This window comes from Lissotriton vulgaris, chromosome 4_1 (genome assembly GCF_964263255.1).
Source record: "Lissotriton vulgaris chromosome 4_1, aLisVul1.2, whole genome shotgun sequence".
Lineage (NCBI taxonomy): Eukaryota > Metazoa > Chordata > Amphibia > Caudata > Salamandridae > Lissotriton > Lissotriton vulgaris.
Window position 1 is genome coordinate 660827368 of NC_141691.1, and position 144179 is coordinate 660971546.

Here is a 144179-nt window from a genome sequence, read left to right on the forward strand (position 1 = left end):
CGGGCCCAAAATGGACGGGATCACGGATCCCAGAACCCGTCCCGTAAGATAGGAAAGTGGAACAGCCCGGATAGCGGGCGCAACGACATTTCCGTGCACTCAGACAACAGTAGCAGCTACCAAAACGAACCAAAAGTCCCGGGCAAACAGACATGGACAGCGTCAACCCCCCCCATCCACCCACCTGACACCACCCCAACTATCAGGCCACATACACCCCTCCCCCCCATCCCTCAACACACATCCAGTCAACCAACATAGGACTAGAATCCAAACAAAAGGTAAACATGGGGCACACCCTCCGGGGAACCTTCCAGAGGTGCACAACGCCACTCCCTCACGCCACGCCAGTGTCCGCGCCAACGAGTATCAGGCGGCCCCAGGCGCAGCGCGGGGGGGTGGGTGCCCAGAGCGCGACATCCCATAACACCATCCTGCGGTGCCATCCCAACCCCACAAAAACAGCAAAACGCACTCACTCATCGTAATACAGACACAACCCACGCATCAGCAAAAAAATCAAAAACGGACAATAGCTAGGCCGCAAATACTGAGAAGGAAGCCAGCAGGTCTCAATACAAAAGTTACATGTCCACAATACTACAATAACCGGGAAGAAGATAGACAAAGTCCAAAGTCACCAGAATCAGGCGACCTCCTCCTCAGCAGCCGAATGTTCACCCTCCGGATCTCGATCGTCACCACGATCCGCAGCAGCGCGCTCGCGCTGGAGGCGCTTCGCAAAGTCCTCAGCATGCTGTGGGTTGGTGAAAAAATGTTGTTTAGCCTGATGCGTCACTCTAAGTTTAGCCGGATAAAGCAAGGCGTAGTCCACTTGAAGGTCCCGAAGCTTCCTTTTCACCCCCAAGAACTTCCGACGCTGGTCCTGCACCATCGGTGTGAAGTCGGGGTACATGGTGAAAGACACCCCTTCGAAGGAGAGAGCCCTGTTAGTGCGGGCAGCCTGAAGAGCAGCGTCTCGATCACGATAGTTCAAGAGGCGCGCAATGATGGGACGCGGTGCAGCCCCAGAGGCCGGACGAGGTCCCAATGTCCGATGCGCTCTCTCGACGATGAACTGGGACGAGAAGACTTCCGTCCCAATAGCGCCCACCAGTAGCCTCTCCACATAAGTCTCCATTTTGCCCACATTCGTGGACTCCGGCACACCTACAATGCGCACGTTGTTGCGCCTACTCCTCGCCTCCAACTCCTCGTTCTTGGCGGCAATGACACGCAAGATATTGTCCATTCTCGCCAGTTGGGTGGTATGGGTGGCCGCCGTGTCATCATGGTCCGAAATGCGCTGTTCTGCCGCCGTCAAGCGCTCCTCATGCACGTCCAATTTCTGAACGACCGCATCCATGCGCGACGATATCTTGTCCACTTTGTCCACTATAGTGGCGAACCCCTGCCTCATCTCCTGCATCATTTGGGCGAAGTCCGGCGGAGGTGGGTGCGGGACACTCTCAGCGACATTTGAGGGGGGGGACCGCGAAGCCCCAGCTTCCTGGAGCGAACGCGCCCCACGCCTGGCCCCTCCAGAGTCAAAGGACAGTTTGGACTGTTTAGTGTCCGGCTTCCCCATAACGGTGGTACAGAAGGGAAACGAGGCAAATGGGAATCAGGATACAGTTCGGACAAGGGACCCGGCCAAGCAGTAAGCAGCTCGAATCGTGGGGGCACGAGCAGGCCAGCACACCCCGCCACTCCCACCGATGAGTAAAGGCCGTCGTCGTGCCCAGCCCAAGGGGGGCAAACCCTCAAAATCCAAGTATTAAATCCGTTGTACCTCCGTGGGCGATGGTATCTGGCCAGGCAGATGGGAGAGCCGAGAGATAAGTCCGACAACAAGGGAGAGCCAAGCGTCTCGCCCGGCCAGCGACCGAACCTGGCGGAGAAGGGCGGAGCTAGGCCTACACCCCACGTGAGCTAGGCCTACACCCCACGTGACTGGCATGAACAGTGACGCCGGGCAAGAGGGCATCAGACTTCCAGAGCGCTAGTCGGAGAAACTTGGGACCCTCGTAACTTCGGCCAGCAACCTCCGAATGGCTCAGGAGTTGGACCGTGGGTGGACAGCCGATATCCCAACCGAACTGTGGGGTCAGTTCAGGGCGCAGCAATGGTAAACAGGATACGTAGGCGGATAATAGCTCCGGGCAGCGGGAGCCTTACGACAGTGCGGCCATTCCGCAGTGCGCCCTCTAGCGCCCCCTGTTGAGCGGTACTTACAAGGGGGAGGGGCGAACTCGTGTTCACCATGTAAATGGAAGCAGGGAGGAACCTTGAGTCATGCTGGTGTTGGGCGCTGACGAAGGCACACGCCGAAATGCATTCGCCGCCATCAGAACTGTGACCGGGTGAATAAAGGCTGCCTTTCCTGTACTCCTCTGGGCTTCCGCTTCTTCTTTCTGGGTTGGAGCACTTCTGGACATTATTTAGTGCGGTTTCCAGTAACGCACTTTGGAAAGCCCCTGCCACGCTTTGGGTCCGGACTTTTACTGGTCTGCTTCGCGGCTCTTGGTTTGTTCCAGGTATGGAACAAGTCCGGCTCCCGCCACCCGCACTGAATGAGAGGAGCAGTGGAGGTATCTACCTCTCTCGTGGGCACTTTGCATCCACAGTTTAGTCCCTGCACCATTGACTTCAGTTTCGGGAGGCTGTGGCAGTTTGAGGAGACCCGAGGGGAGCCCGAGTGAACTTTGGACATTTCGACATGACATTTCACCCTGCTCATCGAGTTCATTCGGCTATCTCAACACAACCCCCCACAAGATTTGACTCACCATCCTGGGTTACCTGCATCACAAGGCATCCTGGGAGCTGTAGTCTGGAGAATGGATAACGGACTGCACCTGTTGAGCGGTACTTACAAGGGGGAGGGGCGAACTCGTGTTCACCATGTAAATGGAAGCAGGGAGAAACCTTGAGTCATGCTGGTGTTGGGCGCTGACGAAGGCACACGCCGAAATGCATTCGCCGCCATCCGAACTGTGACCGGGTGAATAAAGGCTGCCTTTCCTGTACTCCTCTGGGTTTCCGCTTCTTCTTTTTGGGTTGGAGCACTTCTGGATATCTATCTATCTATATATATCTATCTATCTATCTATCTATCTATCTATCTATCTATCTATCTATCTATCTATCTATCTATCTATATATATATATATATATATATATATATATATATATATATACATATAGAAACACACAGATGGCGTGCCTCTGCCGCTTTCACAGCGGGCATTCGACAGGGTCGCCAAACCTTCAGTATATCGAATTCCTGGTGCAATATTCCTTTTGGAAAAACCAGAGTCGAAGCCCAAATAGAGTTCAAAGTGCTTAAAGATTTATTTGGCAGAAAAACAACCCCTACGCGTTTCGAGGTACGCCTACCTCTTGCTCACGGGTGGAGTGCAAGTCAACGCGCCAAACTTTTAAAGTGACAGATTCAGTGTTTACACTCATTAGGGCCAAAAGGAATTGCAGCACAAGTGAAAGCTATGAGAGAGAAAAAGAGCTAATGAAGAAAAGGTTTTCTGACAGAGGCTATTCTAAAAAAACTATCAAACAGGCAGAGGTAAAAGTAGCCCAGATGGAGAGAAGTGATCTCCTAATACCCAAACAGCGTAAACAAGAAGAAACTATTCGTTTCATAACCACTTATAACTGTCAATCTTGGGAAGTTAGACGTGGGTTGAAAAAATTCTGGGAGGTTCTTAGATTAGATAAAGACCTGCAGGAAGTAACAAAAAACTCCCCATCAGTTACCTACAAAAAAGCGAAGTCTTTGAAAGACATGCTTAGCACCACACTTATCAAGGACCGCCCTAAGCAGAATGCGATACAAGGATTTTATCCTTGCAAAAAGTGCAAAGCGTGTAAAACCAGTAAGAACTGTAAATCGATAAAACTTTCACCTGATCAAGATGAACATATAATTACTAAACATCTGAGCTGCTCCACCGAATATGCAATTTACGCATTACAGTGTCCTTGTCAAAAATTCTACATTGGGTGTACGACAAAACAAGCCAAACTTAGGGTCCTGGAACATCTCAGGGCCATAAAAAATCTCAATCAACAGTACCCGGTAGCAAGGCACTTTGCCCTAGAACATAATCAGAATCCCAATTTGTTAAGTTTTGTGGTACTTGACTGTGTTGAAAATAAAGAAAGAGGTGGTAATAGGTGGCTAGACCTAAGAAAACTGGAGTCCAAATACATAATTAAGTACAACACAATCCAACCGGGGGGGCATAACCTCGGGGAAGAATTAGCCATCCACCTCCGAGACTGAATCTGGTACTGATTTAACTGTAAATGTGCACAATGCTTGCATATAAGTATATAAGTGTTTTTTACTCTGACACCGCCTCCTTGGTGTTCACTGCTAACTTTTAACTGAGTTATTATTTTTTGGCACATGCACATTATATACATGTGTTGATGTTGAAGACATACATGCTAAAAATATACTTGTTGTCTCTTTGTTACAGATGTTGGATGCCCGCCCACTTGGGCCTTATGAAGAGTCTGTCAAATATGTACTTTACAATACTCCTATTGGCGTACGCCCACTTGGGCTTTATAGACTTTTGCAAAATCGTGCAATATGGATACAATACTGCGTGATCTTTTGTTTATTATGTGATATATTTATCATAACCAGCACGTCTTTACTGTGGTGGCTACAATGCCTTTACGTGACTGTAATTACGATTGATCGTGTTCGCCAATTTGAGCTACAATCAGATTGGTCCCAAAAGCCATAAATTTGCATTTACGATATTCATGGCACCCTTTTCTGTTTATATGAATTTACGCAATACTAATATGTTGAACATGTTATTTATCAATATGCGTTTAAATTTATGCAAAGTGGCAGTAATAATGCAGGATGTATAGTCTGTCTTCATGTCGACTATCACGTGATTTGTGTAAACACTGAATCTGTCACTTTAAAAGTTTGGCGCGTTGACTTGCACTCCACCCGTGAGCAAGAGGTAGGCGTACCTCGAAATGCGTAGGGGTTGTTTTTCTGCCAAATAAATCTTTAAGCACTTTGAACTCTATTTGGGCTTCGACTCTGGTTTTTCCAAAAGGAATATTGCACCAGGAATTCGATATACTGAAGGTTTGGCGACCCTGTCGAATGCCCGCTGTGAAAGCGGCAGAGGCACGCCATCTGTGTGTTTCTATATGTTATAGACCATATATAGTTAGGAATTAGCATTTACAAAACCTTATTTTACTCACACAAAACCATTGAAATTCACATATATAGTTAGTTGCACTAACTATATATCGCGCACCCGCAATCCACTGCTGATCATGTCACATATTACATCATTCATGACATGGTCAGTGACAATGACGAAACCCCCCCAAACTTTCAGGGGACGCTCAGAAACAAAATGTGCCATTTTCACGAAAATTTCAGCTAATTCCGTCCATCAACGCCAAAGTTATTCAACATAGAATTTTCAGAAATCCCTATTAAAAAAAATCCTAACTATATATACCTACTGGCGACCGCCAGTAGGTAATATATATATATATATATATATATATCAGCTCTGTCTCTCTCTTTGTCTTTCAGAAAGAAAAACGGCACTCGCAGGGAAAGTGTTCGATAAGTTTTAATCAGCACACTCGGCAGACATGTGTCGAGTGTGCTGATTAAAACTTATCGAACACTTTCCCTGCGAGTGCCGTTTTTCTTTCTGAAAGACAAAGAGAGAGACAGAGCTGATATTTTGACGTGGGGCACCACCACGAGAGGCACCCGCCTGCGAGTGACCCAGATCTTCGGTGCAACGGAGCTGGAATATATATATATATATATATGTAACATTTCTATGGCAAAATGAAACCCCTCATTTTGTTCCTTTGCAAATTAAATGTTTTAAGTGTTAACACTTTATTCCAATCAAGATGACTTCAGGTGTGCCATACTTTTGTCATAAGTAAGACTGTTAGCGCTCTAGTTGTTCTTTAGAACACTCTGGGACATTCTGTCACTGGGCTATAGTTGGGCTACATCTGGCTGATATTTGGGCTACATTTGGTTTTTTTTGTCTCTGGTGGCCATCTTTGGGCTACATTGGGCTACATTTGGGCTCTAACATATATATAGCCCAATATATATATTTTTCAAAGTTAATTTTCGTAAAAACCACTGGAGCATATATCTTGAGACATAGCAAAGGCACATCGGGCTACCAGTCCCTACAATTTTGCCAAGTTTTGTGGAAATCCATTCATCAGTTCGAGCTAAAAGTGAGTCCAACTGCCCTATGGAAAACTCAATATTAAAAACACGTTTTGGGACCCACTTTTTTCTCGGCCCCCGCTTGACAAAACCCCCCCAAACTTTCAGGGGACGCTCAGAAACGAAATGTGCCATGTTCCTGAAAATATCAGCCAATTCCGTCCATCAACGCCAAAGTTATTCAACATAGAATTTTCAGAAATCCCTATTCAAAAAAATCCTAACTATATATACCTACTGGCGGTCGCCAGTAGGTAATATATATATATATATATACACACACACAGGAGGAGACAGACATGGAAGGTACAGAAATGGAACCCATAAGACTAATCCTTGGTTTCTCGAAACAAATCAGGGAGATAGTCAGGAGAAACTGCCCCATTGTTAAGGGCGACCCGGTAATAGGGGGGTCATTGCCAAATATGCCATCTATAACTTTTAGAAGAAACAGCAACATGGGCTCCTCCCTGGTCAGAAGTAATATTGAGATCAGAGGGTGTTGCAACATATCCGTGCCATATGTAACAAGGATGATAGTTACCCGGTGGTACAGCAGTTTCAACAAAGTCACAACAGCGATCCTAAACACCTGAAATATTATGCCATAGAGGCCATCATGCCTCAAAAAAGAGGGGGGGACAGAGAATCTAAACTAAGGAGGTTGGAAACATCTTACATTCTGCGGTTTGATTCAAAATATCCGAATGGTCTAAACATTAGTGAAGACCTGTATACCTTCCTCTAATGCATGTAGATATTGAAATATTATGAGGTTAACTGATCTGGACACCAGGATGAGAACAACTATACATAGCGAAGTGTCCATTGATGAGGTATGGAAGTTATCATATTGGGAAAATGCAATCTGTTATTTTATCCACCAAATGAAAGCTTATAGATTTTAAATTGAGTAGTGATTTTAGGATAGTGTATTATTTATTGACATATTTATAAAATTTAGGGATTGTTTTTTTTTTTTTAAATCATTGAATAGATAGTATATATATTTTTGTACTTCTGATATTTATAATGATTTTATTTATGGATTGACCCTGATAGTTCTATATATTGGATAGATGGACTGTCCTGTTATCACGTTACCCTTAAAATATTTATGCAATTTTTTGCACAGATTGATAGTCACCTTGCTGACAAACTGAAAAACGAAATTGTTGTTATTTATTGCTTATTCACTTTATGGTATTGCACTATTATTATTTTTTATTAGGCACTTGAATACATTTCACTGTTGTTTCATGGTGGAGTACAGTGGCACTACAAGCATTTATGCATGTATTTTTTTCTTATTATGAATTTCATAATTAGAAGCTTCCTGGAGATTTATGTCTAGGAATGTTGAAATTTCTGGTTGTATATTTAATATTATGTTGAAAAATATACAGTGATTAATGCATAATTGAACCAGAAGATGTACTCAAGCAAAGTATTTCCACTATGTTTATGATATGGCTGCACTTGCACTTTAAAAAGCGAAGGGTAAAGCCTTTGAGCTGTCATGTTATCAAGGGAGGGATCTCCCGAAACGCATTATGGCGGCGCTGGCTGAATAAAGAATGCACTGAAAATACTGGGTCCACAGTCGTTTGTCCGTGTGGGAAATTTGAGTGAAAACGAGCTGTAAACGATTTATGCCGGGTTGACTCTCACCGGCTCGAGGACCCCTCCCCAGCTTGTGGCTTTGCAAGTAGTAAGTCTTGCCTCGGATGGTATACTGATCAACGGCATCGCGGGCTCGTGGTGTTCGCTGGCGGGGACCCCCGGGGCACTGTGTGGTAACATCCGGCATACGGAAGAAAAAGCAAAGCCCCCTGCTAGCTGTGGAACAAGGAGTACGTATGCGGTAGCTGCGACTGTCGTTCGGGTGATTTCTGACCACTGGTGAGGCCCGGAGAAGGGTACACTGGAGGAGGAGGTCGAGTGGCGAGGAGACGTGGACACTGCGACGATACGACTCGGATTGAATCAGCACAAGCAGGTGGGGAGTGTGCAGCGCAATGCGGTAAGCCTCTCGGTATTCACCGATAGAGTGTTAGCATTGTGCAGGAAATAGCCAAGAATGTCCGCAGATATGCTCAGAGATCGCGAGCTGGCAGAGGTGGGGCTGTTTTCAGATGCTCCGGAAGAACAGGGAGTCAGCAAGGTGACAAATGTGGAGACTAGCAATTATCAAGGCAGAGGGCTTCGCGACAGTTTTAGAGTGCTGGAAAAAACGAAAACGTCAAGAACAGTCAAAGGGATGGGAGGCCCGGTCCCTCCAACGGTATTTGGATGTGGGTAGAATACCAAAGGGCCTCCGCATCATGATAGCCCCGAGTTATGAGGCTCCCAACCCCGCGATGATGGCTGAGTGGGGGGGAGTGCAACTTGGATTCATCTCGTTGGTTAGTTGAAATTTTGGTAAAATATGCTATAATTGGCAGAAGCTTGATCCAAGAGAAAATCGAGGCACTTGAGAAAGAGATAGAGCTATTAGGGGATCCACAATTTAAAAGCAGGATGGTGGAGGAAATGATTGCACGACTCAAAAAAGAGGAGGAAAAAATTAAAAATAGAAAAAGTTATAAGTTCAGGCAAGACAGGGATGACTACGCTAATGGACACATTTTTAGGTCGAGCCTATCCCATTCCACAGGAATGGATAGGGGAGAATTTTAGGGTTGCATCAGGAAAGCTAAACCAGCTGGCGATTTCCACAAGTGCATGTGATCGTGAACGCGCATCCGCCTGCTAGTTTAGCTTTCCCAATGCAACTCAAGACATCTGTTGCTTCCCCCAGCGGGCTTGGCCTCACTTACTTCTACTCCCCCCTAATTAACATCCCTCACCCGTACCCTCCAAGTCCCAAGCATCTGCTCACTTTCCTCTGGTTCCGCCGTTTTCTTTCTAGACGTTTCGCTTCTTTCTTTTAAAAGATTCATGTTCATTAAATGTTTTAAAAGCATCTCCTGCACCACTGACTACCGTAATATACTGTGAGAGGCATTCGCCATGATAATGGAGACTGGGCGCCCAGTAGCCACCGACCGCCAGTCATCTCCACTAGTCTGCCTTCCCCTGACCGGCACCTCCACTTCCTTACCTTTCTAGTTCTATGTTTTTGCAGATTATACAGCGCGAGCTCGACCCGAAGGTTTCATAGCGCTTTACACAAGCACATTCATATTTGTTAGGCGCAGTCAGATGAAGTTGTTTGCCCAAAGCCACCGGATGCTCAGCGCCCCTGGCGGGGCTTGTTTTAATTCAGCACTGTCACTGTGTTTACCTAATAGCTCAATGTTATCGCGTCACAACTCCCAGATCTCTCTCTCAGTGTACTCTAAGATCCCTCATTTACACTGTATTTTGACATCACAATAAGCACTCGTGCCAACTCACCCGAGCTCGAACTTTTAATGTCAAAATAGATCACTTGAATTGACTGCCCTCATAACAGACCCCTTGCAGTAGCTCTAGATATCCTCTTACCAGATCCCTCACATCTTCCCAGCTAATCGCCAGATTCCTCACTCTCCACCCATTCATTAAAAAAAAACTCAACCTCGTTTTCCTCTCACTGGGAGCCTCACATTTACTCTCACAGTCCGGTTACCAGATTCATACTGCCGTTGTATACTATCATTCAGTGTCCCATCATTAGAGACTTTCTTCACCCTAACGTTCATACCAGTTCCTTCACACTCATTCCCACTGTTCTCTTACCAGATCACTCACTCACTGCCCAAGCAGACACTGGTAAATCCTCCTGTGACCTATGTCAGCAGTTCCCTTTCACACAAAGCCTTTGCGGATCCCACGCATTTACTTTCCCCCTCACACCTTTTCTCACACCTCCTGCTTCTCATACAAGCCTAGCCGCGCACTTCTTGCACTAACAGCCTTCTCCTTTTCACTCACACTTCACTCCCGCTTAATTTCCCTTTTATTTTTCTGCCCCAATACTCATCCTTTGACTTGTCAAACTTACTCTCCCACATTCCCTTGGCCCACACACACTTTCTGCTTAAAAATCCTTTTCCAAACTCCCTCCCTTTCACCCTTCTGGCCCCTCTCACTCCTCCTAAACATCCCTCCCCTGCAAATCAAAGTACTTGGCTGAACTGACTTGCACCCCTTCCAGCTCACACTCACCTTCAGTGCCGACGGAGCAGACGGGCAGCGGGGCCAGCAGCCACCAGATGCAGCATTGCAGGGTTCCGTGCAGTGCCATGCTCCTTAGTGCAGTGCCATGTTCCTCGTTCTTTTTTCTCACTCACTTACCCTCATTTCCCTTGGAAGCCTCAGCCTCCCTGTTCATTCACATGCTCCCCATTCTCATCTACTTTTGTCCTCCTGCACTTACCACCTTTTCCCTGATTCAGTTCCCCTGACACCCTTGCACACCTTCTCCCCATACCCCAAAACATTTCTCGCCTTCCCCGTCCACGTACTTTTCTTCTATACTGTTTCCCTTTCACATTTCCATTGTTCCCTTCCTTAAAAGGCCAATCACATATTTTCTACGGCAAATAAAAGTTCCCAGCATTAAAAGGACAAAAAAACGCAAGACATTATTTATTGTTAATACTTGTTTAATATATTCGTTCACTTATTTTTTTTGCATCCATTTTGTGGGGAAGTTCTCTGCACCTTTCTCGTTTTTTTTTTTCTGGACGGAAGTGAAAGCCTACCGTGCTTGTTTAAAGTAGCCTTGCTCCTCAAATGCTGTTGCTGTGTTGCCATCTCTCTAGGGACACTCAGCTTGAAAACACTCGACCTGCTAGCTGCAATGCTACATCCGCTATGCTTTGCCTCTAGACACGTTGATCCCTCGCAGACTGTGCTGACACTGCCCCTCCTGATTCTGAAACTGACCAACGCAGTCACCACGCAGTCTATTCTCTCTGTCGTGGAGTGGTGTGGCTCACTGGTTAGAAGTGGCAGACCCGAGAGCAGAGGACGGCCCGGGACCAGGGTTCAATTACCGACGCGGCAGGGTCGTGGACCAGGGTCGGTGGACTCGATAATTCTCATCTCGGTACCTACTCTAACCAGGGATCACACTCGGCAACTCTGGGCATTAGCTTGCCTCATCTCCACTACGGCCCCCCACATATGCCGGGGATGCCTGGTTTCACCTTGGAGATACCCAGTAGGGACCATCTCACAGGGAAAGCCAGGACGGGGTCCCCAGCGGTCTACTGTGCAGAGATACTCCTTCGGGAGTTGATTCTAGAGCATTACAAACCCACCATTAATTAATTAATTAATTAATCAATTAATGATGAGGTCTGCCATGCCACTATTTACTTTGCACCCTCACCCACCCTCACACCCTCACACACCCTCACACCCTCACACCCTCTTACCCTCACACCCTCACCCACTCTCACACACCCTCACCCACTTCCACACATCCTCACCCACCCTCACACACCCTCACACACCCTCACTCACTCTCACACCCCCTCACCCTCACCCTCACAAACCCTCACCCTCACACACCCGCACACACCCTCACCGTCACACCCCCTCACCCACCCTCACACACACTCACACACCCTCACCAGCATAGCATAACAAAACATAGCATACCATAACAAAACACAGCATAGCATAGCATAACAAAAAAAAGCATAGGATAGCAAAACATAGCATAGCATAACAAAACAAAGCCTAGGATAGCTAAACAAAACATAGCATAGCAAAACATAGCATAACAAAAAAATAGCATAACAAAACATAGCATAACAAAACATAGCATAACAAAACAAAGCATAACATAACAAAACATAGCATAGCATAACATAAAACAAAGCATAGCATCACAAAACATAGCAAAACACAACAAAACATAGCATAGCATAGCATAACACAACAAAACCTAGCATAGCAAAACAAAACATAGCATAGCATAACAAAACACAACAAAACATAGCATTGCAAAGCATAGCACAACATAGCATAGCATAACACAACATAGCATAGCATAACAAAACACAACAAAACATAGCATAGCATAACAAAACATAGCATAGCAAAACAAAGCATAGCATAATAAAACACAACAAAACATAGCATAACAAAACATAGCATAACAAATCATAGCATAGCAAAACATAGCATAGCATAACAAAACATAGCATAGCATAACAAAACACAGCATAGCATAGGATAACAAATCAAAGTATAGGATAGCAAGAAATAGCATAGCATACCAAAACAAAACATAGGATAGGATAGCAAAACATAGCATAGCATACAGCATCACTCCGCACCACCACAACATCACTATGCGGTACCACAGCATCACTGAACGCCACAGCATCACTCGTTCGCCATCACAACATCACTCCGCGCCACCATAGCATCAATCTGTACAACCATTCAACAACACCTGGTTCAAATATGTTCTCTCAATGTTTCAAGCTTTATTACAAATGTAACAAAAAGATGTTAATATTTCACTTCTGTTCTTGGATTTTGGTCACAATAAAATACACTGAACATAATCTTCACAAAAGTTATTTACAAAACGTTAAGCTATTGCCATTATAAATTACAATAACTTTTATTTAAGTATTAATTATTGAAATAAAATTAAAAGCCATTGTTATTTGTAATATCAATACATGTAAGTCACGTAAATACAACACATATTGCATACAAATGCTATAGGTGTCACATTTGCGAAAGTTATAACTATTGGCATTGTAAATGACAAAGCTATTAATTTCGCTATTTTCAAAAACAAAACATTAATAAAAAATGTGTCATTTACAATACCAATAGCTCAAACTTTCCTAATGCGAGACCTATTGCATTGCAAATGCTTGTTACTTTTGCCAAGAAGTACAATTTAATGCGGGTGGCAACGGCAAATAAACGCAGAGGAATGGGCAATGCTGATCGAGGTGCAGAGGAATGCCCATCAGCTTCTGATCTTAGCTCCGCCGTAGAGAGTGGCTCGGAATCAGATATTTTGACAGGAACAAGGTCAGAGCAAAATAACATCAAAATTAACATTGGGGGAAGAATTGGAGATCCTCAAAAGCAGCCGCAAGGACACGCTGAGGCCTCGCACCAAAATGCCAGGCAAAACAGGGCAACAAGGAGAAGAAGGGGGCGCAGGCAAGCAAGAAGAAGGCGCCAAGAAGCGAGGGAGAGGGAAAGCTCGCAGATAGTAACTGGTCAAGGGGGGTACCTAATGAGACCACCCAAGTGAATACCCCCTTAAATAACAACAATTATATTGTTAATCTGTCGAGCATTTCTCTCACAGCGGCCGAAAAACAGCTGTTATCATTAGGACTGTCTTTTTGCCCAGTGTCCAATTTTAACTACACCCAAACCCGTGCGGATATTTATAAGTTTATAAGAAAACTACAATAAAAAAAGTTCCATGAACAACAGGGCACTAAGAAAAATGATGAAGAGAGGGCCACGCCACAGCATCCTGAGATGCAAGGCCTTGTTGGAGCGGACTATGACTTACTATATAACATGCATGGGTTGGAAAGAGGGGATGAAATACCAGGTGATTGCTCCCAGTCATCATCAGGTGTACCTACGTCAGAAAATGAGATCAGGCAAACACAGATAGCTGGGACAAATGTCAAGCCTCAAACTTTATTTAAACCTAAATCAAAATTCGTACCCATCATGGCACGAGATTCACTGGATGTTTTTAATGAACAATTGGTGGCACAAGTCAAAAGACTTAACATCATGACCACAAATCCAAAAGGAAATACACAAATCATAAGAAGTAGTACTGGCAACTTGTCAACAAATTAAAGGACAATGACCAAGTCAAAATACGGAACTCAGATAAAGGAGGGAATTTGGTGTTGTGGCCGGTTCAAGATTAATTACAAGAGGCATACAGTCAACTTAACAACACCGAATGCTACAGAAAAGTTCAATTTTCAAAGTACAGAGACACCCAGGAGGCTTTGTCAAAACAATTACTGGCATGGAAAAGTGTGAGGATGCTTAACTGGGAGGAGTTCAAATATCTAAAGAAGGAACATCCCAGTATCTCGGTGATCTATTTCATACCCAAAATCCATAAAAGTATGGATAGACCACTGTGGCGTCCTATCATTTCCGCATGCAATGGCCTACTGGAAAACCTTTCAAGGTACATCAATTTCTTTTTGCAGGACTTGGTCAGGAGCTTGAAATCTTATATACAGGATACGAGTGATTTTCTTAGGAAAATTCATGACATAGAATGGAGGTCCTCTTATCTATTAATAGCTCTTGATGTGTCTAGCTTATACACATGTATTAGAAATCAAGATGGCATGCGGGCTATTGAATAAATCCTACATAACAGGCCCATTACCTCCTCTCCACATTCAACATGTTGCTTAAAATGATAACATTTTGCTTAGAAAATAACTTTTTCTCTTTGATGGGAGGATGTACCAAAAGACGCAGGGTGTAGCCATGGGGGCCAGCTTCTCCCCCAGTTATGCCTGTTTATTTATGGGTTGGTGGGAGGAGCTGGTCCTCAGGCGGCAACATGAGTTGGTCTTTTACAGCAATGTGGTAACATGGTTACGCTACATTGATGATTTGTTTATTGTGTGGGACGGAAGTATGGCTAGTGCTATTAATTTTTTGAAACATTGAATCTCAACAAGGTTAACCTACATTTCACGGCAGAGATGAGTAGAGAAATGGTTAAATTTCTGGACGTGAAGATACAAGTTGTAGAAAACGAGCTTACTACTACCTTATACCGCAAATCCACATCTGGCAATACACTATTACACGCTCAAGCACGCATCCCCCCCATTTACTTAGGAGCATCCCGTACAGGGAAATGCCTTAAATAAGACGGATCTGTAGTAGTGATGCTGATTGCGAGGAAAAACAGAATGAGTGTAAAAGCAGGTTTCTGGATAGAGGGTATAGCTCGGAAGTGATTGAGGCAGCGATTGAGAAATCTAAATTAATGGCGAGAGAAGATTTGTTGAAGTACAGTAGGAGACAGAACATGGAAGGTACAGAAAAGGAACCCATAAGACTAATCCTTGGTTTCTCAAAACAGCAGAAACAGATCAGGGAGATAGTCAGGAGAAACTGGCCCATTGTTAAGGGTGATCCGGTTATAGGGGGGGGGGTCATTGCCAAATATGCCATTTATAACTTTTAGGAGAAACAGCAACATGGGCTCCTCCCTGGTCAGAAGTAATTTTGAGACCAGAGGGAAGGGGTCATGGCTGATGGCAAGGAAGGGTTTCTTTAGATGTTCTGTATGCAAAGCATGTCAGTATGGTGTTAATACTACCACTTACACCACTGCATTTGGCTCTGTAATTTGCAAAATCAGTCAGCATATAACTTGTAAATCTGATTTTGCAGTGTACGTGTTCACCTGCAGTTGCAATCTACGGTATGTGGGGAGCACGAAACTACCTGTACACAAGAGGGTGTTGCAACATATCCATGCCATATGTAACAAGGATGATAGTTACCCGGTGGCACAGCATTTTCAACAAAGTCACAACAGCGATCCTAAACACCTGAAATATTATGCCATAGAGACCATCATGCCTCAAAAAAGAGGGGGGACAGAGAATCTAAACTAAGGAGGTTGGAAACATCTTACATTCTGCGGTTTGATTAAAAAAATATCCGAATGGTCTAAACATTAGTGAAGACCTGTATACCTACCTCTAATGCATGTAGATATTGAAATATTATGAGGTTAACTGATCTGGACACCAGGATGAGAACAACTATACATAGTTAAGTGTCCATTGATGAGGTATGGAATTTATCATATTGGGAAAATGTAATCTGTTATTTTATCCACCGAATGAAAGCTTATAGATTTTAAAGTGAGTAGTGATTTTAGGATAGTGTATTATTTATTGACATATTTATAAAATTTAGGGATTGTTTTATTTAAAATCATTGAATATAAAGTATATATATTTTTTGTACTTCTGATATTTATAATGATTTTATTTATGGATTGACCCTGATAGTTATATATATTGGATAGATGGACTGTCCTGTTATCACGTTACACTTAAAATATTTATGCAGTTTTTTGAACAGATTGATAGTCACCTTGCTGACAAACTGAAAAATGAAATTGTTGTTATTTATTGCTTATTCACTTTATGGTATTGCACTATTATTATTATTTATTAGGCACTTGAATAAGTTTCACTGTTGATTCATGGTGGAGTACAGTGGCACTACAAGCATTTATGCATGTATTTTTTTCTTATTATGAATTTCATAATTAGAAGCTTCCTGGAGATTTATGTCTAGGAATGTTGAAAATTCTGGTTGTATATTTAACATTATGTTGAAAAATATACAGTGATTAATGCATAATTGAACCAGAAGATGTGCTCAAGCAAAGTATTTCCACTATTTTTATGATATGGCTGCACTGCACTTGCACTTTAAAAAGGGAAGGGTAAAGCCTTTGAGCTGTCATGTGATCAAGAGAGGGATCTCCCAAAATGCGTTATGGCGGCGCTGGCTGAATAAAGAATGCACTGAAAATACTGGGTCCGCGCACGTTTGTCTGTGTGGGAAATTGGAGTGAAAGAGAGCTGTAAAGGATATATATATATATAGTTATAGTTAGGATTATTTTCAATACAAAATCTCAACATTCTATAGTGAATAACTTTGGCGCCGGTTGAGGAATCTGCCTGAAAATTTCTTCAAATTTGCCTCGCGCCACCCCGGTCCTTCCCTGAAAGTTTGGGGGGGGATTTGTCAAGCAGGGGCCGAGATAAAAGGGGGGTCCCAACACGTGTTTTCCCCATGTTAATTTACATAGGGCGGTCGACCTCACTTTAAGCCTGAACGGCTGAATGGATTTCCACCAAACTTGGCAAAATTGTAGGGACTGGTAGCCCGATGTGCCTTTGCTATGTCTCAAGATATGTGCTCCAGTGAATTTTGAGTAATTTAGGATCAAAAAATATATCTATCTATAAGCGTTCCCTGGTACGCGCACCGGGGCGCTAACCAGCGAGCTACCCGAGTTCGCGCGCGGAAAGCGGATTGGCTCTCGGGTGTCTGTCAACATTCCAAACAGTCCGGAGCGGCCGCCATCTTGTGTCTCGGTAGGATCGAGACACAAGAGGTGGCAAAAACAAAGGGGGAAATGACCATAAGGGGGCAGAGTAGACCCCCTAGGTTTGATGTGGGGGCTATAAAAGGGCCCCGCGGGGCAAAAAAAATAAAAATTTGATTTGCGTGGGGGAGCGCCCGGTACGCGCACTGCGGAGCGTACCGGGAAGCGTTCCATGGGAAAAAAGAATGGTAGAGTTTTTAAAAAATTTAGCCTTTTTTTAAAAATTGGAGGTAGTTCTAAAAAGAACTGTTTTTTTTCTTCTTTTTGTTGTTTTATATTTTTTTAATGTTTTTTGAACATTTTGTACTTTTTTGGCTTTATGAACTATTTGATATTTTTTTGTTATTTTTATGGGGAGAAACAAAAAACAGGGAATTGAAAATGGCTCAACTGGAGCAAAAAAAATCCGGAAAAAATTAGGGTTTTTTGGGGCAATTGTGGTTGTCACCAGCAAGGAGGATGAGCTTTATGCTCTGTTCACCATAGGAGATGGTCTTACCACAAAAAATACATGTAATTCTGAATTCCCCAAACCGTGGTTGTATGTAAGGGATCGTCTCCCTTGTCTCTGGTCCCGATGGAGTGGGTTGCTTTCTTTTGGAGGTGGTGGTTGAAGATTGGGGAGGGTTACTGGCCAGTTCTCTCACCTCTGCGGCAGCATAGTTGTTCGGATGCTTGCGCTGCATGTGTCTAATCATGGTACTATTACCAAAAGAATATTTTTTGTTAGGGTTCCCCCTTGAAAGTTCCATGCCACAGATTAGGCAAGTCACCTTGGGCACATTGACTTTCTTCTTGCCCTCTGGGATAGAAAAAAACTCCCATACAATGTGCTGCCTTGGCTTGTATGGGGTATTGTCTTCTGGCAGCCACCTTCTCCCCTCCTCCTCCTCCTCTTCTTGACCACCAATGTAATGTTGTGGTGGTCCTCTTGGTGGTGGTGGTGGTGCAGATGCTCCAGCTGCTGCTGCTACTGTAGCCATTTTAAAGTACAAAATATTTCTGATAGATTTCCGAACAGGTCTTCCTCACTCAAAGGACAAAGTCAGAATAAGACAAAAAGGTGGGGTCTTTCATCATTTGGAAAAAAAACTGTCCTGAACCAATGAAAAGTGTTATTTTCAGGTCACATGACCCAGGCTTTCATCATTTAGAAACCAAAACTGTTCTGCACCAATAAAAAGTGTTATTTTTAGGTCACATGACCCGACGCGCTTACGCGACGCACCCGGGGGCGCCACGGGGAGCGTCGCCTAAGCGCGTCAGATAATTACGTTGCGCGATCGCATTCGGTCGAGTATTTCCGGGTGCGCTTACGCTGTGCGTATCACGCGGACGCGGCTACGCGATACGTCATGATGTTTTCATTCGCGGCAATAGCGCTAACGGGACGCTCACCGGTGCGCGACTCGGGGCGCTCCGAAAAAATGCGCTTTCCAGTGCGCACACCTGGGCGCGCACCGGGAGCGCACCCGGGCAAAAAAAAAATAAGTATTATATAAATATACAATATAGGATTCATTATAAAAAATATTATATTTCATAGGTTTGAGGCCCTACATATAGTTAGGAATTAGCATTTAAAAAACCTTTGAAATTCACTGAAAAAACCATAGGTTTCACACCAGTTATAGTTAGGAATTAGCATTTAAAAACCTCTTAAATTCACTGAAAAAAACCATAGGTTTCACACCAGTTATATTTAGCTGGAAATTTTACTGACATAAAACCATAGAAATTCCAACGTTATAGTTAGTTGGACTCACTATAACAAGCGAGCCTGCAATGCACTGCTGATGACGTCACATATTACATCACTCATGACATCGTCAGTGACATCACTCATGACATCACTGATGACACCAGCCAATGAATGTGTGCCTTTCTGAAAAATCAATATGTTTTATATATGTATTTGTATGGTTTTTTCAGTGAATTTAAGAGTTTTTTTAAATGCTAATTCCTAACTATAACTGGTGTGAAACCTATGGTTTTTTCAGTGAATATATATATATATATATATATGCTCACACTCAGCCTCCCTTCTTGGCAGAAAGGCACACCGACACCCGATGCAGTTAGTAACAAGAGCTTTAATTCCATGTGGGAAGATACAACGGTCAAAAAACACCCAACGCGTTTGTCCTTCTTGCAGGCTTGATCACGCGTGGAAGACTTACTGCATTTGACTAGCTTCGTGCTTTCACACTCCCTTTATACCTTTTTGCAGAGTCCTTTATTTGTTCAATTCTCCTCGTTTTTCAATGTTACCAAACTGCCATCAGCGAGTGGAAAACTTCCCTCTTGCAATCCTTTCCTGCTCACCTCCAATTTTCAAGTGAATGATATATCCGTGTTTTATCGTGATGAGGTGCACAGGCAGGCTCACTGCTAAATAAACAAACCACGAAAGTGCTCCGGTTGATGAGCCTCAGACCCTGTAGGACGGGTCAGTGTTGCAGGACCCGAGCCACCCGCTGTAATATGCTCACACTCAGTCTCCCTTCTTGGCAGAAAGGCACACCGACACCCGATGCAGTTAGTAACAAGAGCTTTAATTCCATGTGGGGAGATACAACGGTCAAAAAACACCCAACGCGTTTCTCCTTCTTGCAGGCTTGATCACGGGTGGAAGACTTACTGCATTTGACTAGCTTCCTGCTTTCACACTCCCTTTATGCCTTTTTGCAGAGTCCAACTACAAACAGGTGAGTTCTTTTTTCTTCGCCAGAAACAGCAGCACGGCAAAACTTTATTCACGTTCCCTTGCTCTGTAGCTTCTTTCATGTTCCTGCGTGAAGACAGTTTGTAGATGCACAGTTCATTTTGAAACCTTTATTTTGGGAAAAACACTTTTAGATAAACCATTAACTCCCTCATAACACCTGTAAATAAAATCCAATGATTAAAGCGGAGACAATAATTCCAGGCAGGATTGATTACTGCAGAGTAGCCAAACAGGCTAGCTCCTTCCTCCAACAACGGAATTATTGGTAACGATAAAAGGTTACTGGAGTAAAGTGAATGGTCATAACAGACAAGGGTATACTCCACAAAGGCAACTCGACAACGGGGCAGTGAAGGTACTAAGAACCATCAGACTCCTTAAACCTCCTTATCTATATATTCGCAAGATTGTTATAGTGAGTCCAACTAACTATAATGTTCGCAGGATGAGGATTTAAAAAAAATATATATAATAATAATAATAGTTATGGTGACTCTTCTGTTAAAAATTAGTTGCATGATTCACAAAAGGAAGAAGCATGTGAGGGAAAAAGAAGGATTTACAAGCTCAGGAAGGAACAGGAGAAGGAGATAGAAATGGAAGAGTTTCGTAGAGCACAATATGAGAGTTGCAGACAAACTGCCGAGACAGGAGTTTAGAAATACTAACACAAAGGGGCCGATCAGGATCGCGGACGGACTTGCGTCCGTCCGCGACCCCAGAGCAGGAGGGAACCTCCGCATGGCATGCGGAGTTCCCTCCTGTGCAATTAGGATGTGACCGCCACCCTGGCGGTCACATCCTCTATTTTTAACATTGCGGCGGGTGCAGCTTCAAGCTGCACCCGCGGCAATGTTAAAAATGCACGCATTGCTTTTGCATGCAGAAAGAGGCAGGCACCGTGCGGTGCCTGCCGCTTTCTGCATGCAAATGCAGGGGGGTACCATAGGTACCCCCCATGTGCACCCCCCACCCCCCCTTCACCTAGGGGGCCCGCAACGGGCCCCCGCAGTGAAGTTCCGTATGCTTTTCCACGGCGGGAAACGCGCAGCGGAAAAGCATAATTCACTGCCCATCTTAATATGGCTGGCGGTGTCTGAGAGACACCGTCACCATATTAGAGCTTTTCCGCCGCGGTTGTAAGCCAACCGCGGCGGAAAAGCTGCGGACGGAAACCAGGACCCACCAGCCATCCTAATGTGGCGGTGGGTCCTTGGTCAGTCCGCTGCGGTTTTTCCGCATCCTCGGGGCCGGCGGTGGCTTCCGCCGGCCCCGAGGATGCGGAAAAACCGCTATCCTGATCGGCCCCATAGAGTGTTCAAAACATGAGTCTTGAAAAGTTAAAATTTTTGGTACATTTTTGGTATTGTTTGGTGATTTTAAAATCACGAGATGAGGGAGTTGATGAAGCGAGTTTCAGAAATTAAATGCGTTTTGACTCACGAAGTTAACTTCCATAATAAATTAATCATATTAATGAGTTTTTGCACGATTTTGTATTAATCAACCTAGTTTAAAAATGCATTCACGAACATAAGGGTTTAACATATGTGCTCTTTGTTGCATTTGCGAGTATGTTGAAAAATAATAAATTAACTTTGTCTATTTGTCTTGTCAACATTAATTGCGGCTGTTTAGATAATGGCATGTGCTTATTTTTAATGTGCTTTTGTCTATGTCGTGTCTTTTATGTGGCAAAGGTTTGTGGAGAATCCTGAGGCCCATGTGAAGAAGGTTTTTATAAACGCTGCTTACGTGTGCTTAAAGCTAGATAACATAAACTAATGGGTTAACATTAGTAAAGGGGGTGGGTAACAGAATGACTTTCATTACTCAAATTAATTAATGTTTTGTGTTTGTTTGCATACTAGTTATCAAGAAAGAGGCTTTAAAAATGGGTGTTTGGAATCCTGTCGTGATGGGCTGAGCACAGTTAAAGAATGGAAAAGTTTGTCACATTTCGTTCATCAGTAAAAAATGGAACTGTGCAAGATGTACTCCGAGTTGTTTAACTTCAAGGACAGGAAGCGGGAGAACAGCCAAGCTGAGGACGCAGCGAACTGTTATTTAATAAGTTGTTGCAAAGTCCTCGGAAGCTAATGCCGCTTGTGGACAAAGACAAAGACGTTATAGAAAGGCACGATTTTGGATTGAAAAAGCAATGAGCTCACATAGACTGACGGCTGTCAGCCAATCAAAACGCTGAATGTCAAAGAAAAAGTATTCTTTTAGTTAGTTTTAGATAGAGAAAAGGTATAAAATTGGCCCCTTGGGAGGAGGGCTGGCTGGCTCGTCCCTGAATCCTGAGGGGCGTGAGATGCTGTCGGACTTTTGACTCACGTAAGGAAAGCAGAACTAATGACTTTTCCTTTAGGTTTTTTAAATAAGTTAGACAGGGAAATAGAATTTAGGAATGAGACCTAATCTGCTTTAATACTTCTCGTGCTGATTCTTTTGAAGTGACAGTCTAACGTGCCTTTACTTAATGATTAAAGGATGGTTTGAAAATGCTAAGAAAGTTTATCTTTACTAAAATGCTCTTTATTTGAAAATAAAGTTAATAAAATAGATTTTGAAATGACAAGCTGGTCTTGTTTATTCTGAGTCTAGTTACCATCAGTTAATCCATTACCTAGGTGACTTAATTAAATGTTTCTGATATAAATTTTTTAAAATATGTTGAAGACAAACTGCAGTTGTATATAAAGTGTAAATAGTTTATTTCGGTTAATTAGGTCACATGATTCAGTTTTTTTTTGTTTTTTTTAAATTTGTTTTTATTGTTGCATCATCAAGCATGGGTACAGAGTAGATCATCTGCTGGCATGGCGTCAACATTCAGCCGCAGTCAGCCGTTCGCGCAATTTTTCTGTACATAAACCTGTGTAATTTGGCATTTCATCCACTGAACATTACAGACCAATCAGACAAGTATTCAGGCTGGGATACAGGAAACAATCTCCGCAAGGGAGAAAGAAGATTAACAATAGACATGTGAGTCCCGTCCATAGGGGTCGTTGGATCGGGGCCTGTATAGTGCGCACAGTGGTGTTGCCAGGTAACTGGGGGGACGGAACTGTGGGAGGGAGTATGTAGGCGTTAGCAAGAGCATATATAGCAATCAACGTAAGAGTGTCAGCAAGAGCATAGCAGGAGGAGACGGGTGTCGGGCGTCGGGTGGCAAGGGGGTCCACAGTATTCGCTCACAGTGAGGTAGAGCGGCCAGAGGGTGGAGGCATTCCGTGCTTGTGGGTAGGGCGACGGTCTACATGGGGGCGGGGTGTTGACGAGGGGCCGTGGAGCACCGGAGTCCGGCACAAGTAAAAGGGCATCAGTCAAGGATTATGGGCTCACTCGGGCGGGGGAGGGGGGGGGCAATGGTCGGGGCCTGTGTTGGGGGGGGGTGTAGGTGTAGGCGGGTCATCAGTGCACAAGGACTGTCGGAAGCTATGGAGGAGCACGGCCCATTCCATAGAGATGGGATGTTTACGTGCGCCCCTGGCCTCTTCCTCCCAAAGGGCATCTTCCTCTGCCGCCGCCCACTTACAGACTGCCCCTGTCCATGCCGCTATGGGGGGACCTTCCGGAGAACGCCAATTCATAGCTATACATCTTTTCGCCAGTAGCAGCGCTAAGGATACAAAGCGTCTGTGTGCCGGGTACTGTTTAGGGATGTGAAAAATACCTCGTGCGCTGGATTCCCAGGAGGCCAGGGTTGCGAGGCCTGTGAGATCTTTCAGTGTGTCGTGTACCGTCTGCCATAGGGATTGGAGGTCGGGGCACCTCCAAAACATGTGGCGGAAATCTGCATCTGGGAATGACATCTGGGGCATAGGAATTGTGTTGTGGGGTAAAACTTTTGCAGTCGCGCCGGTGTGAGGTACGCCCTGTGTAGTATGTAGTATTGGATGTTTTTGAAACGGGCGTTCCTAGAGACGCGTTTCGGGGCCTCAAGCGCCTTGGTCCACTCCGAATCATGTAATGCGCGCCCGATGTCTTCCTCCCATGTGGCCCGCAGGGCCGCCAGGGGAGCGTACGAGAGTTCTCGGATCGATTTATACAGCCAGGTGACTAGGTGGCGTCCCATTCCCATGCGCAGGATAGTATGTACAACTGGTTCGCCAGCCTGGAGATTATGGTAAGGACGGAAACCCTCAAGTAGCTGTCGGTATCTGAGGAATTGACCTGGGGTGAGTTCGAACTCAGCGACCAACCGGTCGATCGATTTCAGCTGACCCTCCTCAAAGAGTGACTCCATGTCTGTGATGTCGCAGTGCGTCCATTCAGCGAGCATAGGAGCCGAGAAATAGGAATCCCGTCTGGGGCAGCCAACCAGCGGTAGTAATGGGGAGTATGGGGTCCTCCCGGGGGATATCCGGTGGATCCGCATCATGCATTGACACGCTATCGCGACTTGAAGGGGGTATGTACGTCGTGGTTTGGTGCCCTGGAGGAGAAGACGGGTGAGCTCCGGGGTCGTGACTCTGCCGCTCGGGGTGTGAGCCTCCTGGGTATGTCGGTCCGCCGTCCAATACGACAGCCATTGGAGCTGCGCCGCCAGGAAATAGGACTCAAAGGAGGGAGCTCCGAGCCCGCCTTGTGTTGTGGGGAGTTGGAGGGTTTTCAGGGCCACTCTGTGTCGACCTGAGCCCCATATAAGGGTGGCAAGGAGAGAGTTGAGGTCTCGGAAGAAGGACCTAGGTAGCACCACTGGCAGGTTAGTGAAATGATAGAGGAGCCGGGGGAGCATCACTATTTTAGCCAGGGCTATCCGCCCTATGGGGGCTAGTGGGAGCTTGGTCCAGAAGGCAACAGTCGGGCGAAGGCCAGCTAGCGCTCTACGGTGATTACCGTTGAAGATGTCGGCCGGAGAGTCATACAGGCAGACACCGAGGTACCGGGGGGCCTCCGCGGACCATGAGAGTCTATGAGTCCCCAGCCTAACGTCACGGGGTGGCAAATCCGGGTGGAAGGGGTAGATCGTGGACTTGTCCCAGTTCACTCGGAGTCCCGAGGCATTTGCGAACTCAGTGAGCGTCACCCTGTTATGGCAGAGTTTTTGGCTTTATTTAGCAGTGATATAGACCTTAGTCTTGCTCACATCTAGTATAGGTATTCTTAGCCTGTGTTGGCTCTTTTAAGCCCTTTTTTCCAGACCTAGAAGAGGATAGCTGTTTAATATGATGATAGATCCTTTATTCTTGACTTTAACCTGTCTATTGCCTATTGGCTTTGACATATTAGACACATTGATATGGTTTATGTAGGTATTCTGACAGAGCTAAGGGGCATTTCATCCCTTTCAGGCCTACAGGCCTAGAGCTAGAGGGACTCCATCTTGATGAAGCTGAGAGGCTTTTCAGGGTAAAGGCAATGTTTATAGTTAAGGCTGTTGTGTGCTAGAGGAAAATCCAGTTAGGACTGCTTCTTATCCGAGGAATGTGTTTTTCTCTTGGGCCCAGACGTAACATGCAGAGGCGCACTGCGGTTGCGTGGAAGCCTGGGAGCTGGCACAGGAATGCGGTAGGAGACAGCCCTCTGTTGGAAATTTCCATGAGGAGAGAGGAATCCATATTAGCGAGCTACAGGAGAGGAGGAGTGTTCAGTTCAGTTTGGTGTTCAGTTCAGCGTGGAGTTCATTCCAGCTTGTGTGCAGTTCAGCCTGGAGCTCAGATCAGCTTGGAGCTCAGAACAGCTGGGAGCTCAGTTCAGCTTGGAGCTCAGAACAGCTTGGAGAGAGAGAGAGGATGTCTGCTGGAGCTGCAGTATAGAGTGCAGTTCTTAAATGGAGAAAGAAGGCAGACGATTGCTGAAGATGAGGAGAGAGAAAGCAGTGCAGAGAGCATCAAAGAAGGCTGTCAGCTGGAGCAACTGAACCAGAGGCGTGGTGATGTGGTGAAGGAGGGAGAGACAGAGAGAGCCCTAATCCCACCAGAGGCAGAGAGAGCCCTAATCCCACCAGAGGCAGAGAGAGAAATCTTCCTTCTAATAGGTGAGGTAGTCTGAATTAGTTACACTTACACTTACACTTTAACCTTGTTCTTATTCCCTATGCTATTGTATGTCTAATCTTTCCCTTTCAGCTGAGTGTTCCTGTTATGTTTAATCCTTCTCTTTCAGCGGTGTGTTAAAGTTACTGCTAGTTATAGAGACCCCATAGTTTTGTATATGTATACTTTATTATTGTTACAATAAATATCCCCATTAATAGTGTGCATGAGTTTTTTTATGATAAAGCTAACCTGGCTTCTAGCCAGTTGCCGTTGAGCCACTGATGGATCAGAAGGGAGTAGGAGCGCTTAAATCAAGAAATAACTCAATCACATAGTGTGTATATCTTTGTCTCCATACGGTGAGGGTAATCCCCTTTCCTAGTGGTATTACTGTTGGAACAGATGCTACCCCTGATCAGGTAAGTAATAGTGAGGGAAAGAGGAGACCTGCAACTAAGGGACTAAGTTAGTACACCCTCCCATAATTCTGTAAACAGCGTCTTCTGTTCCAAAGCATAGGTAACCTTTTTCCTCCTAGTCAGATGTTATAGCCAGAACAGATGCTGCCCCTGATCCGGTAAGTCTGAATGAATAGGGAGAACAGGGAGCCCTTGAGCTAGGGAATTGTTGACACTAAGTAATTCGGCCATCCCATAATATTATTGTAGTAGCAGACCCTTAGTGAAGAAACATATATCTGAAGGTGTTCATAGGAATGTGGTCGTCGTTGATATACGGCGTTAGTGAGAACGCTGGGGAGGATTACCAGCGTGGAGGGCTGCCGGATTGCGGCCCGTGTGTAAGTGAGAGCGTCAGGTGGGAGACTGGCGTGGAGGTTTGCCGGATTGCGAACCGTTTGGAAATAAGGGAGAGCACTGGGGCTGCAGACCCACGTGTGTAGACGCACCGGATTGTGTGTCATGTCTGCCCTAGGGTAGATCAGTCTGGGTCTGAGTGGCCGCGAGACTATAAGTTATCCTTAGTAATCAGTGAGTATTCTTAGTATCCCTATAGATTTAGTGGTGTTTTTAATAATATGAGCTTGTATATTGCGAGTTCCCCATCCTCAGGTAGGTACCCAGGTGCCTGGATGGATAGTCCTGAGGAGGGATGTGATTACGTTCTGGCTGGGTTGGAGGGGCCCCTAGGGGCTGATCCCATCTAATCAGAAAATCCAGCCATAACACACCCCTATGGGGGTAAGGTCAGCTTCGATGTCCCGGACGTAGATGAGGAGGTCATCTGCGTACATAGAGATGCAGTGTGTGACGTCCGTGAGCGGGATGCCCCAGTGTATTCCCTTCTGGAGGTCTGATCGCCAGCGGTTCGACGGCTAGGGCAAAAAGAAGAGGTGATAGGGGGCACCCTTGTCTTGTGCCTCGCCGGACCTCAAATGCAGGCGAAATGTGTTTCCCAATCCGGACTCATGTTGTCAGATCTGTGTATAGAAGGTGTGTGTATGCTATGAGTATCGGGCCAACGTTGAGACGACGTAGGACCGAGAAAAGGTACGGCCAGGTGAGGGTGTCGAACGCCTTCTCCAGATCTAAGATGAGGCAGGCGGCATGAGGGAATCCGTCCCGTACCTTGTCCTGGACATGGAAGACTCGGCGGATGTTCTGTGAGGTGTTCCTCCCCGGAAAGAATCCGCATTGGTCAGGGTGGATCAGTGGGCATATGACCTGGGCGTATCTGTCAGCCAGTATCTTCTCAAGGATCTTACAGTCTGCCGATAGGAGCGTGATGGGGCGATACGAACCCATGTGGTGTGGGTCTCTGTGTGGTTTGGGAAAGGTAACGATCACTGATTCTCGCAATGAACAGGGTAACACTCCTAGATCAAGGGCCGCTGCGAACACCTGAGCCAGGCGAGGGACCACTAGGGGGGAAAACGTCAAGTAGTATTCTAGCGGGAAGCCGTCTAGACCGGGGGCTTTATTACGAGACAAGGCACGCAGTGCTTGGGTGATATCTGAGGGTGCTATTTTAGCGTCGAGCGTACGCTTGTCAGCATCCGATATCGTGGGCAACGACAGTGGATCGAGGAAGTGGTCCACGAATGACGGAGAGAACCGGGTTGGGGCCCCGTACACCTTTGCGTAGTAGTGTTGAAACGCCAGGAGCATCTCAGCTTGAGATCGCACTAGCACACCCTCCAGGTTGATGATGTCCGTGATCGGTTTGATCTCGGTGTCTTGCCTCGCCATCCAGGCAAGGAGCGCTCCTGTTTTGTCCCTGTCTTTGGAGGCATAGGCCCTGAAATTATATTTCCTGAGATCAGCACAGGCTGCCTGGTATGTTGACTTCGCCTCGGCTGTGAGCGCGGCGTGTTCTTCTGAGTTATCGGTTTGTTTAGTGAGTGTAGCTAGGCGCTGTTCCGTGGCTGAGAGTGTCTGCTCCAATGTGCGGTGAACCTCTGCGATCTGTTTGATGCATTCCCCCCGTGCCACTACCTTAAACGCATCCCATTCCACCAATGCCGATGATGCCGTGTTCGCATTGTGTGAAAAGTAGTCTTGTATGCTGTTTTTGTGTGAGTCCCTGAACACCTAGTCTGCCAAACAGTCCTTAGGGAGTCGCCAAGTGGGGACGGGCGGGTGCGGGGGGCGCCAGGTCAGTCGCAATATGTGGGCGTCATGGTCCGAGATGATTCGACCTAGGTAGTCCGAAGAGATTATTTTAGGGAGGATTGGTGCAGAGCATAAGAATCTGTCCAGGCGGACGGGAAGGTTGTGGGGTATCGAGTGAAATGAGTAAATGCGGGCATGAGGATGTAAGTGTCGCCAAGCGTCAGTAAGCGCCCAGTGCGTGGTCCATGCTCTGAATAGCTCTGCTTGCCGGGGGACTGGGGAACGTGCAGGGGGGTGTGATCGGTCCAAAGTAGGGTCCAACGTGCAGTTGTAGTCACCGCCTAAGACCCAAGGAACGGTAGTGAACTGGGCCAAGACTCCTGTAATGTGATCCCCAAATTTATCCTGCTCAGTATTAGGGGCATAAATGCTACCCAGGAGGATCCCCTAACCATCTAAGAGTCCCTCTAGTAGTGCATATCTGCCTTCCTTGTCCACCACCCGTCTGAGTGCTCGGAAGGGGGTGCCTGGCCTAACCCATATTAAGGCGCCTCGCGCAAATGCTGAGTATGTCGTGGCACAAAAGGTCACCCGCCATTTGACCTGTAACCGGCCTAATTCAGTAGCATTAATATGTGTCTCTTGTCAAAGAGCAATACTAGCTGTCATGCGCTTTATGTAGGAGTAGACGGAGTAGCGTTTACTGGGTGTGTGGAGGCCCCGTACATTTAGTGTGAGGACATTAACGTCCGAACGTGGAGCCGTCATTACCAAGGGATCGTGTATGCGATCGGGGCCCCCCTGCAGTCCCCGAGGACGGTGTGGTCATGTGTCTTGCGTTAGCTCCTGCGCGCCATGCTTCCATAGGTATGGGGGGGAACTGTCGGGAGTAAAAACAGGTAGAACCAAGGGTGGGAAACAGTCCCAATACAGGGGATATATCACCGGGGGTGGCATATCCAAACTAGTGTCCCACTAGGGGAGAAATATAACAGAATTCTGCGGGGGTGGCAGCATGTGTTACTGCTAGGCTTGTGCGCGGATCGGGCTTTTGTAGGAGATGTGCCTATCGCGCGCGAGCGCACACAGTTAATTGGTTATGTAGCTTTGGCTCACAAACAGCACATAGAGCGACCAAGAAAAGAGGATACAGTAATTGTCTTTCCGCCCATCATGAAGAGGTGCCCGGTTGTCCAGCCAGGTTAGCGTCCACCGTGTGTGCGACAATGAGAGGGGAAGAGATTGGGCCAAACCCCGACATTGTGCCATCGCTGTCTCGGTCTTTCTCAGGGGTGAACAGATGCGGTGGACGTTCCAGGTCCGGTGCAAGGGGAGATAGGTGTAGTTCAGCCACCGCCCTTAAAGCGTCTCGTCTCTCCCGTATGATTTGCGTAAAGTCGGGTGAGCCCGAGGGGGAGGATGCTTGGCTTTTGGAGAGGCCCGTCTGGGTACATTTCGTGCCCCGTCTCCTGGATCGACGTGAATTGCTGTTGTGTTCCCGTTGGGGCCCGGCTTTGGGGATCAGCGGACAGTAGAACTCAGCCCAGTCCCGTGCCTCATCCGCAGTGGTGAAGAATATGGCCTTTCCTTTGTGTAGCACCTTGAGGCGGGCCGGGAACAGTAAGGAGTATTGGATATCATTTGCGCGGAGGCGTCTTTTAACATCCAGAAAGGCCGACCTCTGCTGTTGGACTTCTCGGGCATAGTCTGGGAACACCATGATCTGTTGGTCCTCCACCTGCAGGGGACCCGCCTTCCGGGCTGCACGAAGCACCGCATTGCGGTCTCGGAAGTGTAGGAACTTGGCCAGCATGGAACGTGGAGGGAGACCCGGCTTAGGTTTCCAGGCGGGGACCCTGTGGGCTCTTTCAATAGAGAAGAATGCCGAGCGCTCCGACTCGGGGGTGAATGATCTGGTCCATGATTCCATGTAGGTCAGGGGGTCTGAGTTCTCAATTCCTTCCGGCAGACCCAGGACGCATATGTTGCATCGCCTTGAGCGTCCCTCCAAATCAACCGTGCGTTCCTCGAGGGCCGCCACGCGGCATAGGACCCCCTGCAGGTCCGTCTCCTGAGTTTTCACCATGGGTTGTAGTGCGGCCACAATCTGCTCCCCCTCCTTCACCCTGTCCGCCAGCTTACGATGGTCGTCGCGGATCAGGCTGATGTCTGTCGTCAGGACACCCAATCGTTCCTCCATTGAGAGTCGGGACAGTTCTATAGCTGCTAGCACCTGGTCCAGTTTTGCCGATAATGTGGGGTCAGTGTGTGACGTGTTGACCTGCGTCCAGGCCCGTGTGTGCGGCGTGTTCTCAGGGGCCGTTTCAGGGACGACGGTCACCTGCAAGCCTTTCGGTTTCCCCATGGGGGCCGATGGGAAGGGCCCTGTACTGCTGTGTATTCAGGGAGCAGCGGGCCGCCAAACACCAGTTCGCTGGGGCAGACAACCCGGTGGGGGTTGGTTATACAGTCTTCGTTGGTGCAGGGGTGGTTAGGGGCTCGCCCGCTCAGTGGTCTCACCCCAGCGGTGCGCAGTGCAGTAGAAGGGCGCCGATAGCGAAGACAGTAGGTGCCCAGATGTGGCCAGGCAGCTCTATCCACCCAGCAGTCCAGGATCACGGGGAGTTGGAACCAGGGGGCCTAGATCCGGAGTGTGCCGGCGGGGCGCAGCCGTTGGTGGCTTCAGTGGCGTAGTAGGAGGCTATGTGCGTATCCACGGGCACGCACGATCTGGGAGCTTTACCCCACTGTCAAGTTCCTCCAGAGGAAGGGGCCTTTCGCCGCCCGCGATGAGGCTGTGTGAAGGCGGCAGGTTTCCGCCCCCCTTTCTAGCACTCAGAATAGTCTATGCACCGGTCGCTGGGGCCAGGGGTCAAGTGGCAACGCCCCAGGGGTCCGGGTGCGGTGGTGGGTCGTCCTCGGTTTGGCGGGCGGCCGCCGCAGGCGCCATGTTGGGGTCAGGCTGTTAGGGGATCTGACCACATAAATGAGTGTTCAACGTAGATTCCCCAGGGCTAAATCGGAGTTCTCCTTTCCGCATTATCTATTGAACTCCATGAGGTCTTTTGTGACATTCCCTAAGTAGCATGCTGCATTGTGTTTCCGAAATTTGAGACGCTCCCTAACTAACTGAAAAGGGAGTCTCACCCGCGAATCATTGCTTGGCTTACTGCTGGGTTAATGACCATGCCCCCTTTACTCAGCTTCCTGCTTTGTGAGGTTCCTGTAGCGTTCTTGGTTCCTGTCTGCCTTCGTGTTCCTGTTTGTTCCTCTGATTCCTCTGCCCATGGTACTTGTCCTTGATTTCCCGTAGGATTCCCGGTATCCCTTCCCTTTACCCGACTTTCCCGATCTTTCCTGTTCTCGATACTCAGTCTCCCTACTCCCGTCCCGCTTCTCCTTTTATCCCGGTGCCTTACACTCTTTTCTGCATTTTCGACTTCCTGTCCCTCAAGCCCCGTTTTCGTTGTTTGGTTCGTATTCGAGCCATTCTTTCCGCTCCGTTCCACTCGGGCTTTTGTTATTGAGTGGACGGAGGCTTTCCTTGTGCATTAGAGTTGTTGTGTTTGTAATTGTCTATGCGCTCCACTCCATCTTCAGTTTACGAGTTGGACGCGGTGTCCGTAAGCCGTGGATTGTCTCGTTGTGTGTACACCCGCTCTGCTCCGCCATAAGTATCAAGAGTCGGATGTGATGTGTGTATTTGTGTGTGTTGTGTGTTCTATGTTACTCACTCCGCTCTGTCTTTAGTTTATGAGTCGGAAGTGGGAGTTATTGCTGTGTCACTTTGTCCTTAGCTCCATAAGTGATACGAGCTTGTCATCTGCTGCTCTGGTGGCCCAGTCTTGCTCTGTCTTCAGTTTAGGAGCAGGACTGGAATTGTGTACCTTCTTACTTGGAGGTATCCTTTGCTGAGTAGTCATCCAGGTTCCATTACCTCCTGGTTCATGACTTGACTGCTCGCTTAAAGCCCTGATGCTCACCTGGTGAGGTAAGTGGAATTCTATGTTGAACACTTGTGTATTAGTCCTGTAAACTACTAGTGAGTTTAGTACTGTTGTATGTTTGATTCCAGCCATCTCCTGCCATCGAGATTTCAGCTACATCGTCCCTGCTGGGGGAGAGTGGTTTACTCCCTGGGAAATTCCCCCCACACTTTTTGGGAGCAACTGACTTTGAGTGAGTTATCTCTTCTCACTTGGGTCGTTGCTGTTTGGAAGTGTGTGGGACATTCATCTTTGCTCCTGTGGACATCCATCCTCCTCTACAGGGAGGACCCTTGACACAGGTGCCACGACCCGGAGAGCTGCCCGTGGGTCCAGGAATGTCTCGGCCCGCCCGCCCGGGGGATGTAGAGGCGGGTGTCCTCCGATGAGCCCCGGAGAGTGCGGGAGGCAGCTGGGGCACTGGAGCTGGAATCCCCGGGGGGACAGGCACTCACCGCCTAGAAGAGCTGCGATCGTCAGGAGGGTCCGGCGCCGTGAAGTAGGTGTGACCGCAGGCACAGTCATTCTGCGGTGGCAGGCGGGGTTGATGCAGGAGTCGGGTCAAACTCCCGTGTGGGAAGGGGCGCTGGTAATGTGGAGCCTCGGAGCTGCGCCCGCCATCTTGCGCCCGAACGTGCGACTTTGGTAGAGAGCCCGGTCGCGGCTTCACCTCACGGGCTGGTTGCGCCTCACAGCTCGGATCTCTTTGGCGGCCGGCCGGCCGCACCGCTCAGGGCCACCGATCGGGTGACACGGGTGCACATTGGCGCAGGCATCAGTGGAACGGAGCCGCAACCGCCATTTTGTAGCTCGGCGCGCGGCTCCGGTGGGAGGTGTCTCTGGAGATTCCGCACGGTAGCGCGATCCGCGCCTCACCAGGGGGGTGCCGCTTGAAGTGGGGGCACTCTGGGTGCCGAATCTGGATGTTGAGGCTCCCGGCGATCACTAGAACTGAGCAAGATGGTAGCCCGATCGCGGAGCCTCAGCAGAACACAGCCGCCATCGTGGCTTGCTAAGCCACGCCCCAGGTCACATGATTCAGTTGGCCAATATATGTCTCAGTCATTTTAAGGGCCCTGTGAAGAGTTTATAATTAATGGTGAGTATTATGGTTTTGGGTAGTGTGGTTTGAGACAGATTTTCTGTAGGGCCGCTGGATCACACCCATGGTGGTCAGAGTGGGCTTAGCCCAGTTCCATCACCTTAAAACACATTGCCACTCTGTGCACCCACCTGCTGCTGCACCAGCCCCCGGACATCATGGTTTCACCAGCCCGTTCCTGTCCCACCCTGCCTGTCCCGACTGCCGGAGGTACTCTGGCCAGCTAACAGCTCAAACAGGGCTTCCACCACGCAGGCAGCAGAGAGAAGGACTCTCCTATCCTGCCAGCCCCGACGGTCTCAAAGCAGCTCAGCTGCGTGACACTAAGTAAAAAGTTGCTGCACTTCTGGACACAGTGTCAGGTGAGTGCAGGACTCTTTTTGATTCACTGCTGACATTTAAGAAGAGGGAAGGAGGGAGACTTTAAAAATGTAATTGGCAAACTGTATTTCCCACATTAACTTGTATTGAAGCATAGACAATTTCAGGTGGGAGACTGCCAAAATAAAGCAATTTTTTCTTCTAAAATCGGGAGTCCCCCACCTGATTCCAGTTTATTGGCATGCATTGCTGTTATTTTGACTATTTTATTTTGGCTACTCTGCTACTCTACTAGGATGCTGTGTTCTACATAAATGCATACATAAAGTTGAAGCACCAGTGTCTAGGGGCTCTCTACTGGAAACCAACTTAAATATACATCATAAAATAAAACATTTCATTCCTCAAAATGATTGAAATTATTTTAACACCATGGCATATTTCAGGAAGTGATGGCTCATTACAAGGAAGAAATGCAGGCAGACACAGTAATCAACAGCCCTGCTTCTGTCACTCTTAGCTTGTATCATACTTGAGGGATACATTTGGAACAGTGGGGAAGGTCATGCCAGACAGTTTGTCCTGTTATTAGAAAGTACGTGAAAGCCTCACTTGTGGAATGCTCACCTGGGCACAGTGTGTGTACGGCTGTTTTTTGCATTCAGGATGCATTCATATTTTTTATTTAATATTTGGCTGCCTTCTACCATTTACACTGTTATATAGCTGTGTTGCCTTTTTAGTTTCACTAGTATTTTAATTGCAGAATTAATTTTTTTGTTACTTAAGAGGCCTTTTTGTGTTTTTATAATGTTTTCAAACTATCTGTCTTGTGTCCTATTTGAACAGGAAGATAATGAAAAAGTAAAAATACATCTGCTAGTAGTCAGGGCTGGACACGCCTTTTATTGCACTGGGCATTTCCCCACAGGCCTGCAAAGTACCACGCATCAGGGGTTAGACTAATGCATTTTAGTGCCGATCTCTTATCACTGCACTGAAATGCATTAGTCATACGATAAAATTCCCCTCTGACCACAAGGTGCTCAAGGCTGCCTGGCTACATTTCACAAAAGCAGCCAATGCGTTTTTAGGTCTCGTAAAGAGACCTATTACGGTGAAACCAAAAAGTTTAACTAAAGCGGATTTCCACGAGTGCATGAGTTCTCGTGACCGCGCTTTTATCCGAGCCGCCTGCCTCCGAGAGCTTCAAATTAAAGCCATCTGTTGCTTCCCCAGCGCACTCGGCCACACTTCTCCTCCCCCTAATTAACACACACTTCTTTCACGGCGGCCGTGCTTCAAAGGGATCCGCTCCGCCCCCTGCTGCATTCACTTTCCCTCCACGTTCCCTCTTCTTCCTTCCTCTCTCAGTCTCCCTGGTGACACCTCTTTGCCCACTTCTTGTTTATTGTGCTTACTTTAATTACCTGCACACCTCCGAATTTTAGATTGACAACACGGGCACAGAGTCCATTTTTAAAATTCACTTAAAGTGCGGCGAGAGGGGGCTGCGGCCGCCATTGCTCACTGTGCACCAGTGTTGTTAATCTAAAAGTGCGCCCATATGTCATCTTTCGGTAAACTGCTGGAGTTTAGTTTACACTCCTCACAGCATTTGCTGCCCTATATGACATCCTCCCTCCTCCCTTTGCAAATGGGAGTTGCGCACTTTTCTTTTATTTTCTGCAGCTCGCCAAACTTTTTTTAATACCCTATTTCTTTAATGCTTGTTCTTCAAAAACGTAAGACTTTCTTTTGATCGGTGCAGCAGCTCCGCTACTTACGTGAGGCGGATAATGTACTGGCTGAAACAAACTGATAAACTTCCGCATGTGGATATGCCTTTGTAAATATGTTACGCATATAATACATTTTTACACAGAAAACTTGTTTTTATCAGCGAGGGAGATGCCCTTTCAGGAAGGTAGCGCTGGTTTTGCTTTCCTTGCCATCTCTCTCCCCTCGCTCCTTCACCCCACTCTCTCTGCTGTCCCTCCCCCCTCCGTTCCAAACATTCCGGAGACTCCCAAAGCTTCTGATCTCTGCATTGATCGAAAGGCAGCTAGGGGGATAGGGATTTTGCTCCCAGTCGTGAAAGAGCAACACCATTTTCTACAGAACACGCAGCAATGCAAAAAGCTACCTTGGGAATTAGTTATCACGTTGTTTTTCATTCCAGTAGCTAACTATGCACTCTAAAGCAACAGGACTGCTCCAAACATATTTGGATTTAAATATGTGCTGCATCAAAAACTGTTGCCGTACATTTTCTCTTATTTAAAAATTATAGTTTTACTCATGTGTCGGACTCATTACAATTTAGATGAAAACAGCAGAATACATCTGTGTTGTATTTCTGTTGTAATGTCGGGTGCTCTAATCGCAATGCTCTGAATACTTTTCCTTTAAGTTTTGTGTTATTAACGTGTTCTCTCTCTGTAGTATTTCCCGTCTTCAGTAGTGGCATGAAGAGGGGCTGCAGCTCCTCCAAGGCACAGCTCTGCCTCGGCTGCATCTTCCAGCTGCCCATGGCGAGCTCTTAGCCTATCTTTCCCCGTCTCCGTCTGATTTATTTTGAATCGGATACACTTAAATGCAATAATAATCAATGCAAATATGGGATGCGCAGCCATCCCCTCCTTGATTATCAATTGATAGCTCAGCCTCGCAGGTGCGTGCGCCCATAGACCGTCCTCGTGTGTCTAGGTTCTCCACGGCAGGCGCACGGCGAGTACATTTACTCTTGATCACTGCCAGCCTCAGGGTAGCCCCCACGCACCGGCAGATCTGTAGCCTACTTTTGGCAGGGCCTCCCTTCTCTGACAGTGCTGCTGTTCTCATTCCCTCAAGGGCGCTACTTAGCCTCCGGCTGAAGGGAATGTAATCATTTCCAGTGCCTTACTCTCCTGGCTGCCACATGCAGTAAGCTGCACTGTATCTCGCAACATCCGCATCGTGTCAGAGTCCAAGGTACAGAATTACCCAGACCGGGTGCAAAAACCAGGCCTGTGCTGCATTGAATTTGTCATTGTATTTATTGTTTTAATCATATTTAATTCTAGTGTGTTGTTTATTTTAAAAAAACGAATTATTTGTTGCACGCATCGTTTACAACGAACGGTGTATTTAGGCTTTGTCAATATTTGGGTCATAGCATGTGTAATATATCCGAAGAGTTTCGTTTAGTTTCATCACATATGGTGAGCACATCATGTGTTTTTGTTTGACTAACCAGCACCTTTAAACACGCCCGACACGTTTGTTTTCAACTAGTTTTCTCTTTTACTTTAAACATTGAAAGCACTAAAACGGTAAACCCTTTTCTGCTTTCTATCGCCCTTGGTCCAGAAAAAAGTCTCTCCTATTTTACCGTGTTCAAAAGGTTTGCTTTATTATTGTCATGGAAAGGCTCTCTCTTGGAAGGTAAGAATATCACTGTAAAACTGTTCTGTATAACTTTTAAAGTAATTTTAGCAAGGCGTTGCTTAAAGAAATACATTACTACATCTATTGTTGAATTGTGGGAGTGATGGTGATTAAGGAGATTGTCTTTCTGAACATTTGGAAGATAATATAAATGTCAATCGGTCCTTAAGTTCGGTCGGATGTAGAACAATTGGTAGTTGGTGTCTGTCACTTAATTAGAAAAATAATGAGTGGTCTAATTGTGCCATATTACGGTTGCCTGGGAAAAAACTCACAACGGAGACACGTTTGTTATAAAAACAAGGAAGGGTGTTTAGTTAGTGCCATTGCGGCATAGTCTGGATTTTGCTGCAAGAAACCGAGCCCAGGGACTTGCAGTGTTCAATTTTCAAAAGACTACTTAAATGTAAATTGGCTGTAGTTTAGGCACATGTCTGCAAAGCTTACACGTGCTGAAAGTTGCTTGCAACTGCTTGTTTTTAGCAAATTTAAGACTTTACAAAAAAATCATAATTATAAATAGTAGCATGGTGACATCTTGAAACCCCGCCTGGCTCTCTCACATAAAACAAGCTGCATGTGATCCAGTCACGGAGCACACCCATAGAGGTTATTAGCAGGAGTATAACATACCAGACCTTTTTAGTATTTATTATTATTAGCAATTGCGAGGTATAGTTGTCCAGTACAGTTCTATGCGCTACCATACATGTTTCAACAGATGACTAGTGTGTCAGTATTTATCCGTTATATATAATGTTCCACGGAGGCTTCTTTTGCTTGAATTCAGATACATTTTACTATGTTTCAGAAATCAATCCACTGATGTATAAGTGCTCTTTGAAATCAAGGTCACAGTATGAGACCAGATCGGTTGTGATTATTGGAGAGGTTTCCAAGTGCATGCAACAGCTTTCCAGAAGTAGAGCCAAAAACACTACACAACTATAAGGGCTCTACGCGATGGGAGAGATTTTAAGTTTGTGTTTCATATTTTATACGCTCTCTCTCTCTCGCAATCATATCTATATCCCTCCATCCCCTGCAGTCTTCGGCATAGATACTAGAATCGTGAAGTTTCTTATTATTAGTCTTTATTCCTTGGCTTTAAGTATGTTTTCGGACAGCCTTTGTTAGTGACCCAATAGTGAAGCAAAAGTTTCTTAACTTATCCCTGGTGACTTTTGGCAGATTCGATCTTCTGAGTTTGTTTTATCTGTGTTAGGATGGATATGTTTGGCAGTGGCTTTTTTTCATAGTTTGGTATTTTGCAAGCCTTTAAAAGCTTCAAGTTCATTCCAGGTGACCTGTAACGTTCTAGCATCTTGGTGCTTGTTTTCCAGTGCACTGGGCATTGATTCTTGATGGTTTGGTCGAATTTCCTGGCCAATTCCAGTTAATCCTTGGGGTTTCTGGTGGTCGAATTCTGTGGGGGTACTCGGTCTGTTGCCAAACATATTAACTTAAAGTGGTCCATTGCTTATTGTTGTTCTTGCTTATTGGTTGCAATGTCAATCTAATTTTCTTGCCTCTTATTTTAGTGTGTCTGGCCTTTCCTTCCTTCTCATGTTTGTCCCGTCTCTCGAGAAAAAACATTACTGTGCCCTTATTCAGAACCTCGTTGTCTCTTCCTGCTCCTTCTTTTCTGTCTCTGGCCATCTTGTGTATCCCTCTGCCACCATCCTCTCTTTATTTCTCAGTTCATCCCAAACCCCGCTGCAGTTTCCCTCTCTCCATCCCTCAAACCATCTCTTTAATCTCCCCGTTAACCTATCAGTCACTCAATGTCTCTTTCTCTCTTCGTCTCCTTCTTACTCTCCTAGGCAATGTATTCTCTACCAGCACTGTGTATCCTTATTTCAAACCAGTCTCTCTCGCATACCTGCCACTCCCCCAGACCATCCCTTTTATGCCTCTCATTCATTTTATTCTCTCTCTTAGATCCTCTCATGAGGCCTATCCCACCTGCCTCTCTTAAGCCGCCCCTCCTAACTCTTCCCCTACCTGCCTCTCTTACACACCTCTCCTAACCCTCCACACCTGCCGCTCTTACACACCTCTCCTAACCCTCCCCCGCCTACCACTCTATAACATCTGTCCTAACCCTCCCCTCCTGCCTCTTACACCATCTCTCCTAGCCACCTTCACCTGCCTCTCTTACACATTTCTCCTAACCCTCCCTGTCTGCCTCTTACTCCATCTCTCCTCACCCTCCCAGTCTGCCTTTCTTACACATCTCTGCTAACCTTCCCCGTCTGCCTCTTACACATCTCTCTTAACCCTCCACATCGCACTCACTCTATCTATCGGCCTCACTATCTATCTATTGCCCTCACTCTATCATCCTCACTCTATCTATCGCCCTCACTCTATCTATCTATCGCCCTCTATCTATCCATCTATCACCCTTTATCTATCCATCTATCGCCCTTTATCTATCCATCTATCGCCCTCTATCTATCCATCTATCGCCCTCTATCTATCCATCTATTGCCCTCTATTTAGCCATCTATTGCCCTCTGTCTATCCATCTATTGCCCTCTATCTATCCATCCATCACCCTCTATCTATCCATCTATCGCCCTCCATCTATCCATCTATCGCCCTCTATCTATCCATCTATTGCCCTCTATCTATCCATCTATTGCCCTCTATCTATCCATCTATTGCCCTCTATCTATCTATCTATCCCCTCACTCTATCTGTCTATCTATCTATCGCCCACACTCTATCTGTCTATCTATCGCAATCACTCTACCTGTCTATCTATCTATTGCCCTCTATCTATCTATCTATCCATATATCTATCTATCTCTACTTCACTCTATCGCCCTCCCTCTATCTATCGCCCTCCTATCTTCTCTATCGCCCTTCCTCTATCTACCTATCGCACTCACTCCATCTATCGCATTACCACAACATCACTCAGCACCACCACAGCATCACTCAGGGGGCACCACAGCATCACTCAGGGGCACCACAACATCACTCAGGGGCACCACAACATCACTCAGGGGCACCACAACATCACTATATGCTACCATAGCATCACTGAACGCCACAGCATCACTAGTCGCCACCCCAACATCACTCTGCGCCACCACAGCATCAATCTGTGCAACCATTCAACAACAACTTGTTCAAATATGTTCTCTCAATGTTTCAAGCTGTATTACAAATGTCACAAAAAGATGTTAATATTTCACTTCTGTTCTTGGATTTTCGTCATAATAAAATATACTGAACATAATCTTCACAAAAGTTATTTACAAAAGTTTAAGCTATTGCCATTATAAATTAAAATAACTTTTATTTAAGTATTCATTTAAAAAAAAACAAAAGCCATTGTTATTTGTAATATCAATACATCTAAGTCACGTAAATACAACACATATTGCATTACAAATGATATAGGTGTCACAATTGGGGAAGTTATAACTACTGGCATTGTAAATGACAAAGCTATTAATTTCGCTATTTTTAAAACCAACACATAAATAAAAAAAATGTGTCATTTACAATACCAATAACTCAAACTTTCCTAATACGAGACCTATTGCATTGCAAATGCTTGTTTGCTCGTAGTGCTGAGCTGCGTGCTGCAGCACTGTGCGCCACTGAGCTGCTGCAGAGCTTCTTAGATAAATTCTGCCATATTTGAGCAGTGCTGCTTAGGAGGATAGTAGGTAAGTGTCCTTCCATTTCAAGGTTCTCCAGTAGTTTTTAGAACTTCTTGTAGCTCAAAAAGGTGTAATTTCTGATATTGATCTGTTTCTATGCACATCATTGCTTGCTTTGACTCACACAAAAGTGGCACTTTAAGTGTCATGCATTTGGTTACTCATAAGTACACTTGAAAATGTCACACATAAGCAATCTGAAAACTTGGCAGCTATGTAAATTATTCTGGTGCTTTGCAGCAGTTTTAAGATCTTTGAGTTTCTTGTTTCTCAAATGGGTGACATTTGTGACATTAATGTTTCCCTCGTCTTCATTGCTTGATTTTGCTAGTGAGAAAATGTTACTCATAGTCGCTGAATGTCACTCATAATTCCAAGGAAATTATAACAAGCATTTACAATGCAACGGTTTCGCCTTTGGAAAAGTTTGCGCTATTGGCATTGTAAATGACAAAATTTGTTTTTATGTGTTGGTTTTGAAAACAGATAAATACATGGCATTGTCATTTACATTGCCAGTAGCTCTAACTTTTCCAAAGGCGAAACCGTTGCATTGTAAATGCTTGTTTATTATACTTTTTAGCAGTGCTGCTACACAGCAGGGCTATAAAACCATTGGCAATGCGTGTGCTGTTGTACAGCATGAACAAAATGCAATGACAGAGCCAATAGTCTCAAATACGAGACCTATTGGCTTTCCCAACGCTTGTTAGGTCTCAGCACAATACCCCTGTGATTTGGAGTAAATCAGTTAGTCTCCCCAGGTGTGAAAAAGAAAAAAAATGTAATTTGGCAAAAAAAATCTATCACATAAAGAAAGTAATTTCATCCATGTCTTAATAAAAATTAATTTGGAAGCAGATATCATCTGTTGTCACAATAAAAGCAGATAACTACTGTTGTCACAATAAACAAATTCAAAGGAGAAAATTGCTTCCTTTAAGTGTATGTGACATATGGCAAGAGGCTAAATAATGAAGAAGAAATAATAAAAGTAGAGTCTCAATTACCGCATGATCAGCTGAAGGACAGCAAGCAAGCAGAACCAATCAGAACTTGGTCCATGCCCAATCCGAAAGAAGAAGTAAAGCCAACATGCGCTGGCCAATTATAAGACAGCAAATAAGAGTGACAATGAATCCAATGAATGCCAAGTATTGAGCAGGCTGCATGCCCCTTGTTAAACACAATATCTCTTGCAAGAGAGAGCGCATGCAGTGCATGTGCTGTCGGAGTCAGGGTCTAAATATTAGTGAGACACACTAACCAAAAACACAAATACAAATGTTGGTTTAAAAAGCAGTAGTTCTTAGAAGTCATATACATCAAATCATGAAGGTTTTACTGTTCATTTTGGACATGTCTAGATCAATTTCAATGTCTTTCCCCACCCAGTCTTGATTCAGACACTAGCACACAACAGAGACTGAACTACTGTGGGTTTCGACCAACATGTTGCTTAACTTATGGTGAGCCATTAGAACACTACGGTTAAATGGTTCTTGTAATGAGCGGCAGCATAAACTACTGGATACTTTTAGACAGGGTATTCAAAACAGTTCTATATCACTAACTGCATCATGGATCGGATGCTTTGAGCATCAGGTTTCAGAAAAGTAAACTTGTTTTGACAGAAACTGCTGAGTTTAACACAGAGATTTCAAGCGCTCCCCACTCTCCTACATCATTCTGAACCATCTTTGCACTGCTACAGGCGCTTACATTATTTGCCAGTCATTTGTGATCCAGAAGCATTTTAAAGTTTTACTTTCTAAATATAATTTAAACTTAGATGAAGTTTAACTAATTTAAATTCCAGTAATTTAAACTGAAGTAATTTACTCCTGAAGCAATTTACTTCCTCTGGAAACACAGAATACTCGGACCCCTGCCTGTTTTCAGTGGATCACTGGCAAAAAAAACATTCATAATCAGAAAGGTAAGGGTCCTTACTCAGCAAATATTGTCAGTGTCCCATGAGGCCCGTAAGTGCACACAAACTAATTTTACTGCTATTTGTAAATTAAATAATGTTTAACTATTACTTTAAACGACACCCCCTCACCAATATAAGCAACCACTGCCCTCCATCATCTCAAAGTAACTCAGAATGACAGAGTGAGAAATAACTGCGGAAGAGAGACATTAGGCCAGCTCTTATGGCCATACAGCCTTGCACTTTTTTCCGGGTCCCTAGCGTTTTAATTTAAAATGTTCTGTCTTAGTACACTGGTCATTGTTCCAAAGGCTGGTCTTATGGTCCAGCGCAGAACTAGAGAACTTGAAACTAAACGCTGATGCTTTACGTTTCCAAACTGTAAGTTAAAATTAAAAAGTGGTTGTGTAAGCACTGATGTTTCGACCAGCCAAGACGTGGTATTGACCCTCAAGTACCTAAGCTTCATCATATTCTGGACAAAACACTCGGATCCTGCTGTTGCAATTTACACTGACACTTCACGTTCATACATTGCAATTGGTATAATTCGCTCCACAACAGGGAGCTCGCTCTTGGGGGAAGAGGGGAGGAACAATAGTAAGAGGTGACTCATTAATGGTACCAGCAAGTTATGCTCGCGGTGCCAATATGCTACCGAGGGCACTTTCCTATGCACAGAACTGTGTACCTGTTGCAGTTGATGAGGGATATCCTGTGCCTTAAAATGATCAATGATACACATGCATGGGATGGATGAGGGACAATAGGGCATGAAGCGAGGATTGGAGGACAGAAGGGAGGGAATGGGGGGTCGTCTGGGCGTAAAATCAAGAGAATGGGCCATTATAAGAGATGGGGAAAGAGGGTGTGCGCAGGAGCTAAAGTGGTGATGGGCAATGAGCCGGATAGCAACACACAATCCCAGACCTCTCTTCCCCCAGCTAGTTCCTGTGCGTTTGCCGCTTTCTCCGCTCAGTTCGCTACCTGGTTAAGTTCATTCTCCGCCGTTATCCGTAACTTGGGGTCTATGGTACCCTTAAGAGCCTGGATGATCCGGTTCGGGTCCATGGTGACAGGACTCTTCCTGACCTGAGACCTCTGACAGATTGCGACTAAAGGCCAAGAGACCGATCACCTGCGCACCAGAGGCGGCCCGGGAGTACAGTCAGACTCACCGTCTTACGACAACTGCGTCAACAAACCGTAAAGCGAGAAAACAGCAGCGCTTTACGATCGAAGCCTCGCAGGCGGCGGACATGTTGTACCAGTGCTTAATTTGTAAAATATGAAGTGCAGGTGCTCAAATGTTTGTCAGAGGCCACACCTACTTTTTGCTGGCTCCACCCACTTCCTCCACTGCCTCCACCCACTTATTCCATTGGCTTCACCCACATCCTCAACTAGCACTGCTAAAAGTCAGATGTAATACCCAATCTAAATTGCAGCAAGGGAGCCTTCCTCCTAGTAAGGTTTTGATAGGAGGTCCCAAACTTGAAAAATAAACTTCAATGTAATGACTTCTGGGAGTAAGAAATGGAGGCCTAAAGAATTATAGAAAGGTTGTGTTGCAGGCCACACTAGAGAAATATTTTTGCTCCAGAGATAGAGTACATTTTCAGCATGACCTTGTCTTAAAAATGACAAATATTGCTCAAAGGTCTTGAACAATCATGGACGTGTAATGCCCTGTTTTGGAGCATAATGTAGCAGGTGCTTTAATAAAGGGTGTTGATTCAGCGCAAAACATATGATCCATACAATCTTGATTCACAAATTTTGTGCAAGGCCTGATATTTGTGTGTTTATCTCGTCTTCATTGCTTGATTTTTCTCGCCAGAAGTTGTAATTCCTAGTCATTGGAACGACACTCATAATTGCACTGAATTGAATGAAATTATGAGAATGACACTCTTAGGAATCTGAAACCTTGGCGGCTATGGAGCGGGTGTCAGTGCCACTGGGCGAAGGTTGCACTGCAATGAGAGCAGAAGGACTTCACTACCTGACAAATAAAACTTTCCACTGTGAACCCTGCAGTAAGAGAAGAGCACTTCCATCTAGGCCTGGCTGTTCCCTATTTACTCATACCCAGCCTCTGCTCCGAGGTAACCAAGCTGCTTCCTGCCCCTTTCATTTGATCACACGCTGGCCAGTAGCGTGTAGAAAAAGTAAGGAATCTAGAAAGAAAAATGAAATCCATATTGTTTAATATGCTTTTGTAAATTAGGTATTGGTTGGCTGAGGGGAGCAGCACTGTATATGAACAATATGTGGAATATGAGATTTGTTTTCCATCGAGTCACTTGTTATGCAGCATAACTCACTGGGGTAGTCGGGTTGGAACTTGGAAGTCTGTTACAGACTCATGGCTGTGACTGACTTCATTTAGTATCGGTCCTCTGTCAAGCATTATTTTTCTGAAAGCATCACTACATCACACTGGCGTATGCCACGCAGTGTCATTCACTTCTGTGCTTTTCACGTCCTTTTAGAGATGTCTGTCATTGTCCAAGTGAAGTTAAGTGCGCCAATGTTTAGCTTATGTGATTATTCTAAGCGTTTCTCTGATTTAATTAAGCCAAAATACTTTGTTTTTATGGTTATGATGAATTTGTGTTCACACAGACCATGCTTGCTCCTTGAATTCAAATTTTGTTTTAGGAGCAGGTTTCATCCGACTGGTAAGATTACCTGACCCTTGATTAGTGTTAAAAGTCTGATCTCTGATTGACTGGGAAAAGAGATGAAAATGCTGAACATCTACAACTATTGCGCACCCCCCTGTTCCACAGCACGACAGATTTGAAAGAATCTGGTCACCACAGTACTGCCACACTGACTTAACTCTGCACAGAACGGGCCTCCAGGGCCTCGGGCCATCCAGCAAATCAAACACAGACCACGTGGATAACATCACTCAAGCTCAATAAACATCACCAGCAAACTAAGTGAGAGAGGCAATTCAGAACTAGATGGAATATCCCGCCGCTCAACAGGTCCGTACCCCATGTGCCACATCAGGAACCAGTGACCACAACTGCACCGCTGCATGCACAAACAACCACAAGGTTTGATGACGACGCTAGGATAGAAATACATTTTCAACTGGCGCCTGCTGCCATATTGCAATGCACACCGTGGAGAGATGAAAAACGTAACGAAAAAGAAAAACAATGCATTTTTATGAATAAACGTTAGAGGTTAAAAGACCCTGCCTGTTCTTCCAGCCTCCTCCTTCCAGCATTGTAATGGCACACAGTGCCCGGCACCGGAAATATCATTCCTCAGAGCAGGCCTCGGACTGGGTTCACTTCACTTCATACCAAGTAAGTCTGTTTATTAGCAAACAGCATTGGTTTTTTCTACTTACAGATCTGGTGATGCCTGCTGCCTGTCCTCGACGTCGGACAGAACTTCCGGTGACTCGTGCAGTGAGTGTGTGCTGGGGCGTGGACGTGTGGTGTTTTTAAAAAAGATCTACGCACGCTGCCGCACAGACCCTACCCCAGGCAGAAGCAAATCTAGTCCAATCAGTGTCCCGCCCACCGGCAACAATGAACTAAGGGCGTTAGACAAATTTGCATTTGGAATCATTTTATTACTGGCTCTCACTGGCGAAACACGCTTCACCGGGGACTCGGGAGACAACACCACGGTTTTACGTGAGTTAGTAAGGTAATTATAGTTACTTTGGCACAATACCATTTCACGTGCAGAGGCGAGGTATAGACCCGGCCCTGATAAATAAGTGCCGGTGCTAAGCATGTTTTGCCTCGGGATTCCTGTTAAAAATAAGTGCCGTAGAGCGTCACAAGTATATCTGCTGTTGAGGGCAGCCATTGTACGGTTCGTTTGGGATGTTGAGAACGACGAGTATAAACAAAGAGAGTCTAACGTCATCTTCTGTGTCAACTGCCGGTCCGATTGAGAACCTGCCCCTCATTCACAGTATTTTATTTTTTTCCGTAGAAATCGTGTTCAGCGAATTTACTGCGCCAAGTTATCAGTTTGCTTTTTATGTGGCATTTCCATGATTGAAGGCTGTTTATCTGAGAGAGATGTAGAATTACGGCCAGAGCTGTCGACAGGGAACTGGGAAGCAGGTTCGATTTCCGCTGTGAGCTCAACGTCATGTGATTCTGGGCAATTCAATCCCTTCTCGCCTATAAGAAATGATTGTATTAATGTAACTGGTGCTCGGTGTAAAGTGCTCCAGTGCCACATATAGGTTGAGTATTTGTCACGCCTTCCAACCCCATTAAAAACAAGTCAGCAACAGGTCATTTCGGGATTCGGGGGCGTGTTTGCGTGCTCTCCCCTTCCCATTGGCTGGAAGGTAAAATTCCAGCCAATGGGAAGAGGAGAGGGCGTGACTTAAAAAAAGACACGGAAACGCCCCCGAATCGCGTCTAGGCGGGCCCTGAACTCAGTGACGTTCCTCTCCTCCAATGGCTGGCCAGCATTTACGAGGCCAGCCAATGGAGAAGAGGGGCGTGTTCAGGCCCCCCTACTACTAACAAAAGATTTCGGCTCCGCCCACCCACTGCTTACGCAGTGGGACGGTAGCCGAAATCTAAAAATGTCACACAGAAGAAATCTGAAACCTTGTCAGCTATATGTCATGTTTTAATCTTATTAATATTATAAGATGTTTAAATTATTTTAGATGTTATGGTTAGGTAGGGTTGCCTCATTTCCAGGAGAAAAATACCGACCTTTTGCCCATGCTTCAAGATTCAGTAAGGGTGGGGATGTGATATTTAAATAGTAATGTATGTAAAACCCTCTGTATTTATATATAGCATGGCTTTTCAGTCACTGCTTACATATTTGACAATCATAGATCATTTAGGCGACACTCGAAGACATTTGAAAGTGTTTTCTATATACATTTGCTGTTTTAACTGTATTGATGCGGAGGAAAAAATACAGGCTTTAGGACATGCTCCCATTGTTTAGCCAGTCTGAACAGTAAAATAACGGCCATGGCGGTAAAACAAAAAAAATCGGCTTCGTGACAACACTAACCTCAAATAAATTTAAGTATACGTATTTGAAGAGCAGAACACGACTAAAAAGTGGGGGAGGCGGGAGTGGATCAATAATTGTTCAACTTCAGTTTGTTAAAAAACTGCAGTTTACGAATATATTAAGAAAAAGTGAGGATTTAATTTAAGCACACAGTTACGTTTACTTCAGATACGCATGAGAATACGATGAGCACGCTGCTCGCATTACATACTCCAAGCTGGCTCCCAATTATTCTTCAGCAGATCGCAATTTCTTCAATTTCCGTGGCGTAATCACGCAGTTTAACGTTCAACGTTCTGCGAACGTCACTTCCGGTTTAATTCCTTCCCACAATTCAACTATTCGTGCCGGGGAGGCTTGTGCTTTTGTGGCCTTGTCCCTTCCGTGCTCAATTTTTTTGGTTCCGCTCGCCGGGCGTGAACTCTCTACTTACTGCGGCTATTTCCCCACCAATTTAGCTTGCAAAATGAAGCTCGTGAGGTAAGAAATCAAGGGTCGCGGACCTGGTTGTGGTGGTTGTGCTTGCACATGAAGATTGTAGAGGATTGAATGTGTAAGTGATGGCGCTGCTCTCGGGGGAGGAGGCACAAAATGGCGGCAGAGAACGCGCCAGTCTCATGCACTTTGAAACGCCTGCTGCTTGCGCGAAAGACAAAGAATGGATAGCGACACACGGAGGGGTGGGGTGCATCTTAACCTTGAGTCACATGGGAAATACAGTGGATTGCTTATAATGGGCTTGGTCAAATGTATTATTCCTAATCCCTGTTGTCCCTTGTTCTTCACTGCTGTTGTGGTGAGCCGCTAGCTAGCTCATGCTGTTGTTGTCAGAAAGCGACTACACTTTGTAAGTTGAAAGGTGGTGTATGCTGATACATGTATTTCACAACAGTACAAGGAAGAAGAAAAGAAGGAAGTACAAGGAAGGATGGCGTCCCTGCAGTGCCGCCTATTACAAGTCGCTCGCGTTATTTAGGGTTAACTGAATAAGTAAGCGATGTATGTTTGCATTGCAGGCGGGTGAATACCATTACTAGAATCGGGGTTTCTATATTTTATGGAATGTCGAGTTGAGTGATACTTAATAGTGGCAACAAGATGCAACATGTATGTCAGATCTCGGCCAAGCTGAACCGACCGTCGTATTACCGACGGCCTATTGCAAGGAACGCTGATCGAAAGAGTTGCTTTCACGAAGATTTCTGATATCCTAGGACAAACTACCTGTTGTCTGGTACTAATTGCATTCCATTCAAATGCCATGCCAGGCAATGAATCTATTACAACTGCATGGTACTTGATTGAAGTTGTGCCCCCCCCCCCCCCCCCCCCCCGATTAACAATGGTAGCATGCTTACAAAATGTGGATAAAGAAACCTTGGGCGTTCTGCACATATTAAATGTCCTCATGCTTTGCATGTTGAAAAGTTGCACAGTAGAGGTTTCAGTCATTAGTAGTTTTTTTTTCAACAGGAGAAGTAGGCTTGTTTTTTTTTTTTTTTTTAAGGTCTGACCTGTGTCGAACTTTAGCGGTTAGCCAGTCCTTTGAAATTAATGCATTACGGGCCTTTGGGTTAGTCACGGTTATCATTTGCATGTTTGAAGTGTCATTCATTCTCGGTTCGTTTCATTCAGTTTGGGGGTTGTATTGCAATCATTCAGGTGTTTCTTTGATTGGATGTGTTGCTTAATTAAGGTCGGGCCACAGGAATTCAGCAGTTGCGCCCAGCTCATGGACTGAGAGGCTAATTTGCCTTTACGCTGCAACATAGACTAGACCAGCTCAACATGGAGCCTGGAAGGTTGTGTGTTGCGCAAGATGTATGGCTGTAGTCATCGATGCACATTCCCAGACTCAAAGTCCTTTAAGCAGCTGGTATGGTGCAGATGTCTTCCCCAGATATTCTTAAATTAGTGTCTGGAGGCAAAGACCCTGGTTTGAACTGTTTGTGGCTCATCGGTGCCTTTTATGAGCAGCGATACTGGACAAGTGTTTTCATCCTAGCATGGGTTTGGCGCCAGAGGTTTTGATAACATTCCACATACAACCCACTGTGCAGTAGTTTCAGGAATGTGACTTCCTTGGGTTACCTGGAGCTGATCTGGTTAAGAGAATGGGCTGGTAATGAATTTAATCCTGTTTAATATGTTTCATACTAGTCTTTTTTTTAAAATTTTATTTTATTTAAGCAAGTGTCTGTTGGAGTCTGAGTACTGAAACTGTTTCACTTACAGTCCCTGCTTTGTTTTTGCTTGAACTTCTCCACTCCTGTGGTCTAAAGCTCCCGTGAGCCCCTTGCATCTCCTCAGCTCCTCAACATCCTCCTGTCTCAGAGCTCCCTTGAGCGTTTTTCAGCCTTTATTAAAACTGACCAGTGGAGCATCAAGCATATGAACATCCTTTTTGCAATCGGGGGTACTTGGGCATTTCAGTGATGCAGTCACTTGTATGACTTCTGCAGTGCAGCTAGCACCCATCCATGTGTAGTGCCAGCACAGTCTTAACAGGCCCTTCCTCAATTTACATGGCAGTTTGCCCAATGCAAAGAAGGAAACTCATTAATCAGGGGTTTGTAGAGCGCGCTACTCACCCTTTAGGGTCTCAAGGTGCTGGATGGGAGGGGGGGTGGGAGTGTATGTGCAGCTCCATGGGGCGGTCATTCGAAGAGCCAGGTCTTGGGGTCTTTCCTGAATTGGTGCAGTGTCGGTTTTCACCGGAGGTAAATGGGAATTTGTTCCAGGTCTTGGCTGCAAGGTAGAAGGACCTTCCACCCGCTCTGTTCTTATAGAAGCGTGGGGCAGTGGCTAGGGAGAGGTTAGCTGAGCGGAGTTTATCTTGGGTCCAGGATGCAGTTGAAATATTGTGGTCCTATGTTGTGGAGGTCCTTGTAGGTGTGTGTGAACAGCTTGAGCCAGTAAAGGTCGTGGAGGTGTTGGGTGATATGGTTATGCTGTGGGATATCAAGGAGTAGTCCTGCTGCAGTGGTCTGGAGTTAGCAGAGAAGTTTTGTTGATTCACATGGTCTCCGTACCCACAATGTATTTTAGATGCGGGCACAGAGGTAAATAGACCTTCAGGAGGTGCCCACTGTGCCACAGAGAGGTAGGCCAGTCACTATACTTGCCCCCCTCCCCCTCCCCAAGGTGTTCTAGGGAATGGGATCCCATGAAACTCCAAGGCATTTCATTTCCAGTCAGTGTAGTCATTCACCGTACTTACCTAAATTGAAGCAGACGGTCCTCCTTTCGCTGTGCGTGCAGTTACTGTCCATCATTTGAGAAAATCTAATTATTTTATTATGATTTGGAGTTCCACATAAACAAACAACTCCAATTTACCAAATCAATCACCAGTCAAAACCAAACAGAAAAGGCACAAAACACCAGCGATTAGTTTGCATAAAATACAAGAATCATGTTTGCATTAAAATTACAGCGGTAGGATGTGATCGCAAAATCAATTTCAGTGTCCTTACAATTACAAGACTAACTAGCAGGGCAAAGCGAATTATATCATCAAATTCTTGGACGACTTTGGCTGTACATTATGTGGATGCTGAAAAGAAAAAAGGTGCATTTGATTCAATGAAGAGTAAAATACATAGAATTTTAAAAGTTCTAAATTGCGATATATGGTACACCTTAAGGAGCAGCATGCACAATGACTGCAAGTGCCCAAGCAAGATCAAGAATCCTTGAAGTACTGATTAATATTCAGTTTACATGCAGAAAGCCTAACCGATAAAAAACAATTCTGGCTAAATTGTAATCAATTGTTCATGGCAATATTCATAGCAGCATACAAGAAGATGGAAGTGGAAAAGCGTACCAAGTTCATAAACCCTTTATATAACCATAACTTAATCGGTGTATCAATCAATTAAAGACATTTATAGAGCGCACTACTCACCCGCTAGGGTCTCAAGGTGCTGGGATGTGGGGGGGTGCTGCTACTGCTTGAAGAGCCAGGTCTTGAGTTGCTTCCTGAAGGAGAGATGATCCTTGGTCAGCTGGATGTGGGGGGGGGGAGGGGGTTCCATGTCTTGGCCGCCAGGTAGGAGAAAGATCTTCCGGTGGTGGTTCTGTGAATCCGTGGGGCGAGGCTGGCGGATCGGAGTTGGCGGGTGGGTGTGTAGAATGTTAGGCGGTTATTGAGTTATTTGGGGCCCATGTCATGGTGAGCCTTGTGTGCGTGGGTGAAGAGTCTGAACGTGATCCTCTTACTGACGGGGAGCTAGTGCAGGTCTCTCAGATGGGTGGAGATGTTGCAGTGACGGGGATGTCCAGGATGAGTCATGCAGAAGCGCTCTGTATGCGCTGGAGTCTTCTCTGTAGCTTGGCTGTGGTTCCAGCGTAGAGAACGTTACCTTAGTCCAGTCAGCTGGTGACGAGGGCCTGGGTGACAGTCTTTCTGGTTTCGGTGGGGATCCACCTGAAGATCTTTCGGAGCATGCGCAGGATGTTGAAACAAGATGACGAGACGGCGTTGACTTGCTTGGTCATAGTGAGGGAGGAGTCCATGATGAAGCCCGGGTTGCGTGAGTGGTCTGTGGGCGGTGCCCAGTGCGGGGGGCCACCAATAGTTGTCCCAGGCGGAGGGGGATGGTCTGAGGATGAGGACTTCCGTCTTGTCGGAGTTAAGTTTCAGGCGGCTGAGCTTCATCCATTCTGCAACGTCTTTTATTCCTTCCTGGAGGTTGGCTCTGGCGGTGGTGGGGTCGTTGGTGAGGGAGAGGATCAGCTGGGTGTCAGCGTAAGAGATGATGTTTAGGTTGTGTTGGCGTGCGATGGCTGCGAGGGGGCTCATGTAAATGTTGAAGAGGGTCGGGCTGAGCGAGGAGCCTTGAGGAACGCTGCAGATGATCTTGGTGGCCGCTGAGCGGAAGGGGGGAGGCGGACTCTCTGAGTTCTGTCGGAGAGGAAGAAGGTGATCCATTCCAGGGCCTTCCCTTGGATCCTGGCGTGGTGGAGGCGGGTTGTTAGGGTGCAGTGGAAGACTGTGTCGAATGCGGCAAATAGGTCGAGTAGGATGAGGGCAGCTGTTTCCCCGTTGTCGAGCAGGGACCTGATGTCGGTAGCTGCGATGATGGCGGTCTCGGTGCTGTGGTTTGCTCGGAAACCGGACTGCGAGGGGTCCTTTTTTTTTCTCGAGGAAGGCGGATAGTTGTTTGTTGACGGTCTTCTCAATGACTTTGGCAGGAAAAGGGAGGAGTGAGATGGGGTGAAAGTTCTTGAGGTCCGTGGGGTCCGCTGTGGGTTTCTTCAGGAGGGCGCTGAGCTCCGCATGTTTCCAGCTCTCCGGGAGGTTGGCGGATGGGAAGGACCTGTTGATAATCCGGAGTTGGGTGCGATGATGGAGTCTGCTTTGTTGGTGTGGACAGGGGTCGGCTGGGGAGCCGGAGTGGATGGTGTTCATCAAGCAGGTGGTTTCTTCAGTGCTGACCGATGTCCAGGTGCAGAGGGTGGTGGTGGCGGGCGCTGGTTCTGTGGTTGGGTGCGTGGTCTGGGCGTCGCAGCTGTTGTGTATGTCGGCGATCTTGCGGTGGAAGAACGAGGCGAGTGAGTCGCAGAGGTCTTGCGAGGGTGTGATGTCGTTGGCGCTGGGGTTGGAGAGCTCTTTAACAAGGTTGAAGAGTTCCTTGCTGTTGTGGGTGTTGTTCAATCGATCTCTGAATGATGTCCTTTTGGTGGTGCGGATCAGCTGGTGGTGTTTGCGGATGCCGTTCTTGAGGGCTGTCATGTTTTCCGTCGACTGGTCGTGGCGCCAGGCTTTCTCGAGGGTACCGCAGGATTTCTTGGAGTTTTTGAGGTAGTTTGTGAACCTCAAGGCTTTCTTGCAGCCGGGTCTGCTGGGGGGATTCTTCAGCGGTGCAAGGGCGCTGGGCAGTTGGTGAGCCACTGTGTGAGGTTGTGGGCTGCTTCGTTTGAGTCCGCCGTGTTGGTGGGAGGGTTCTGGCTCAGGGAGGTGGTGAGCTGGTCGGCGGTGATCTTGCTCCAGCATGGGTGGTGGTGTATCATTGGATACTCTCAACAATTTCAACCGTTTAATAAAAACAACCCGGTAATACCACTTAAAGGATTCATTAGATATTGCCCAGAGAGAAACCTAAGCAACCAACTTCAACTAAGCGGAGCAGCATTGTCTTTCTCTAGAATATATTTAAAAATTGTTTTTTAAAAACTGAAGTTTTTGAAGCAAGCTGGTTCGGAAAGGTGGGGGGGTGGGCATAAGACCATTTCGGGGAGGAGGGTAAATGTAAAATGTAAATTGATACTTGTGTAGCGCACTACTCACCGCAAGGGTCTCAAGGCACTTGTACGAATACCGCTGTGGAACCCATCCTGGCTTTCCCTGTGAGGCGTCCACTCCTGGGCACACCCAAGGTGGAGGCCAGGCATCCTTAGTGTTGTGGGGGCCGTTGTGGAGATTAAGCAAGCTATTGCCCAGAGTTGCAGAGTGGGACTCCATGACTCTCTACACTCCATGGTGGAGATTCCACATAAAGCAAGGTTGTGCGGCTTATAAATACTACTCCCCTCTATGATGTCATTATTGGACAGCGTTACGCGCAGTGCCGTATCTTTTACGAGAGATTTCATAAATTGTTTTTTTTACTTTAATTTTCAAAACCTGTTTGGGAAGACAGTCTGTGCCCCTATTCTCCAAATCAAACATGTGTACCGCTTTCTCATAATTATTAAAGGACACTTTTTTTGCCTCAGGGTGGAAAAGATTTCCTCACGCAGAGCTACCAGTTAATGGCTCTTAACACTGTTCAGTACTGCATTACTCCATCTTAGGCACACAGCCATAGCGAACACATATGTGGAAAGTAACCCAATTTCGAGCCATATTACCAATATAGGGGCTGCATGGCTCCGGTTACACATTTTGTGCCAAATGTGCCCCCCTACTTTCTCATACTTATCCCACTGCTGGGGATCTACTGATTCACAGGCTTAACGTGGGGGGGGATTTTAATTTGGTAAACTGACAGAACATGAGCAAAATGTCTTTTCCCGCAATGTTTATAGAGTCTAACAATTGCAGAAGCATGCCTTACTTCTGCATTAGTCAGTGTGATCACTTCTGGATCAATTGCTTGTAAAAATTCTCTCTAATTAAGGTTACAATATCACAGCAAGTTTCTTTCCCAGAGAATCAGTGCATATTTTTTAACCTCTGCATCCCTGATATCTAAAAAACATAATTTTACTTTTTGATATTTATTTTAAAACAATACTCATCTGAGTAAAGTCCGAACTCATTAAGTTGCCTTTGTTATTTAATTGGAGTTAGATCTAACAGAATGGCTTCGTCCATGTGTAGCAGGCAGCTCAATTTCACTGTTCCTAGTTTTGGCGAGTCCCCTTTACTAAAACCCTAGTCTACTAAGCAAATCATTAAGCCCGGCCTCAGGAGTACCTGCATTTTTCTCCCTGAAAATAATTGGGATGAAGCTGATGATGGTATTATAATCATATATGCAGTGTTTCGTATTACTAAGGCAGAGCCTCTTATAAAATATTCCTAGTTACACTTCTTTGCATATGCAATTTTTAGAGTACCATTTCAAACTTTTTTTATCCCACCTACAGTGCTGAATAGCACCCCATGCATGTAGGCCCCATTGCCAAAGTTTCTGCTCTTGAATAATGTTTGCATGCACTTCAATTTCCACTCATGTCGTACGTGCCAACTCAACTGTCGCAGCAGGGTGACTCACGATTTTTTAAACCACATTCCGCTTTGTTTGCTGTCTCCTCCCTTAAAACTGCCCCCAAATCAATGCAAGTAAAATACATTCCTGCTTTATTTTTTTTTTTAATGTTCCCCATTTCTTGCTTTCAAATGTTGCCATTATACCATGTATGGTGTTTTACTTCACTGTGCTCAAGGAGAGAACATGCCTGTCTGGAAATGTGTGTGGATTTCTGCTTACTTTGGGAGTGTTGGAACATGGGTATCCAGTGAAATATGGAGGTCATCTCCCTCGACATGCCATCGATTAAACACTACGATTACAGCTTTAGGCAGGTCACTTACAAATTATCGAAATCATACGTTTAAGTCTAATTAGTTTAATTGAAGCCAACAGACCGTTCAACATTAAATGCATTAGTGCTTGGTGCACAGCTTCCCATGCTAGATTTGAAGGCTCTGGATACCTCCCATCAGGACCTGTGTCCAGGCGGGGGAAGTCAATGCAAAGATTAATCTGAGTAGGTCCACGGGGATCTCCAGTGTCCCTGGTCGAAAGCTGTGGAGATATCAATAAAGGCCGCATATAAGGCCATACCCTTATTTATTTTTTATTTCTAAAGTTTTATATAGCGCGAACTTGATCCCGAAGGATATCCGAGCGCTTTACAATTTGAGGTAAAGGTAACAAATCAGAATCTAATGCTACAATGTAATTGTGTAACATTTCAATCCAATCTTCCCAAATTATAGGTGGTTAACCTGGTTGGGAAAGAAACATTGGCGGAAAATTTTAATTTGAGGAATTGGTAGCCATGTCCAACCAAACACAGATGAGTAGGTGAATAATAAGACAAACTACAGTTAACTGTAAAGGCAAAAGCAGAACAATAAGCGTAATTGGAATAAAGTAGATTCAATAAATACGTTTGAATCCCTGTTTAGCTGCCCTGGAACAATTATTCAACTAAGAGCTATATGAACGTATCCTGGTGCTAGCAAGTTCCTTTGAGGCTGAAATGCACCATCTCACTTTAGAAACAATAGTGTTTCCTTCTCACGGAAGGAAGCTCATGTAACCTCTTCACCTGCACACTGTATGTTGGAGTCTAATTCTCAAGATGGATTGTTAAGGATAATCTGTTTTTGTATCTCATTTCTACTTTCGAAAAGGCCCCAGTGCTTTGAGTGGTTCAGTCCTTTACCATTCCCCTCCTACTTGACTTGCAGTCATGAATATAGATAGTAACCTACTGCATGACTTCTGATATCTCATCCTACTGTGTGGTCAGCTTCCACAAGGACATTTGGTCAACTGGTGCTCTGACATCATAAGGCTAAAGATGGGGATTTTTTTTTTCGAATAGTTTGCAGAGCTCTGATGTTGTATAGGGTACCACTATGCGGAACAAGGCTAGCTCTGCAGTGACAAAGCAGTTTCAGAAAGCCCAATCCTGGAGGTGCAGAAATGTGCTCTTGGCAAACAATTTTCCGGTCTCATCCAATAATGCGTTCTGCCTAAAGTTGGCAGGAGCCTTTTTGGGACCCTTTTTATTATATAATGGGAGCACAATACTACCCTTCCAGGATGACGTCATAGTCCCATGTATATAGTGGAGAAGTGTGGCTCACTGGTTAGAGCAGGCAGACCCTGAAGCAGAGGTCAGACCCGGGACCAGGGTTCAATTCCCGACGCGGCAGGGTCTTGAGCTCAAATGTCCATGGACTCGATAATTCTCGCTTCGGTGCCTGACCTAATCATGGGTTCACACTCTGCAACTCTGGGCATTAAGCTTGCTTAATCTCCACAACGGCCCCCCGCGGCGGGATGCCTGGCTTTCACCTTGGGGATGCCCTGTAGGGGCTATCTCACAGGGAAAAGCCAGGACGGGTTCCCAAGGCAAGCGCGGAGATACCCCTTCGGGGGTCGATTCAGGCGCTATATAAGCAACATAATAATAATAATAATAATATAGCAGTAAGAAAGTACTGGAAAAGCAATTGTGCCTTTGCTGAGCTATCTTGTTTGCCTATAGCTATTGGTATATCATCTAGGCCCATCAAGCACGAGTACCGTGCCCCTTTATTATAGCACTCTATTTACTTGCACAAGGGGAGCCGTAGTCTCCCCTCGGGAATCAAAGGCTAGTTCTGGATTCAAACCCGCCAAGGGACTGTCTGCTTCAAATAGTAGGTCTGGTTTTAATTAATGTGCTTCTCTAGGGGCATGCGAGTTTTCTGGGGACAGCACATTCATTGTGATGGGACGCACTGACCTAGTCTGTATAGAGCACCCAGTTACTGGCTCTGGTTGCGCATGTCCCTCTTGTAGCTTGTTCATCCAGCCCTAGCACTTGTTTTATCTCCCTCCCCCCTACCCTTAAAGGCTCTTTTCCTTTCTCCCTTACTCATGGGCAGCTTTTGGTCTTCCACTCCTGAGACAGCTCGGTGGAAGTCTTCTCTGACCCTTTGTTATAAATCTACTTACTCTGATGCAGACTATTTTCCAGAGAATGTTAAAAGTACTTGTTTTAGCAAATTCACAAGAAGGATAAGCGGATTAAGCTTACATTTGAAAGAAACATTAATAACAGAGGAGGAGTAAAATTGGGTGATATGGTTGCAGGGATTGGGTTGGCCCAACTGAACACCGTTATAGCCTGCTGTCCCAGTTTAATCTCTAAACAAGGTAACCATTATGGCAAAAAAGGTTCTTTCAAGATTATCTAGTTCAAAGATCAGTAAGAAGGGTTATCCTGCCCTCTTGGGGAAGAGGCAGGGAACGAACCTGGGTCTCTAAGAAAGAAGTTGTATTGCTTGGAAAAAAGGAAGGAGCTCAGTCTAATCGGAACAGCGTCATGGAAAGGGAAGGTGTCGCCCCCAAAAAGTATGGAAAACATCTGTGAAGCTTAGGCAGGCGAAATAAAAAATTAGATATGCCTCAAATAAGAGGAGTCGCTCTTCTCAGCTCTAAAACCGGGGGATAGGGTAACCATCTGCCTAGAGGTTAGGAGGAAGAGCTCATATTGTATATTAATCCTCCAACTACATCAAAAAGGAAGTCAAACTTGCACCCAGTAAACCACTTTAGACTCCTAACCATATTTCAAAATTGTTCCATCATAAAAGGAGATGGGTCAGCTTAACACGTGTATTGTGTGGGTTAGTATGGTGAAAGGACAAACTGCCTAATCACAAATTTGGCAGTGTTGGAGCATGGCGGCACGCCACCCACAAACTTGACCGCCTGACAGATTACAAGCTTTCTGGTTAACAGGCCGGTAGCGCCTTTGAAAAAGGCACCGCAATGGGAACGCCTAAGCAAGTTCCTGCACAGCATAGACTGATTTTAGGTCGTGTTCAATATGATCATATGAGGTTCAATGAAACTGCCCATTAATCAAAAATGTTATATACCCCAAACTTTAAAGGTTGAAGAACTGGAAAAGCTTGATGTGTTCAATCTGCAATGCTGTTTCCCTTCAGTCCTGTTTAGGTGCAGGTGATTCTAATTTAAAGATATCTTTCTAATTGATTACCTCAAAGAGCATATGAATTGCTATAAGATCCCTATGGCCACCCAACACTACAGTGATTGGATGTGGCAGAAGTAACTAGGTTTTGAACACTAGGGTTCGATCCCGTATGTCTGGTTAGCACCTTGTGACTCTGTGCAATAGCTCGCTTAATCTTCCCGACTGCACCATTGCTGGGACACCTTGCCTGATTTAGCTGTGCACTTTGCAAGTGCTGATATTATTATTTCAAAGTTCTAATATGTATTTAGTCTTCTTGAGCACTTTAGATCCATTGAGGATTTTAATGTCGATGTAGAGCTAAGCAAACATTTGTTATGGAGTCAGTACTTTCTGGCTGGCATTTTAAGCATGACAGTGTTTCTGTCTTGAAGTGCTCTGTAACCATTTGTTAAGGGTGAATATCACAGACCAAAACCTTACAGAACTTTCAAAGATTAAAATGGATTTTATAACCTGATGAAGAGTGCTTAAAATATTGAGTGGCATGAGTCATTGATCCAACAAGCACTAGTACATCTACAAGATAATTGCAGGTCTTAAGCACAAGGGATTGGGCAAAAACAAATCCCAAAGTGGGTGGTTAGAAGAATTATCAGAAGCCTGAAGTGCTGTGAATAAATTATTAACCTGACACAAGGATGTTCTTGTGTTTAGTGGGTGCTGAGTCTTGAGAAACAAGTAAAGACAATAAAATAAAAACCAATTATCCCATTTGGGATGGTATGATGGAGGCTATATCTAAAAATTATTCCAAACCCTTCTGGCGTTTGGCAAATAGTTAAATGGTGTGCTCTCTGTCCAATTTAAAAGCCCAAGAGACTGAAATGCTTGGGCAGAATTTATTTCACCGTTATATCACACTGATTGCCCTACTCGGATGGATTGAGTTATGGACCCTTTGTTGGAAAATCAACTAACGTCCCATGGGGTCGAAATGGTCTTGTAAATAAAAACAAAAAATAATCTTACAAACTGCCCATTACTTAGCGTTGGGCTTTATAGTCCCTCATTTCCTTACTTTCCGTTGGTTATTGCATGCAGTGTTCCCGTTGGTTACCTATCTATCTACGTGTGCTCGGTGGGCTTTTTTACTATCCTCTTGTGTCCGAATGTCATTGCAGAATATAAAGTGGTCACAGTGTGTAGCTAGTTGGGACTTGCAGTGGAGGGCTAGTTTAGTCTGTTCAGATTGGCCTGCAATGTGAGACTGATCATTTCAGATATTCCTTGTATGTTCAGAAGGTGATGGCTGGTTAATTTGATGGTACTGCACTGTGATAGACTAGACCCGTAGCATATATCTTATCTTTAGTTGGCTGCCTACCACTAAGTGTTCTGGTATTAGCATGGGCCAGAAGGTTTGTATAGGAGCTGACATAATTGATATATACAGGCTAATCCTAAATTGCTTCTTTTACCTGTATATAGTCGAGCCACTGGAATTATGTGGGAGGGGAGGACCAGCTTGTCTTGCAGGGTTGCATAAATTATGCGGCTAGAAAACACGTAATGCAGCACATTTTCTGATAGTATTATGTCATTACTTTTTACACTGTTTGGGCATTGGGTGCACTTTATTAGTACTAGTTTGGGCATTGGGTGCACTTTATTAGTACTCGTTTAACACCCAAATATAGCAATAAATAACATGACCCGTCAACCTTTGCAAAAAGCCTTCCAGTGCGCTGCAACGTGCTGCTGCATTTTTAGTAACATTTGACCCATTTCGGCTTGAAACAATTTTTTTTTGTTTAATCCCTGCAGATTGTGCAGCAGTTGATGTATAATGTGGCATATCTGTAATTTTGCTGAAAATTGCAACAATTGCATAATTCCAGTGGCCCTGGATGTGGTGTGCTGATTGGGGTGTAAACGTTCATGTGCCTGGATGCTTTGCTTCTTGGCTGTTCGTTCCAGACCTTGGTGGCTTGTACTGTTTGAGGCCATTCTTCATATTACTCGTTCAGATTATGCATGTTGGGAGTAAATTGTCAAGACTAGCGTAAGCAAAGCTGAATAGCTGCAGTTCCATACACCAAATCGAATGTGCACGAGAATTGGAATTCCTCTATACCAAAGTCATTTAGTCCCTCTGGTTCGACGGTGTTCTGTCTTTGTGGGGTACTCAAAAGGTTAAACAGCAAAGATGTCTTTCTTGTATGTTACTCGCCTAAGTGTTCAAATAATTTAGCTTATGTATAGAAATGCTGATGGTGCTTTTATTCCACTCCAGGTTCTTGATGAAATTAAGCCATGAAACGGTTACTGTAGAGCTGAAAAATGGAACCCAAGTTCATGGAACAATTACAGGTATTTTTCACACAAGCTTTTATTTACAAAATTGCTAGCTTGTGGCTTGGGTGGAGGGTTGTTTGAACATTCAGATTATTGCTTTGAGGTTAATATTTATGGGCTTCCGCTCCTCAGATCAGTCTTCTCCACAAAGCAGCTTATGAGCTACTGGTAGCTCTCCAGCTACCTATAAGTAACTTTCCCGTGTCCATCCCAGCCTACTAAATTGAAAGCTTTTATTCCCAAAATTGAGAATGTATTTGAAATAAAAATGTGTCTTCAGAACTAGATAGCTGATGTTTGGATCTATTTAAAGTTGATTTTGAGTGATAAGTTGTGGTTATCGGGAGACTCATTACCAATATTTCCTAGGTACCAGGTTATTGCAGTTATGGCTCTTATGTATTAGCCATGTGCCATGGGTTCCAAGTTGAAATAACCTTCTTTACAGTACTGCTGACTGCCCTGCCTGATGGTCTGTGCTGACGACAGTTAGTAATCTTGCATATGGTGGTCACTAATTTAATTTTGTCTGTGGTTATTTTACAATACTAATAGTAGTTCAGGATGATTTTTATTGAATGTAAGTAACTTTTATTAAAGAATTGGCTGAAGGCCCCTGCCTTATATCAATCCGATTTGATCTCCTAGGAAATGGCTTGTTTGTCCTGATTGCAATTTGTGACGTTGCTAGAGCATAAACACTTGAAAGGAAATCCTTAGGTCTTTAAGTAATCAGTGCTACAGTGTAGATTGTCATGACATGAATTTAACACCACAAATTAAGTGAATTATTCAGAATATGGCAATAGCATGAAACAAATGAAGAATCCTCTCCCGCACTGCTAACTTAATAACTGTAATGCCAATAGTTACAGGCAGAACTACTTGTTCTGATTATTGGGTCTCTGGCAGCTCTGCTGTGGAAATATCTTGGTAGTGTTTGGTTGGTGCGTAAGTCTGGCATCTACTTCTGATTGCTGGAAGTGGAGCGTTTGCTGTGGCTTTGCGGGAGGGGTAAAGATTTCACCAAGCCACAAACAGCTGTGTCCTGGGGTGGGTACAACGGGACATTGTAAAATAAAAAATTAAACATTTTTTACAGAGTTTTATATAGTGCAAACCTGACCCGAAGGTATCGGGTATCAGAGCTCTTTACATAGCACCAGTTGCGTTACATGAGGACGCATTATTTTTTTGTATAATGTAACTGATGCTCATTTAAAGCTCTCCAAAACCTTTGGGGCAAGTTTGTGCTGTATAAACTGCAAAAATACAATAATTAAGTGTTTTGCACACTGCTGTCATTGGGCTACATTTGTGCTCTTTTTCACCGGTGGCCCTCTTGTGAGACTTATTTGTTATGAAGCTCCCTAATTTAATCATTTACTGCATTATCTTCCGTAGAAAATTATTTTGGTTTTATGCTTTAACTCCATGGCTGCTAAGGGTTTTCCCCTCCTGTGCTGATTTTGGAGGATTCCCATTGTTCATGACGAGCTCAGCTCGTCATGAGTGCAGCTCCGCTGTGCCTCATGACGAGCTCAGCTCGTCATGAGCATGGAAGGAGTTAATTCCATCAAGATGGTGTTCGTATGTACCACACCTTTTTAGAATGTTAGCACTCTGGTTGCTCATTAGACACTGTAGTAAAACTGCTGCTCATCAGGGAGTTAAATGGCAGTCTGCTGCTGGTATTGAAATTGCATGTTCCGGTCTACATGTCAGAATGTTTTAATGAAATAGAAGAGGAAGATATTTGAGAACTTCAATGTCCAAAATTCTTTCTACAGCACTAACCATAATTTCTATGACAAACTGACACCCCTCCCCCTCACTTTGTTTCTTTCTAAATTAAATGTTTTAAGTTTCACCAGTTTAATTCAATCAGCATGGCTTCAGGTGTGCCATACTTTTGTCATAAGTGATACTGTTGGCGCTCCAGTTCTTTAGAACACTGTTGTAGGCTGCAGTTGAACACAAGGGAATCCACTGTTGGACTTCATTTTATATGGCTGAGAAAGAAGTGAATTTACAAAAAAAAATGCTTTCATTTTAGCTTCCGGAGCACCTTCCACAACCTCTATCGGTAAAGCATGAGAAAACAGTGTTCTCTCGAAAAAAGATTTTTGAAATCTCAGCAGAAGGCTTTTTCACAGGATAACATCTCCTTAATACACCTCAATTCCTAAAATTAGTATATTGCCATCAACAAATTTATATTGCAAGTAAAATCTGTTCTCACCCTTTGTATTTTCTCCTTTTTAAGACCCTCAAAACCTGCCATTGAGTGCTATCATGTATATTGGTCTCAAGATGGCTGAAAAGACTTCCTTGTTGAAGTGTTGGCAGCCAATCTACTGAACCGATTTACACCAAATCAGAAAAATCATGCTTTCTGAACCAACATCTAGCTTGCTGCCAAATTTGGTGTAATTCCGTTAAGCGTTTCCGGCTGTAGTTGCTCAAAATATGAGAAATCCCCATAGATATAACATGGGGAAAACTGGTTTTGGACTTTTGTTTTTTTTCTTGGCCCCCTTGACAAATCACCCTGAAACTTTAAACACAGCAGCTGAATCAAAACAAGCATTGGCATAGCCAATAGGTCTTGCTTTTGGAACCTTATAAGCATTTAGTTATGCAGCACAGTATTCTTGGTGCAACAACTGTTGCATGGCTGAACACTAGACCTATTGGCTATATCAATGCTTTTTTTTTTTTACTTTAAACCATGATGCACAGCGGCAGTGCAGTAAAGCGAAATAGCTCTGCCATTTTTGTCATTAGAAAGCACAAGTATTTACAATGCAACGGTCTCGCCATTGCAAAAGTTAGAGCTATTGGCATTGTAAATTACATTTTATTTGTGTTGGTTTTGAAAACAGATAAATAAATGGCATTGTCATTTACAATGCCAATAGCTTAATCTCTCGCAAATGCCACACAGAGCCCCCCCTCCTTCCCCCCCCCCCACAGAGCGCCCCCCTACACAGAGCCAGCCCCACACACCCGCCTCCCCACATGCACAAGCCCCCCCCCCCATTGAAAATGCAATAGGTCTCGCCTTTGATTTGATTTACTTACGTCCTCTATTCCCCCTGATTAGATCTTTTGGAATTGAGCTGGCTAATTATGCTGACGACACCCAACTGGTGGTCTCCCTGGAGGGGGAACAAGCTGTGCCGTTGAGTACCCTTCAGGACTGTATGCGCCATACCTCCGTTTGGCTTAGGGAAAACTACCTTCAATTTAATGGAAGTAAAACTGAGGTAATGTTTTGCCTGGGTAACACCCTACCTCGCCACCTACCACTTGAGTTTAGACTTACACCAGAGGAAGTACCCCTGACTCCAGTTAGGGTGGTACGGAATTTAGGGGTTATGGTATAGGATAACCTTCAGATGGAGGCCCAATCCAACAAGACAATTAGTGTCTGTATGGTTCTCCTACGAATTCTACGACAGGTGCTACCTTTTCTCCCGAAGGAGACTCGCCCTCTGGTGGTAAGAAGTCTGATACTTAGTAGACTCGACTATTGTAATGCTCTGTATTTGGGTGCCCCGCAGTAAATCATTCAGAGCCTGCAAAGAGTCCAGTCTACCGCAGCCAAACTAGCCTTGAGCTGGGTGCGCCGCTCTTCCACTTCTTTGGCCTTGAAAGAGCTACACTGGTTGCCAATCTGTGAAAGAATTCGCTTTAAATCCTTGTGCACAGTGTTCAATGGACTCCACAACTCAGGCCCAAGACCGCTATCTAACAGGTTTAATTGGTACCAGCCGAAGAGGATGCTTCGCTCCTCCTCGTTAAACCTAGCGGTGACATACAGATTTAAGCGATATAGGATGGGAGGCTGGGCTTTCAGTGTCAGCAGCCCGACTCTGGAATGAGCTACCACTTCGAATTAGACAGTCCGACACGTTGACCTCGTTCAGGAAAAGAATAAAAACCTGTCTGTTCCCTAAAGGCAGTTAAGTTCCAGCTCCTTCCCTTTCTCTCTGACCATGCTACTGCAAGGGGGGGCCTTGTGCAATAATCTGAGCGCCAAGATACCCGTAGGGTGAAAGGTTGCGCTATATAAGAAATAAATACATACATGCATACATACATTAAGGAAGAGGAGCTTGGATGGAGGAGCATGGGATGGGAGGAGGAGCAGCTTGGGATGGCGGAAGAGTAGCTTCGTGTGGAGAAGAAACTGGCAGAGAGAGGCAGACAAAGAAAGAGACAGGGGAGAGACGGAGAGTCATCAGTTAAGAGGAACACTCGGCCTAGTCCTTTGAACAAGCTTTGTCGAGCTGCATGACTGGGGAACCAGCCAGGTCCACAGACTATAACCCCCGCTGTGCTCTACAGCACCTTTACATTCTGCGAGGAAAGTACTGTGAACATTGTGCCCTCGCTGTGGCTTGCTCCCCACCTTACTTTGCTGCACTGCACGATTATTAGAAATAAATGCAATAAGGGGCGTGGTTTGGACGCCGAGGAAGATGGCGCTTAGTTCTTTCTCCTCCCATAGCGCGGCTAAACAACCAGCATTGGAACCTCTCTAACTCGCCTCACCCCGGTGAGAGTCCCGGAATAATCAATCGGAAGGCGAGGGGAGTGCAGCGATCCGAGTTTCAAGGGTGACTGAGCTCGGAAACTCACATAACAGGCATCCCGGAGCGCCCATGCTGCGGCGACGCTGACGAGAGAGCGTGCATGCGGGATCTCCAAGGCCAGCCTTCGTGACCGATCATCTCACCAATGTGCTGGAGTCCCGGAATCACTGAACCCGCCCCACCTCTCCGGTGATCCGTGAGTACCTTTGCGGTTAGTCCTGCGGGTAACGGCTGTTATAGCTGACTCGCGAAGCCTTCACTGGAACAAAGCCTTTACCAAGATGGTCGCCGCCGCTTGATGCGGCTCAATTCCCCTATTACGCGGGCATGCGACATCGGCAAACACCCACACCAGCAATGACCTCCGCGCCATGTGTGAAGAGGAACTGGGCATTTAAGGAATACATTTCCAGCATATTTGGCATTTTATAGCGCGAGCCTCCAAAGCACGGCGCTCTGCGCTATTAATGATGCAACCTCGTGTCTTGGCTAACCCGGGCTCCCAATCATGGCGGCACATTCTATAATGAGCCATTCAAAACTGCAAATGATCACAAATGACTGTAGATAACTGCTAGCTGGTCCCTGACACGGAGGTTGCTGGGTTCCTTGTTCCCTGCTTTTCTGTCTGAGTCAACGACGCTAGATGCACGAATAAGAAGGTGACCTACTGACCCTCTGCCACAGACAAGCCTCATACAGCCTCCTAGTCACTTACTGTTATACTACTGGGCCCAAAGGTGGTGGTGGTGGTGGTGAAGGTTAAACTCAACTGCTAAATTTAAGGCGCAGAAGAGCACCTGGGGACCCCATACAATCAAGTGTTCGGCTGTAGGTTTTCCACTATTGGCCTGTAAGTACAGTCTGTCACGAGGGGTCATCCAAGCACTGGAATTGACACTGGAAAAATGGATCCCAAGGAGCAGAACTCCCTGAAAAGAGTCAAATCTGACCACTCGAACCCAGGTTCTCCTGTCAAGACCAAAAAAGTTACACCGGACGCATTAGACCTGATCCTAAGCAGGCTGGACGAGGTAAAAGACCTAGCCAGGTCGACCAAAGAGGAGGTTGTGGCAATTCGACAAGACATAAGGGACACCAACGCTCGCCTTACAGAGACGGAATCAAGGATTAGTCGACTCGAGGACATCGAAGTTAAAGCGTCTGCGGCTCTGAAACAATTGTGCATATCCTCAGATTCCACTACAAGAAGGCTGCCTGAGTTGGAGGACCGAAATCGAAGGGGGAACCTGCACATTTTCGGGGTTCCGGAGGGATACGAAGATTCGGAAGGCTCATGTATCCAATTCCTGGAATCATGGTTTGCACAGGCTACAAATCTGACCTTTGTTCATCCCCTAGAATTCGACAGGGCCCACAGAGTGCCGGGAAGGCTCACTAAAACGCAAAAAAGGCCCCAGGCCTATAGTGTGTAAGCCGCTGCGCTACCAACACGTGGAACAAATCCTTGCCTTTGTCCGGAAACACAATCATATCTTGTGGAAGGATGCGAAGATGTGGTAGGGAGACGGTGGCAGTGTCTCCCAGACCGCTGCTGTGCCTGTGGGTGCTTTGATTGAATTGCTTTGTTAGCGAGGGCTGCGAGGACCATCATTTTCAGCGGACTAAAACTTTTAGCGCATATCTTTTAAAATCCATTTTAACCTTAGGCAGGACAGACTTACTTGTCCCAATACCCGCTTTCTCTCCCCCGCTTCACCTGTGCTCGATACCATCGCCTGCCCGCCTCGGTCCGACTCGGCAACCAGTGCCGTTGAGCGGAGGGCGGACAGGCAGAGCCAGGCAGCAGCACTTCCGGTAGTCCCGGAGTAGAGGTTAGCGCTCTAGTGGCTACCTCACTCCGGGCTATTTAGGCCGACCTGACCCTCGGTCCTGCGCGGTAGGGAGACGGTGGCAGTGTCTCCCAGACCGCTGCTGTGCCTGTGGGTGCTTTGATTGAATTGCTGTGTTAGCGAGGGCTGCGAGGACCATCATTTTCAGCGGACTAAAACTTTTAGCGCATATCTTTTAAAATCCATTTTAACCTTAGGCAGGACAGACTTACTTGTCCCAATACCCGCTTTCTCTCCCCCGCTTCACCTGTGCTCGATACCATCGCCTGCCCGCCTCGGTCCGACTCGGCAACCAGTGCCGTTGAGCGGAGGGCGGACAGGCAGAGCCAGGCAGCAGCACTTCCGGTAGTCCCGGAGTAGAGGTTAGCGCTCTAGTGGCTACCTCACTCCGGGCTATTTAGGCCGACCTGACCCTCGGTCCTGCGCGGTAGGGAGACGGTGGCAGTGTCTCCCAGACCGCTGCTGTGCCTGTGGGTGCTTTGATTGAATTGCTGTGTTAGCGAGGGCTGCGAGGACCATCATTTTCAGCGGACTAAAACTTTTAGCGCATATCTTTTAAAATCCATTTTAACCTTAGGCAGGACAGACTTACTTGTCCCAATACCCGCTTTCTCTCCCCCGCTTCACCTGTGCTCGATACCATCGCCTGCCCGCCTCGGTCCGACTCGGCAACCAGTGCCGTTGAGCGGAGGGCGGACAGGCAGAGCCAGGCAGCAGCACTTCCGGTAGTCCCGGAGTAGAGGTTAGCGCTCTAGTGGCTACCTCACTCCGGGCTATTTAGCCACGCCCTTCCAATTAGCGCGCAGCGGTTGCGCGCAGGGGGCGCCTTCGAGCGCGCCTAAGAAGCGCCGAAGAAAAGCCCGTCTGCGCCCGTCCGCGACAGAACGGGGCGAGGGGCGATGGACTCTGATCCTGCCTTACGAGCTCTGACTGGTAAGGATACACAGATAATTAGTTACTCGGCCCAAACGCTTCTGTCCCTTAGACCATCATGGTCATGCAGCACGAAAATCCCATGGCATTGTGTAGAGGGAGGTCTCTCCTGCCTGCAATGCCACCGTCTATCTGGAAATAGTATATCCCCCTCGGTTCTTAAACCCCCTCCCTCGGGCCTTGGGAGTTTCCTTCTTAATGTACGGTCATTACCCAAACATCAACATCAAGTTTGGGACTTAATTCACTCTATGCAACCAGATATCTGCTTCCTGGTTGAAACATGGCTAAAACCACATACAGTTACTGCTATTGCCATGGGGATCCCTGCTGGGTATAAGATTAAACATCTAGACCGAGAAATAAGAACCGGAGGCGGTCTCGCTATTATACACAAAGACTGTATAAAAGTCACTATGTGAGCAACACATGCACTCTCAGCTAGAAATAATGATTTTTAAATTTACCTTCATGAATCATATAACCTGGAAAGGTGCTTTGGTATACCGACCCCCAGGATCCAATACGAATTTTGCTCTTCATCTTCAAGAAATCTTAGCCCCTCACATTAAATGTAAAGAAGATTTTCTTCTTCTTGGAGACTTCAATACACATGTTGATCTACCTACACTTTCTGATGCCACTGCCCTGATTACAGACCTTGCTAACCTAGGTCTGGAATTACAAAATCATGGACCCACCCATCAAGGAGGACATACGCTGGATTTACTCTTTTGTAATTGTGCTAAAGTAATTTGTTCCTCGGCAAAAGAAATAGCATGGACAGACCACTCCATGCTTGAATTTCTTCTGGTAACCCCTGTAAGAACTGTTAAGAGTGTTCCTCTTCCCCCTATTTGGCGACGAGAGTGGCATAAAGTCACTGCCAATAAAATCCAGGAATTCTGGACAAATCCTGAAATTTTAGCAACTGACACTGCTGATATGGCCTTAACTAAGCTCAATGTCTCTATTAAACAAGCTATTGACATTGTAGCCCCATTAAAAAAACACAAACAGTATCCTGTGCTTAAACAAGATAGCTGGTATACCCACGAACTGAGGGTAGCTAAGCAAAACTGCAGACGAGCTGAGAAAGCTTGGAGAAAAGGGAAGACCGAGAGCAGTAGAGTAGCTTTCTTAGACACTCAATCCAAGTATTACAAAAACATCAAGCAAGCCAGGAAACAACATTTAACGCAGCAGATAGCACAGGCTGGCAACTGCTCTAAGGAGCTTTTTAACATTCTGCAGAATTTCATTAAGCCAACTGCTTGTGACAGCTCTGAGGACTTCTCACAAGAGCTATGCGATGAAGTCTCGAGATATTTTGAGGATAAAATAAACAACATTTATGCAAAAATAGTAACAGCCAATGACGCTATAAAAATTACTAACACAGGCCACCCCCATCCTCAAAAACTAGTATCTAGCAACAAACCTACCCTTTCATATTTTCCTCCAATCACCAACACAGAGCTCCTTTCCCTCTGCAGCCACATTAAATCTGGATCGCCTAATGACCTTATTCCAACTAAAATGGTCGGCCCCATGATTTCTCCTATGGGTCCGCACATGCTGGATGTGATTAACATCTCCCTAAAGAAAGGTCAGGTTCCTGCAGATTGGAAAAGGGCGGTGGTGAACCCGATTAGAAAAAAGGCATCTTCTCCTTGGACAGACCTCTCCAACTTACGACCTATCTCCCTCCTGCCTTACCTGGGCAAGGTTACAGAGAGGCACGTGAACACCTATCTTTCTCAACATCTGGAAGCGACGGATGGCCTGGACTATTCACAATCTGGTTTCAGGCCAAACCACAGCACAGAATCAGCCCTTCAGACAGTGACCAATAACATCAGAATGGCACTGGATGAGGGCAGCTCCATGATTCTGGTGCTGTTGGACCTTTCCGCCGCTTTCGATACGGTGTCTCACACGGTGCTTCATGATCGCCTAGGTGAGGTGGGTGTGGAGGGAGAGGCTCTGACATGGATGAAGGGCTTTTTGACTGGTCGTGTCCAAGAAGTTAGGCTGGGCTCCCACAAATCCACGCTAAGGGAGCTCAATAAGGGAGTGCCACAAGGCTCATTCCTTAGTCCTACACTTTTGAATGTGTATGTGGCACCCCTAGCCAACTTAGCTAGATCTTTCACCCCGGTGTCGTATGCCGACGACACCCAACTCCTTTTCCCTTTCAAAACTCTCACATCTGCAATAAAAAGATCTTTTGCAGATGGCATGAGAGCCATTGCAGACTGGATGTCAACTAACTGTCTGCAGTGTAATGTGGGGAAAACGGAGGTCATGTGTTTTGGACAAGCGGCAACATATTGGTCATCCGACTGGTGGCCCGTGGAGCTAGGTCCTGTCCCCACCCCTAAGAGCTCTGTTAGGAACCTGGGAGTGCTCTTCGATCAGCAACTTACCTTTAAGGGACATGTTAATCAGGTTGCTGGCACCTGCTTCCGGGCTATTGGGATGTTGAGACGAGTCTTCCCCTACATACCAGACCATCACAGAAAAACGCTGGTGCAGGCTTTGGTCATCAGCAGGGTGGATTACTGCAATGGGCTGCTCCTCGGAGCAAACGAGGAGCAGCTCAGTAAACTGCAAGTAATCCAAAATACAGCAGCAAGGATTGTCCTGAACGCTCCAGCAAGGACCCCTTCTAATCCCCTGCTGCTGAGACTCCACTGGCTCCCAGTGAGGAAGCGAGTCCAATTCAAAACTTTATGCACCATACACAAGAGCATGATAGGAGAGGGCCCTAAATACATGGCTAAGATCTTTCAGTCCTACATCCCTGGGCGACCTCTGTGCTCCAGTCATCAGCAGCTCTTGCAGACACCAAGAGTAAAAAAGGCCAGACAAGGTGGCCGTGCGTTAGCTTATGCCGGACCAGCACTCTGGAATTCTTTGCCGGCAGAACTCAGATCAATCCCCAGTCATCTGAGTTTCCGAAAGACTCTAAAAACGTATTTGTATCCTGACAAATAACTGCCTTCCAGCTTCTGCACCCTATATCAGATACACACTCGGATTTAGCACACTCTCGTGGTACAGCAATAGCGCGGAGATACCCCTTCGGGGGTCTAGTCTGGCGCTTTATAAGAATATAAAATACATAAATAAATAAATACATCTCACAAGACTACAGTAAGGAAACGGTGGAGGTGAGGAAAGCGTTCCTGGCGCTTCAACCACAATTGAAATCGAGGGGCTACCAGTTTGGCTTTGTGGGTCCGGCAAAGTACAGAGTGATCGTGCAGGGGTCTCCACACATCTTTTCAGACCCCTTGAAACTCAGACGCATGCTGACTGACCTGGATGAACGTGACCTGGATACCAACAATATGGAAAATGGGACGGCTTCAGCCTCCGGCTATAAATGAGTATCCTTTTTGCTTATGTTGTCTATGTGAAATTCCACTGCTCTCACCAGCTAACATGTCTATCAGCCCAATTACTCTACTTACGTTATCTGCAGATTGGTTGCTCTTGACTGTTGGTAGAAAGGTCTGGCAGTGGGCTGCTCATTCTCTTTTGCTCAGGACTTCCGCAACTCTGATACTTTCGGTATAAACTTTACATATATTTCTGGGCACAATTCAATTCATAGTACTCGGCTTGCTCGCTACTGTACTACATCAGTCGCCTGATGGTGTGTTAAACCCATTAGGAACTCTTTACCTTAAATCTAGTCTGCCGTCCCAGATATGTTTTCTTAGATTTTAAGATGCACTATCTCAGAAATATTGATGACTACAGTTAGCTTATGTGTGAAGCCTGTTGCTCCTTTTACAGTATAAAACTGTTTTCTCATTGTTATGCATAAATGTTCTAGTGTTGGAAGGGGGTTACCTTGAAGCTAAACTTGTGACATTTTTCTCATGAAGCTAGTTGAGTTATCACTATGTTGAATGTACACAATTGTTCCGATGTTTCTAATATATCAGCACATACGGGAGGGAACACCACGATTTTCCTCAAGTCACCATGCTTCTGTGTGCGGTTGGGTGGGAGGATGGGGGTGTGTGTGTTGTATGTATTGGTTTTCATTTTCTTGCTTTCTCTTTCTTTATTTATGCCGACAAGATTTGGCGTTCACATGTCATCCTTACAAGCTTGCACGATTACTCGTCATTTTTATGGTTCAGGTGCTACACTGATCGGGTTACTGAGTCTACAACACTCCATGATATCACTGTTTCATCATACCAATATATTCTGTCTGTAATTCTTTAGAATGACGCGCCCTACTATTGATACGCCACTTGGGGTGGCCACGACAGACAAATTAAAAATTCTGTCTTTAAATGTAAAAGGTTTAAATCAGCCCGTTAAAGGCAAAAGATACTGGACTATCTGCGCAGGCAGAAAGGCGATATCGTGTTGCTACAAGAAACCAAATTAGACCGCAAACAGTTCTATACGTTAAACTAATATTATTCTGAAGTAGTAGGCTCTGATGCGGTGGGAAAGAAGAATGGAGTATTGATATTGCTAGCTAAACGTTCAAAAGTTGAGTTACTCTTCATCAGCAGACGAGAAGGGTAGATGGGTTACTAACAAACTAAGTAAAGATAACACAGAGTTCTATGTCACCAACATCTATGCTCCAAACACTAGTGACATAACCTGTTTTGCTAACCCCTCCCAGAAAGTTGAGTCTATTCCAGATTCTGCTATACACATACTGGGGGGTGATTTCAACTTTCCAATGGACCCACTCCTAGATAGGGATTCACGATGCACTTTCAAATCTAACAAGTCTCACAAAGCTCTACTTAACTTGTGCCAACGTTTCAACCTGGTTGACGCATGGAGATTACAAAACCCCACAGATAGGGACTATACGCTTTACTCGTCACCACATGATTCCTATTCACGTATTGACTACATCCTAATCACACAGAATGGGGTACCGAGAATAGATTACTCTTCTATAGAACCAAGAGTTATGTCCGATCACTCGTGTATCTCCCTTTCCATAACCAACGCCAAGCCTTCTTCACGACAAACATCGTGGCGATTAAATGACGAAATACTGAATAAAGATAGTCATCGAATCTCTATCCAATCTGCCATTCGCTCGTATCTGGAGTTGAATGAAAGAGGGGATACTTCTGACTTAGTTCGCTGGGAGGCATTAAAAGGCACAATCAGGGGGGTATGTATCAAAATCCGTTCAGCAATGAACAAAGATCACAATGCTAAACTGGTAGCACTGGAACGAGAGATATCTGATCTAGAAAACAAACATCTAATAGATGGGGACTAAGTAATTCTCAATACAATGACAGCTAAGAAATATGAATACAATAAACTTGTTAGCGAAAGAGCGGGCGTATGATTAGACAGGAAACGTAGACTCAAAATTTGCGAATCCAACAAAGCGGGTAAGAGCTTGGCTGCCTGTTTAAAGTCCAAAAGAATTCAATTAATGTCATTAAAGACTCATCGGGGGTGGGCCACTCTGAACCGGAGGAAACAGCAGAAGTGTTCAAAGACTTCTACGAAACCCTCTATGCCAAAAATCCATCTGTAGAGGAGGGTAAGATTCAGGAATACCTGAATGAATGTGACCTGCCGAAACTCTCCCTAGATGACCAACAGAGGCTCAACGAACCAATTACGGCAATAGAAATAGAGAAAACAATTAGGACTCTAAAATGTTGTAAAGCACCCGGCCCTGATGGCTTCACTGCTAAATTTTACAAAAGCTTTGTCTCCTTTCTGGTGGACCCCCTCCTCCATTTGTTCCGGGAAATAAGCGACACGGGTGCAGTAAGAGGAACTCTGGCAGAAGCTACTATAGCCGTCCTCCCGAAAGATGGCAAGGACCCCTCCCTTCCAAAAAATTATAGACCTATTTCCCTAATTAATCTAGACTGCAAGATCTTAGCCACGATTCTCTCGGCACACCTTCAACGCGTTCTCCCTAACCTGATCCACCCTTCTCAATCAGGGTTTCTTAAAAATAAGATTATCCAGTGATAATACCAGAGTTCTAGCACACGTCCTGGAAAAAGCTAAGCTCTTAGATACACCAACGGCTGCAATAACATTGGCTGCCGAGAAGGCTTTTGATAAAGTAGACTGGACCTTTCTCGAGGCCGTGCTAAATAAATTCAATCTAGGGACAACGTTTACGAAACTTGTTATGTCACTATATGCCTGCCCCACTGCAAAGGTTAGAGCGGGTGGCTTTCTTCTCTTCCTTCTTCCTGAAGCAGGGTACGAGACAAGGTTGCCCCCTCTCCCCATCCTTGTTTTTGTTAGCAATTGAACCGTTCCTGTTTCATATAAGGCATAATGATGCTATTGCCGGTATCCCATTCCAGGATTGTAACATAAAACTGACCGCGTACGCGGATGATGTGCTAATTTTGTCTGAAAGAGCAGATGAGGCTATTCCGGCACTCATGCATACCATTGATGAATTCTCCAAGGTATCGGGCTACAAGCTAAATAAGGACAAAACGGAGGTCAAACTCCTCAACAATATTGGGAATAGTGAGATCCTTGGAGACTCTGGCCTCACCTGGCAACCACACTGTTTCAAGTACCTAGGCCTTGATTTTGCGAAAGATTTAATTTCAACTCTGAGAATTAATGAGGAACTAACCCTGAAAAAGATCTCAACACTATTGGATGGTTGGTCACCCAAGTTTCTCTCCTAGTGGGGCAGAGCAGAGACTCTCAAAATGATGTCCACCCCTCTAGTGAACTACCTTGCTAGCATGCTTCCTATGACTTTTACGGACGACTTTATTAAGAAAGTGGACAGGCTGTTTGGTGAGTTTTTGTGGCGGGGGAAGAAAGCCAGGATATCTATGAAAAAGCTGCAAATGGCAAAAAAAAAAAGGCGGCCTGGGTCTCCCCTCGTTCAGGAACTACCAGACCGCTTTTCTTTGCAAACAGGGAGCCTTGTGGCTAATGGACTCTCCACCATATGTTCCAGTGTGGCTAAACATTGAAAAATCTATTATTGCACATGCTCCTTTACCGACCCTTCTCAGTATGAACTTGTCACATTCTACTGAATACCAGACGAGCTTTACTAAGGCTCGACCAAACCCACAAAACTAACCTCACTATTAAAAAAACAACTTGATTGTCACTTTGGAGGAACCCTATGCTCAAAATGGACGGTGAAACCCTTTTCTGGAAATCATGGTCTGAAAGGGGCATTAACATGGTTAAAGACCTCTACGAGGGAGCGCAGCCCATTCCCGTCTCGAAATTACAGGCGACTTATGGTTTGTCCCCCATTGACTTCTACCATTTCCTAAAACTGAAAGCTATCATTTCCAAACGTAACCTCACCACCGATACTCCTTGGCTTGTGACACATCTTCCACACTTTACTCATGTTGGCCACTTTGTATCTAGAGTCTATAAACTACTCCTACCACTGCCAGGAAAATCCCACAAAAAGGCGGAAGGTAAATGGGAATCCGAACCCAACACGACTGGGATAGTGTTAGACTGGGACATAATTTATAAAACGCCCTTAGCTAGCAAAGTGCCCCCAATTCTCTGTCAGACAAAATACATGTTGCTGAACAGGACGTTCTGGACTCCTCAGAGACTGTTTAAATGTCATCTGAGAGACACGCCTAATTGCTGGAACTGCCAAACAGGGGTAGGGGATTTCGCACACATGCTTTTTCTTTGCCCTATTTTGCAGACCTTCTGGGAGAGGATTTTCGATTGTATTCACCAAACCTTCCATATCAATCCCACTAGGGAATTTATTTGTTATCTTAGGAGTGCTAGACCCACAGCTTCATGACAGTCCGGACCGCCAACTTCTTGATCTAATGTTGACACTGGCTTGCAAGGTCAACTTGTGTAAGTGGAAAAGCTCGGCAGAGGTGACCTTTGCAATATGGCGGGAATGGCTCTTCTTTTTTAGGGGCAGACAACCCGGCGTTGCAATCGACTACTTGGCGTCCCTCAAATACAAAACTATGGAAATCCCTCGATGCTAAGCATTGTCTATATGACCCCCCGTGAAGCAACTGGTGTGACTGCGTTTTACTTTCATATGGTTCCCTACTGGTACAGATTGCATCTGACCGTCTGATCGATCCTATTGCTGCTAGCTTGGATGTCATGTATCTGGTCCTCTTATCGTATGTTTCTTTTCCTTAAATGTAAGTGTCATTAAACATGTATTAATCCATCTATGTAAATGAAGCTTTTATGTAATGTGTTATCCTAATTTTTCAATAAAAATGATTTGAAATAAAAAAAAGAAATAAATGCAATAAACTCGGTCAGAGATTCGGCAGCCATTCTCTAACAGAGCATGAAAAATAGCCTTATTTATGATAACATGCGACATGAACAGATACACTCCACACAAAATAATTCATGTCTTTGGAATTACAAACTACTCAATGAAGGGAGTTTTAATGACGTACTGTACACAATACACACTGCAATGTCATTGTATTAGTGATATTTAAGTTGTTTGGTAGTACCCGCAGACGTGTCAGCCTGGAACAGACAGCGCAGTTTAACGTTTTATAAATGCAAAGGTTTAACGTTGTATGAACGCTGCAAAGCAACAGAACGTGCGCTGAACAGATCTGTGCATCAAAATCTAACATAGTGAGTATATAGGGCAGTGTACACCGCCTGGAACAAGCGGCCACGGTCACAAACGCCAAGACAACGAGCACCAGCTAAAGTTAACATAGAAACGCATTTAAAAGGGAGGCTTTTAGTAGTGTCCGTACTCCGGTTTATCAGCGATGCAAGTTTTGCACGGAGCGTGCGCCTTGAAGCATTAAACCAAGGCACTGTACGAATCACTCAAGAGGAAAACTCTGCCCCTTGGTGGTGCAGCTGCTGGCTGCCTAAGATTCACAAAGCATTCTTCAACCATATGAGCAACCACATGAGCAACCAACAATCAGCCCCCCTCACCACCACAACGCGTGCGCACTCTGCCTAGCTCGGCCTTTGCTTGGACTGAAGAATGCAGCGCCGAGTCGGGCAATCACTTCATCTCATACCCTGATGCAATAGTCTCCTCAAGAATTCAATTTGAAGGGTTGGTGTCTGGTAAGACACCTCAGAATCACCCCAACCACTAACATCTGAACGGTTCCCTCTGGCACCAGCTGTAGGGCAGTAAAACACAAAGGGCAGTGCTCGCTCGCATTAGCACATGACGGAGCTCATTCATATTTACGGCACCCAGAGAGGTGTTGGGGCGGAGACAGGTTTTAGGTTACACATCGTCTGAATGCCAGGTGAGAGCCCACGCACTTGGTGTGATGGGAGCAGTGGAGGTGGGGAGGTTGGTGGAAACAAACCACTTTCTAACTCAACACACCGTCTAGCTCTGAGGCTCCAGCGCAGCCAGGGGCGGCTGTGATAACCCCGGGGCACTCTGTTCTGTTAAGTGGCTAATGTTCCTGCTGTGGAATGCAGGCTGCACCGTTCTCTGTCCTGAAGGAATCAAACTGACCCTTTCCATTTAAGTTCTGAATTCATTAGAAACATGCCCAGTGTTGATGAAGCAAGTGTCTGGAGTTGCAGAGGCCGCCGCACCCACCCGCAGGGTGGGGGAGGCTCAAAGGCCGGCGCCATAACCCACGCTGTGCCAACAGGGGGATGGAACTGGTCCTGGGCGCCCCGAAGCGGCCTGGACCAGCGGAACCGGGGTGCGCACCAGCCACCCCGACAGGAAGTGACCTTGTGACTTTGGCGCCCATGGGGGGCGACCAATGGCCAACCTTGCTACCTTTGAACCCCCCAATCAAAGGGGTTTCACCTGAAGCCCATAGGGGGCTCAGGGGGGCGGAAACGGGGTGCGCACCAGCCACCCCGACAGGAAGTGACCTTGTGACCTCGGCGCCCATGGGGGGCGACCAATGGCTAACCTTGCTACCTTTGAACCCCCCAATCAATGGGGGTCTCACCTGGAGCCCATAGGGGGCTCAAGGGGATTTAAGCACCGCCGCTCCCCAGCCAGAATCACAACGTCTTCGAAGGAGCTGGGAGAGCGGCGCGACAACGACATCGTTTGAAGAAGACCGACTACGACAGGAGGCGGCGAAGGACGGACGAAGCAGAAGGACGACAGCACGGAGCAGCGCGCCGGTCAAGTTCTCCACCCAGCTCCCCGGGATCCGAAGCGTCGGAGAGAGAAGACGAGCTCGGCGACCTTTTCCAAGCTCCAGCGCGGTAAGCATTGTCTAGCTTGAAGCGCGCATCGAGCCGCTTCTTCGGACACACAGCACGCACGTGCAAAGAAGTTCAAAGGCGGGTCCGGAATTCCTTCCGACCCAGCGGCGCAGGCTAGCCCGCTGAAACCAGATCTAGGCCCTGGGGACAACATGGCGGAAGATCAGCCAGGAGACATGGCGGAAGTGTTGAAGAAGATCCGCGAGATATCGGCGGTACACGGCGACGAATGGCTCCAGCCCCATTTGGCCAAAGGGAAGGAGAATAGGCCAGACGGCCAGGCGGAGGAGGAAGCAGGCCCGTCAGCACCCAAGAAGCCTAAGACCTCGCCGAGGAAGAGGACGGCCAAGAGGAATCCCCCAAAGAAAGTGCGCCAGAAGCTCCCGCCGCTGAAGTCAGTCGACAGCAAGCAAAAGGATACGAACGACAGAACGGTTAATGGTGAGCATATTAGTACCATTGTGAAAGAATGCTTGAAATCGCTCGCTCCGTCGCTACTGAACAGCTCAGGGCAGGGGGCGGCGGGGCCCAGGGAACAACGCACCGACGAGTCAGGGGGCTTAACTTGGCATATGATGGATCCGGGGTGGGCCCGACAGTCAAGGGTGCAGGATCAGGTGGGCCTGTCCCCACAGGGGGATCAGGTTTCCCCATTACCCGGTTGGGGGTATAATACTGGGTCCGGGAGCCCGGGGTCGGGGGGGCTAGGCAGTGACCTGTACGCCAGACCATCCCCCGGTCCTGCCTCCTTGACGACGAAAGCCACGGGGCTCGCGTGCCTTATTCCTCTCGCAGTGAAAGAGAGGATATGGCGCAAGGAGTTCATCGATATATTCTCGCTCCTAGAAATACAGCTAGAGGGCCTCGACCTGACCACATGTGACAGGAGAGAGGACGAGAGAAGGGAGAGGCGAGGGGCTAGAAAGGAGCGGAACTTTGAGAATTGGCTAGACGCTTTTAGGGTCATGGCGTGTATCATAGTAGAGAGGTTCCCGCATTGCGCGGCTGACCTATGGCTGTATGAGGCTAACATACATTCTGCGCAGAGGCAATTCCCCGGGGATGCATGGTTGGAATACGATATGGGTTTTAGGTTAAAAATGCAGGGCACCCAGAGATGGAGTGGAACGAGGAGGACGTTTCAGGTTTTATTCATAAGATGCTCGCGGCCAAAGAAGTTAGAGCCTGGACGGGGAAATACGACCAGTCCTTTCGGAGCTCGTCCCACAAGGGGAAGAACAAAAGTCACCAGAAACATTTCCCTACGCGGTCCAACTCCCCCCCCCCCCCCCGCGACCAAGGCCATATGCTGGCGGTATGATGCGGGGGACTGTTCATGGGGCTCCTCGTGCAAATTCCAACATGCGTGCTCAAGCTGCGGAGGGAAGCACGCGGCAGCTACATGCAAAGGCTCCAAGCGGGAAGCAAAGAACGAAAAGAAGGAGAAACACAAGAAGCACTAGCCCGAAGGCCAGTGGGTGCATGACACTAGTGGACATTAAGCAGTGCCAGCTGGCTAGGTCCCCCATTAATACACAACAGCTGCGCAGTTTAGCAAACAGGTATCCAAACAAAACAGACGCAAAGACGCTGGTTGAGGGTTTTGAAGAAGGCTTCATTATCCCGTTTCAAGGCTCACTGCCATTAACAGGAGCGAAGAACTTACAGTCAGCCAGGCAGCATCCCCGGGCGGTGGGCGCGAAGATAGAAAAAGAGAGGAACTTGGGCAGAATCGAGGGCCCCCTCCCTCAAGAAGTGTGCGAAGGAATAGTCATCTCCCCACTAGGGGTGGTTCCGAAGAAAGAAAAGGGCCAATTCAGGCTGATACACCACTTGTCATACCCCGAGGGGGGGTCCGTGAACGATGGCATCAACCAGGAAGCATGCTCGGTGGGTTACGCGTCAGTGGATGACGCTATCGCGCTAGTCAAAGCGTCAGGGAAAGGGGCTCTCATGGCCAAGGCGGACATCGAATCTGCCTTTCGTTTATTACCGGTACATCCGACCAGCTTTCACCTGCTGGGCTTCCAATGGGAAGGGGACACGTACGTCGACAAAGCCATGCCCATGGGGTGTGCCATATCTTGTGCCTATTTTGAACAATTCGCCACTTTCCTGGAATGGGCCCTCCACGACAGACATCAAGGGGGCGGGAAGCTGCACTACCTGGACGACTTCCTGTTCACAGGGCCGGCGGGATCGCCGACGTGCGCCAGTACATTGGCGGCGTTCGAGGACCTGACCGAAACACTCGGAGTCCCCTTAGCAAAAGAGAAGACGACAGGCCCAACGACTAGACTGACGTTCTTGGGCATTGAGCTTGACTCCACGACGGGGACCGCCAGGCTCCCCCCGGAGAAGGTACAAGAGTTCAGGGAAGAAATAGCCAAACTAAGAGGCCGGCACAAAGCCACCCTCAGGGACATACAAGGGGTGATAGGCAGGCTGAACTTTGCGGCGAGGGTCATCCCGCCCGCCAGGGTCTTTTCCAGGCGCCTCACCGCGCTTACGGCTGGTGTTACCCACAAGCACCACCACATCCGACTGAGCACGGGTGTAAGGCAGGACCTACAAGTATGGGACGAATTCCTGCAGGATTTCAATGGTGTGCTGATTTGGAAAAAGGGTTGGGTATCAGCCGATCAGCTAGCACTATACACAGACTCAGCCGGGAGCCTGGGATTTGGGGCGGTCCTGGGGAACAAATGGTGTGCCAGCCAGTGGCCAGACAGGTGGCATGCGCAGGGGCTCACAAAAAACATCACGTTCCTCGAACTATTCCCGATAGTAGTGGCTCTGACGGTATGGAAAAAAGAGATAAGGAATCTAAAGCTGACTTTGTGGTCGGATAATTTGGGGGTAGTGCAGGCCATTAACAGAGGCGCAGCAAAATGCCCGGGCATGTTGAGGCTAATGCGAGAGTTGGTTAAATTGCAGCTCGAGGGGAACCTGGAGCTGAAGGCTCGGCACGTGCCGGGGACGGAGAACACGGTCGCCGATGCGCTATCCCGGTCCCAGATGACACGGTTCAAACAACTTCTACCCGGTGCGGACGAGGTGATGACCCCCTTTCCAACATACCTGTGGGACCTGGGGGGATTGACTTGTCCAGACTAATAGGGCACTCGCTCACCTCTGAGGCGCACAAGAGATACAAGAAATACGCGGCCACAGTAATGAGAATCGGGGGCATAGTGTCGCTGGTAGACAAATCAACGGTCCGCACAGCGGCTGAGAAATTCGTGCAATGGGCATTCGACGCCAAGAAAACAAGGTCTTGGGCACAGGCGCACCTGGCCGCCATTGCATACTTTGCCAGGCTCCACACAGGCGAGGACCCCACGGCAACGGTTTACCTGAAGGCAGCCCTGAAAGGCTGGCGAAAGCTTGAGGGGACCAAAAAGGACACCAGACGCCCCATTGATTACGACAAGCTGGGTCAGTTACTTAGCGCCCTAACCAGCATCATTGCAGACAGGTATGAACGGCTACTCTTCGGGGCCGCGTTCACCACGGCCTTCATTGGGGCTTTTCGGGTAAGCGAAATAGTAGCCCCCAACAGGTCAGGCCCGGCGCAGCGCTGCTTGCAGGCAAGGGACGTCAAGCCGATGGTAAAAACGGTGGAGCTCACGCTTAGACAATCCAAAACGGATAGGGCTCGAAAAGGGGCGACGATTCGTCTACATTGTATCCCGGAGGTGGGGCGCTGCGCAGTGTGCTGGCTGCTGCAATACATGGCGGTTCGGCCGGCGGGGGATGGCCCCCTCTTTGTGCACCGAGATGGAAGGAACTTGAGCAGGTTCCAGTTCACGGCCATAATGCGCCAAGGCCTCAGCAAGGTGGGGCTCCAGGCAACATCATTTGCCCCGCACTCCTTCAGGATCGGGGCGGCCACCTCGGCATCGCAGTATGGCATGCCAGAGGACAGGATCCAGGCCGTGGGCAGATGGCGGTCCAGGGCATACAAGTCTTACATACGGCCGCATCTCATATAAAAAAATAAAATAAAAAAAAAGGGTAGTAGGGGGGAGGGGGAGCAGCCGCCTTGGGATGCCGCACGGCAGGGTTTTATTGCCCCCCCTTTCCTCGTCCACACCCGGTGCGCAGAAAGCCACCTTAATGGAGCATTTTCTCTCGACAGGAGGACGCCCACAACTGGTATGGGTCGTGGGACACTCATTCGTGTCCAGAATGGAGTCCTGGTGGAGGCGAGTGGGGCACAACCAAAGCAGACCCAAGGCGACGTACATCCGCTGGATCGGACGGCCCGGCATGAAGTGGGAGCAGTTACTACCGACCCTGGACGGCCTCATGGCAGACTCAGCCTGGCTGCCAGATGTGCTGATCATACATCTAGGAGGGAACGACCTAACGCAGTTGGGCCGCAAAGCGGTGGGCCAAGCCATCCAGAGGGATATCGCCAAAGCGGCGGCGTGGCTGGGGACCACGACAGTGGTGTGGTCGGAGATGATCAGCAGGAGGCACTGGAGGGGTGCCGACTCAAATAAAGCGGTGGACAACGCAAGGCGCAAGCTAAATACCGCCATGCACAAGTTTTGCGCAACCAACGGCCTGGAATCAATCCGGCACGGCCTCATCCACCCAGGCCGCCCAGAGCTATATGGACAAGATGGGGTGCATCTGTCCGATAAAGGAATGGAGGTGTTCTGGGGCAACCTGTGGGGCGCAATGACGCTCGCGGGTTGTCGTTGAAAAGGAGCAAGAAAAAGGGGAAAGTAGGTAGCCACGAACCAAGGGGCAAAGGGGGGAGCCGCAGAAAGACGTGCGCCTCCCTGCGGCGTGGCGGAAATCCTACAATCGTTGGCTAACCAAACACACCGGTGGGCGGTGTGTAGGAGGAGGGCCACTCACTTTTCAATGCCGTACGGCAGGGTGACGCGGCCGCACAAAGGAGGGGAGGAAAAAACGGAGACGGCACTCGCGGCCCAGACCCGGCCGGACGGCAGGGCTCAAATGGTAGCGAGCTGGGGACCTAACTCCAGGCAAAGAAGCTCCCCTCCATGACACCCAAAAGGGGTGTGGCCAACCAACTACCGGAACACCAAGAAACTGATTAAGAACTGGTTGTACAAAAGTGCCATTTACGAACTGATGGGTGCACGAGAGACAGACACCTGTACCACGGGAAGGTGTCGTAAACTGTAATGTGATGTGCATGATTTATGGTTAAAGTTCGCAAATGAAGATTGTACAACCAGTATGTTATTAATATTGTTATTAATAAGCAATATTGTTATTAATAAATCTGCGGCCAACAATGACCATCAACAAGAACTGAGATTGTTGGCTGACATTATTTTGCTAGGATTGTCGTGGAGATGGGGGAGGAATGCAGATGCCGACCGGCAAGTAAGTATATACGGGGACCCACTGAGTAGGCACATGCGAGGGTTATTGCAGAGGCCGCCGCACCCACCCGCAGGGTGGGGGAGGCTCAAAGGCCGGCGCCATAACCCACGCTGTGCCAACAGGGGGATGGAACTGGTCCTGGGCGCCCGAAGCGGCCTGGACCAGCGGAAGCGGGGTGCGCACCAGCCACCCCGACAGGAAGTGACCTTGTGACTTTGGCGCCCATGGGGGGCGACCAATGGCCAACCTTGCTACCTTTGAACCCCCCAATCAAAGGGGTTTCACCTGAAGCCCATAGGGGGCTCAGGGGGGCGGAAACGGGGTGCGCACCAGCCACCCCGACAGGAAGTGACCTTGTGACCTCGGCGCCCATGGGGGGCGACCAATGGCTAACCTTGCTACCTTTGAACCCCCCAATCAATGGGGGTCTCACCTGGAGCCCATAGGGGGCTCAAGGGGATTTAAGCACCGCCGCTCCCCAGCCAGAATCACAACGTCTTCGAAGGAGCTGGGAGAGCGGCGCGACAACGACATCGTTTGAAGCCCACCCACCCACACCTAAGGAACAGCAGAGTCGCAGTGCTGGACAGTGGGGAAAGCGTTGGCGGAAATCCTACAATCGTTGGCTAACCAAACACACCGGTGGGCGGTGTGTAGGAGGAGGGCCACTCACTTTTCAATGCCGTACGGCAGGGTGACGTGGCCGCACAAAGGAGAGGAGGAAAAAACGGAGACGGCACTCGCGGCCCAGACCCGGCCGGACGGCAGGGCTCAAATGGTAGCGAGCTGGGGACCTAACTCCAGGCAAAGAAGCTCCCCTCCATGACACCCAAAAGGGGTGTGGCGAACCAACTACCGGAACACCAAGAAACTGATTAAGAACTGGTTGTACAAAAGTGCCATTTACGAACTGATGGGTGCACGAGAGACAGACAACTGTACCACGGGAAGGTGTCGTAAACTGTAATGTGATGTGCATGATTTATGGTTAAAGTTCGCAAATGAAGATTGTACAACCAGTATGTTATTAATATTGTTATTAATAAGCAATATTGTTATTAATAAATCTGCGGCCAACAATGACCATCAACAAGAACTGAGATTGTTGGCTGACATTATTTTGCTAGGATTGTCGTGGAGATGGGGGAGGAATGCAGATGCCGACCGGCAAGTAAGTATATACGGGGACCCACTGAGTAGGCACATGCGAGGGTTATTGAATGTGCACCACAGCAAGTAACCCTCCTTAGACGTAAACAGCAAACAATTAGCACCTTTCTGAGGCAGCAGCAAGAGTGAGCTCTGGCTTGGCACATAAAGCTTGCAGCAAACTGCTGTGTGCGATGCAGCCCCCCTCCCCCCTGCGCAAGGTCCCGCGGTGACTCAATTGTTCCTGAGCTGAAAGTGGCTGGAGGCACACAGCAGAGCCTTCCAGGGCTGCTTAGCAGGGGCCTCTGCCCCCTTCGAGTCATTTTCTCCGCGATTCTGTCAGGACCTCTGGGAAGCCCCGTCCCTTTCAGACTGGGGGGCGTGTTTTTTACTGTTTACATCCTTTGATGTTTTTAGGTCTTCGCCAGCTCGACTGCGCATTTGCACAGTCTTTCGTAGGTGGAGATTTAAAAAAATCAAAGAATGTAAGAAACCAAGTCAAAAACCCGCCCACCCAGTCTGAAAAGGACGGGGCTTAGATAGAAAAAAGAACGTCACTAGGACCTCTTCTCCAATGACTTGCCACCGTTTAGGAGGCCAGCAAACTAAGACTAACAAGTGTTCGAGCCTTTGAGCATTACATGTTTGCACGTCCCTGTTAAGTAGACCACACTGTCCAAAACTAATGGGATTGTGACAATCTCTATTTCTTACACGGCGAGGCATGCCCCTGAACTATAGGTGTACAAAGTACAGCCTATAAGTGTCATAAAACATGAAATTACATAAGCAATAGTCCAATACACACCTACAGTTTTCTAAATCTGGGATATGCTACTCTAACATTGAAACACTATATTAAGAATGACTTGCTCGATATTATTGTTGTTATGACAAACACCCCAGCCTTGCTAAAACTATATACCCCTCAAAGTTTTCCACAACTGCGTTAAGGGGATGCTTGAGGCCATGTACCACGTTGTGTTGGAATATCCGGTAATTATAAAATGCGAGTTAAATAAATTATTACGTTCATTTTTACACGATGACGTAGTAAGGGACGCCAAGGGGTTTCTTAGCAACCTTAAACTGGCTTCACGCAGGAATATGTAATGCGTAATTCGATCAGTTGCTTAGCTACGAAGGGACGCCAACGTGCAGTTGCGTCCTCGAGACGAATTACGGGCTTTAATTGGCTGAGTCTGAAGAAGCACTTCCTTCGTTTTTCGAACGCGGGAGGAGAGGCGTTTTTGTTAGATCTCGCTGGCTGACTCGGAGCAAGAGACTACGGTTACAAGAATAGGTGAGATCACCTCTGTGTGTAACGATGTTATTAAGCCCGTCTAGAATGGACATAATAGCATGTGCACGACGCGCTCAGTTTTCTTACAGAACGCCTGATTAATACGGCGGCTGGAGCCTCTGTGAGTGCTACATCGGATTAAAGCCGTATGCGTTGAAATGCAGTGTGGGAACCACTGACTTTGATTACTGGGTGAGTGTATACCCATTATGGTATAGAATAACTCCTTTTAATACATATGTAATTTCGTGCTGATCACGCGCACTTTTCCTTACAGACCATCTGATTAACACGACGTTGTTGAGCTAGAGGAATAATATAATTACTCCAAGCCCCACGTGGTTCCTCACTCCTTTGGAAATTTCTGTGGGCACTAGGTGTGTCAACTTAGGGGTGAGTTCTACCTTTCTGTATTTGGAACTAGTTACAATTGATTAGGGACTATTTGACTTGACTCCATTGGTCATGGATTAATGTTCATTAAATGCTCGCTTAATTCAACAGATTAAAATCCAATGCGGACGAAATAACCTCTTTAACGTTAACCCTGGGTCCAACTCACGAAAGCCCATCGGTGAGTGTATGAATAATGCATGTCACTCACCCTTCTTTGTCTCACCACACTCTTACAAATCCATTCTGATAAGCAACTTATTTGACCTACAGGCACTTTACCACAGCCCCTTGTCCTGAAGAAGACCCGCTTTAGACACACAACTAAGGCGTCCATAGGGTCGGAACGTCGACGGAACTGCTATCACTGGATCAGTACAGAATATCCGGTATCATGATATCCATCTGAAGTGGATTACTGGGATAATTTTAACTAAATATAGAAACTGGCCAGAAGACTTTTTGCTTCTTCCTCCCCCCCCCCCCTTTCCTTCACTCATTTGTATATAAACACGTTTGAATGTCACTATTTCACTTTATGTCACATTATAATCACTTAATTTTTTGTTTATTGCGCTGCTTTTCGAAAAATATTTATGAACTGTGAATAAGTCCTGATTAAAAAAAGTATGATGTGTATAAAAGGGTTATTTATGAATGAAAAAACTAATACATAAATTAAAAACGGATGAATACCCTGAACCTCTTTGATTTTGATTTTGAATTTGTATGGTGAGCAAGCTCTTAGGTTGGAGCTCTGTCTTAAGTAATTAGAAGACTATAATTTGCACCTGACAAAGAATTTAGTTCATGTATTGAAGAGATGAAGTGGCATACCTGACAGAACCACTGTTTATATTAAATTGTATTGCCCAGGTTCTGAGGGATACTGGGTCACCCCATGGTGATTTATACCACGAGGATCAGGGTCCTGGCTGAAATGCCTATCCATGTCCTTACCGAACCATAACACAGACAACCTAGGATGGTCCAGCTCTGTTCAGTTGTGTAGAAGTACTTTTGTAAAGCAGTTAACCACCACATGTAACTGGCAAGACAATGTCTATAGTGTGTTAACTGGTGGTGTTAATCCATTTCAGTGGCCCATACTTTTCAAAGTCTTTTTGAATGTGTCAAGTCTTTTTTGATACTTTCATGGCTTCATCTTTTACCTTGGGTTTACTTACCCCCCCCCCCCCCCCCCTTCCCTGCAGTGTCAGTTCAGCCAATACATTTGATGTCTGTAAACTTTTTATTTACCTTACTTCTTACCATGTTAACGTCTCCTCTTCCTATTCTTTAGGTGTGGATGTGAGTATGAATACACATCTTAAAGCTGTGAAAATGACCTTGAAGAACAGAGAGCCTGTACAATTGGAAACATTAAGTATTCGGGGCAATAACATTCGATACTTCATTCTGCCGGACAGTCTCCCTCTTGATACACTACTGGTTGATGTTGAACCGAAAGTTAAATCCAAGAAAAGAGAAGCAGGTGAGTTTCTGTAAAATGTGCAACTATAAACGTGAATGATATTCTTGTAATTTTCAGTGATGCAAAGTTGCTATTTGTTAGCAAAAAGGCACTGCAAGTGTATGTTCCTTTGTAGACTACTAAAAAAAAAAAATCAGGCAGGGGTCAAAAATCCACATTTTTTAAACTGAGTTCATGGAATCAGTTATAGGAGAAAATGGATAACTTTTATTTTTATTATATAGAAGGCATTCACAGCAGAATGTAATGTGCTAATAGATTGGAGATGTAGTTAATGCAGGTGATTTGGCACTTCCAGCAACAAAAGGTTATGGGGGCATGAGGCCACTTCACAGAAAGGGATTCATGCTAAAATTAACAATTGAATGCACTTATACCAGTGGGTTGCATATATGGGGGGGGGGGGGGGGGGGGGGGAAGAGACCAGGGAATTTGAAGACTGGCCATTGAGAGAAGGATAAACTTAATAGAAATGCACCTGTAGAGTATAGTAAATCAAAGAGGGTAAGCAGTATGCATGAATAGGAATTTAACCAACAAGTATTCCACTGGGTGTACTAAGATTGGGGCACACCAGAAAACTGACAATACCAAGACTTTGCATCCAGGTACAAACATCCCTCTCCGTGTAAAATGCTCGGTCGATGGAATTAATGGACTGTGTCTTTGTGTGATAACTTTGCCTTCCTGGTACATCTTACCTCCGTTAAAAATTAGCTAGACACTTGGATCTGGGGAGTGATCAGCTGTTAGCTAGAGAAGGCTTGATATCCTTAGAATTTCAAGAGAAATGTTATCTGGTCCTGAATGAGCTGCTTTAATTCTTGGAAAGAAAACCGTAATCGTACCAGCTGCCAAATGAGGTTAGGAACCATTATGTATATGCTTTGTGACTTTGTGATCCGTAAAGAATTCTTGTTAAAAATATCGGAACAACTGGATAGATTCACAGACTTGGCACATGGAGGTGATTCTGGTGTCACCCTAATATGTAAATATATATTCCTGCCAAGAATTGCTGTGTAATTTTAAGCCCAGTGGTGGAGTCAATCCACGTCCTCGAGGCATCCAAATCGGTTATAGGTGGGAGCCCCATTCCACCCTCCATAATTATCTTGCCAGTGATTGAATTGCCCACCCTGCACAAAATTACGTTCTGGGATCGTGTTCCAGTTTTTATTTGCCACCGTGTGGGGGTGGGAACGTGGTGGATTAAAGTAGGTAAGTGACCTGGTTGCTATAGGTGAGTAGACACCATGGCCTCTCCATGAGTGGATAAAATGTGCAGTGTTAGGATCTTCAAACGAGACAATTACACAGTCACCTGAGATTGATTTGTGCGTGGTCCCTATCCAGGGAACCCGTCGCACCATAAGGATTATACTTCTGAGGTGATTAAGCAATGGCCTGTTCACATTGAGCCAATGGATGACCTTGTTTTTTAATGACCCAAAGTCCTCCTGCTGATGGTGTGGGATTTCTGGTACCCCCGTGAGGATTGTTACATAGGGTCTAACATCAGGGGGGAGATCGACATAACCCCTATAGTGATTTTTAATAAATCTATCTCTCTGTGGGATAGCTTTGTAGGTGTCGCGATTTTTAGGCCTCGGGCTGCCTGCACTTCGGGAGCTGGCACAGGAGGTGCCGGGAGCTGATTTGCACATCCAGATGCATTATTATTACTCATGGTGCTTGCAGGGGCCTTTTGCCGGGGTTTAGGGACGGGTTTTATCACCGGAGAGGATGGTATAGTGACAGCAGCTGCTATTGGAGTATGACTCGCAGCTGGTATACTGGTTGGTTTATTACCAGATAGGGTCAGGGTGGCCAGATTTAAAATACTTTTTTCCGTCTCGAGAAGCTGAGTTTCTATTCGAGACAGTCTGACTTCCAGTGGGGTAAGGAGTTTTTTCAGCGTTTCCCACACAATCGTTAGAAAATCCACATCCTTTCCTTGGATCATGCAGAGTGGTGCCCCACCATTCTCACTTTCAATTACCAAATTCTCGTGCTCCCCCCTCGACCTCAGTGAACTAGATTCTAGTGCTAAAGGGCAATTATTATCTGCAGATAGGGGAGGGAGGGGTGGGTGGGCTATAACCTGGGAAAGTAACTGTGTCTTCGCTACCTTAGCCTTTTTCCTGGAATATGCAGTTGTGGTCTTACGCTTCCGCTTATGATTGGAACCCTTGGTCTGGGTTGGGGGGATACTCGCACTCATAACTTTACAGTCAGCAGTTGGTATTGTCGGTAATACAGGCCTCTTTCCCTCCCGCCCTGTCTGGCCCTGTCTGAAGGTGTATTAAGAGTGGGGGTTGCTTGGCATAGAGATCCTGCATTTACTACCGGGGCTATAGGGGGTGAGGCTGGTGGGTAATGGATCAGTGCCTGTGTTAGGATCGATGCTGGTCCTGGAGTGCGACCCGGTGTTTTAGCATGAGCAAAATGCCCAAGCGAGGATTTCTTAGCGATAGCCAGTTCATGGGAAAGCCTTCTGGCAGCAGCGAGTTCGATGGAAACCCTTTTCTGCATCTTGCTGATCTCCAAGTCTATAGCCGTGTTTGTTCTATGGAGAAAATCATCAAGAGTGCCATTTTTCAATTTCCCCTTTGCTGCTCTACTTTTATACTCTCGTGCAGACATTGTATCGTGTAGTTACCTGGAAAGAATGACGGATGGTAGAGTTCCAACAGCACGATCAATGGGTACCAAGGGGAATAGCCAGGACCGGACTCTGCTGTACTCGAAAGGCCTCAAACGGCCCGCTCTTTGCCCGGTCTTCGCCCCGAGCTCCGTCCCGCGTTGCGGTGATGTCAGTATTATACGTGAAGTCGGTGGGCGTGGCCGGCGGGGGAAGAGGCACCAGCTGGGCTTACTGTGGAATGCTGGTCCTCGCAGTCCCCCGGTCGGTGCACCTCGCACTGGGACTCGCCTCTACCCTTCTACCCACGTGACTCAAGCTGGGAGCGATGTCGGGTCCTGCCGATTGCAGGACGTGCTCACACCAGCGAGTCAGGTACAGTGGGGAGGCTGTGTGTAGAAAGCAACAATCTGTGAGCGGCGGGGAAGGTAATCCTTCGGCAAGCAGGAAACACGATGAGCGGCACCCAGTAATTTTAAGCAACAGTTACATTTTAGATTACATTTCCTATATAATTTGCCAAAAATTAACATTTATGCTGATTGTGCTAGTATATAGCAAACACAGAGATGGACAGAGCCTTGAAACTTTTCTGACAATCACCCTCAGTCACAGATCTGGGTTGAATCCAGTGCTTCGCCACCCTACCCCTGTTCAGACCCAGCCATATGCAAATCAGTCTTCTCCCTGTTCTTCATGGTAGCAGTCCAGCCCGAAATGGCAAGCCAGGTCTTCCATAGACTGGAAACGAGCAATCTCGGACCGGTTGTGATGATGATGGATTAATCCCAGATCTGTGACTAGGGGTGAGTGTCTGAAACGTTTCAGCACTCCATCCACCCTCTCCTTGTGTTTGCTTAGTTTATCCTTAGTTTGCAGTGTATGACCAGACGTGAGTTTCTTGCTCACTTTCCCAGTGGATTCAAGCTAGTCTGGCTGATGGGTGACACCTCAAAACTGGTCCTAGGGTGCTTATTTCCGGTCCAGGAAAGACCTGGCTTGGCAGTTGGGCTTTTACCATGAGGAACCGGTACAAAACTGATTTGCATAAGGTTGGTCAGAACTGGGGTGGAAAAGTAAGCTAAACGATGATGGATTACATCCAGATCTCTGGGTGAGTTTCTAAGGGCCCTTACTCCAGTTCTTCCAGTTATCCATGGGAGTTAATATAAACTTTTGATCGGTAGGTCACGCAGTAGTAAATGGTTGTGGTGAAAGTAGACACTTATTACAGATCCATTGCCCTCTACTACCACCACCCTGCTTTGTCTTGATCCCCTGCCTCTCTCAACAATAAACGTTGTTTGAACAAAATGCACCACTAAAGGACTTGTGCTTTAGAACTGCCATCTGGTATGTTTAGTGTGTGGCTGAACCACTGATAAACTTTAGTATATTCAATGCACACAGTAGATCAAATCTATACATGTCTGCTTTCTAATTTTAAAATATATTATCCATTTGGTATCCGTTAAATATGACCTTATTTACTTTTGATTATGTAAATATTCATGTTTTGACATCGGTCTGAAACATAATTGCCACCTTTTTGTTTCACAGTTGCTGGGAGGGGCAGAGGCCGAGGTCGTGGAAGAGGACGTGGCCGCGGAAGAGGCAGAGGAGGACCCAGACGATAATTTTTCACAAGTTACAAATGTCCAAAAATTGAATGTTTTGTACAGGTTTTGTTTTTTAATAAATGGGTATATGCCCACAACTTGCCTCTTGTTGCGGTCCACCGTTTAATGTATCCATTAAGTTTTCTTTCTCCAAGACATGGCCCTTTTTGAGTACACTCATTTTGCCACTTAAGACAAAACTATGACTTCACTGTAGCTCAATACTTGCCGTCTAGCTATTCACCAATAGTTATCTTGAATATGTTATGTTTCACTACATGACGAACCTTATTTATATATACATTCCTATTTGAGGATTATATTTTGAAGTTGGAACTGAAAGTATGGTCCCTGTCGCCATTTATTAGTCCCCTTGTTCGGACTGTTTCCATTATGTAGACGTGGAAAAAAAATTGTTATTCCACAAAGTTTGACATGTATTGTCGACCGGCAATGCTCAACTGAAATAAAGGCAAATTTGATAGATTTGTTGGGTGAATAGTGCCTATTGATTTCCAGTTAGTATTTGATTTGTCAACATTTTTTACTTTAGATAGTCACATTTAGCCAAAGCACACATGTTTTTTTGCTTGAGCGATGTTTGAGTATTTTGTTCATATTGCATAAGTCTGTCAAGGAGTAATCTTGTGTGGTTAATCCAAACTCAATCAGTTACTACACCAGCCAGCTCCCCGTCCTACACCGACCTGCAAGACGAACTGAACAGACTCCTGTGTGAATTCTTTTATGGAAAGCATATTGGTGAAAATCTATCTTGATTTGTGTATTTTTTTCTTCGCTCATTCTCTCTTAAATTATTGTGGGGTCTTTATTAGAATCTTGCACATTAAAATACATGTTGTGCATCGTGTATTGAATGAAGCGATCCTGTAGAAGGTCCAATTTCCTTGTGTTAACTCAAATCCTGTTTGGAGTGTATGTTCTTTTTTTCTTGTAAGCCACCACATCAAGATCAGTTTGTACTTTTACCCACATGGTAGCGTATGATTAAGACTTCTTAGAGTTCCCTCTCCTACCAGAATGAATAAGCATTTGCAAAGCCAATAGTTCTTGTCTTAAGTGACTCATTAGCTCTGACAATGTAATCTTCATGCTGTACATTGTCAAAATAGATGCTAAACAGGATGAAGGAAAGATTAATAATGGCACTAAATGAAGCATGATGGCTCTGTTTGGCTGTCATTTTGTAGCCGCATGCATGCAGTGAACTCTCATGTTTGCACTTGCAAAGTGACGCAGCTCGGCTGCTGCCGGTTTGTGCTTTTTTTTTTTTGGGTTGGGGTTTTTTTATTTAATAAGGTCTGGGTAGCTGAGGGTGGTGGAGGTTGGGGTGTGAGGTAATGAGAGGTGCAGTGGGAGAATCACATTACCAAGGGGGCAAAGATGCGCATGGTGCATCTATAGCAACAAGTAGGGAGACTGAAGCAAACAGTTGAAAAAATGACATGGCGGGCGGTTGTGGGGAAAAGCACAAGGGACAGTCCGAAAACATGCTCTAATGGAGTGCTTCAACAGAAAATCAAAAGCAGTTCCCCAAACAAAAGCAGTGGAAAGATGCATAGCCATGCTCCAGGGAATGGACACACAAGAAGAGAAAGTGATACCACACGGTATGATAAAGTGAGAACCGAGCCAATGAGTGATAATAAGCCAACCAATGGCAATTAGTGGGTGGTCTCTAAGCCCCCTGTAAGGTAACAGAATGTCTTCTGAGCAGCAGCCCTTGCTCTCAGGTGAGATCTAACCCCCTCAAAAACATCTGTGTGGATTACCCCGGGTCAGGATTGATGCTGATCTCTCACTTTCCCCAAAGTCCTATTAACATTCTTCGAATGATTATCTTTTATTTCTTATTAAATATGTTCAGTGCATCCCAGCAGCCCAGGGTTTGATTGAGCTTCATGCGTCTAATAGGGCGCCACAATATTCCCCGGGGAAGGGTCTAATTTCTTAAAGATACAATCAAACAAGGACTGTAATAGCATGCAATTGGTCAGTCGGTGAGCTTTCACTGGAAACTAGCACCTAAAAGTTCAAAGTGCCATCTAGTTGTGTGAGAACTGATGCGAAGTCAGTAGTTCTGGTCGTTGTGCATGAATTTATATAGCGCAAATCACCACTGGTTTCTAAGCGCTTGCTTAGGGACCCCGTCCTGGTATTCCCCTGTGAGATAACCCCGGCAGGGTATCCGCAAGGTGAAAGCCAGGCATCCCGCCGCGAGGGGCCGTTGTGGAGATTAAGCAAGCTATTGCGCAGAGTGTGAATCCATGAATCGAGTAGGCACCGGAGTGAGAATTGTCGATTCCGAGGACAGATTAGGACTCAAGACCCCGCTGAGCCGGGAATTGAACCCTGGTCCCGGGCTGACCTCTGCTTCCAGGTCTGCCTCCTCTAACCAGTGAGCCCCACTTCTCCACCGTAATGGAGTGTGGTTTAGATACTAGAGATGGATTCGAACTTGTAAGAATTTTTTAAGAGAAGTTACTGAGAAGGTGCATAGACACTGCTGACTGCTTTGTATCCCGGGGATACAAAGCAGTCAGCAGTATCTATGGAGGCGGCAAAATTGTCTCTGAGGCGCTGGATTAAGTCGGTGAAGAGTTCTACATTCAAACTTGACAGCAGGACAAAGCTGCAGGCTGCAGCTGATGTGGGCTCCACATGGCTGCATATGCTTCCTCATGGGAACTGTCCAGCCTGAACTGCCAAGCCCGGTTTTCCCTGGACTGGAAACGAACAACCTGGGACCGGTTATGTGATGATGGACTAAACCTAGATCTGTGCCAGGGGTGAGTGTCTGAATAAATTCAGCGCTCCATCCGTCATCTCCTTGTGTTTGCTTTGTTTGCCCTCAGTTTGCAGGGTATGCCCAGATGTGGGCACATAGCTCCCTTTGCCACTGGATTCAAACTAACCTTGCTGTTGAGGGGTGTTCCTCCTAAACCGGTCCCGGGATGCTTGTTTCTGGTCCAGGGAGGACCTGGCTTGGCGGTTGGCTGGACTGTTCCCATGCGGCACAGTGTCAAGACTGATTTGCATATGGCTGGGTCTGAGCTGGGGTGGCAGTGAGCTAAAGAACGATGATGGATTCAACCCAGATCTGAGACTCAGGGTGAGTGTCTGGAAAGTTTCAGCGCTCCGTACATCATCTCCTTGTGTGTGATCAGTCAAGTATTGATTTATGGTCCAGTCAGGATGATTTATGGCCCTGTAATGTTTTATTGCCCTGTCACATTAAATATGATTACGTCTCCCTGTTTTCAATTTTTACTTATAAATGCAGACTCAACCATTTATTTTCTGGTCTGTATTTATTTGTATATGTGGATAGAAACTGAAATTGGGTGCTTTTTGAGTGATTCTAAATACACTTTGCCATGACTGCCAGGCTAATAACTGGAGTGTTGATAGGTAAGGGGGTTAAAAAAAGAGTAATTTTAGTAAAGAAGCTTAAACAGCAGTAGCTATGCAAAAGGCTGTTACTTAAATGTGCATATTTTCATATAAGTGCATTGATTTATCTTCTGCGGGTGTTCATATTACTATAACCTGGCAGGCATTCAAGCATGACTCCATATTTATTGGTTACATAAATGTGGAAATATACCAGTTTCATCTTTATTTTTTCCCCAAAACCCTTAAACCTGGATGAATACAGAGAAATTTGACAAAAAATAAATAGGGAGAATTACAGACCGAAACTTAAAAAAAAAAAGCAATAAAACCGGGAGCTCTAATTGTGATTGGCCACCAATTTATCATCCATTTTATCTCTTGCCTTCATAAATGTTAAATGAAACTTTGGTCAAGATTTTCCAAAAAATAAACAGACTCGTCTGGTGCGAGTTTATTCAGAAAAAGTATGCAGGATATGAAATGCATAAAAGGTTTGAGCGGGCCAAGTGTGGGGGTTATTGCAGAATCAACACTTCTCATGAATGTTTCTTAACCCCCTAAGAAATCCTCTGCTGTTTTCAGCCCACTTGATGGCTACTCTAAAAGAAACTGCTGGTCTAGCTGTATAACTGTCGTCTTTTATTGGAAAATAGTTTCAAGGGTGCACAAATAGATTCTCATGGCCCTTGTCTGGTCTCATCTGCCACATTATAAGGACAGTTGCCCCTGTATCTCTTCAGATCTGTAGCGTCTTGTAATTAACATTTATTTTTTTAATTGTTTTTTGTAGAGCATTACAAACCAGAGTGGAGAACAAAGTGAAAAGGACATAAAGAAACCATATAAAAAAGCAAGTTGCGGGAGAAAGCAGCAGGTTTCAATGGGGGAAGTCTTGTATAATCACTGCATTTACAAGCGCATTGGGAGGTCCTTGATTGAGATCATGGCTAAGAAGTAAAGTCACAATGATAGTGTCTTATAGTGCAATATAGTGCCAGTAAGGGAGACGGATTAAAAACAGTGTCATTTAGCATCACAAGGAGAACCAGTAACGACAGCAGGAGGAGGGCTAATATCTGGCAGGCTAAAATAAGTCCCACGGCTGTCACAGTATTGGTTCTACATGTTATGTCTGGAGGCCAAGCAGGACTCGGACCAAACGCTCTCTGGGGCATGAGCCATCCTGTACTGATGCAGGGGATGGCGATCAATGGTTCCCAAACTGTGCACCGTGGCTCCCTGGGGAGCTGTCAAACCTAGCCATGGGAGCTGCTCTCCAAGCACTTTAATGCTGATGGGGTTGTTGGCTTTAGTTAAACGAGTTAGACTTAACGCAAAATGTCAATGATTTGTAAGTGACCTGCCTTAAGCTGTAAATGTAATGCTTAATTGATTGCATGTCGGGGAGATGTCATATTTCACTGGATCCCCACATTCTAACACCCAAAGTTAGCGGAAGATGCACAACTTATTTTATTACTCCTTGATTGTTTCTTTTTTTTCCCAAATGCACTTTTCCCCAATGGAAGTTCAGGAAAGTACAGTTGCCCTTTCTATTAAACACTAAGTATTAAGTATTGACATTTGTACTTGAATCATAGGTACTTCCAGTACACATTTCTTTCAGTACACATACATTTCCAGACAGGCCTGCTCTCCCCTTGAGCACAGGGAAGTAAAACACGATCTACTGCATAATGCTATCATTTGGAAGCAAGAAAGGAGGAATGTTTACAAAAAAAAATCTGAGGAATTTGTTTTACTTGCATTGATTTGGAGGCAATTTATGGGAGGAGACTGCAAAAATGAAGATGTATGCGGTTTACAAAATTGTGAGTCACCCTGCTGAAACAGGTGTGTAGGCACGAATGACATGGGTAGAAATGGAAGTGCATACAAATATTCTTCAAGCGAAGAAACACTTTGGCAATGGGACCTACGTACACAGGGGTGCTATCAACACTGTACGTGGGATACAAAAGTTTGAGAGAGTACTATAAAAAAGGCATGGGAAAAGAAGTTTGACTAGGAATATTTTAATTGAGGCACCGCCTTAGTAATATGAAACACCCTGCGTATAGGATTATAATACCTTTATCCCAATTATTTCCAGGCAGAAAAATGTAAGTACTTTCATGGCTGAGGTTAAATTCCCCCTCCCCTCCCATCAATCACCCCCCCAATCAAAAAAGTAACTTTGGGGAGCCATGGGCAATTGCCAATGGGTCAAGGGAGCCGCGGGTCAAAAATGTTTGGGAACCACTGATCTAGTGGGTCATTATGTGCACTACCCCCTGTGTCATCAGAGGTGTTATCCCTGTCATCATCCTTGTTTAATGGGGTAGGGGAGTGATGTGGAAGGAGTTAAAAGAGGAGGAGAAGGCATCCTTAAAGGAGTCGTCCTGCAATGTCGTCCTTAGGATGAGGAGCTGGTGCAGGCATGTATAATGGTCGTGTTTTTTTTTTTTTAGAACTAAGTCAATTGACCAGTTTTGGGGTCCTTTACAAGAGTCTTTTGTGCAGGATCTGGATAAAAAAAGTTCCTCTGTGGGAGGTAGATCCTTAGGTGCCAAGGTCTTTGGTTCCGTAGGCTTTTTTTGGCACCGAACCGGTAGCATGTTTTGGCTTATGTATGGGTCTAGAGGAGGGGGGCTGTAAGGAGGCATATGTATTGCTCTATCAGTGAACCTGATCTCTCATACACCCCTGTACTATGGGAACCAAAACGGCACACACATGTAGGAACACCTGTGTATTGCCTGATCACAACTGGGAGCAGCTCAACGTGGTCTAACAACGTCACGAGTGGTGACTGGGTCACTTTTATCTCAATCATTTCAGATATGACCTTAAATACCTAATCCCTGAAGGCGGCTATCAGCACGGGGTGGTGTATGAGTGATGTATATTTTTGAAGTGCAGGAGTTTGTCAGTGATTATTTGATCAGTTTGGTTTTCTCACCGCAGAAATGTCAGGTTTGGTCTCATATGACCTACTCTCCTCTGGACATGCTTAAATGAGAGGGCGGTGTGGTACAGTCGCGAGACAAGGTGGGCGCTATCTGGGCTGGAAGTCGCTAGCGAAAATTCGATGGGCTCTGAGGGGGCTGTTTGGTGTATAATAAACCTGTCCATGTGCAAATCAGTGAGCCTATTTGTAAGGGATGCGGTAGAGTGCATAACTGGATCTGCAAACAGGTCCCCAGGTGAGGTCATTCAGCTTCGTACACCTCTGCAGTTAAAGGCAGCCAAGGGTTGTCAGCAAGTGGGCTACATGGGGAATATATGTAATCCTAACCTAAGTATCTTTGAAGTTTGGTCCATGGCCAGCAAGTAGTAGAGAGGGTATGTATTTCATCGGCTTTTCTGGGCAGATGGTATGGGAAAATTGTAGGGAGGAGAAAAGGATACATCTGTGACCACTCTGGTTTTAAAAACTGTAGTCGTGCATCATAATTCAACCAGTGGTATGCGAAGTGGTCTTTTGCTACCAAGTAATAAATATTTAAAAAATCTGGTACTTCGCGCCCGCCTCATGCGTATGGATGAGTCGGGTTCTGACAATGAATCCTAGGTTGGCTACCTGCCCATACCAGCCTTATAAGGATGCTGCGTAGCCTATCAAAGAAAGCAGCAGTTCGTGCAATAGCGATGTTGAGAAATAAAGATAAGATGCGGCAATGTGACCATTTTTATTATCGCAACTCTGCTGGCAATGGACCGTGGCAAAGTGATCCATTTATCCAACAGGGTTTTTGTTTTTTTATTGCGGGGCCGTAAATCAACCGTATGACCTCAGTGCTATGGCGATGTAGGTAAATGGTGAGGTGTTTGCGTGGGTCAATGCACCATTTTAAAGAACTCCAGAGTGCCAATAGCAGTGGTTTTAGTTATAGGGAAGATTTCTGATGTAGCCCAATTAATCACTAGTCCAGACAGTGCCCCGAACCACCTCACGGAGTAAGGGCGGTAGGCTGGATTCCTGACAAACAGCATGATATCAGTGTATAAAGAAGCTAACTGGGGACCTCTGAAACTGTAGACCCCTTGCCAAGTGCCACTCCTGTAAGTGCCTGACAAGCGGGTCCCTGGCAGAAATGAAAATGAGGGGCATAGGGGCACCCCTGTCTGGTGCCTCGGATAGAATTAAATTTGTTCGTCCGGTTACAGCCGATTTTGCCAGAGGTTCAGCGTAGAGGAGTAAGACCAGTGCAATGAAATTGTTCGGGACACCTACTTTGGTCAATGCTGTGAATAAAAGGCCACTCAAGAGAATCCAACGCCTTTTCAGCGTCTAACAGTACTGCCACAGCACCAAGTTCCGGGTTAATATGATCAAGAACCGTGAATATGGTATACACGTTTATGGATCGCCTGGGGATGAACCCAGATTGCATCGGGGACACTACCTGGGATAGAAGCAAGGAAAGCCTGGTGGTGTGAAACTTTGTTTAAAATTTTATTATCATGGTTCTGCTGTGATAGTGGCCTGTAAGACATTTGCCGGAGGGTTTACCTTGTGTAGGTACTGGGGTTTTCACTGCTTCTTATAACGACACGGTGGTCTGCTGTTTGTGAGTGACTCCACATAGACCTAGAAGATGGGGGGGGGGGGGGGGGGGAGCTTGGCTTTATAAAAAGCACCTGTGAGGCTGCCCAGGCCAGGGGCTTCGATACCTTTTAGGTCGTCAATGGCTTGTCTCATCACAGGAGATTGGGGAAGCAAGAAATGATTGCTGGCCGGAGTCAAGCCACATCATGGCCACTTCTGCCAAATAGTCGGCAATGGCCTGCGCATTTCCAGCGCTGCGGGGGGAGTATAATCGGGTGTAATAGTCAAGGAAGATTGCAGAGATAGTCTGTGCCAATGGGCCATTCTCTGTTTGGAGGTTTGTGATTAGTGAAGCCTGATATGGGTGCAATATTCCGGCCAAAGCGTGGCCCGGTTGCTCGCCTTCTCCATACACTCTGGCTGTGTATATTTACTATGGTATTTGGTTTCTTGGGCTGCTGATTCTTGGAAGTCCTGCATTAGGGACGTGCGTTTGGATAATGTTTGGGCAGTATCTTGGTACTGTGCTTGCTAATCTAATAACGAGTTTCATGGAAAGCACCATGAGGTAGGATAGACTGGGAAAGCTGAAGGGTAAGAAGTACCGGGGAATGATCTGACAGAGTTCTGGGGAGAGGCACAATGTTAATAAGTGTTAGCGCTAGTTTGGGTGTAACATGTCAATGCGTGACCATGGAGGGGGGAGGGGGGGGGGAGAGAGACTTAGTGCCTATGGACATACATTGATGCATCGAATAAAAGGTGGGCCAATTTGTGATTCAGTGTCCATCACCACTCTTATCAGTGCCAGTTTGTCATAGTGGCCAAGTCTACTGTACTGATAATTTGCACATTCCCGCTAAGCGGGTTGCACACAGTAGGTGTTTAGTGATATAGCCTGTCTGGCTCAAGTTATGATGGGGGGGGTCGATGGAGGATCACTAGTCCTAATATCAGTAGTCTAGGATAGGCCAGGCGGTTTTGCTTGCAGAAAGTGGTGTCTTCAGATGGGGTATCAAAGATGTGCGTTTTGCCATTGTGTTGAACGCGTAGTCTGGCAGGGTATAGCATGGAGTATTTTGTGGTCGCTTCTTACAGACCGCTTTTTGCATCTGCGAATTTTCGATGTGCTTCATGCCCAATCTGCGTCAAGTCAGGGGGAAAAGGACTGGACCATGCCCTGGTGCTGCGATGTGGATCTCTCCCTAGGGAGACGGGAGGACCGTGTCCCGCTCCTAGTAGTCGATGTGCCTAGCGATGATCAGTTAGGCTGGTGCACCTGGAGCTGGGCGTGGGGTGAGGGTTGTGTGCGCCCTCTCAACTGAGAACGTTGGTGAGAACACTGCCCTGCCAAATATGTCTATAAGTAGCAACTCTACATAGGAGCACATACGTCCCGTGTTGGTGGATTCAACAACTCTAGCAATGCGGATGATGTTCCTGCAGGACTTTGCTTCCAAATCCTTCGCTTTTGCAGCAGTGAGTTTCAGCACTTTCTCCAGGCTGTCTGCGATTCAAAGCGGCAGCACTGGTGTCTTCAAGGTCTGATATGCATTGCTCAGCTGTAGTAAAGGGTTCCTTGTGTCGCTCATGCATATTTTCAAGCTGTGTGGCTAGTGCGTCTAATAGATTAGCCACAGATTTAAAACCACCTCGCAATTCAGCAGGGATTGTCACCGTCCCCTCAGATGTAGTAGGATCTGACCCCCAGAGCTTGTCTACTCCCTGACACTCATCCTCCTCACCAAGTCAAGGGGTCGTGTGACCTCAAAAGAAAGAGGGCGCTGATGAGGTTCAGTGTGCCGCATGTTATAAAGTAGAGTAAAAGCCAAGCGAATGCACGGGTGAATGGGGCGAATACCAACTGGGATTTGGCCTCAGGGTGCTGTAGATCAGGGCTGTCAGCAGTGGGTGATGTAATGGCTGAGTCAATTCAGGTGTAGGACGTAAGTATTGCACAGAGCTGTAGTAGTTGTGGAGTAAGGAGGGCACTTGGTCAAGTATGGGGCTAGTACCCCCACTTATACAGGAGAGCACACTGATTTATGTTGGGGCTGCAGCCTTCGCTTTGGACAGTATGTTTCAGCTCTGGCCGATTCATTCAGAGCCCACTTGTCCCCCCATGGGGTTAGGGGGCAGCTCCAAGCACCTCCCCTGTGGAGCAAGTTTTTTACTGTCCAGCAGGGTGCCGGTATGGGGGAGCCTGCCACACCCCACTCCTGCTGATATTAAAACCGTGCCAGATGGTTATGGATACGGAGAAGGGCGGGGAGGTACGAGGCACTATGCGACTCACCGCTAATGGCCTATATACGCTGGAGGGAGCATATAGGCAAGCTGGATCCCCTCAGTCAGGCGGCCGGCTCCTCCACGTGACTCCCAGCCCGTTGACGCATGGCCGCCCGGGTCTCTATTCACACACAGGGGAGTGGGGGGGAGGAGGGGGAGGGGGAGGGGGGAAAGCTGCTACTGCTCGAAAAGCCAGGTCTTTAGTTGCTTCCTGAAGGAGAGATGGTCCTGGGTGAGTCGTAGGTGGGTGGGGAGGGTGTTCCAGGTCTTGGCCGCTAGGTAGGTGAATGATCTTCCTCCAGTGGTGGTTCTGCGGATCCGTGGGACGGTGGCGAGGGCGAGGCTGGCGGAGCGGAGCTGGCGGGTTGGCGTGTAGAACGTGAGGCAGTTGTTGAGGTATTTGGGGCCCAAGTCGTGGAGAGCCTTGTGGGTGAGGAGTCTGAATTTGATCCTTTTGCTGATGGGATGCCAGTGCAGGTCCCTCAGGTGGGCAGAGATGTGGCTGTGTCTGGGGATGTCCACGACGAGTCGTGCTGAGGCGTTCTGGATGCGCTGGAGTCTTTTCTGTAGTTTGGCGGTGATCCCAGCGTAGAGGGCGTTCCTGTAGTACAGACTGCTGGTGACTATGGCCTGGGTGAGCGTTTTCCTGGTTCCAGTGGGGATCCAGCGGAAGATCTTGCGGAGCATGCGGAGTGTGTTGAAGCAGGAGGAGGTAACGGCTTTAACTTGCCTGACCATTGTGAGGGAGGAGTCCAGGATGAAGCCCAGGTTGCGTGCTTGGGTCGTCCCAGGCGGAGATGGATGGGCCGAGGATGAGGACTTCCGTCTTGTCTGAGTTCAGTTTCAGGCGGCTGAGCTTCATCCAGTCTGCGATGTCTTTCATTCTGTCCTGGAAGCTGGCTCTGGTGGAGGTGGGGTCGTTGGTGAGGGAGACGATCAGTTGGGTGTCGGCGTAGGAGATGATGTTGAGGTTTGCTTGCGTGCGATGGCTGCGAGGGGGCTCATGTAGACGTTAAAGAGGGTGGGGCTGAGCGAGGAGCCTTGAGGTACGCCACAGATGATCTTGGTGGCTTCTGCGAGGAAGGGCGGGAGACAGACTCTTTGGGTTCTGTCAGAGAGTAAGGAGGTGATCCATTCCAGGGCCTTTCCTTGGATCCCGGCGTGGCGGAGGCGGGTTGTCAGGGTGCGATGGCAGACCGTGTTGAACGCAGCCGAAAGGTCGAGCAGGATGAGGGCGGCGGTTTCTCTGTTGTCCAGCAGGGTCCAGATGTGGTCTGTGGCCGCGATGAGGGCGGTCTCGGTGCTGTGGTTCGCTCGGAATCTGGACTGCCATGGGTCGAGGGAGCCGTTCGTCTCCAGGAAGGCTGTCAGCTGTTTGTTGACAGTTTTCTCGATGACTTTTGCAGGGAAGGGGAGGAGCGAGATGGGCCGGAAGTTTTTGAGGTCTGAGGTATCTGCGGTGGGTTTCTTCAGGAGGGCGCTGATCTCTGCGTGCTTCCAGCTCTCCGGGAAGGTGGCGGATATGAAGGAGTTGTTGATGATGTCCCGAAGTATGGGTGCGATGATGGAGTCGGCTTTGTTTAAGATGTGGTGTGGGCAGGGATCGGCTGGGGAGCCCGAGTGGATGGTGTTCATTGTGTGGGTGGTATCGTCCGTGCTGACCTGAGTCCAGGCGCACATGGTGGTGGTGTTGTGGGGGGTGGGGGGGGGGTGTAGGTTCGGTGGTGGGGTACGTGTTCTGAGAACTGAAGCGGTCGTGTATGTCGACGATCTTACGGTGAAAAAAGGTGGCCATAGAGTTGCAGAGGTCTTGAGAAGGCGTAATGTCATTGTCGCTGGCGTTTGGGTTGGAGAGCTCTTTCACGACGTTGAAGAGTTCCTTGCTGTTGTGGCTGTTGTTGTCCAGTCGTTCTCTGAAGGATGACCTTTTGGTGGTGCGGATCAGCTGGTGGTGTTTGCGGGTGGCGTTCTTGAGGGCTGTCATGTTATCTGTTGACTGGTTGTGGCTCCAGGCTTTCTCGAGGTCACGGCAGGGTTTCTTGGAGTCTTTTAGATTGTTGGTGAACCCCGCGGCTTTCTTGCTGTTGAAGTTGCTGGGAGGGTTATTTCAGTGGAGCAAGGATGTCGGTGCAGTCGGTGATCCACTGTGTGAGGTTGCGGGCTCCTTCGTTGGGGTCCGTGGTGTGGGTGGGAGGGTTTAGGCGCTAGGAGGTGAGTTGGTCGGTGGTGATCTTGCTCCAGCATCTCCAGGGGGGTTGTTGAGGGCAGTGGTGATTCGTTGTTTTCCTGAAGTTGAAGTGTACGCAGCTGTGGTCGGTCCAGTGGAGCTTGGTGGTGTGGCTGAAGGAGATGTGGTTGCTGGAGAAGACCGGGTCGAGCGTGTGGCCGGCGTAATGGGTGGGGGTGTTGACCAGTTGCTTGAATCCGAGGTTGTCTAGTAGGGCGGTGGTGCTGTTGTCCTGGTCGTTCTCCAGGTGGAAGTTGAGGTCTCCTAGGAAGATGTAGTCGGGGAGGCGAGGGCAAGTGGGCTGATGAAGTCTGCGATGGCCTCGCTGAAGTGTGAGCATGGTCCCAGGGGTCTGTAGATGAAGGTTCCTCTGAGGGTGGTCTTGGGCTCGGTGTGAATCTAGAAGTGCAGGTGGTCTGCGGTGGCGAGGGTGTCGTTGGTGTTGGTCGTGATGCGGATATTGTTTCTGTGGGCGATGCCTCCTCCGGTCTGGTTGATGCGGTCCCTCCGGATGATCTTGTTGCCGCCCGGGGTGGCAATGGCGATGTCGGGGGCTGAGGAGGCGTTCATCCAGGTTTTCGCGAAGAAGGCGACGTCTGGTGCAGTTTTGTCCAGGAGGTCCCATAGTTCGGCGGCGTGCGTGTGGATGGAGCGGATGTTGAGCAGGATGCACTTGAGGTGGTTGTTGTTGACGGCGGTTTGGGCTGACGCGGTGCAGGACCGGGTGCAGGACCGAGTGCAGGTGAAGTAGCAGGCGTGGCAGGTGAAGGCTCAGTGGGTGCGTTTCGGGGTGGCTTGGTAGCAGGCTGGATGTCGGCCAGTGTTGAGTGCGTGGAGGGTGGTGGCGTCGTAGCTCAGTCGGGTTGGCTGGCTCTGACGGGGTCCAGGGGTTCTGGTGCTTGGCGCGGTCCAGGCATGGACGGGCGTAGACGGGCTTGCCTTTGGCGCGCCTTCGACTCCACTACTGCTTTGCGATTCAATCTGCTGGTCGAAATGGAAGATGGTCTTCCTCATCTACGCTAGGGTGTGCGGAGTGTCATTAAGCGCAGAACGGAAGTCAGCCTTACTTTTACACTGCTTAAGCTGAGGGGCAAGACTTTTTCGAACATCTGTCTGACCTTGAAGACTCTAAATCCATCAGCCTTAATGAATTTGAGATCTGCTTGAAGAAACTTGACAAACATTATCTCCCTACGGTCAGCACAATCCTAGAACGTTATCACTTTGGTAAACGCCTACGACAACCTAAAGAGTCAGTTAAGGTTTATGTTACTCAATTGTGCAAGCTGGCCCCCACTTGTAAATTTGAAAGCGCACTTGAAGATCGTATACATGACCAATTTATGCTGGGTTGCACAATAGAAAAGGTGAAAAATGATCCCTAACTTGATGAAGTTATCTTAATCGCCAAACTTATTGAACACTCTCTTGCTTGTGTGGAACTCATGAAAAAAGAAAACGGCGCTCTCAACTTAAGTAATGATAAAGTGCATGTTGTAACTAAGCCTAAGACTTTTAACACCATCACTGCTGCAGAAATTTCCCTGCTGTGCTGAAGAACTCAGAAAACAATGCAATCATGATGAGCGTACGAGAGGTGTACGTCATGAGCATCGAAGGGGTTAAGCAAAATTAATGTCAGTCTTCATGGACCAAAAAGACTTTAACTGGGAAATGTTACCAGTGTGATAGTCCTGGTCATTTGGTGAATGACAAGTTGTGCCCTGCTTTGAATTCGAAATGTCTTCAATGTGATAGAGTTGGCCATGTAGAGAAAGCCTGCAGAGTGTCTAAATTTAAGAACTAGGGAGTGAAAAGTGTGGATTTCAAATGAGTCTGACCCTGACGAGTTACATTGTGGAGAGGTCTTGAATCAAGCTTCTTTGAACACGTGCAAAAATCTCATTGACCGTGTCAGAATAAATGGTCATCCAGTCAAAATGCTCTTTGACTCCGGGGCAAAAATAACTAGTGCCTAAGTGTTTTCATGACTCAACCTTATTGGGTAAGGTAAAGGTGTTCAAGCCTGACATTAGGCCGCTTGCTTATGGTGGTCAACCTATCAAGTTGTTTGGATACTTTGAGGGTGACTTAGAGTTCAAGAATAAACTAACTGCTGGGAAAATCTACATCTCCTCCAAGGGTTATTGTATAATAAGTTGGGTGCACCAGGCATATCTTGGAGTCATGTTAGTTCCAGGAACAGATCCTTGTGTAGTCTTGAAGGATGATCTGTGTTCTTCACCCCTGATCTTCCTAGTGCACCTGAACCAGACAAAGTTGCTCAAGATGATGATCTTCAGAGTGAATTCGGACAAGTTTTCAGTAAAAAACTAGTTTTTTTGTCTGGTAACTCGCATAAGATTTCCTTGCAACCTGATGCCATTCCTGTTACTTGCAAGGTGCGTAGTGTACCATTAGCCATGAGGGAGTCCATGCAGAAAGAACTCCAGAAATTACTAAAAGAGGAAATTCTAGGCAGATCTGAGGCGAGTGAGTGGTTGGCTCCTGCGTTGCTTGCACGTGAAGCTTCTGGTGAGGTGAGGCTTTGTGTGGGCTTGCGTGCACTCAATTGCACTGTTGTGGCTGGCATCTTCTCCACGTTCGATCTCAGGGCCGCATATTACCAGATTAAAACTGATCCTGACTCGATGAACCTCATTGCATTTATAGCACCATTTGGCACTTTCAAGTTTACAAGACTCCCTTTCGGTCTGAATTCTGCAGCCTCTGTATTTCTGAGAGCTATGGAAGATGTTTTACATGGGCTACCTGGTGCCAAGAATTACGAAGATGACGTACTAGTATATGGCTCTTCACAAGAGATACATGATGACTCAGAGCCGTTCTTAAGTGCTTCAAGTCTCGTGGTTTGAACCTTCGTGAGAACAAAAACAAATTTAATCTCACAGAAATTTCCTATTTGCAGGCCCAAATGTCTAAAGAGTGTGTCAAACCTAGAGATAATTTAGTGGCGACTATCGAAAACTTTCCTGTGCATCAATCCAGGGAGGAGTTAGTCACCTTTTTTGGCATGGCCGAATATTAGAACAAGTTAGTTCCTCAATTTGCTTCTCATACTTTCATCATTAGGGCTCTTCTCAAGAAGGGTGTGAGGTTCATCTGGTCACCACAGTGCCAAGCAGAATTTGAGGACATAAAGGGTGCTTTGGGTGAGGCTCCTTCTTTCAATAGATTTGACACTTCTGCCACTTCCATTCTCATCACTGATGCTAGCTCCAAGGGTCTCGGGGCTGTCCTTAAGGAAGTGAAGAATGATCAGGAAATAACTGTCATGTTTTTGTCATGAGCCCTGGTGGGGCCTGAAATACAATACTCTGTTATAGAGAAGGAAACTCTTTGCATCTTTTGGGCCATTAAGAAACTTAAACAGTTACTCTGGGGAAGTTCATTCATGGTACACTCCGATCACCAGCCTTTGCTCACTAAAGAGTCTTGATGCTGTATCAGCAAGAATTGCCAGGGGATTGTTGCACTCCAAGACTAAGATTTTGTTGTGCATCATATTCCTGGTGCTCAGAACAAAGTCTCGGATTGTCTTTCTCGCCTTGTCAGGTGTGACTCAATTCACACTCTTGACGTTTCTGTGGACTTGTGGGAGGACGAAGATTACAAAGTGTCTGAAGTCACGCTGGAGTCTTGAGTGAGGAAGAGTGAAAGTCTGCCATTGAAAGTGATCCCATTATTCTTGAGGTCTGCAAGTTAGTGATTAATGGTTGGGGAAGTGGCACTAAACGCTTGGGTGAGCAGACTAGGAAATTTTGTAATGTGCGTCATGAACTGTCTGCCTCCTCTGGGTTGCTTTGGAGAGGTACCAAGCTTGTTCCACCCCTCTCTATCAGACTTGAAATTGTGTCACATGCACATCTGGGGCACCAGGGTATTTCTAAGACAAAAGAAAGGATTTGTTTGCACTTTTGGTGGCCAGGAATTGATCTCTTAGTTGAGGGTTTGGTGAGCGATTGTTCTGAGTGTAATGCCTCTGTCAAGGTCTATAATACTAGAGTTCAGCCTATGGTGGTGCGTGAGGCCCCTGTTCGTAGTTGGCAAGATGTGGCATTGGATCTTTTAGTTCCCATTAGTAGTAGCTCTGGACAATCCTATGTTCTAGTATTAATGGACATGTTCCCCAGGTGGCCTGTGAATAAGATTACTCACAGTATTGAAACTAAGGACGTCACCAAGTTCCTTGACATGCCGAGAGGGATTCCAAGACGGTCTTCTTACAGACAATGGAGTTTAACCCCTTCGCTGCGGCGGCAATTCTGCCGCAGCGCTAGGGGGGGGGGGCGAGCGGCGCTCGCATGCTCGTGACGGAGCCGCTCAGTCACGAGCCGCGGTTGCGCTGTGCTCATGATGGAGCGGTTCCGTCATGGCCCCGCCCGCATATTAGAACGCGCCGCGCAGGCGCGAAATCAGCGCTGCGCAGGCGCGGCGGCAGGGCCATGACGGAACCGCTCCGTCATGAGCACAGCGCAACCGCGGCTCATGACGGAGCGGCTCCGTCATGAGCATGCGAAGGGTTAACTGATCTCGAAAGGGATGGAGGAGTTTTTGTCAAAAAAGGGGATAAAATATAAGCGGCGCGCCATCCACCATCCCGAGACTAATGGCATGGTGGAAAGGTTTAACCACGTTTTAAAAGAATCCATCCAACTAGCCAAAGCTCAAAACTAAGACTGGAAGTCTGAGGTTGTGGAACGAGTTACCATCTACCACCTCACTCCTCATTCTACCATGAGTAAAGTTCCTTTTGAGCTCTTTCGTGGGCGGAAGCCCAATACTCTGTTGTTCCAAGCATGGATGAGAGATAAAAGTGCAAGTGTTGATCTGAACACTTGTTCTACTGCAGGTCCTAGCATAGCTTCCTCTGGCGTGTGTCCTGGTGTAACATCCTGGCAAGCAGGGCAGGATTTAAAGATTGTGAAAAGGAAAGAGGATTTTGATGACAGACACACTGTCACTCACGCTCGTGTGAAATTAGGATACAGGTTGTGAGTATGTTTTCCGCAGATGAGTGTTGGAGTCTTTAAATTCAAAATGCTGTTAAGTTGGACGATGGTTGCATCTGGAACTTGAACAGAATTGCTCCCATGCACACCAAAATTTACCCTAGGTTGATTGCTCATTCCGAAGAATTGCCTGTTTTGCTAAGGAGTTCTCGTGCTTGGAATATACCTGTGAAACTGCATGGTTTTGTTATTCCTTAATGTTGTTTTTTTTTGCTGATTTGACTTACTTCCTAACTCTTCTCTTTTTTCCTAATCTCTTTCCTTGCTTGTCTAATGTTAAGGGGAAAGGTGTGTAATGACCGGAGTGTCATTGTGTTCTGTGCAGGAGGGATCTCGGTTCTAGAACCTTCTTGGTGTTCAATTGTCCTTCTAATTCGCACATGTCGGTTGCTGCTGTCTGACGCTGTGTGGATAGGACGTTAAGAGTCTTCAATTATTCTTCAATTAAACCTCCTACTTGTGTTGAACTTTGCCCATTGTACCAGCTTTTTTACACACTGTCTTCTTGGGGCCTCCGAGGGCCGCTGCTAGCATCGAATGGCTCCGCATGTTCCGCCAGCCCCTGCCTTTCTAAATCGGCTTGAAGGCAGCAGATGACTCCCAGCAGCTCTCGGCCTGGCAGGATACAGCTGATGGCATGTTGATAGGGGAATTGGCCCATAAAATGCTGGCACTGCTCCGGAGCTTCAGGCTCGAGTGGCCATGTTAGTCCTCGGCCTGGCTATGCCCCCCTGTATTTAACTTTTCTCAAAATGCCACTTTACTCTAAAGCGTTATTCTGAAAAAACGGAGCATTATTTTCTAAATTGTATTTGACCTATAACGGTTGTCCTGGTATAATCTCCTCTATGCCGTTTCGTTGCAGGCAGCATGCCCTTCTTTACATCTAAGTACGTGTATTTTCCACTAGAGAGCAGTGTTGCTCCGAGTGTACACCTCGTTACAGGGCAATAGACATGATCGCATTTACCGATTTGTGAATACACTTTTTTGAAATATTTCTTTATTGGCATTTTGTGTATTGCATATAATGAAAAGTCCAACGCAAGTCAAGTGTGCAATAATAGCTCAAGGCAATGTCTAAATATATCTGAATCGATTTGCAACACATTGCTCGACCATGCATAGACTTAATCAATGTATAGTCACCATCGCATACATTTAATCCCACCAAAGAAAGGCAGCCCACAATTACCCACAGGGATCCATATCTTGTCTACGTGCCTGTAATGCTGCCAAAACCTATACACATCACAGAAAAGTACCATGCTTTGAAAATGCAATAGGTCTCAGCCTCGTTTAAGTTAAAGCCATTCTGTTAGTAATTAGGTGGCTTTTTAGCTTTGCTTTTATTAGTGTTTTTCAAACTTTCATGTACATAACATGCATATGTATGCATGCATTTATATTTTTATTTATGTAGATATGCAGATGTATATAAATGTTTATATATGTATTCATGTATATATACACATACATATATATGTGCATATGTGTGTGCTTAGAGAGGTGTAGAGAGTGAGTAGTAGAGAGTGAGTAGTAGAGAGTGAGTAGTAGAGTGAGTAGTAGTGAGTACTAGAGTGAGTAGTAGAGATTAGTAGAGAGTGAGTAGTAGAGTTGTAGAGAGTGAGTAGTAGAGAGTGAGTAGTAGAGAGTAGTAGAGCTTAGTAGAGAGTGAGTAGCAGAGAGTTGTAGAGAGTGAGTAGTAGAGTGAGTAGTGGAGAGTAGTAGCGAGTGAGTAGTAGAGATTAGTAGAGAGTAGAAGAGAGTGAGTAGCAGAGAGTGAATAGTAGAGTAGTAGAGAAAGAGTAGTAGAGAGAGTAGTAGAGTGTCAGTAGTAGAGTGAGTAGAAGAGTAGTAGAGTGAGTAGTAGAGGGCGAGTAGTAGAGAGTGAGTAGTAGATAGTAGAGAATGAGTAGTAGAGAGTAAGTAGTAGAGTAGTAGAGAAGGAGTAGTAGAGAGTGAGTAGTAGAGAGTAGTAGACCATTAACCCCACCAGGTAGGTCGCTCCCCCTCCGCACAGCACAGCCTGTGCCTCGATGTCCCAGCTGCTGCTGCTGAGAAAATTCGAGGCCCTCCACCACCCGCAGGCTACCACCTGCGCCTCATACCTCGTGGCCAGTGGTAGGCCTTAGGTTTGTTTGTCATTTGTCATTCCATTGTATTGCACTCTCTTGCTGTCCCTGACTGCTGTTGTCTGTCTCCCCTTCGCTGCCCCCGTGATTCTGTGCCTTTTCTCCTAAATCTAATTTATTTTTTATCGCCCTTGCGTGGTGCACGGGCATTGCAAAACTAATATGGCCCTAAATGTTTAAAGCATGTGCCACAAGAGATAATGGGGTAGGTTAAGTGGACTGGGTGCAGGCTTGGGTGAAGGTTAGAAACTGTTCTCAGCGTTAACTGGAAATTACTGTATGTCGTGCTCTTGCGATCTGGTATTGGGAGAATGGGGATGCGTGATCATTGAAAACATTTATATTATGGGACATTGTGGTCAAACACTAATATTTCGGTAAGTTAGTAATATTACATAAATACATACAATTCTGTTGCAAAGTTTCAGTAAATCGAAAGCTATGTCTATCAAATGAAACTTTAAAACTCTGCAATGTCAATTATAGCAAGCCATGCAGCTAGAACTACTCAATCGGCTGCTCATGAGCTGGGCATTATCAACAAACTCACACATGAGCTCATCAAAATCATAAATCTCAATCATTACATAGGATTAGGGTTTTGGTGTCCAAAACAGATGCATTCATAAAACGAAATTCAGTTTAAAAAGGCTGTAGTAACATGTACTAGTAGGTGTTCTTCCATACTAAAAGTCACCATGAAATGACAAAGTGTGTGTTTGAAAATATTCTATAGGGATGAATGTTGCTGTGCCACTGACCAATACTAGATGAACCTGCAGGGGCTTTATGTTTTTCATGCCCAGGGTGTTTGCCCCACAGATTAAAAAAAATCGTTTTAGGTTGTTTAAATGCATGTACCATTTTGGGCTGGCTATGCACCGCTGCAAACTGTTGTTATGGCACATTCAGGGCTATGTATTGCTGCAAACCAAATCAATATGTTATTGCAGCCTGATGATATAACGAAAAAAGTGGAGCTATTTTCATTTGTTTAACACATTTGCTCTATTTTGGTGCATTTGTAAAATGGACAAACCTATTACATATGGATTTTCCAAGGTTATGTAGTCTGCACACTCAATTCTGTATTACTAGCAAAGATCATAAAATTGTGGTACAATCACCGTTTATAGTGCATTGTTCATTGAAATCAAATGCAGAACTATATGGTAAGTATACAAAATACATATTTTCTAATTTTAAACCACAATTTTAATAGTTATTGAAAATGCAGTTCAATGGTCAAGTCCAACTTTTTAAAAATGTATATTTAGGAAAAGTAACTTAAAAAAGTTGTTTTCCATGCCTGAAGTTGCTAGAGGCTAATTTGCAATAGTTCTCCATCTTCTCCCAGCATATATGTGGCCCAAATAAGGAGTGAAATACCTCCCAGGAGCTACACAATAGGTCACTGTGATTGTCAGTTCAGTCTGAATGGCCCGGGCGATTTCATTTGAGTCCGGCAGAAGGGTGGGTACTTTGCCCATCCTGTTGACACCCCACTATCCAATTCTGCTTGAACCAGTGTGTTGAGCCATATATAACACTTGGCAAACTTCAAAAGGGAGAGAAAAGCAAGCCAAGACAATTCTTGTGATCCACGGTCTGGTAGCTGAAGGACTCTGCATTGTACAAAGAAGTGGACTTCAAGGGTCATAAGTGTGACATCCTGTTCAAGCTACAGGGATGCAACAAGCTACAAGGTGCCTTTCCCTGTAAGAACCAAGGTGAACAGCGGCACCTGGAGTCATCTCTACTATTGACGTTTGACACCCAGTGTGTCTCCCAAGTGCTTCCCCTGAGGTCCTGGAAGGCTTCAGAAGTGGACTCCTGTGGTGGATTGGGCACAAAAGACTGAGGGACACATTTTACAAGGTTTTGTGTCTCCCTCGCACCATGCAGGGCTACAAAAAAAACTATAGTGAGATATACAAAGGCACGCAAGGCCCCCTTGTGTTGCCTGTTATATCTGGAGAAACGCAAGGCAGCACAAGTCGCTGTCTTGTGTTACTCTGCCCTGGAAAGGCTTTCCATGCATCTACCTATGGATTTTGGTTTATTCACAGATTTTCCAAGACTTGTAAATCTGGGAGTGCGTCTAAATGTTACACCTTCCCAGGGGAGGCTCAAGAAGAAGAAATATCTTTCTTCTCATTGTTTCCTTTTTTTAAGTGTGCTGCATTTTGGACAGGAATGCTCCATATCATGTTAAATATGGCACATTCCATCCCTTTTGTGCAGTGCAACAAGGTGTCTTGTTATGTAAAAGGATGATAAATCTGACCCATAGTCTCTATAAAATACATGTTTATATTTGATCGAGACTTTGGCTGCCAATTCCTTACCTTTGAATTTTCCAGGCATCACACTGGATCTGAAAGCTTTTGAGTGAGCAGTACCCCTGTGTGCCGCCAGGTGTCTCATTTAAGTTCCGCGCACCATCGTCGGCACTGGTTGTTCCGTTGTGGTCACCTAAATAGGCTCCATTCAGTCTCATTGATGTCAATTCTTTTCTTTCCGTGCTAGTTAATGCTAACCCGAAGAAGAGGTATTTCTCAGTCTCTTTTTGACAGACTTTGTAAAAATGTTTCATTGAGGGAATGTCATCTAAAAAGGTAGTGTTCAAGCCATGTGCCAGCTGTCAACGCACAATGGCATTACCGACCTGCACCGTGTATGCTTATAATGTCTCGAATGAGACCATGACTCGAAGTCGTGCTCAGACTGCTGGGCATGGTGCCGAAGGCTTTGAGGGACTGTTTGCTAAAGCTGCTTGTGACCTGGCAGTCAACACCTTCTAGCGTGACTACTAGGAGGTCTCGGTATCGATTGAGGAAAAGAAGGTTGCGGAAGTGCTCCAGGAGCCCCAAGTCGTCTTCGTCAGACTCTAGGTCCTTTGGACACTCAGGGAAGATGCGCATAAAGAAGTCTAGATGGACTTTGATTCCACCTTGTCTGTCGGCTGGCATGATGAGTGGGGAGCACCAACGTTCGGGCCTGGTTCTGCATAGCCATTACCAAGGTGAACTCCTTGCCCCTGTGTTTCCAGGAACGGGAGCGACCCTCACTCAAATAAGTTTTACGTGGCCATGCGCAATGTATTTGAGCGAGCCAACCCCTCCGGAGCACCTTTGGGCCCGCTGGGTTGTAGGAGGCCCATCTGGTTCCATCCTGACTGCCCCAGCCTCAACTCGGGTAGGGTCTCATGGATCTGATCATGGATCTGAATCGGCACCAGTCATGCTAAGACAACCTTGTCTGGCGCCAGTCCTGACATCAATGGTCCCGGGAGTGCCAGTCCCATTTTTCATCCCTGACGATTCAAAGTCCAAACAGCGTCCAACGTCGACAGAGCCCAGTGGTCCTAGGTCGTTGCCTGAGCCTTTTGAAGAGCAGACCGGCATGGGGGAAGAGTTGGGGAGGGGTCATCAGACCCTTTAGAACACCAGTTATACTCCCCCTATGAGAATTTGGACTGGTATAAAGAACTAGCAGAGGCCAGTCGACTGGACAGCTTCCAGATTCTGGTTTACTCTCTCCACCTACCATGGCTACAGAGGAGGGAGCATCTTATGCAATGGTGGTGAAGAGGGCAGTAGAGGTCCTTGACCTCGAACCTCCCTCTGTGACGGTCAAGACTAACCTCTTGACCAAAGTGCTTCAGCCTGTGGCTCCCTCATGCGAACCCCTATTGCCCTTTAACAAAGCACTGACTGATGTCCTTCTAGAATCTTGGTCCAAACCTAGCATAGGGGCACCTGTGAACAGGACAATTGCCTGCCGCCATCACCTTGCCCAGGGTGATCCTAGTTTCCTCTGCCAACTCCCCACCCCTGAGTGCATGATAGTCCAAGCCTCGACGTCCCAGGGCGCATTCCTTGTCACACCCCCAGACAGGGAATCCAAGTGGCTGGACACTCATGGAAAGAAGACGTTTTCTTTCACCAGCATAGAATTACAGTCAGCGAACACCGTTTGCCTTGTGGGCTGTTACTCCCATACCCTATGGGAAACAGTTGCGCAAGTGCTGGCTCTGGACCCGGATGCAGCCTGGGACATCCTCTCCCAAACAGTGAAAGATGGGAGAGATGCGGCAAAGTTAATCGTTAGATGTGGTCTGGATACGACTGACTCACTGGGCAGAGCATTTCAGTCGTCAGTGGCCTTACAGTGCCATGCTTGGCTGAGACATCTTGCTTTTTGGGGGTTGTCCAGGCCAAACTATTGGACATGCCCTTCGATGTGACTAGTCACTTTAGAGAGAAGGCGCAGGCAGTGCTGGATGGCTTCAAGTTCTTGCTGGCTTCATCCAAGCCCTTAGGCCTCTCAGCGACACCTCGCCCCCAGTCTGCCTTTCGCCTCTTTCATGGCTATGGAAGGGGCCACAGCCCACCCACTGTCCTGGGCAAGCTTCCCAAGTTGTGTGTGGATGTGTACCTGGTACATTCTGATCACATGGGAATGGTAGCCAGAAGTCATCTGCCACCAACTCCTTGGCAACTGCAGCCTCAAAGTCTTCCTAGTATGGTTATGCAAGATCATGGGTGGCCAGTTGGAGGGAGAATCCAACATCATATCCTACACGGGCAGTCCATAACACTGGACAAATGTGTCTTCTAGATCATTCGGAGGGGTTACTTTCTTCCTTTCCCATCTTTCCCTCACCCTTTACCACCATGTCAAGAACGGCTGGCATTGGATCATCTTAAGCTATGAGCAGAAGTTACAGCTCTCCTAGCCAAGGGGGCTATAGGAAGGGTTCTGATATCAGAAGTAGGGAGTGGTTGTTATTCCTTCTACTTTCTGATATCCAAGAAAAGCAATGGTCATTGTCCTATTCTAGACCTCTGAAGCACCAATCTCTTCCTCAAAAAGGAGAAATTCAAGATGATCACTTTGGCTCAGGCCTGGTCTGCCCTGGGTCAAGGAGACTGGATGGTAGCGTTGGACTTGCAGGATGCATATTTTCACATCCCCATCCTGCCTGCACACAGGTGTGACCTGCATTTTCAGGTGGGCCATGAGCACTTTCAGAAAAACAACAAAAGCCCCTGCTCTAGGAAAATAGCAATAAAATCACAGTAGTTTCTGGTTGTGGAAACAGTAGTAAAATATACACATCAACATGTTTCAAAGTCAATAGATAGCGGTGTGCCAAGAAAAAGTTTGAAAGGGAGTAGAATCCTTGTTATGGAAAACAGTTTATTGTTCCTCTTGTTGTGGCCAACACGTGTTTCATCGCAGGGAAACAAGACTGCGAATCTTCAGGGCCTTTTAAAGTCAAAAGCCGGGATTAGTGTTGTGGCCAACGCCCAGAGGGGCGAGAGTATGAAGAATGCGCTGTAAACGCGTAGTTAGTTAGTTCCTTATAGGGCTCATAAGGGGGGCCATGACCGGGAGGAGAATAGGTTAAAGCTGTAACGCTCGGAAAAAGGAAATCAGGCGGGTGCACCTGTTTCGATTCGTTCCCCCTCCTGTGGTTCCCGGCGCCGTTTTTAGTCTTTGAAAAACGGCGCCGGGAACCACAGGAGGGGGAACGAATCGAAACAGGTGCACCCGCCTGATTTCCTTTTTCCGAGCGTTACAGCTTTAACCTATTCTCCTCCCGGTCATGGCCCCCCTTATGAGCCCTATAAGGAACTAACTAACTACGCGTTTACAGCGCATTCTTCATACTCTCGCCCCTCTGGGCGTTGGCCACAACACTAATCCCGGCTTTTGACTTTAAAAGGCCCTGAAGATTCGCAGTCTTGTTTCCCTGCGATGAAACACGTGTTGGCCACAACAAGAGGAACAATAAACTGTTTTCCATAACAAGGATTCTACTCCATTTCAAACTTTTTCTTGGCACACCGCTATCTATTGACTTTGAAACATGTTGATGTGTATATTTTACTACTGTTTCCACAACCAGAAACTACTGTGATTTTATTGCTATTTTCCTAGAGCAGGGGCTTTTGTTGTTTTTGTGCTATCTGTGTGGATTTATCCACCTTTGAGCGGTTACGAGGGATTACCGCCCGCCCCTTTGCCTGGAAACTGTTACTTTACTACACCTCAATACCCTGCGGTCAGACGGCTGTGCGCCTGTCCTAATCTGGAATACCTGAAACCCTCCCAGTAGATCATGAGCACTTTCAGTTCATCATGCTTTCTTTTGGCCTTACCAGCTCCCCTCAGGTGTTCGCCAAGGTGATGGTGGTGGCAACAACTCATCTGCACAGAATGGGGGTTTCTGTCTTCTCTCACCCGACCACTGGCTGTTAAATGCGACCATGCCCAGACTGTCATATCCCATCTCCAGACTAGGGTGGACCTCCTGCATTCACTGAGATTCACTACGAACATGCTGAAGCCCCACCTGACTCCTTCACAGACTCTTCCTTTCATCTGAGCTGTTCTGGACACAGTGAAGTTTTAGGCTTGTCCTCCTGAGCAGCGAGTCCAGGATATTCAGGTTATGATACCGATGTTTCAGCCTATATCCTGGACTTCAGTGAGAATGACCATTCTAGATGGCATATGCAGGCTCTGCAGTGGGACCTTAAGTTTCAGTGGGCGCAGCATCAGGGTAATCTGTCCAACATGGTCCAGAACTCAGAGGGAATTGCAAAGGACCTGCAGTGGTGGCTTATGAACCGCCATTGGGTCAGAGGCAGACACCTCTCCCTTACCCAACTGGATCCCACAGTAGTTACAGATGCATCACTCCTTGAATGGGTCAGCGATCTGGAAGGGGGGGGGGGAATCAGAGAACTCTGGTCTCCGGTGGAATACAGACTCCACATCAATCTGTTGGAGCTCCGAGCAATCCGACTAGCGGTGAAAGCATTTCTTCCCTCGGTCAAGGGGAAGTTGATGCAAGTGTTCACAGATGACACCACCGCTATGTGGTACTGCAACAAGCGGGGCCGGGGTGGGGTCGTGGACCTTCTGGCAAGAGGCCCTGTGTCTCTGGACATGGCTGGAACAGCAGGGTATAACCCTGGTGGTTCAACACCTGGCAGGTTCTCTGAATGCCAGGGCAGACAAACTCAGCTGTCGATGTCTAGCGGATTACAAATGGCTTCTCCACTCAGGTGACCCAAGGTCTCTTTCAGCAGTGGAGAGAGCCTTGGTTAGATCTATTCACCTCTGCCAAGAACGCGCACTGTCATCAGTTTTGCATGCTGGAGTTTCATCTTGAGTGGAGCTCAGGTCACCTGTACACCTTTCCGCCCCTACCACTACTGCCCAGAGTTTTCAAGAAGATCAGAAATAACTGGGCCCAAGTCAACCTTGTGGCTCCAGACTGGGCACAGAGAGGCTGGTATTCCGAGCCTCTCAGCATGAGCATTGATCCTCCGGCCAGGCTGCCCCTTTGGAAGGATCTTCTATCGCAGCAGCAGGGGAAGGCCCTCCACTGGACCTGTCAACCATAGGCCTTCTTCTGTGAAGATGAGCAGTGACAATTGACTGCTTTCGACCTTCCTCCTGAAGTCTGCAATGTTATTCTGGAAGCTAGGCGCCCCTCTACTAAGACGGTGTATGCCTCCCAGTGAAACACATTTGTATTATATTGTACAGAAAATTCTATTGACTTTCTTTCTGATGTCCTTCTTTTAATTCTTACCCTTGCCCAGGAGGGTTCTGCTCTGGGCACTTTAAAGGGTTACCTTTCTGCTCTGTCTGACTTTTTTGCAGCTGCCTGACCAAGCCGCATTATTTAAGTCCCCTATTGTGAATAGGCTTCTTAAAGGTTTTGTAAATATGTTTCCCCCTCTCCTATCATTATGCCTCAGTGGGACCTTAATTAAAAGAACACACAATGTCAGCAGTTCTGCGCAACAGTTTCCAAGGCATCTATCACTCAGTGATGCTTTTGTTGCGAGTGGAGGGCAGGCCTACTGTTCCCCTTCTCACCTCTAAAACTTCTGCCAAGAGTTCTCTAGAAGATCAGGAATGACCGGGATAAAGTCAATCTTGTGGTTCCAGACTGCGTACGGAGGGTTTGCTATCCCGAGCTTCTGAAAATGAGCGTAGATCCTCCGACCAGGCTGCCCTTTTGAGAGGATCTTCTGTCACAGCAGCAGGGGAAGGTCTGCCACCCGAACCAGCCAACTCTCCCCTTTCTTGCGTGGAGATTGAGTGGCAACAGTTGGTACCTTTATGTTTGCAGTCATCTTGGCAACCAGGTGGCCCTCCACCAAAGCTGTTGGCAAAAAGTTGTAAAATAGTGTACAGAAAAGTCTATTGACCCTCTTTCTGATCTTCTTCTCTTTATTCTTACCGTTGCTCAGCTTTGGGAAATCTCAAGGGTTATCCTTCTGCTCTGTCTGCTTTCCTGAGGCTGGCTGACCAACCCTCTTCATTTAAGATCCCTATTTTAAATAGGTTCCTAAAAGGACTTGTACATACGTTTCCCCCTTCTCACTTCATAATGCTCAATGGGATCTGAATCTGGTTCTCACTGTGCACTCCCTTTGAGCCGCTTCACAGTTGCCCATCTTGCTGCTTACCATCAAGACAGCCTTTCTAGTGGCAATAACATCTGCGAGGAGGGTGAGTGTGCTGCAGGCTTCATCATTCAAGCCTCCCTATCTGATGGTTTTCCCAGATAAGGTGGTGCTTCGCACCCAGGCTTCTTTCCTGCCTAAAGTCGTGTTCCAATTCCATTTGGAACAATCTGCTACCCTGCCTATCTTTTATGCTCCTCCACATCTCTCTAAAGAGGAGGACTGACTCCACCGTCTGGACCCAATAAGAACGTTGTTGTTCTACCTTGACTGCACAAAAGAGTTAATCGTGGGCTATGCAGGAGCTAAAAGAGGTTGGGCAGTTCAGAAATGGACCATTTCGCACTGGGTTGTTCTCTGTATCAAGATATGCTATTCCCTGGCTAAAAAGCAGCCTCCTGAGGGATTACAGGCCTATTCCAAAAGAGGAAAAGCTGCAACCACAGTGTTGACTTGTGGTGTTCCAGTCCTCGACATCTGCCAAGCAGCAAAGTGGGCATCTCTGCACGTTTCCCAAGCACTACTGCCTGGACATTCAGGTTTGCAGGGAGGGGCATTTCTCCCATTTAGTCCTGCAGGAATTTTTAGTTAAGTCAATTTGTCAGCAGCCCACTGCCTAGATGCTACGGCTTGGGTATGTATTAAAAGGTAAGCAATCTGCAGCTAGAAGTCTCTATTAGATAAATAAGTTAATTATCTTCGGTAATGTATTATCTGGTAGAGACAATATCTAGCTGCAGATTCCTTACAGATCCACCCATGCCTCCCTGCTCTGCGGACTCATCTATAGGGCTAGGGTTGCTCCCTCTTCAGAGCCCTAGTTTGGACGCACACTAGTCTGTTCACTTCATGGCTCTACGCTTCTGGAGGGAAAGGTAACTGACGTCCACGCGCCTGGGTGGTGCCTATGTAGGTAACTGCAACATCATATCCGGCGCCAATGACACTGCGTGGGACCAAATAGAGCCAACTGACGGCGCGCAGGGGTACTGCAAATGCAAACGTTTCTATATCCAGTCTGACGTTTGGGACATTCAAAGGTAAGGAATTTGCAGCTAGATATTATCTCTACCAGATAATGCGTTACCAAAGGTAAGTAACTTGTTCTTTGCGGTGGTAGCTTGAAAAAACTGCTTTCTTCAACGTGCAGCTAACAATAGGCATTGATTGGATTTAGGATATTTAGGTTTTGTTTACCTTTCAGGAATACATTTTTGATAGAACAATGGGCTGTAGAGGGGGTCAGTGTGTCAATTCGTGTCGCGTCTTGCTGCAGTGGTTACAGCATTATTATGGACGTCCCATACTTGTCACATAATTTGAAAATTTCACTAGCTCAAATAGATATAAATAACCATTTGGACTATAATTATGAAATTAGTATTTTACACAAAACAGTGAAATATTTTTCATATTTCCCTGGTGACTATTGACTTTTGAATTGCTGCGTTGTGTGTGTCATGTTATGTTATTTGGATATTTGTATTCAGCACAGCTAACATTCTCGGTAAGGAATCTCCTGGCCCTGGTATTAGGTTGACTAATATTGTGATCTTGATGGCACTTGAGCCATGATTTAGGCACTTTCCTGAATTTAAACATGTTTGGTGTAGCCCGGATCTCGAGTCGAAGTGCATTCCAGAGCAGTCCTTCCTGAACGCTGAAAGATATGCATCCCCATCTGGTGTATTTTAAAGGTGGAATGACTAGGATTGCCTTGTTGCTAGATCTGAGCAGTTTGTTGGGGACCTATTTTTTGAAGGTGCTTTGCCATAAAAAGTTCTTTGAGTGATGATGTAGGACTTGCCTAATTGGTAGCCAATGTAGCATTGTAAGATGTTATGAGGCTAAATCGTATTTCCTCAGGTTAAATATTGTTCTCATTATACAATCCTGAAACATTTGAAGTTGATTAGCTCCTTTAAGGGCATCTCTAAGTAGGCGGTATTCCTATAATCTATTCTGGACTGTACAAATACATTTGCCATTATAATCTTTTATCAACATTGAATTATTCCCAGTAGTCTAGTTTGAAGATTGCATGCACTGATTATCTTTGAAATGTGGGTTCCTAAATTCCTGAAATTCTAGCTTACCCTGTAATTCAGTGGTATGGATTCATTTTCTGTCTCACCCATTCGTGTTCACAGTGGCGTATGGTCAGATCACTTGGGATTTTGAGTAGTGTTAACTTGTCCTATCTAACTAGATTTTTTTACACCACCACCACCACCTGGAAGTTCTTTTCTAAGCGTTAGTCACTTAGCAGTGACATTAAAATCAGCTTCAGTAGCATCTTTGATCCAAAACGTTGCCTGATTGAGTGAATGTGTTTTGATCAAATTACATGAGATTGCTATTCATATATCCTGTTCAAAGATCCAAATTAGAAGCCTGGAGGAAGCAACAAATACATTAAGCTTGCTTGATCAGATTTAATGTTGAAAGATTGAATAAAGCCTGTGGCGGATTTAAAGTAGAAAGTGGTATCTAGATTAATCTCAAGAGTCAAAAAAACAGACTCCCACTAACTCGACTAATGGAATGAAATTCTATTCTTGACTATATCTAAGGCACACTTTATAGTTACCATTATAGAACTGTGCTTTGCCTTACTTTCAAGTGAATTTCCAGCACACAAAAAAGTTTGCGCTGGAAAATAAATGTTGGGGAAAAAGATTTTGTGTTAATTTATGTCACTTTTGTGAAGCAAACATGGCGCAAAATCTTAGTAATATATCCATTCATCTTTTCCAGATCCTGTCGGCAATCACTACTAAAAATGACCCAACAACGCAGACAGTATGTTGGAGGGAGACGGGAGCTTAGGCTTTTCTGTCTATGGAATTCAAGAAAGAGGTCAATATGCCTGATTTTCTGTTCCTTTTTCATGGGTGGACAAACAGAAAAAGCATTGTTCACTAAGAAGACAGCCTGACACACTGATTGTATATTTAGAGGCCTTGCTCCTTTGAGAAACTGTTCATGTGAACTGAAAGGATAGGTGCTCATTTTTACAACCCGAAAGATAATAGCACCATTTTTTAAACGCCACCTTAAGTACAAGTCATTTTTGCCCCTGATGACATAGATCTTCACTGCTGCCCAGTTTCTGACACTGCTGGGAGAGAAGAGCACCCATGGTTGTCAAAGGCATTGACTGCTACTAAAAATGTCTCTTGCTGTCAATGATGGAACACCAGGTAAGAGGCAAAGCATTCTTGTACAGCCTAAATGCCCTGATATGCCTCAGAGTCCAGGAAAGCCAGACACTCTTGTTGCGCTGTCTCAAAGAGACATGTATGTACTTTATGGGCTTCAGCCCGCCTATAGGATTCTCATTTTCTGGCTCCATCATTGCTCTCTTATTCTTTCTCCCTATTTGCCATGGTATGCATGTGTCATGCCTCTTCCCGTGCTCAGCCTTCCCTGAGAGAATGGACCAAATCCTTCTATCCATTCACTGATCCCATTTTAGCAGCTGTTTTCGGAACTACTTTTGTTCTTTTTTCAAGAGCACTTGACACGAGTACTTGGTTCGCTCCAAGGTCCATTTGTGTGAACAGAACTGTGAATCTTGTTCTCATCTCATGTAGCAATTACTTTTATTGGCATAAATGAAGTACTGAAAAGTAACAGTGAATACAGTGCTGTGCAAGTCTAGCATGGACCCATATTGAGATACAAATGTTGATTGCAATACATGCACCAATAACAAACATTGTAATATATAAGAAAAGAAGAAAAGAAAGAGAGGGGTAAGAAAATAAACTAGAGAATGAGGAAAGTGAAGGGAAGAAGGGCAGAAAGAAAAGAAGGGAGGGAAGATAAAACTACAAAGCATGGACAAGAAGACCAGTCAGGAAAAGCCCAGGTATAGTAATGCGGGGGGGGGGGAGGGTTAAGAGGGGGAATGGGGTGCAATGATAGTGATGTGGAAGAATCAAGATTTTTTGCAAAGTAGGGGGGTCCTGCAGAAAGGGGGACCATGTGAGATGAAAAACATCTGCTTTGTCTATTAAATTGTAAATAACTTTTTATAAGACCCAGTTGTGTACATCCCTGTGAGCCATTCCGCATGCAACAGCAGCTGTCAGGACAGTGATGAGGTAACAGCGGGTATGACCGGTCAGCTCGGAAAGATCCAATAAGTGTAGGAGGAGAATTAAGGGGTCTGGAAGTGGTCAGGGCAAACCCATAGATTCCAGGAGCATTGACCCCCCACTAATGTCCACAAGGGGCGAATGGCGGAACAGTCCAGTAAGATATGAACAATATATGAACAATATCACAGGGTATATGGTTGCGTCATCAGCAGGTGGATTGAAGAAGAAAACCTGCAACCTGATCCATTCCAGTGTCCAGTGCCAGCCCTGAAGGTTCTTAAAAAGATTGGGGTTCATCCGTGCCTCTAGCAATCCCCGTTCCAAGACCTCCAAAAGTTCTGCCAAATCCTCCTCCTCATATTGCACCTGCAGACGAGCCTGCCAGGTCATCCTGAGGCTAGCCAATTGTGGCTGGGAGTAGAGGTGGCGAATCAGGAGGTTGTAGAATCCAGATTTCACACCTTCAAACTTACCCCAATGATTAAGGTAAGAGTGCACCGGGGAACAAGGGACGATTCAGGGTTGGGGACCCAGTTTGCTCAGTGGGCAATGATGTATTTGTTTATAGCCCCACTGTTGAGTATGCAAAAGGCCAAATTTGTCTTATAGCATCTCAAAGGACATGAGTTCACCACCAGAGATAAGGTGTGTAAGAGTCAAGATCCCAGCTCTGCACCAGGGGCCCTCATCAAACATGGCCCCCATGCGGATACCAGTTTTGTTCCAGAGAGGAGCTTTGTCATGGCGATGTGCATCCCCCGAAAAGAGCTTGTGAGCCCGCATCCAGGAGGAATGGCTTTGAGCATGAGGTTGGGGGACCCAGCACCGCCGGGCTAGGAAGATAGATGGCCTGTTGTCCCAACAAGGCCCCCAGGAGTCTGCGTACGATCACGACCCATAACGGGGGTCTTGGGTCCAGGGGCGTATGCATGCTAATTGTGTCAAATGTAGGGCTAGAAAGTAATGCTCCATAGAAGGAAGGCCCGGGCGCCCTAATGACCTATGAGCAACAAGATCACAAATTGCCAGGTGAGTTCTCACTGGACCCCAGATGAAGTACTTAATGGTTTTGTCTATCTGACGGAGGGTTGAGAGGGGTATTAATTGGAGAAGCATAACCAAGCATAACCGTACGTGAATTGGGGGAGGGCAACTCTTTACATGAGACAGAATTTCTTCCAGTGGAGTAGCTAACTGCTGCTAGCAGTGCATGCTGTGATCAATGAAAGCGGCAAGACCTCACTCTTTCCCCAGTTCACCTTCTAGCCAGATATTGCCGCAAAAGCATCAGTGGTCTCCAACACTGTGGGAAGGGAAGACGGTAAGGCTGTTAAGGTGAGTAAGATGTCATCTGCATACCTACGATCCAATCTGATTAATGCAGGGACGCCACTAAAGGCTCCATCACAAGGGAAAATGGACGGGGGAGAGTGGGCAACTCTGATGGGTACTTCTATGTACTGGGAAGGCGTCAGACAGAAATCCCCCACAATTGAACCGCATTGAGGGGGGAGTCGTAGAGCCCTCTTGCTCTGGAGATGAAGTTATCACTAAGTCCAAATTTCAGAGCGTGGCAAATAGGTAGTCCCATTTTTTCCTGTCAAAGGCCTTCTTGGCATCCAACGACAACACCAAGGCCTCATCCAAAAGGTCCACTGCTAGCCAGAGTGCATGAGCTAACGTGCGAAGATGGTTCCGTGATTATTGAGCTAGGAGAAAGTCCCACTTGCGAATGGTGAATAAGAAAGGGGAGGGCTCACTTGAAGCAGGTAGCTCAAAAGCTGGCCAACATCTTGACATCCCCATTGAGTAGGGATATGGGGCAATAACTGCCACGAACGAGAGAGTCCCTTCTTGGTTTGGTGAGGACTGAAATCAGCAGCCAAGGAGCCAGAGCTATAAGCCTCCACAAAGACCTCATGGAGAAGATCCACCACCTCGCATTTGGTCCACTTGTAGAACTCTGCCGGTAAGCCATCCTCATTCAGGGCTTTGTGATAGGGTAGATCTGAGGTGGCTTGCTCTATCTCTTCCTTGGTGATCGTGCCCTTAAGCAGCTGTCTGCCATCCTCAGAGAGGCACAGTAAGCAAATATCCTCCAAGAAGGCATTCTCCTGCGTTGGTCCCTGGACAATTTCTGCATGCATCTTTGATTTCTTGCTGCTTGGTGACCAGCGCCCCAGAGTTAGTGATGATTGCTGGAATGGCCATTTCCGCCTCCCTCTACCTGAGCTGAGCTGCACTGTCAGTACCCGTCCTGTCTTCTCTCCTTCTTCATAGTGCTAGTACTTAAATCTCTGAAGCACATACTCAGCTTTGGAGGTAAAGAGGGTATTGAGGTCCATGTGCACCTTCTCAAGGTTGTGCCTGGTAGTAGCAGAAGGATGAGCCGTGTAGGCGCGAGTGAGGTGAGCTATATCTGCCCCAGTGCCTTCTGATGCTCCTCCCTTTGCCCGTTGGGCAGGGCAGCATCCCTGATCAGCTGCCCCCTGATGGTTGCAGTTGCTGCCAACCAAAGTGTCAGGGCAGAGTCAACTGAGCCACCACTTTGCTCCCGGTAGGTATGTACATGCATTTTAAACTGGCTCTGGCCCACTGGGTGGTTGTAGCGGGCCAAGTTGAGTTGCCAGCGCTTGTGAATTGGCTGTGACAGACCCAGATCATAACACCAACCAATAAATCTGGTGGTCTACAACAGGGAGAAAGAACTGAATTACCAAATCACACAAACAGTGCTAACACCCAAGGATATTTAAAAAAAAGCATAACGCAAAGACCTTTGTGAACTAATCTGATTTCCATCAACTACCAAACAGGTCAGTGTCATCATTTGGATATCCTTCCTTCCTACCACGACCCCTCTAGATCACAGAAGAGGGTCATGTTGATTGGATTTCGACCAGGCCACAGAAATCACGACAGGAGGAAGTGAAAGTGAAAAAGAGAGACCATTTGTTCCCCTAGTAGCAGGCCTCAACGATGGGTATTGAATGCTTTGTGTGATGGAGTTATAAGTGCAGTGCATGTGAGAGAAGTTAAAAAGGATTTAGACGAGAAAAAACTACTTTAAATACAAATTTCTCTGCCAATTATACATTCAAAATAGTGCAGAAGCAGCTTTGAACACATAGGCCGCCTCACAATATGGTCAAAATGTTTCAGCCTTGTTGGCCATTAGCCCAGGCTTTCTTCAGGACCTAAACAAGTATGTGTATTCCCTGTCTGTTTTATGCATGTGATGCAATACGTCGCTAAGGCCAAGATCAGCCCCAAGATCTTCTAGGAGGGCTCTGTCCGCATTAATACATATGTCAATTGGACCGTGTGGTTTAAAACTGCATCTCGTGTCATGTTCCAATCCCCACCTATCAGGATGTTATCAATATCTTTTGCCGTCAATACACAAGTAAGTTGAAGAAGGAAGGCATGCTTCGAACACATGGGCACATACATTGAACCTGCGCATAGTACCTTCCCGTTAATCTTCAGTTTGGTGAACATATCGCGACCCTCCGGATCTATCCAGATCTCAAGGACTACATGGCGCAATGAATTATGAATCAAGATCAACATCTCTTGGCCCACCCAATCTCGCCAGGTTTTCTGAGCTTCTATCTCAGTGAGGTGCATTTCCTGGAGAAGAGCTATGTCTCCGCTTTTGGAATTGAGATAAGAGAGCACTTTTTTATGCTTGATGTAATTTGTAAGACCATTGATGTCCCAGGAAAGAATGCGCAAGGAATTGTGCGCGGACTTGAAGGTCAGGAGAACCAAGTGGGGAGTCTGAGGGACCAGTACGATGTTAGGTGGTTAGTCCGGTCCATTTGACAGTCTATGGTATGTTGAAATGGCAGACGAGATCCGGCAGGTGGAGGGGGAGGGGAAATAAGCTATAGAAAGAACGCACCAAAGAGAGAGGGAGATTAACCGAATACCCAAGAGAGATGGAAGAAAAAAAAGAGAAAACAGAAAAGATGGAGAGGAAGAAGGGAAAAGGAACAAGTATTAGGTGGAAAAATAAAAGAACAATGCACACATAAACACAATGATATGCAATCCGAAAACCAATCATGCAATCACGTACACTGCACTGTGTGTCCTATCAGCTGCAGTCGGCAAGTCTACACCTGAGGGGCCTTCACATCCAGAAGGCCCTGGGGCCCAGTGGGACATGAGGGTGGTGAGGAGCAAGGCCTACAAAGAGTTCAGGACATTGGCAATGCAAAAGATCAGAGGGTGGGCGAGCAATGACTTGAAAGAGAAAGGCTGTAAGCAGGGCTGCTCTAATGCCTACAAGCTGAGTGGAAGGGCAATTCATTAGAAGACAGGACACACTGTATCTTAGCACTGGGCGAGGGGATGCACCTTGGGGGGTTTGGTGGGGAAATGCAGCTAGGTATATCACAACCCTTCATTTGGGGGGGGGTGAAGCATGGGAAGTTTTTTGGAGTGCGACCAAGTGGAGCATAACATAGCATGGTATTCTGCAGGAGGGGAGGTGGAGCGGAAGTGGATGTTTGTTTTTGTCGAACTACCAATGGGCGGGTTCAAGTATCAAACATTTAATAATGAACTACAATAAACAAATGAGTCAAGGAGCCAGGGAGAAAGGTAACCCCATTAGTAAAAAATATGCAGTCTATTATACTCAGTTTGCAGGCCGTGGGAATTCTGAGAGATCAATATTTGTGGCAAATACATCAGCCATCAGGCTGTAGTCAGGCTCGGCTTAAGTGGTGAGTGGGATTTGTCGTGCCCTTTGTCCTGTGTGTGTGTCCCGCCACGACATTTAATATCTTCTCCTTATCACTTTGCATACGAAGATTTTCGTCCTGGTGCTGGGGCCATCGCGGATGTGTTACAGACCTCTTCTGGACGAAAGGGCACCCCTCCAACGCAGAAAGATGAGGAATGCACTGGGAAGTGTCCATGGTCGCTTCATGTAGTCCATCAAAAAAGGCCTGCAGTTCCCCTGGATCAAATAAGGTCTTGGATTTGCTGTTCATGGTGATCCACATGCGTGCTGGCTTGGAGAGGCCAAATTTGATGTCATTTGCAGAGGAGGGGCCGGAGGGAGAGGAAAGCCTTTCGCTTATCGCTTGTTTTTTTGGAAATATCTACTGCAGTGCCACCTGAAGCTTGTGACCATCAAAGTCATAGGGCCTGTGAGCCATGGCCACTGTCAGGATCTGACGTACCTACACGTCCCGGAGAAAGCAAGCAATAGTAGGTCTCATATCAGACGAGCCCTGCCGTGATCTTATTCTATGCACTCTTTGCATCTCAAGCGGGGGTGAAAAGGCAATCCCCAGGATAATTGTCAAGAGGTCGATAAAGAAAGTCTCCAACATCTGTGCCTTCTGCTTTCTCAAGAATCCTGAAAAAGCTCACATTATCCCTGTGGCTTCGGTTCTCAAGGTCCACAATTCTGTTGTGCAAAGTGCAAAGTTTGAGGTCTCTGTCTGGCAGGAGCTTGACCCTGGCTTTGAGAGATGTAAAATGGTGGTCCAGCATCTCCACCTTGTCAGGGAAACCAGAGATCTCAGAACGGATAGACTTCGTTTCGGTGGTGAAGTCAGTAATTTTCACATCCATCATCTACAGTCTATGACCAACTGAAGTTACTTCTTTGAGGATCAGGTCCATTGTGGTCTCTGAAGATCCTTGTAAAGGAGATTAATATTTAGTTTGGGAGATCACCTCTGCCATTCTGTTCCTTGGCAATGGCCAATATCGAGGTGCGGACAATCTGTATCTCCTCCTCTTCGCCAGGGGACATCAGGGAATGAAGATTTAGTGCAAGTCTATTTGGCGGTGAACTAGGCAAGATCAGGAAGCAGCCAGGGATTAGACTGCCCCACTACCTGAAATTGTCACTTATATGATGTATTGTGATTGTACGTTGCCCACCTTAATGGTCAGCTGATTGTTGACCAACCTCAAACATTCAATATATACAAATACAGAGGCAAACATAAACAATTCATGAATGTAATTAATTCAACAAACAAAGTGAATAGAAAACACAGGTCCTGGTTGTCAGGTTAGGTGCTTTTCTTTATTGAGTTTTCTCTTATTTCTTTCTCTGTCGGAACTAGCACAGCCAACGCGTTTCACCTTAAAGAAGGCTTCACCAGGGCTGCAAACACGAAAGATGACACTCGTATAAAACCTTATAAGGTTCTGTTCAACCATCAATTAGATCTATTTACAAAACAGGCCATGTAAAATGATAGACTTTACAAAAACATACAGTCTCCTTGAAGAAGGTACATATGAATCTCTATGCTCTAAAGTAAAGCTTTTTGAGGAGTTGGCAGGAGAGACGAATTATTACATCTAAATAAACATGTGAGTCTAAAAAGAAAACTACGTAATACATGACTGAAACAGATGCTGTATAGATCTAGAATGTAAACACATTCCAAGGTTAAGAAACGCCAAAAGACCAAATTAACACTGGTGCCCTGTGCCTGGTTGCTAGTCCAAGCTCTCTGGACTCCTACAGCTACAACCCTAGGCTTTGCAGCTGAGTGTATGAATTAGGGACAGGTCACAGTAGGCTTCCTCTTCAGTTGCGTTGTTATACAAACTCTGGGCCAGGGATAGTTAGAGATGCAATAGGGCCTCCTGTTGAAATTGTACTGCGCTACTCACAGGCCAACCAGGATCACCTGCAGAGATGAAGGGATTACAGGGGCTGAGAGCCGCTGTTCTGTGTAAAGCACACTTATACCTTTCAGGTGCAGCAGCGCCAGAGAAAAAGTTAAAAAACATTAACAAATAAGTGAATACATGATAGATGTTTTTGCCACCACTGTTGTCCAGCTGTTACTTTCAATCTTTCTGGCAGATCTCCCTGCGACACTTGAAGTAGAAAGAAGTGCAAGCCCTAGAAGGAGCGGGAACAAAGTGCCTTGCCTATTATACGCAGACGACTTAGTGATCCTAGATCAAACAGAAATGGGACTTCCAAGGAAACTAAATGCTTTTAAAGGTTATTGTGATAGGAAAATTTTGACTGTAAATATGGAAAAAACCAAGGTCTTATGTTTTGGAAAGAGCAAGAAGAATTTTAATTGGTTTTTGGGTAATAACAAATTAGAGGCAGTTAAGGAGTATAGATATCTAGGCCTCTGGTTTGACAGTGCGCTAAATTGGCGCACCCATTTGGAGGCACAAAGAGCCAAAGCTTTTTCATCCACATGTGGGTTGAAAAAGTTTAATAAAGAATATGGCGACATGACTCATAAACCAATGATAAAGGCATTCGGTGCAATGATCCCCCCCCCCCCAAGTATTGTATGGCGCAGAGGTGTTATACCTGAGCGGTAAACATGAGTGGGACCAGGAAGAGGGAAAAATCTTAAAAATGTTATTGTCCTTACCAAATTGTACTATGGTTCAAGCAATAAGAATGGAGTTAGGGCTAACTTCATGGACTGTACAATCTCAAATGGCCCTGGTAAGATTCTGGAAGCGCCAAGACCCAGGAGTGACACTAAAGGTCTCACAGTGGTGTAGGGATGAGATCCAAATAAGTAATCTTGCCTGGGCAAAGAATGTGAATAAAACCCTCCAGAAAGTAACTGGGTGCCTTAATGTGAAATTCTCTCAGGAAGCCTTGATAGCCGAGTTTACTAAGAAAACCCTTAGGGAACAAGGCCAGTCGCTCTCTAGGGCGCAGGACCAAGAATATATGACAGAGAAAAAAATCGGTCCAGTGGTTAAAAAAGTCATGGGTTAATGATGGCTGGTTCCCGTATTTGGACATTCTGCCCAATCGAGTGCTGAGATATGAAATTCTTAGGACTCGGGTTGGGATTAACCCATGGAAGATAGATAGAAATTTAAAATCTGCACTGATCGGCCCAGAAGGTAATTGTAACTGTGGACGCGGACTAAGACATGATATGGCACATATTTTACTTGATTGCTTATTTGTACAGGATATAAGGAAACTGTTTTTACGTCCGATATTTTTATCACATAAGATAACTTCACGTGCCCAGGCGATATGTTTACTTACCGATATGCCCACGTTAGAAATTGCAATCGGATTGGGTACATTTTTGAGGAGTTTAAAAGAATATGGAAAGGTGATTTTGAAAGAGGGGCACTGATTTTAAATTGTTTTAAAGTTTTATAAAATGAAAATATTCTTCTTATCCTTTTAGCGATTTTGAGATTTCTGTAAAATAGGGCGTATTGTGAATGTCTGACATAATATCGACAGACAGAATATCGAAATACAAAAATATTGGCACAAAAATATCGACATCAAAAATATCGGAGTCATATCTTCATAAAGGTAAGTACAAAAATATCGAAAAAATAATATCGTAGTACAAAAATATCGAAATTAAAAATATCGTTTTTTTAAATGTATTAATAATAATGTAAAATTATTTTAAAATACATATAATTTTACAAATATTAAATAAAAATATTAAAACAAAATTAAAACTAATACATATACATTTAAAATAAATAAAACACTTAATAATTTAATGTAATTTTCTTTTTTTTTAATTTCATTTAATTGATTTAATGTAAAAAAAAATATTTTTACCCTGTACGCCTGTACCCCAAAAACCCAAAACTGATCCTGAACCCTAAAAATATCCCTGTACCCCAAAAACCCAAAACTGACCCTGAACCCTAAAAATATCCCTGTACCCCAAAAACCCAAAACTGACCCTGAACCCTAAAAATACCCCTTTACCCAAAAACTGAAAACTGACCCTGAACCCTAAAAATACCCCTTTACCCAAAAACTGAAAACTGACCCTGAACCCTAAAAATACCCCTTTACCCAAAAACTGAAAACTGACCCTGAACCCTAAAAATACCCCTTTACCCAAGAACTGAAAACTGACCCTGAACCCTAAAAATACCCCTTTACCCAAAAACTGAAAACTGACCCTGAACCCTAAAAATACCCCTTTACCCAAAAACTGAAAACTGACCCTGAACCCTAAAAATACCCCTTTACCCAAAAACTGAAAACTGACCCTGAACCCTAAAAATACTCCTTTACCCAAAATTAATTAATATTATTTAATTACCAATTAATTATTAATTAACAATAACAATAAAGTAAATATATTAGCACATTAGCTGTAATTAATTTAATGTAGTAATTAATATTATTTTTCCCAATTAATTAATTAAGAATAACAAAAAATTATATATAAAAAAATTACTCTAATTAATGTAATTAACTAATTAATATTAATTAATTACCAACTAATTAATAATTAAAAATATGTACAAAATTATATTAATTAATTAACTAATTATTATAAATTAATTACCAATTAATTATTAATTAAAATATGTACAACCATATATTAATTAATTAATTATTATTAAATTACTTCCCACCCTATTCCCCTATAAACCCATAACCCGCTACAGAACATATTTATCAATTAATCAATTAATTAAAATTAATTAAAAATTAATTCTCAATTAATTAATTAATAATTCCTACTAATTAATAAATAATTTAACATAATTAAATTACTTCCCACCCTATTCCCCTATAAACCCACAACCCGCTACAGTAGTAAAAGACAATATTTAATTAAATTACATTAAAAATAAATAATAAAACATAATAAATACAATATAATATACACTAAATTTATTTAAAAATTGATATTAGTAACATCGAAGTTATTTATATCGATATTATTGACATAGATATTTAAAACTTCGATATTACTGATATCATACTAATATCGATATTAAGACTGTCGATATTACTTACCTTCGATATTTTGTCCCATCGATATTTAAACTTCGATATAATTGTATATCGAAATTTAAAACTCGATATTTTGTCTGTGTACCGCGTATTGTATGTAGTGTTTCTGAGGGCGTCTCCCTCTTTTAATTTAATTTTAACAAGTATTGAATTTTACCTTTTTAAGATGTAGTAGAATTTTGTCTGTCCGTAATTTTTGAGTCTAATTGCGTGTGTTCTGTACTGTTTAAAAGACCACGGTCTAAATAAACAAGTTTCTCTCTTCCTCTCTGATTGAAGTTTCTTAATGATAAAGAAAAACATATTTCATATTTTGGTTCCCTCTAGTGGTTACTTAAATAAATACGGAGGAGTTATTGGAGCATTGCTGTGTTCTGACGAGCAACTGTCCAAGGTGCTGATATGCTCCTTGCGGCCAACAAACAACACTGCTTCTCAACTTCAACTGTCAGATGGCCTTGGTCATTAAACTGAAGGAGGTGGCATAATTACCATCGTTATTATTCCCAGGCACTCCCAGCCCTTCAGGATTGCATGCGGAAGTGTTAATGGAATTGCAGGGGCTGGGAGCGGCCTGCTGATGGGTGCGGCCCGACAGATGATGCCACCTCAAGATGGGCCTCTTGGGACGACAACGACGGAGACTCCATGCTCAGCGAAGCGTGTACAGTTCCTCAGGGTGGCTCTGCGCAGTCCCCACACGGTCCAGCAATCGTGGCGACTGAAGATCGCCGGTTATCTGAGCATTTCTCCTTGGGGCCTCCCAGCGCAATGGAACATCAATTTTAAACGGCCATCTTTGTGACCAGCACGTGCCGACCCCCCTCCCGTTCCAATTTTGTCACATTTTGTGTGCATTTAAATTCTGAGGTGAAATGTCAGACACTGTGTTCCGAGGGCACCTGTTAACTTTTCTTTATTTTACTTCAAAGTGAGAGGCATTTTTAAAATTAATTTAGCATACCAATTTTGTGTGAAAAATGTATAGAGTTTATTGAGGACTGACCTGAGTAAACCATCTCCGTGGAATGGATTTACCTTTCAGGTTGTGTCTGATTATTGCATGCAAATTATAATCAGTCTGTTCCAGGTACAGCTGTCAGTTTTCATTAACTGAAATGCTGAAACCATTCAGTAATTGCTCCTGAGAATGTTCATTCAGCACCTCCGGTTTCAGTCTGCGCAGCATCAGACACAAACAATCTTGTGTGTTTTTGTGTCAAAAACCATGTCTGTGTGGTATGTATGTTTGTGTACTAAATGCCTTATTATTTACCTTCTCCCCACCCACCGTCCACCCCCGTGTTGTGTTGTGTTGCGTGCCCCATCCTGTGCTGTCTTGCTTGTCCCCATCCCTGTTGCCTGCCAAAAATGTGCTATGACGCAGCCAGCGCTGGCCAGGTCACAGTGCTTTTTTCAAGGACTTTCAGCCACGCTTAACTGCAGCGGTACGGCTGTACAACATGGCTAAAAGACATTCACATTGACATTGCCAATAAATCTTGCATTGCTGAGACCCATTGGCTTTGCCAATGCTTGTTTTAAAAGACTGATGATTTTTACAATAATCTGGCATCAATTGTTACTAAAGTGATGATCAAACACACTGTGGACCCTATTACAAGGCGCGAGCAAATCATGGGCCATATTGTCAAGGCCGGCGATAACATTATCGCCGCTTTAGCGGCAGGAAATTGCCTCTAAAGCAGCGATAATGGGCTTGATAATATGTCGTTGTGAATTCCCATAGAAGCCCAGGGGTTCTGGTGTGAGCCTGGGCTTCAATGGGAATTCACAAGGACATATTATCAAGCCCATTATCGCCGCTTTAGCAGCAGTTTCCTGCCGCTAAAGCAGCGATAATTTTAACGCCGTTCATGATAATATGCCCCCTAGTTTGTGGCTCAAATGGGAGTCTGTGCCTGAAATGGGACTCCAACTCGGACATTAACGCAATATCCTGGGGGCTTTTGCCAATACAAATTAAGCCAGATCACAAATTGTGCACATATGCAATGGCAAAGTGAACAACGCTCAAGGCACTTTATCTAAAAAAAAACTGGTGTGGCACTAGAGCAAATAAAGTGCAACATCTAATACTTCTTAAGATCAATGTAGGCATAAAATGATCTCTTTCATGTGTCTTAGCCCTAACTTGCAACAGGTGATACCTATGCAACCCTAATTCAGAATAAATTGGAAGTGTTCTGGAAGTGCTAGGATTAGCAGCAGCAGGTCATGTTTATGTCGAGCATTCAAGACCTCTTGAATATACTTTAGTATATACTTATATGTGTATGTATTTTGTGTGCTTTGGAGATCAGCCCTAGGACTTGTCTGCTTCCGCTTAGGTACTCTTTTTCTGTTCAACTACCTTTATGTAATTGACTTGATAGGAAAAAGACCAGTAGAGGTCAGTAAACGAACAGAATTGCTTTCTGCTTGTTCGACACCTCTATTTAACTGTCTTGATAGAAAACGACCAGTAGAGGTCAGTAAAATACCAGAATAGCTTTTTGTTGAGGGTCTTTAAAAGACAAAGAATTCTGGCAACTGCCTCTATTTAACTTTCTTGATAGAAAACGACCAGCAGAGGTCAGTCAAATAGCAGAATCACTTTAGCCTTTTCTAGATTACACTCCATCGAAATTGTCTTCCACGAGCACCCGTAGACAATAATATTTTTTTCAAATCTTATATTTTCAGTAATATGACCAAAGAAGGCCCTGTTTTTCTATTAAATAGAGCTTTAGACTATACCATTTCCAGCTGAAAGGCAATATTTCTCTCCATGTGTTCCCATACCTGGGGTTTCACGTAGTTTGGTGCTTACTTTCCCTTCTTGTTAAAGAACAGTCGATGTTTCAGCACCCAGGCTAATGTGCTGCATAGCTAAATACATATAAGGTCCAAAAGGCACGACCGATTGCATTGCAAATGCTTGTTTTCAATGGTTTATGTCCAGTGCAGCTATGCTGTTATGATGCAAAACATTTACAAGGTCCTTTTAGAAGTAGACTTTTACATGGCCATCTAATGCACAACATTTGAATACTTAACATTTGAGCCTCTATAGATTGATTTATCCGACAAACTCACTATCTTGGTCTAGAAAAATACCAGTCTAATTCCCCATCATAACGATGGGAAATTTAACCAGAACCGATGAGACTGGGACACAATATTCGACAGGTTTCATTGCCCTTATTAAGACAGTGTTCCTTACACAGGATTTAAGGATGTGACATTAACTACATATAAAAAATAGCCACTGCTATAATTACCATAGGAGAAGGCTGCACAGCAAACAAATCAACAAGTAAGGGTGACCCTATTTAGGAAACCTGAGGAGGGGAATAGACAACATTATAGGCTCAGCAGCAATATTACATTCAGGCTCCTGAAGAAAATGCACCCTCATTTTATCCAACTTGAGTTAAGTTGCCTTAATCCACTCTCAGGTTAATTTACTTGTAGCACTGCTTGTGCTACCATCAGACTCCTTCCAGAGCATAGGTTTCAAGGTGGCTGGGGGGACACAAAGCGCACTATCTGAATTCCTGCCACATGTTTTAGTGGCAATCCTGTGCGTCACAACAAATCATCTCAGGTTTCCCAAAGTAGACCTCAAACAGCAAGAAGTCAAAACAGATTTCCCACATAGCATAGGTAAGCGCATGCAAATGTATTCATTGTGAATTTTCTATGTTGTAATCAACTGTAGTCAACAAAGACCATATATTAAAATGGCCAACATTAATCTACCATATTTCTTCTTGTCATTTATATTCTTTTTCTACACAGGAGAAAAGTTGTGCAAAAAAACAGATTAATCTTTATTTCCCTTTTTTATGTGAATGTTTCACTTTATGCAATCTTTGGAGCAAATAGTAATGAACAACTTTGTGAGAACATCTTGGAACTACTGTATCTTCTTATATTGCAGATAACTGAAGTTTGAAAGACTCAAAGAGATTTCATTGTGCTTTCGCTTGTGAAAATAATGAATCTGCCTTATCAACATGTACTTTAAGCTAATTGCTACCCTTCATGGGATCCGTATGGAGGTGTGGCAAACTGGTGAAATAACTGATTGACTGACTGGATATTTCTGAAGTACACTACTGCCGAGGCGTCTTGGCGCTAAGGTATGTGCAGACTGGTACAGCGAGACAGGTTAGCATTGAGATAAAAGCCATGTTTTTATTTGCTTCCTAAAAAGTAACCTGCTAGATTGAAGTCGGAGTTGTATCGGAAGGGAATTCCACAGTTTGGCTGCTTGGAATGGAAAGCACTTTCCCCCCACCTTGCCAGGGCCGGTTCTAGGATTTTTAGGGCCCAGGGCAAAGGGGAATGTGCGAGGTCCTCTATTTTACATAAGTGACACCTTCAGGGCTCCGGAGCTTCCTTGTGCAGACTCCTCCTGGGCCACAGCTCCCCTCTCTGACACCTACAAGCACCTCTTTCACAGCTCATATCGGGTTGAAGGTGTGAGAATAGCTTGAGGGCTGAGAGTGAAAACTGTGGAGACGGTAAAGTGGTGACAATGGGTTTCCCGCAGTGTCTCTCAATGGGCAGCCAGGTATGAGGCCCAATTGCAAGACAAAATGTGTCTCTTTGCAACTATTACATGATGAAGTGTGCCCCTACCCTAGGCCTCCCCACACCATCCCTGAGAGGCCCATTGAGGGCCCCCCTCCTGTAAGCGAAATTGCAAACAGACACCTTTCCTCAGTAGGATCGGCAGGGGCACAAGAGGTTTGGTGGTATGTTGCACATGTGCGGGGCCCCAGGCTGGTGGGCTGAGTGCAAGGCCCTGTGCAGCTGCCCATACTGCCCATGCCTAGCGCCGGCCCTGCACCTTGCTCTGTTTATCTTGGGACATAGAACCAATCCAGTGTTCATGGATCGGAGACAGCGTGATGGTACGTAGCAGGGGAATAGAGCTTGTAGATCATAGGCCCCTCCTCTGTAGATGACTTTGTGAACTACACACAGGGCCTTAAAGTCCACCTGCCGTCTTACTGGGAGCCAGTGGAGTTGCTTTATACAGACAGATGTAGGGTGTGTTGTGTCTCGAGCCAGGAACCTGTTCCTCGCGCTTCTTGGCTTGAGCACTGCACGGCTGTGTTCGAGCCAGGAACCTGCTTCTTGCACTCCTAGGCTCGAGCACTGCACAGCTGTGTTTGTGCGCTCGTGCACCCTCGCTCTGCCATGTATGTAATTATTGAAACTGTGATGGGCATTCCTTGGGATGTAGGTGGTTGGGGGGCAGTTCGGGTGGTAAGAGCTGGTCGGCGGCTGCATCCGCGTCTCCTTGTGAATCGGGGTTATGTGTCAATAAAGAATAATCCATAAACTCTGACTACGATTATTCATCTTAACAATGGCGACGATGGTACATAACCCCAGAAGAACCCACGCAAGAAACAATTTTTAAAGCAAATTGTGATTTTAAAAAAAGAGAAGAATCTAAAACATAACAAAAGGAGTAATTAAGCAACAAGCCACAAGGAAAGTGAGTTCAGCTACCACCTGAATAGATCATCCGACGTAAGTTACATTTTACGATTGAAAGTCAAGTTAACGTAATTGAGTTAGAATGAGACTGATTGAAAGCTTACGATTGAGGATTTGATACTGCAACCTGAAAAAGAGTGATTTAACGTATAAGTTATTGGACCTGATATGATTTAACGTATAAGTTATTGGACCTGATACCGGAAGTCGGAAAGAATTTAGCACAGATGTTTACAGAATTTTCTCTTAAAAGTGAATGAGGAAGGAACCTTTTACCATAGTGTGTCATGGAAAACATTTTAGGATTTAAGTACTGTTGAGACAGAACTTTGAAGATAAAGTTAGTTATCCTACGTTGTCATTTATGGAGTTAAAGGATTTTTGGAAAAGTTCACGACATGAAATAACTGAGAGACTGAAGCTGGTATACTTGAAAAGAATAAAGTTAACCGGAAAACAATAAAGTTAACCTGACGTTGGAACTGGTGTTTTATGAAAGCAGGAACGTTCTGTTCTAGCTGCATTGGATTGTGGAATGAACGCAGTTCACAGCACATCATTACTATCGACGAAGTCCAGCGCGTAGACACCGGCGCAAGGTCACGCAGTAGGTCAAGAGACGTGACTCCATTTTGTTAAACTGGTTACCAAGCAACATTAAAGGAACACATCGGAACTCTTGTGTAATCGCATACTCCACATTGTTGGTCTTTGAAGGCTTAATAAATAAAGGCAGAAACGAAGCAGAATTCAAAATTTGCAAACATTCGTGACAAGAATTTTCAATTCTATTAAGGACAAGGAGGCGAGGATTATGCTATCTCATTTCTTTAATGAAATGCCTAGCAGCCATAGAAACAATAAACTACATTACCCAGAAGCACATGGGCAACAACCATAGAGTCAGGGGTATAAAATGGCATATAGAGAGTCACTCTTCCTCTTTCTTTCGTAACAAAAACTCCAGGAAAGCAGACCATATCCAGTCCGGAAAATCCAACAAGGAAAACAGGAACGCCAAACTAGGAATCCAAGGAACATCCAAAACGGCAGAGATCTTTGAAGACTGTAGCCAACATCCTCCGCAGGAGCAGGAAGGCAGGGACCAGGCAAAACGGAGACATCCTCACTTTGGATCAGATCCTGAAAGGAACACAAAGCCGTAATATCCAAGCCATGCAACAAATGAGCATAAAGCAGAAATGGGGTGGGAAAAAAACAAGATATATTTCAAGACATCATCAGAAGTACAACAATAAAATTATCATCTGAACAGAATGCAGACAATAACGGGTGGGATAATCCTCGCCTCCTTGTCCTTAATAGAATTGAAAATTCTTGTCACGAATGTTTGCAAATTTTGAATTCTATTTCAGGACAGGAGGCTCCGATTATGCTTGTTTAAAGCGGATCCACCACAACAGAAGCAACATTATCAATAGGCTTAAAGTAAAAGGTTTTGAACACAGAATCAGAGGACCAGTCTGCAGCCTTCATTATATCGAACAAAGTCACTCCCAAAGAGAAGGCTTTAGAAGCCATAGCTCCACGTGCAGAATGTGCCCCAAAAACAGATACATCAATGCCAGCCTCAGCCATGAGCCACCGGATCCACCTGGCTAACGTAGCCGGGGTAACGGGGCGAAAAGGCTTTTGCAACGCAATTAACAATTGACCTTGCATATCAGAACGTAAAGCAGAAGTACTTACTTCATAATCCTTTAGGCATTGAACGACACAGAGTTTTGGACGTTGAGGAAAAGAAGGATAGGAAATAATGGCAGTATTCGTTTTGGTCCGTCTGGAGAGACGAAACGAAACCCCTTCAGGAGTAAAACTGCGTCCGGCGAGATCCAAAGCCCAAACATCAGAAACCCGCTTGCAGGAAACTAGACAGAGCAACATGGTAAGCTTGGCCGACAACTGTTTATGAGACAGTAAAGAATTAAGCGGCAACGATTCTAGAAAACGTAAGACAATAGAAACATCCCATAAAGAAACATATTTAGGACGAGGAGGAGTTGCTAGGCGAATACCCTTGAGCAACTTGACAACCAGAGGATGCTCACCTACCGGTTTACCGTCCAAATGGGGATGGCCTGCAGAAATAGCTGAACGGAAGTTGTTCACAGTACGATAGGCTAAACCAGAAGAAGAGAGCGAGGCCAAAAAATTGACCATCACAGAAACATCCGCCGAAGAGGGATTAACTTGCCGTTGAGTACACCAGTCACTCCAACGCTTCCAGGATCCCTTGTATCGCTTGTGGGTACCAGGGGACCAGGCGTCACTGATGAATTTGGAAGCATCCGCAGAAAGGCCTGGGACTGACCAGCATTTCCCGAAATTCGCCACGCCAGAAGAAGGAGAGAGCCTGACTGGATCAGGGGATGCGGATTCTGAAGCGGATCCAGAAGAAGATTCCACTTCTGGGGAAGAAGGAACGGCACTGCACAAGCCATTTCCAGGAGAACCGGGAACCACGCTTGAGCCCTCCATAGAGGAGTGATCAGAATCAATTCCGACTGGTACCTCTTCGTGTAAGCCAGAACCCGGGGAATCATCATGAACGGGGGAAAGGCATAACACAGAGCAGTCGGCCACGGTTGAAGAAAGGCGTCCGTGGCAAGGGCCGCCGTATCCGGTCTCCAACTGAAGAATCGAGGCAGTTGGGAGTTGAGACGGGATGCAAAAAGATCCAGATGACAAGGGCCCCAAGACCGGAGAAGAAGACGGAACACCCGAGGATGAAGCCTCCAATCGCTGAAATCCCATAGATATCTCGAGTTCCAGTCCGCCACAAGATTGTTGCACCCTGGAAGGTATTCGGCAATAACCGTGATCCTGTGGTGCAGACAATAATGCCAAAACTCTTTGGCAATCTCCGCCAACAAACGGGACCTGGTCCCCCCCAGTTTGTTGATGTACCGGACTGTGGACACATTGTCCATCCTGAGAAGTATGCAGCAGTTGGACTGAAGAGGGGAGAGGCAGCGAATTGCGAAGGAGCCCGCCAACAGCTCCAGACAATTGATGTGGAGCGACAGTTCTTGGGGAGACCAACGACCCCCCGTCGAGACCGGACCGCACCGGGCTCCCCAGCCCCAGCGGCTGGCATCCGACTCTATCACTACTTCCGGCGTGGAACCAAACAGGGCTCGACCATTCCATGCCTCCATATGATCCAGCCACCACTGCATCTCTGTTTTCGCCTCCTCCGAGAGGGGAATCTGATCGGAATAACGAAGGCCGCTTTGAAGATGGCGAATCTTCAGACGTTGTAGCGCCCTGTAATGCAGAGGGGCCGGGAAAATCGCCTGCAGAGAAGAAGCTAAGAGACCTACAACTCG

General features: G+C 45.9%; 1 protein-coding gene across 2 annotated transcripts; it reads left to right on the top strand.

The window, feature by feature from the left end:
* The first annotated feature begins 48341 nt into the window (after positions 1 to 48341).
* Positions 48342 to 93382, top strand: LOC147722395 (small nuclear ribonucleoprotein Sm D1-like). 2 transcript variants are annotated; one of them, XM_086964919.1, is made up of 4 exons: positions 48342 to 48655; positions 61650 to 61726; positions 88826 to 89017; positions 93222 to 93382. In XM_086964919.1, the coding sequence occupies exons 1-4, from the start codon at positions 48642 to 48644 to the stop codon at positions 93296 to 93298; spliced, it is 360 nt and encodes a 119-aa protein (XP_086821045.1). In that variant the 5' UTR covers positions 48342 to 48641; the 3' UTR covers positions 93299 to 93382. The 2 variants fall into 2 exon arrangements, with proteins under 2 accessions (XP_086821045.1, XP_086821044.1); XM_086964918.1 differs by lacking the exon at positions 48342 to 48655 and having other exon boundaries at positions 61627 to 61726.
* The last annotated feature ends 50797 nt before the right edge of the window (positions 93383 to 144179 follow it).

Excerpts from the sequence above, each read along its gene's own strand:
- LOC147722395 (XM_086964918.1), top strand. The coding sequence starts at position 61,627 with ATGGTGCTTTTATTCCACTCCAGGTTCTTGATGAAATTAAGCCATGAA. Across the intron at positions 61,727-88,825 it reads AGTTCATGGAACAATTACAG|GTGTGGATGTGAGTATGAAT; the intron begins GTATTTTTCACA and ends CCTATTCTTTAG. Across the intron at positions 89,018-93,221 it reads ATCCAAGAAAAGAGAAGCAG|TTGCTGGGAGGGGCAGAGGC; the intron begins GTGAGTTTCTGT and ends TTTGTTTCACAG.